Source organism: Gigantopelta aegis, chromosome 6, assembly GCF_016097555.1.
Source record: "Gigantopelta aegis isolate Gae_Host chromosome 6, Gae_host_genome, whole genome shotgun sequence".
Taxonomy (NCBI): domain Eukaryota; kingdom Metazoa; phylum Mollusca; class Gastropoda; order Neomphalida; family Peltospiridae; genus Gigantopelta; species Gigantopelta aegis.
The window spans coordinates 93,643,371-93,787,549 of record NC_054704.1 but is presented as its reverse complement, the minus strand read 5'-3'; the positions used below and the strand labels follow the sequence as shown (position 1 = coordinate 93,787,549).

At 36.4% G+C, this 144,179-nt stretch overlaps 6 protein-coding genes across 6 annotated transcripts; 3 read left to right on the top strand and 3 right to left on the bottom strand.

Annotated features, from left to right (window-relative positions):
• The first annotated feature begins 24,538 nt into the window (after nt 1–24,538).
• On the top strand, nt 24,539–25,657 carry LOC121374795 (FMRFamide receptor-like). The gene has a single exon (XM_041501906.1). It carries the CDS (start codon nt 24,539–24,541, stop codon nt 25,655–25,657), a length of 1,119 nt encoding a protein of 372 aa, XP_041357840.1.
• Nucleotides 25,658–33,395: 7,738 nt separating this feature from the next.
• Nucleotides 33,396–55,570, bottom strand: LOC121374977 (ubiquitin carboxyl-terminal hydrolase 14-like). The gene is made up of 18 exons (XM_041502148.1): nt 55,481–55,570; nt 48,154–48,299; nt 46,802–46,834; nt 46,256–46,360; nt 44,852–44,955; nt 44,346–44,404; nt 43,772–43,902; nt 43,527–43,604; nt 42,553–42,602; nt 41,984–42,066; nt 41,399–41,430; nt 40,896–40,961; nt 40,091–40,183; nt 38,709–38,831; nt 38,147–38,231; nt 36,623–36,730; nt 35,880–35,954; nt 33,396–35,542 (listed from the first exon to the last, which is right to left on the bottom strand). Exons 1-18 carry the CDS (start codon nt 55,494–55,496, stop codon nt 35,457–35,459), a joined length of 1,473 nt encoding a protein of 490 aa, XP_041358082.1. The 5' UTR covers nt 55,497–55,570; the 3' UTR covers nt 33,396–35,456.
• Nucleotides 55,571–58,643: 3,073 nt separating this feature from the next.
• LOC121374794 (zinc finger MYM-type protein 1-like) lies at nt 58,644–64,750 on the top strand. Its single transcript, XM_041501905.1, has 3 exons — nt 58,644–58,879; nt 59,011–59,678; nt 64,680–64,750. Exons 1-3 carry the CDS (start codon nt 58,644–58,646, stop codon nt 64,748–64,750), a joined length of 975 nt encoding a protein of 324 aa, XP_041357839.1.
• LOC121374297 (ras-related protein Rab-23-like) lies at nt 60,490–106,072 on the top strand. Its single transcript, XM_041501345.1, has 8 exons — nt 60,490–60,626; nt 66,133–66,444; nt 81,686–81,771; nt 97,167–97,243; nt 98,110–98,189; nt 98,583–98,665; nt 99,986–100,069; nt 100,691–106,072. Exons 2-8 carry the CDS (start codon nt 66,290–66,292, stop codon nt 100,828–100,830), a joined length of 705 nt encoding a protein of 234 aa, XP_041357279.1. The 5' UTR covers nt 60,490–60,626; nt 66,133–66,289; the 3' UTR covers nt 100,831–106,072.
• A 3,477-nt stretch (nt 106,073–109,549) lies between these two features.
• Nucleotides 109,550–122,481, bottom strand: LOC121375285 (BAG family molecular chaperone regulator 2-like). Its single transcript, XM_041502661.1, has 2 exons — nt 122,236–122,481; nt 109,550–110,135 (listed from the first exon to the last, which is right to left on the bottom strand). Exons 1-2 carry the CDS (start codon nt 122,423–122,425, stop codon nt 109,798–109,800), a joined length of 528 nt encoding a protein of 175 aa, XP_041358595.1. The 5' UTR covers nt 122,426–122,481; the 3' UTR covers nt 109,550–109,797.
• A 9,480-nt stretch (nt 122,482–131,961) lies between these two features.
• LOC121375645 (NADH dehydrogenase [ubiquinone] iron-sulfur protein 5-B-like) lies at nt 131,962–135,552 on the bottom strand. The gene is made up of 3 exons (XM_041503200.1): nt 135,442–135,552; nt 134,447–134,640; nt 131,962–132,225 (listed from the first exon to the last, which is right to left on the bottom strand). Exons 2-3 carry the CDS (start codon nt 134,636–134,638, stop codon nt 132,130–132,132), a joined length of 288 nt encoding a protein of 95 aa, XP_041359134.1. The 5' UTR covers nt 134,639–134,640; nt 135,442–135,552; the 3' UTR covers nt 131,962–132,129.
• Nucleotides 135,553–144,179: the final 8,627 nt, after the last annotated feature.

Below are 144,179 nucleotides of genomic sequence, written 5' to 3'. Positions count from 1 at the left end.
TGGAGTTTGAATCAAAGTTAGCACTGAAGAAAAGTTGGTTTTGGCCTATAATTCATACTGTAAAGATTTCAATAATTTCTTTTTACATGGTATTTGACTTGCCATATACAACTGCTCTTAAATATGGTATTATATATAAGCAACCTGAACTAAGATTTTAATAGCAATTTATTTTTATATTAAAAATAGCATGTGCCAATAGTGGGTTAATGTCTTTAGTTTCCATTAACATTGTTAATTTTTTATGTATGAAATTCTGAAAACTCAAATTTGTAAAGAAGTTGATTTTTATTGTCATTTTGACATATTTATAGGGTGCTAAGTTATATTTTAGACAAATTTGTAGTTTTATGCAAAATTTAAGTAAATTTTAAGAAAAACTTTACCAAAAACATAATTAAATTTGTTGTCACTATTGTGCCTTCTGTTCTTATTTGTACATAACAATAAGGTTGTTAAACATATACTTAGATCTCCAGATAATTTTTTTTTTTAATAATCACTTAGTTAGCTCTCATGAAAAGTATTTTGAGTTTATACTAGATTCAGAACCAATTTTTTCAGATCTGATTATCTGCCTTGGATTAAGTTGATAATTTATTTTATTGTTAAAGCTGTATTACCTAATGTTACTAGCTAAATAAAATGCTGGATTACAGGTTGTAGGAATACATCTAATGTACATATTGTATTCATCAGGATTAGAAAATAATGCAGAAAATAGATGTTCGGGTAATTTTGTCATTTAAAAATAGTTTTTTTCAGTAATTAATCAAAAATAATGTGTTTAAAGCTGCATGATAATTCCAGATATCACAACTATTAAAACCTCCAACTACAGTAGGCTATAAATAAAATATAGTCAGGAATATTGGTGGCTGCCAATAGTTTTGATGGTTCATTATGAAAATCAGCATGGCCGATGGATTTGAAATTCGCACACCTGGTAACTTGAAGACACCCACACCCAGCATACAGGATTTCCTCCCAACACTAATGGTTCAGGACATTAAGTCATTACTTCATACAAGTACAGTCATGTTTTGTGTTTCCTTCCTCAGACAGTGTATTTTTTTAATACTGATATTTCTTTGATGTGCCTGTTAAGGTCTTCATAATCTAGGGGTCAATCAAGTGCATGTGTTTTAATGGAATTCTTTAAAGGGGTAGAGGTACTCTGACTATCTTTGTTGTCTCTACATATATACCTGAGTACACACACCCAACTGAAAGTAAATATCTTCAGGAGTTTTATTTTAAAACATTTTGTTGTTTAATATGACATATTGCATTTGTACAAAACTATATGCAATATATATGCTTTTTTGAGGTGTACATTATATTAGGTTTGCACTGTAGAAACAACAGTTTCAGTGAGGTTGTCAGTTTATGTCAGAATACACCAGATCCTGGTTGTCATAAAGACACATAGCTGGACACTTTTTGAAAAATGTATGTTATCAGTATAGGTAGTACTAAACCAAATAACTTCCGGCTGGGTCAAAGTGCGAGGTGCACCGAACTTTTGATAGAGAAGTGAACACCACAAGTCCTGTGATTGGTTATAAATGTGAGTGTGTTGGTTGTAAAAAATAATAGTTTCATCTGGGTAAAAAAAAATTGCAATTTTATTTCATCTAGTACCAATGTGTCAAGTAGCCTTGTGCTTGAAACATGTATGGGGTACCTGTAAAAAAAAGTACTCGAATTTTGTGCGAAACTAGGGTAATCACAGACGCTACCCGTTATCTCAGAAACGAGCAGATTGACCCCCATTTTTTTCTGATTCACTTTAAGTGTAAGGGGTGGTAGTATTTATATCCGTGGCGTTTATGTCGGTTGATACGTTGCAGGTAGGAGTTTTAGCCACATATGTTACTATTGTCGTCTATGGGATTTGATTTGGTAGTATACACCCTATAACGTTTACCCATTGCACAACAACACACTTGTTGGTACATTTCTTCATCAAATTCAAAATCATTTACTTTTAGGCTTAATTCTAACAACTATCAGGTCTTTCTGGATTCTTATCAAGTGCTATTCTAACCGAATCAATGTCCGCATCAATGCCTATCCTGGTATACGTGGAGTCAATATCAAGGGTAACAAAATATGAATCTTTGGGAATTTTTTTTTTGTTGATAGTTTTGATAGATCTTCGGTGTTTTTCACCAAACGTTCATATCTATTTGCAATTGGTTTTAAATGAAAGTCTATATATCCCGAAATATTGTATGATTCTGAACCACAGGCTGACATGATTGGTCGACTGGGTGGTGTGTTAATATCAGTCCATGTGTATTTTTGGGAGTAGATAAAAGTTTCAAATTTGTGATTGAGACCCAGCTTCTAGATATTTTACTTGTGGGATTTTTCATTTGTCTATGATGTATGTATGTATGTATGTATGTATGTATGTATGTATGTATGTATGCATGCATATATGTTGTAATAGGAAAGATCAATAGCTTCACCAAGAGGATTGACCCTTCATTGTAGTCCATTTCAAAGGAACGGATTAAAACGGAGGGGAAATCCCACTCGTTTGGTGCTCGGCCCAAGATGTTCCAATTCTAAAACATATGTACCAAGGCGGCCCAAAATGTCCAAACTGCATTACATTAGCAGAAAGGGATCTTTTGTGTGCACCATCCCACATGCAGTTTGTTCTATCTGATTCCATTTCCTTTTAAAAGCAGAATCCACATGACGGGTTTTCAATCTGTATTTCTTGTTCTTTTATTTCTAATGTGTTATGGTTTGCTTTTTGTTTTTATTATTGCAGGGTTGGAAGGGTAATCCGCTGGTTTTCAGTTCATTTGTTTTCTCTGCAAAACTAACTCCAGATATTAGAAACAGTAATTTCGTCGAAACATTTCTTCTTTGACTACAAAAGTCCTGTTAATTATAACGCACGTACAACCACCACGCAATACAAAACACAGTTCAACACAACACAACACATTACAATTCAATACATTACAATTCAATACAATAAAAAGAAATCATGTCTTTATTGCAACGTCTGTATCATCACATTGGTAAATGTTAAGGGCCAATGCAACAACAATTATACAACAGATAATATTAGTAGATAGACATCAGCTGCGTAGACTCCGGCAGACTGGTGGCTGCTTTGGGTTGTGTTATTTAAAATGTATCTCTATGTTATTACTTCATATGATGCATTTTGATATGGGCAAGTATATTAATACCAAACTGTTAATCGATGGTTGAGTGGTTAACGTTTCGGGCAGTCACGTTCGAATCCTGCACATTGCCTGTTTTCAAAATATGTGTATTTTGTGTATTTGACAGACGGAAAAAGTAAGGTTTAACGCTGACAAATATATACAATCAACACACAGACAGGAACATGTTATACTGGTAATAATACAAATCTTCGAGACAAAATACAGCACTAAAATAATCAAACTACAAAAGAAGACAATTATGTTAGAAAGCCCTTTTTGTCATGGCCGTCGGTAATAGACAGTAATACATTACACGAACAGTTTGTTATATGGCCCGGTGACAAAGCATCAAATAACATAATCACTATATTTAAGCAATAATATATTAAATGTCTCCTAAACATACTTGGGGTTCATAATTCGAGTAGTGCTACATATAAAAACAGTATGTTATGTGAAGAAGAAATATGCTAAACACACGAATCTGTCGTTTGGACCTTTGGCTTGAGCTTAAAATACAAAATCATATCTATTCCTCTTATATAGTGGATTCCAATACATCATAAGAATCCATACAAGGAGAGATACATCGCAGTGTCCAGCAAATACACCACCAAATATTTGCTAAAAGACTGACCACTATAAAGGATGGCCTTTTTAGGCATTGCCAAAACGTCTCCGAGACAAGAGGCATTAATCACATATGGATTCTCATCTCTTTGGTGAAACTCTGGCACGTTTTGTTTATTTTTGCATCACTTTGGATGAAGTGACGGACATAACTTTTGGTCTGTTTGACACGACTTATTCAGAACATAACAGATAAACTGTATAGTGTTAGTTATGTCTATTTAGTACCTATACAAAATGATACAGTGACAATGTATATTGTATTGTTGTTGTAAAATAATATATATATATATATATATATATATATATATATATATATATATATATATATATAGATTCAGTAAACTAGTCTCGGAAATGGCAGTCCTCTTTCTACAAGACGGGTGAAATCTCCAGTAAAGGAAACTTCCTCGGGACTTGGGAGTGGCCTTCAAACGAGGCACTGGTTAGAGAATCATAAAATCATCAATTATTTTGCCATTTTTAAATTACGGCTATAGAAAGGAAACCTACAATGTTACTGGTTACTCCTATGGAATAGCAAAACTGGATATTTCATGTGCACTGTCCTGCAGACAGGATACTATACACCATATATATATATATATATATATATATGTATGTATGTATGTGTGTGTGTGTGTGTGTGTGTGTGTGTGTGTGTGTGTGTGTGTGTGTGTGTGTGTGTGTGTGTGTATGTATGTACACACACAGACACATACACACACATATACTATTTCAAATTAAATGTAAATTAAGCAGATCACAGAAGCACGTTTATTGACATGTAAGTAAACGTGCTACAGCGACACTACAGAATTGACGTATGCATTTATAATCATAAAACAAAAACGCTTAATAGAGCAATTTTACGCTGAAAGCTGTCCAGCGTTGTGAAAACAAACAAAAATGTTAGGTACTAGTTTATTTAATGTAAGGATATTCCTTTTGAAAAGACACGGTACAATATATTCAAACTCCATTTGAATATCGAGTAAAGGCTGACTGGAATTAAAGTATTACAAAGACGTTGAGAGTTTATGATAAAAGAGATTATTTCCCTTCTGTGTTTCGGTATCGTCAATATCACATATAGTGTAGGGGCATATATAAATCCGTGGGAATTTCATTTCAATTTTTTGAACCAATGATGATTGTTAAGGTTATAGGTCGTAGATTTAAAAACATATGGTGCAATTTTGTATAATAAAGTTCAAGGTCAGGACACAAATTTAACTTATGGCATCAATGTGAGCGAAAATATGTCTCACAAACTTAGGCATGTAAGGTATCCAAAGACTATTAAAAAGACTATTACATATGAATATTGGATATAGGGTTACCAAACTGTTTTTAAATAAATAAATTTGTGAAAAAATGTGCTTCATCGAAATGAATCTGTTTGCATTGAATTGTTAGGTTAATATTAACCAGTATTTCTAAGCCAACATATCACCTATTTACTTTGATTGTGGCTCAGTTATATTGAATAATTTGCACCTTATTCAGTCAATAATTGTATCATCATCTGACTCCCCACTATCCAGGAAAGCTTCCTTTGAAATGTTCTCACAGCCTGCATCGTCCGCTTCACATTCATATATTTATGTGCATGCTACGTTGTGTTTCCTGCAAGAACATGATGTTGTAGCACATTTGCTGGCACTACAACCACATTTGACCACTTCTAAAATGGCTGAGGGTGCTGGTGGCAAGTCTGATGTCACTGGAATGTAATGTGCATCTTCTATTGTCCAACCATATTTCAGAGGTGAAGGTATGACTGGATTCGCTATCGAGTCATTACGTCATACCATTGCTTGGTAGTGAGCTCTCTGAATAAGAAAATTCAAAATAGCACGTGTAGGAGGAAGATTTTCTGCCTCTGCTTGCCATCTGATCTTTTCAATGTCAACTACATTTGAGCGTGGGTAGTACAGCTGACACACATACTTTTCCAGTCCACTAAACGCATCTTCGGATGGGGTGTTTTCTTTACCAAGCTGCTTGAAAGATTCAAGAATATTTCGTCGTGTTTTGAGCAAAGCATTCCAGCATGTCAGCTTACCCTTTCCCGCAAACCTTCCAGTAGTGTCTGACCCTGTAAAAGCATGGAATCCTGGCAAGCTTTGTGCCACATTTGCCCGTTTGTTACCTGTCCCCACTATCATGCATACACCGTCTCCAAGTTGTGGTTGTCTTCTTACAGCCAGAACAAACACATCATTATCAGGTGACATGATGTGCACTGTGTTACCTAGTCGAGAAGCATGCAGTGCATGGACGATTAACACAGTGTCTTCTTCTTCACGATTGCTACACAACTGATCTACATCAATGCGATTTGAATGAACACCTTTTCTTGTAGACACAACAAAGCTTTGGTCACCTAATTCAAAATGAATTAGTGTGGTGCTTGCTAAATAAACTGTTAGCCAGTCTTTGGTCTTGCTGCCGCTAAAGAACGTCTTCAGGGGAAACTTAAGCTGTGTTGAGTCTGTCACTTCATAGCTGTAGGCACTGGCATTCTTACCATAACGATGGCTTTTAAAAAGATGTTTCTACGTCAAAGATGAGGTGCACTGCATTGTAGTTCTTAGCTCTGTAAGCAACTGTTCGGATGAAGTGATCAGCAAATTATTGACATGTTGTTACACACAATGTTGATAGTTCTTCGACTATAGACATACCATCAATAAAATGATTCTCTAAATGACTGGTTATTGTGCATATTAGTTGGCTGATTCTCATACTGTGTGGATGCTTCCAATATGGCCATAAGCTTGCTTTTATCCAGACAGGGGAGGAGAGAACCATCTGGAGAGAAGAGAGATCTTGGAATGCAGGTGAACGCATACAAACCAATTGCTTCCTGAAAGTTTACCTCGCAGCGAGTTCTAGCAACAATGAGCTGTCTGGCAAACAGTGATCGGTTCTGTTTTAATTCAGCTACTTGGGAAGGTAAATCTACTTTTATGCTTTTGCATGCAGTCTTCCAATAACGAAGTTTTAACTTTGCCATCTTCTCTCAAACGCTAACTGTACCAACCACACGTTTCTCCACAGAGTGTAGCACTGTTTCCCAGCTTCATCAGCTTTTAAGATATCATGTTTGACATCCTCTGACATAACCGCCCGTGTCACTATGTTTACAAGAGCATTATTGCCCTGACAAAATGGGTTGTTTTCTTGAATAATACCCTGTAGTTTCTGCATGTCATATGACTGACATTTAACAACTGCTGCTGAAAGCTCGTGGTGTTTAATTTGTTTATGAGATATAATATCTGCTATCTCATACACTTCTTCTGATAGCCGTGTCAATTCAGGGGCTGTTCAAAAATATTTCCAAAGCTGCAGCTGGCTTATGCCACTGAGACCTTCTTTCACCTTCATCATACGATTGATATGCTCTATAGTATGATGCACACCAACACTCCAGAATGGTACTTCACTCTTATTTACAAAAAGGTTCCCTTTCTCGAATTCATGGCATAATTCTGGATTAGATTCTTTTAGGCTGTACATTCGAGCGATGTAACCTGGAACCATCTGTGGATATTTAATCCTGTCTCATTCAAAGAAGAGAGGGCATGGTTTTTCAAGAGAAGCAAGATGCATACTCCACAATTCTTGATTGGTAGCTCGGATGAAGAGCAGAAGTGTCAACACGGAATCCATGTAACTTCGCATCACCTTGAAAAAGGGAGACTGTTTTTGCTTATCAAAGTCTTCCATTTTCTGCACTAGGCTGGACTACTTCATTGTTAAAATTAATTCATTATGTTTCTGCAGAACATTATTTGCACTGTCCTGGACTGTTACTGCATTTGGAGATGTAGCTTTGGTGTCATCAACCTGTTAGGAACAAGCTGCAAAGGAATCATGATGTTCTTTAAAGGAGGTGGCCAAGTACAAATGAAAAAGGACAAGTACAGTTGTCATGTGTGCGTTTATGGCCCTCTTCAAATGCTTACAAGGCACAGTTGTTATTAAGTTTAGTTACTTTCTGCCGACGTGTGTGTGTGGGTTTTGGATTTGCGTGTGCGGGTGTGGATGTGGGTGCCTGTATTTATATGTGTGTACATATGTTTGTGTAGTGTGTACATCCCGTAATAAATGACAACAAAAGGAAATTTAAATAACCATAACAACAACAAAAGTTAACCAAACAAATATTTAAACATATTTTAGTGTATTTTACATTGTGACATTTCTTTTACTATATGACATGCCAATATTTAAAAAATTTAGTGGTGACCTTGAAATGTCCTTTATAGTCATCTGCAAAAATGGCACCATATTTGTTCTGAATCTATATATAACAGTAATAAGAACTATGTTAGGTTCTTATTATGGCTACATATGCTTCTACACTAAAACCAGGAATAAAAATAACGTATTACGACAATTTGCATTCCTAATATATGATACTGACGATACATACAGAGAGGAGGGAGAGAGAGACAGACAGACAGACAGAGACATAGAGAGAGACAGACAGAGACATAGAGCGAGAGACAGACACACACACAGACAGACATACAGAGACATAGAGAGAGAGACAGACAGACATACAGACACACACAGAGAGAGAGAGACAGATATGCAGAGAGAGAGAGAGACAGACACACACATACACATAGAGAGACAGACAGACAGAGACATAGAGACAGACATAGAGAGAGATACAGACATACAGACACACACAGAGAGACAGACAGACAGACATAGAGAGAGACAGACAGATAGAGAGAGAGAGAGAGAGACAGACAGACAGACAGACAGACAGACACACACACACAGAGACAGACAGACAGAGAGATAGAGAGAGAGACACACACACACATTGACGGTGATTTTGAGATATGAATAAGCAACATAACATATGGAAAATAAAGTTTATTACAAAACGGCACTTTAGCGCTATTACTCCCAAAACACCATTAACGCACTTACAACAATATTGGTAATTTCCCAAATCTGTGGATCGACAAACTAATGAAAACATATGCCAAATTTGGTCTGCTAGTACATATTTCGGCCCCTAGATTAAGTTAGAGTAGATTAGAATTAAATAAATAAAAAATATTTTTTTTATTACAATTCGACACTTTATTACAAAACGATATTCCATGCGCGCTGTGGTGTTATGTGCTATATAAATGAACATCGATTTTAGAATTCTGCTAAGGATCAAAATGCAGTGTGTGTGTGTGTGTGTGTGTGTGTGTGTGTGTTTCCTGTGTGTGTGCGTGTTTCCTCTGTGTGTGTGTGTGTGTGTGTGTGTGTGTGTGTGTGTGTGAGTACGTGCGTACGTGCGTGCGTGTGTTGATCACATTAGCATTATTTCACTTATATTTTTAGATTTTTTATTTCACTTGAGATTGTTATCAGTATGTGGTCGAATATAGGAACAATTTGCAAATTCAACAAACTTATTTTGAGAAATAAAAGACAAAGTCATATGTTAATTTTAATATCTTCATCTTTGATCATTAGATATCAATATCTCTGTTCATATTTAAATTGCAAAAATATATTACTGTCGTAATATGTATGTATTTTGGAGAAGGCCTAGTAAGTTGTGTAACTTGTGCCTAATCCATTTGTTCTTTAAAAAGCAATAAAATATGTTTCAATCAATCATTATCTCACGATATTTCCAGTGCATTAACTCGTGTATTTTAAACTAAAACATTAAAACATCTTACTACACCGTAATTAGTTGTTATAAATGGTATTGCCAAGTATTAGTAATTTAATGCGCTTGACAGTGATGGCTTTTGAAACTGTGAAGAAATACACATCCTCTTTTTAAGTATAGTTGGTTAAGTAACTATATTTAGCCTTGTGTTTTGATCTGCTAGTCAACAGATATTATTTGTTATCTGAATTTGAATAAACATTGCTGGCATTTTCTTTTACATACTAAAGTCTAGCAAGATATATGGTGAAGAAATATTTTAACAAAATCTCTTCAGATGGGTTTTGATTCCTAAAGATGAGGACAATACAGCTGTCGGTGAATTACTCCAATATACAAGTGCTTCTCGCCTACTCCACCCAGAGTGTTCAATCCTGGACCAGCCCTAGACGACTTAATGGGTTTCACAACCGCACCATTACTGTTACGGATACCACTACCCAATGATAATGGGCCGAATTTATAAAGCCTGTTTATATCTTAAAGGTCCTATGTCAAAGTTGAAACAACAATATTTTGTTAGTTTGACAATTAAAAGTTACTACAAATTAATCGATCTTTCCATAATTAACTCTAGAATAAACATAATAAACAATAAAATGTCTTGTACTGGACAACAAGAAGGGTTTCCCCAATAATTTGTGGCAAAATATAGAGTGGCCACCATCTTTGTTTCTTTTGTCAGTTGACCGCAAAGAATTCTGGGTAAACTCAGTGTGTTGAATGTGTACCCATAAAACACTGACGTCACCAGTTCTTGCGTGTAACACACTCAAGATCCCCCACCCCTACAAAAAAAAATAGTTTCTATTAGAAAATGGTTGTACTTTTTTATAGAGATACAGCTGAAGGTATAAACTTTATGTTTCAAAGCAAAAATTAATAAATATTTTGGCCGCAACCGCCATTATTGAAACTTTGACATAGCACCTTTAACGCGTGTAACTGCATACATTTCGTAAATTCGGCCCAACATGATTCTGTAACAGTACTAATCGTTCAGCAGATCAGGTGCGATTAGTGCCTTAAAGACGGTGGCATACTCAAAGGTGTCATTTACTTATTATTGTTATTTAAACTATATATATTAGCCACGAAATGTATTACCTTTAATCGTAAGGCGTGGTAAAAAATATTGCCATGACGTCACCAAAGTTTTACATTTAAAGTGGTGACTTATCACCATCCGTAACAGTAACGGTGTGGCTCTGAACACTGTCTAATATTAATATCCCTTCACAGCAATCTGCAGCTCAATACTGACATCTGTTAAATGACATTAACTCGACATAATTCCCCTCGTTCAAGTAACGGATATGGACAATTATGACAGCCTATTAACACTTGGGATCAGCTGAAGTAGTTCTCAATACAGACGTTTGCCGCGAATTTAGGCCTAATCTCAAAACGTGTGGGAATAATATCCTGTTTAATGGCCAATTTATGTGGACATTACTCTGATATCTCTTATGGGCGGTAGGTTGGGGTTGTGATGGTTACGGAGGATCAGATACGGTTGTTTAAGAAGTCCAGAGACACTCAAGTTTCCATTCATCTTTAATTTCTTGTATGTAACCCTCTGCTTATCATTCTATAATTTAGAGGGAATAACATGACAAGTACCGCTATTACATGAACCAACGTGTATTTTGGTGGTTTTCATTAATGCACGAAAAACTCAACATTTTTCCTTATATCATAGGTCAGATGAATTACCCAAAACAGTCTACTGGATCTTAATTAGTTTTCTTTGAGTATTTTTATAGTTTTTAAAGCAAAGATCAGCCGAAAAAAGCACAAACATCGCACACCTCGACCCCACTCCCCTAAGTGCCGTGACTATTGTATGCAGGGACATGTACAAACCCATAGTACCCCTATTCACTGTCATTCTTATTTTATATAACAAAAACATTTTGCATTTTTGAAATCGGTGCTCCACGACTGGTACATTAAATATTGTGGTACGTATATGTATATAAATGATCGCTTATTGCTAATGGAAATTATTAAGACTGTTGGTCAGAATGATCAAATGTTTGACATCCAACAGCCGGTGATCAATTAATCAATGTGCTGTAGTGGAGTCGTGAAAGAAAATTAGCTTTTAACTTTACCACACATGGCGAATAATCAATGGTCTGCAGGATAAAGATAATAAATAGTTAATAACGTCGGATATCTGCTTTATCCTGTTCAGGCCGAATGAAACATTCCGCTCGGCTGAGCCTCGTGGAATTTCTCATTCTTACCTTCACAGGATATAGGTTATAACTTGTTAATGGCGTCGGATATCTGCTTTATCCTGTCAAGGAAAGAATGGGAAATTCTCATTCGGCCTGAATAGGATAAAGCAGATATTCGACGTCATTAACTGGTTATTATCTTTATCCTGCAGCCATAAAAATTAAGGAGAAAAGCTATTATTTCTGTTATTTAAACCACATTGTACGATGACCTAGAGGTCAAATGTGCGATTTTATAATGTATCTATGCGTGTGACGTCAGCAGCAGGATATGACTTTGCTTTATCAGTCATCTTTTTCTGTCAATACAAACGGTGGTTGCAGGATAAAAAGCAGATATCAGACGTCATTAACCGGTTATTCTCTATATAAATGTAATAACAGATATCAGACGTCATTAACCGGTTATTCTCTATATAAATGTAATAACATTGATAGGATCATTTTGTATAGCATGTTGATTATTCGCCACGTGTGGTATGGACGTGATTCTTTCACAGCTGTTTACACTGGTGCTGCAAAGATAAACTGGTATACCGGTATACCGCGATATTTCATTAACTCGATTCGAAACGTGGTACAGTTTTGCATATCGCGAGTTTTAGTCTTTATTATTTTCTTGTACCGTATTTGACTGGAGATAGGTCTATGGATATGAATAAGATCTCCCCCCCCCCCCCCCCCCCCCGCCTCTCTTTTTAAGACATTTAAATAATTATATACTATATAGACACTTATTCGTAAATAACTCCTCCCCCATCACAATAAATAGAAACAAAAAATCTAAAAGTTCATAAAAGAGGTCAAAGCTCTTATAAAAAAAAAACATTATTATTTTTAAAGATTAAATACAGATGCAGTAACGTGAAATTAACACTGTTGAGATTAGCGGTCAAAAGCCTTTCTTTAAGAAAATCCCTAAAATAAAGTCTCAAAATTAATGATCACTCAGAATAATTTTGCATGATTTTTTTTCAGAAATACCATTGTCAAAGTATGTGTACAATGGCAGACAGATACACATATCTTATAGTACTTTAATGTACGTAGTGGGTTGAGGATCAAAATCGCCCTGACCCCTGACCCCTGACCCGACACCCGATAATACGAAACAGTGCTCTATTCAGTGTATACATGCTTTTTTTTTTTCTCTTGCTGGAGACGATCCTGTATGTATTTTACCGTGCCTTGATTCTTTGTCTTTACTATCCCCTCCCCAACCACATTAGTTTGATGTAAGCATGGTCCTGGAAACGTTTCGGTGACTTAAAATTTTATTCAGATGAATCCAGAATCATTCGATCATTTGCTAAAATGTTCTTGCAGACTCTCGTTTACAAGATTCTATTGCAACAAGACAGAGCTATGTATAGCACTGGTATTTCGACCAGGATACGTGATCAGTGACATCATGTGTAAGTATTCTGATTATACATGTGGTATTTTGGTTCGGAGACTTCACTCTGGACATAGAACACTGCTCTGTTTTCAGACGATACATCATAGAAAACGTCTCGAGTATAAGGTCTCCGAAAGAACGTATCCAAGACTTCGTAGATGTATCGTTTAAGTCTGATAACGTATCTGCCCCCAACACAGAACTGAAAGAAATGACATAGGCTAGGAGCTACAATTGTACCAAGTATTTAATTGGTTACACTGAGAAGGCATGGACAGTCAGTACCCCCGAGGACATAGTAACAGTACAGAGGGCGGCACTGAATCCAGAAGTTGAAGACGTTCTCATTTTCTTAAAGAAAAATATGGACGTAATGATTTAGCATGTCAACTGTAACTACTAAATAAACGTCATTAAAAATAAAATCTCCCACTTCTCAAAAAGAAACATAAATGTTAAATAATATCCAGTATATTGCAATACAGATTGCAATACGGGTTTGCGGTATCGCAATATATCGCAATACGGTTTTTATCGTATCGTTACACTATTGGCGCATACTGAAATTAATAAACGCGCTATAGTCACTAATGCTATATACAAACATCAATATTATGTAGCATAAATAATAGTGGTCTATGGCCAGATAGTAGAGACATATGCCAGTGCTCATGGTGGCGTGTTTAGCACTTAAGTGGATATAAAGACAAATCAAAATTAATGTAGACGTTAATTGCAGAATTACCATCATTCAAACATAAATTCCATCGATGGACAGATCACAGTAATTTTCCTTATGTCTTTTTCTGTTCAGTCTGGTTGAGTAACTGTTGTAAATTCCCCATTAATATCAGCAGGACGTTGACAGTTTTATAGTCATCATAACTTACAAGCAACTGCTGGAAAGGACCACCACTGTGCGTACGTGCGTATGAGAGAGCATGCCTATTGGTTTTACATTGCCGACCATACAAACGTTAGCCTATGTATCAGTTAAGTCGGGAAAAGGATTGTTTACCTTTCTACTTTAGACGAAGAGAGCAGTCCTTGTGTAATAAAACAATATTTTATAAAATTTAATGGTTGCTACGTTTAACGACACTACTAGAGCACATTGATGTATTGTATGTTAGAAATGTGGTAATTTTGACATATAGTCTTAGAGAGGAAAGTTAACCAGCTACATTTTTATATTAGTAGCAAGGGATATTTTATATGCACTTTCCGACAGAGAGAACATGCCACAGCCTTTGATATATCAGTTGTGAAGCACTGACTGGAACGAGAAAGAACCCAATGGAGACACCGACGGCGATCAATCCTAGACCGACCGCACATCAGGCGAGCTCTTTATCACTAGGCTACAACTGCCGTAAATACGTGATTAAACCACAAAGGGACAATAATTACATTTCTGCCTTAGACAAAGAGAGTAGGCCTTGTGTAAAGGCGTAGGCTGGAGGCTCGGATGATCCCCACCTCAAAAACAATATTTTACATTGCAATATTAGGCTGTTCATACAGGTGTCCAAGGAAAATGCAGACAAAAGGGTTCGCTAGGTTCATATTCGACCCAGGTGCAGACCACGCCACGCTCCTGCTGTGACGTCATTCTACTAAAAACAAAACATGTAACAAGTTCGCCACCTAGAGTTTGACATATTGCCACTTTTCGCTTCGAATGGTCCAAAAAGGGAAGAATCTGTCATTAAACCACAGTAGGCAACACGCTGCCTGATGCAGGATTCAACCTTACTTTTACACCGGACTTATGGGAGTTGGACCCTATTTCAATAATACTTAATCAAACCGTTAAATCAGTTCTGATTCCAACAAAATAAAAATAAAAAGGAAAATTTTAATGGAACTATAAACTGGGTGAAATAATGGTATAAACCAACAGTAGGTGTCCCATGTATCACGATAGTTACCATAATCTGGGGCGTAGCCAGAGAGGAAACAACGCCGAGGCAAACCCCGACCTGTAAAATAAATATTAGTCTCATGGGAAAAATTAAATAAATCTGGGGAAATTCCAGACGAGGAAAGCGCCTGGTCTGCCTCATGCTGGCTACGCCATTGATAATATATTATTTACAGCGCTGTGACAAAATAATGAAAAATATGACACAAGTTGAAGTTTATTATTTAAATACATTAAATATAGAATCACTTCTGTGTACTAAAGCTTATTTAATAAAACATTTGTTTCGTTTAACGACACCATTGGAGCACATTGATTGATTAATCATCGGCTATTGGATATCAAACATTTGGTAAGTCTGACACGTAGTCATCAGAGGAAACTCGCTATATTTTTTTTTTCTTAATGCAGCAATGGATCTTTTATATGCACTTTCCCACAGACATGAAAACACATACCACGGCCTTTGTCCAGTTGTGGTGCACTTGTTGGAAGGAGAAACCCCAATCAGCTGAATGGATCAATCGAGGTGGTTCGATCCAGCGATGCAAGCACCTCAAGGGAGCACTCAGCCTACTGAACTAAATCCCGCCCCCTTAGTTAATAATGTGAGGCCCTTTCTTTTACATATGACATCTAGGAACAGTTAAGAAAACCAGCTGAATCTAAGAAATCGAAGTTTCCGACTGACGGGGAACATGAAATACGGAATTACCGGGGGGGGGGGGGGGGAGAGAGAGAGAGAGAGAGAGAGAGAGAGAGAGAGAGAGAGAGAGAGGGAGGGGTTTGTTAACGATACCACTAGAGCACATTCATTAATCAACCATCGGCTGTTAGATGTCAAACATTTGGTAATTATGATACGTAGTCATCAGAGAAAACCCGCTATATTTTTGTTCTAATACAGCAAGGGATCTTTTACATACCACGGCCTTTGATATACCAGTCGTGGTGTACTAGCGGGTAACAGCCCAATGGGTTCTCCGGCGGGGATAGATCCCAAACAGGGCTACGTCCCGCTCCAAATATAGAGGAAGTAATTCCACAAGTACATATCTACACTACTAAAACGGAGTTTTCAATACATTGGAACTAAAGGAAAAAGTGACTTTTTAAAGCATTTACTGACTATTTACTTTACAATTGTATACAGAATCTAAACGTCATTACACCTTTTTAATTTTTGCACATAATAATGCTGGACGAGTAAATCAATATAAGATAATAAAGATGTACTGTCACCGATGAAACAATGTGATATGGTTAATTAAATTGTGGACCAACTTTATAACATGGCCCACTGATTTGTCAATAGCATTTCAAAAGTAAACCAATTCTAAGTAAGGAAATGGTAGAAGCATCTTAACAGCAAAATCGTGAAATGCTGAAACAGTTGCTGTTAGTAGCACCGGTGCTCCACCATCAGCTGATAGCATCAGTTCTGGTGATGTAATAGTTCATATCCAGTGACAACATCAAGAAGTATCAACAAATCTGACTTTTTCATGTGAAGGTTGTCAGCATCGGGGAGAAAGTGGATAGAAGAATACAATCTCTATCTCTTCATTGTGAAGACACATTAGCTTATCTGTTACCAAAGATATTCGTTTTAAAGCCCAGAGACGGGGTCGAGCAATTGCTTTACCACTGGGCTACGTGCAGCCACCTCTTGAAAAAGTCTCTTAACAGACGCTCATTAAATAAACTGGACTAAAGTGTCCTTAAAGTCACCGTAAACTGTTAACGGTTCACGTCACGAACTGCATGAGGAGATACTACAACCAAAATAATGGATTTGCAAACATTGACAATTTAAGTAAAAGGTTCAAGTAATGTGTGACATAACGGTGAAATATCTGTAAAAGGTTTTTATTTTTGTTTTAAAATTTGTTTTGTTTTGTTTTCTTTTAAAATATTTGTTTTGTTTTGAATAATTGTAGGAAGTCTAATAACTAGTCAGTGTCTTTAAATGGCCAATTGTCTTCCATTATCAATATTAATAAGTTCTTCAATTATGTATGGCTCTCCACTTCATTTCTTTTCAACTTATTTTCATTCGTATATCCAATTAAGGTTCAAGCACGCTGTCCTGGCACACATCTCAGCTATCTGGGTTGTCTGTCCAAGACAGTGGGTTAGTTGTTAGTTGTTTAGTGGTTAGTGAGAGAGAAGATGGTGTAGTGGTCTTACACCTACCCATTGAGCCCTTACGAACTCGCTCTAGATTGGAGCCGGTACCGGGCTGCGAACCCTGTACCTGCCAGCCTCTAGTCCGATAGCTTAATCACTGCGCCACCGAGGCCGGTTATCCACTTTAAAATTAAAAAAAAAAATCTTCTCTTCAAAATTTTCTGCGATGGACAAAATCGCATCACATCAAAGCATGTAAAATATTATTGTTAGCAAATGGATTATTTCATATTGGCCTTGTTATACGTCGGACAATTGTTGAATTGGACATTACCCGAGGGCCCGATAACCTATAACCAGACCAACGTAAAAACAATCATTTAATGGCATTTTTATTAATCTAGTTCTAATAACATGGTGACGACGACTAACTTAAGGGGAAACGATACTATCGCACGCAGCGCCACTATATTTGCAGCAGTAGACTCGTTATGGGGAAACAATACTATCGCGCATAGCGCCACTATGTTTGCAGCGGTAGACTCGTTATGGGAAAACTATACTATCGCACACAGCGCCACTATGTTTGCAGAGGTAGACTCGTTATGGGAAAACTATACTATCGCACACAGCGCCACTATGTTTGCAGCGGTAGACTCGTTATGGAAAAACTATACTATTGCACACAGAGCCACTATGTTTGCAGAGGTAGACTCGTTATGGGAAAACGATACTATCGCACACAGCGCCACTATGTTTGCAGCGGTAGAGAAAACGATACTATCGCACACAGCGCCACTATGTTTGCAGCGGTAGACTCGCTATGGGAAAACTATACTATCGCACGCAGCGCCACTATGTTTGCAGCGGTAGACTCGTTATGGGGAAAACGATACTATCGCACACAGTGCCACTATGTTTGCAGCGGTAGACTCGCTATGGGAAAACTATACTATCGCACACAGCGCCACTATGTTTGCAGCGGTAGACTCGCTATGGGAAAACGATACTATCGCACATAGCGCCACTATGTTTGCAGCGGTAGACTCGTTAAGGGGAAATGATACTATTCGGTCAAAATTTTTAATCATTACGCCTTCTTGAAATTTCCACATATTATAGATATATATTATATTACTGGAATGTCCAAAAAAAGTTATAGGTGACCATAAAGTGAAAATGTGCATGAATCACTAAGACGTTTCCTTTTTTCCGTGTGTAGTCTAATTAATCATGTTTTATATTCATTAAGCATTTTTAATTTTAAAGTTTTTTGTAATGCAACAAAGAGAGCAGTAGTTGTGTTGCTTAAAATGACATCCAGCAGACACACAAGTACATATCGTCACTACTAAACCGGAGTTTTTAATACATTGGAACTAAAGGAAAAAGTGACTTTTTAAAGCATTTACTGACTATTTACTTTACAATTGTATACAGAATCTAAACGTCATTACACCTTTTTAATTTTTGCACATATAGTAATGCTGGACGAGTAAATCAATATAAGATAATAAAGATGTACTGTCACCGATGAAACAATGTGATATGGTTAATTAAATTGTGGACCAACTTTATAACATGGCCCACTGATTTGTCAATAGCATTTCAAAAGTAAACCAATTCTAAGTAAGGAAATGGTAGAAGCATCTTAACAGCAAAATCGTGAAATGCTGAAACAGTTGCTGTTAGTAGCACCGGTGCTCCACCATCAGCTGATAGCATCAGTTCTGGTTAATGTAATAGTTCATATCCAGTGAAAACATCAAGAAGTATCAACAAATCTTCATTGTGAAGACACATTAGCTTATCTGTTACCAAAGACATTCTTTTTAAAGCTTTCTCTGAATCATCAATGCACTCTCGTGTATTTAATACCATCTATCCAAGACACTTCTCTAACAAGAGGTTACCATGATTGCTAACCGACTGGTTGAAATGTACATTCTATTGCTTTAAGGCCTTGAATGTAATACTTTCCTGTATATGCTTTTATTATCTCCTTGTAGGCAGCTGGTTTCAAAATTGTGCAAGAATGTAGCTTAGTTAGGCCCACATGTCATCCAATACACGAGATGGATTTTCATTTAGACTAATTATTCCACCTTTACTTTTGGGGGATTTTTTTTGCTGGTGTATTTGATCGCCTATCATTGCCGAAAAATGGTAAAATATTTAGGAACTCTTGCTTCGTAAGATAAATAGTGCACTACAGTAATTCGGACATTTTAAGGTACAGGCAACCACCCAGAGTAAATGTAGTTATCAAATGCAAAGATGTCCATCAACAGTCCTTAAGAAATGGGGGATTGTGCTTTAAGGAATCTTGGAAGACCCTATTTCTATCTTCCAGCCATGATATGAATCGGTACTTTCAGAAGAGACGTGAACATCCCTTAGCAACATTTCTATCACAAAACTGTTATTCATGCATAATACCATCTTCGAAAACCCTCGAAAACATGTGAAAAGCCCACGCGTCTCAAATATGATTCATATCAAATGTACCATAGTATTTACTGAGGAAGATAGAACCTATATAAATCATATGTCGTATCATATTATAAACTAAGAGTCTCGGACGCAAATAAGTATATCATATCATATCATATGATATCATGTCATATCACATAAACTAAGTACTAGACGCAAATATGCGCGCGCGCGTGTGCGTGCGTGTGTGTGTGTGTGTGTGTGTGTGTGTGTGTGTGTGTGTGTGTGTGTGTGCGTGCGTGCGTGTCCTGGACAGACAGTCCAGACAGCTGAGGTGTGTGTATGACTAGGGCAGCATGAAGTTAAAATTAATGTTATGCGGTCAATTACAGTTTTGGTGAAGTAAATGTAGAAATGAAATTAATTTAATCAAAATCTAGTGGGTATCTAACCTATGGGGAATGCAGTCCTTCACGTACAAACTGACAGAATAAACCCGCTGTTGCCACAAAGGTTATACAGTATTAATCAGTCACCACAAGATATAATGGTCACTGTAGTTCTTCTAATATAACTAATATACCGACGGGACTATTACTGAAATCATTCGATACGATAAATATTACGCTGGACTGAACACGTTAATCACAGAGACGGAAAGTGATATATGTTAATACCGTATACATCTCAATGTTGCAATCTCTATATACCACGGTTTGATGATGGCTGTAATAAATCACGAATCTGTTTTGTGTAGGTAATGTTTCCCTATATACCAATATGTGCACTTTACTACTTAATACGTAGCTGTTGTATTCTGCTCAAGACATTTATGGCATTTCTAAAAGATGATGTTCAAGTCAAAGGAAATAAATATTTGTCCAAGGACACGTCAGCTCATTTTAAAATACAGATATTTCGTGTCTAACATATATGGTTAAACATACGAGAGAGAGAGAGAGAGAGAGAGAGAGAGAGAGAGAGAGAGAGAGAGAGAGAGAGAGAGAGAGAGAGCAGGCACGACGGAAGGGGTGGGGGGGGGGGAGGGCTGACTGAGATCGAGGGCGCAAAGCAGTTTTTAGGAGGTCCGTAAACTTTTGAAAACTAGATGTCCTGAAATGCAATTTCCTGCATTCTACAAGTCAAATTCATCTCTGCCTTAAGATTTAATACCAATAATATTTTGATGCATAATTACTCTCAATTAACCCCTCTCCCCCCCCCCCCCCCCCCCCCCACACACATCCACACACAGAAAGAAACAGATAGACAGAGAGAGAGTGGAGGACACTGGCTCCCGCCATATATACTATTTCAAATGTAAACAGCTTGAGATTTTTTTCTAAGACAGAACAGTACATACCTCCCTCTTCGATGTGCTAGTCATGAGACACAGCCATTGGTTGGGACGGTCGACTGATTGATCATACGACCCATCGCATCTGTACCACTGAGCCACAACGTGGGTTTTTTTGTTGTATTCATCGGTGAATTTTCGGACTAGGATCGTGGTATCGGAGTATTATCAGAGAATAATGCTAGCGTCAGACTACCGACTGTCACGACGGAGTTGGCCAACTCCCCGGTCTCTCGACGTCTACGACTGTCCAGTTGCTAGTCTGAGCGCTCTTACAAATCGATTATCGTCGTATGCAAGCCAGGAGTTGGGGAAACTACAACTCAACTGTCGATTTGGCTAACTCCGTCGTGACAGTTGATAGACTGATCTAACATTAGACTGACGTGTTTTTATAGTTTTCACAATTTCCTTCTACTAAGGCGCAAAACACACCGGGTCTGGGTCTGGGCTGGGACTGGCGAGTAAGGTACCAGTCCAAAATGAAACGCACTGAATCAAATGTGACAAAACACACCGCGTCTGTGCTGGTGCGAACTACAGTTCTGGCACCAGACGGCATAGGACATGTGCTATATTTTGACAGCGCCAGACTGGTACCGACTGACAACGCGTTTCATCTTTTTGTGATCAAGAAAAGGAAAGGTATGTATAAACAATGTGAAATTGTTATAGTTGTTGATTTATATTATTTCACGCACCCACATTTCTCTGCATTTCTTTTTTATGGTTTTGTAATAATAATAAGCCAAAATTATTTCATCTTCGTCAGACATGTTTGCTATGGTGATAACGCGTAACAGATACAGACCCAGACGTCAAAATACACCAGGCTTGGGTTTGTTTACCTTATTCGCCAGTCCCAGACCCAGACCCGGTGTGTTCTGGGCATAATAATGATTTTTTAAACAAAATTATAAATGTCGTCAGGAGGAGGCCATGACCCTGTGTCAGTCACTGCTCCACGAATGATATATGTCAAATGCCGTATTCTGAATTATCATGTCTGGGATAAACTGTTAATGGAAGGCCCCTTGCTGTCAATCGCTTATCGCTACAGCTGTTACTCATATTGAGATAGCCAGATGTTTCCGACATCATGTAGAACAACTAATGCTAGGATCAGACTGTCAACTGTCAAGACGGTTGCGTTGTAATTTCCTCCACTCCCAACTTACGAGTGGTTCGCTCAAATTAACAACTAATCGGTCAGGGTGCTCAGACTAGCAATTGAACAGTCGTGGAAGTCGTGTGATCGGCGAGGTGGCCAACCTGGTCGTGACAGATGAATGTGCACATGGCGTTTCTTTTTCAGAGAATGTGTCAAATACCAGTACATTCGCGACACTTTTCCATCTTCCCGTGTTTGTTTTTTTGTTGTTGTTGTTTTTTTGCTTGCTTGCTTGCTTGCTTGCATTATGCAAACTAAAAATATGGGTTACGTTGTTAGTTGTTCAAAGTATAGTTAAATTAACCCTGGTTAGTCTAAAAATTGTCCTTTTAATTATTTATCTACAAATACAGAATAAACTTTAGATTTCATTATATATGGAAGTTTTGATTGTCCTAAATCAAGTTTCTACATTGTTTTCAATTATTATTTGTGTTGATTCAGTCCTTGGTTTTGCAATTTTTGTACTAACCACTGGTTAACTTATAAACTAACTAAGATTTGAAAAATTGGCCTCAGATTTGCCTAGTAGGAAGTGCAGTTTGATAAAATGAGGGACACGGTATTTTGCACAACTTCAAGTGAATTACGGGCTGTCCAGAGGTGCAATCGCGCTTACCTCTCTCAAAAATCTAAAGTCAGTAACAAGGAAATTACTTCATATATGGGGGTTCCATGCCCCCTCCACCCTCCACTTCCCAACACATTAAATAGAGCCCTGGTGTACTTAAATATATGGATGGAATACTATAGTGTCGCAATAAAACTATTATTTTCAATTGTCATATTTCGGATGTCCGACCATAAAACTTTGGCATTAATTACACATATTTATGTGATTGGAGAATTGGGACCTATTAACATGTAAATATATTACTCCGCCGGTTTGATGCAGTTACCATGCATCGCGTTTGACATTTACCGTTATTGGTCATTATAATTACCCTCATCGTATCTAAACACGGGTGAACATAGCGGCATCTCCCAGAGCGGACGCAAAAGATGATTGCCATGCAACAAGTGATGACAATAGCAGACGGACACGAAACTTCTAATGTTATAGTCTGATTTCCGAACAGTGAGTTCCCATTAACACCTTACAGAGAGAGATCGCAGATCGACTGGCTAGATATTGCAGATCAGAGTGTTTTTTCTCTGGGTTAATGGACTCTAAAGGATGTGCTCTGGATTATTTATAAACAGCCAACAGTTGGATACTCGGTTGTGCGTATGAACAGAAAGACTATAAAGACTTTCACCAACAGACCGTACGACAGTGTACGGTGAGAGTCGTGATGCGGCAAACAGACATAATGATCACGTGAACGGATTCGCCATACTGCTTTCTGAGTGGAGCAGCACACGATACTGACACCGTTCTAACCGTCTGTACAGATTGGCTGGCGGGCTGCTTATTGTTTATTTACCATATTGCCACCTTTAGGGTTACAGTATATTGATGGAAGCGGTGTTTTTGTAGCTCACAGATGAGTACATATTACCCAAAACAACTCAAGTTCTTTTTCGAGGCAAAAACTTTCTCGTAATATCTAAAGAACAAACTGGAGCTAACGACGACGTTTACATGTGCCGATTAATTTTGTGAACTACGTTATGTGAAATTCATGGATTATGTTGAGTACCACCATATTGTGAACTGAAAATTGGAAAAACAGCATCTGCTAACAATTAATGTGAAGTTTTGGGATCACTGTTAATGAAAATAGTTTTCCCATGTGACAATCGAAATTTTAGCTTACAGTACAGTCATTTACTATAAAACTATGTACATGCACGTGGAAAGTGTGCATGCATATTTTATGAAGTGATATTACCAATGTGTTATTCCGACACACCGCGTTTACCGGATAAATCATGTGTACATCCATCATGTCATCTCCACAACAATATAAATTAACAAGCAGATGTGTAAAGTGTTGTAAATCTAACGAAGTGTTCTGGATTTGAACTCCATTACTATTATCTGACATCCAATAGCCGATATAAAAAAATTTCGTGTAGGGGTGTCGTTAAAAATTCAATCATTCCTAATAGCTAATATATATTTTTGTGCAGGGGCGTCGCTAAACCATTATTCATTCATGCATTCAGTCATTCAGTCATTGAACTCCAGAACAGTATAATTTAATAATGTGTCTGTTTTCTTAATGAAGTGATTTTACTTTCGTTCATTTCTCTCTCTCCACGTTATTCAGAACCCGGTGTCTTCAGTGAATGAACACTGGAAATTCTTCTACCCCGGCATAATATTCACGAGAAAGGTTATTGTGTGTACTTTATGCAGTAATACTCACTTTTGTCGCTTTTCATCATGTCTTTTAACATGTCAGTCGATTTCAATGACAGTTCAGTTGCCAAAGACACAATAGACAGTGACAAGGACACCAACAAAAAGATAGGCGCTGGTTTCGGAATAGCAGGGCTGTGCTTCATCACATTCGGAATTGTTGCAAACATTATTGCCATCGTTGTGTTGCGACAGAAGCCGATGCGGTGCCTGGGTACAAAGTTGTTAGTCTGTTTGGCGTTCGTGGATATTCTGCTGTTACTGCTCAACGGTTTCCGCTGTGCAGACGATCTTCTGGTAGGGAAAGTTGCCAGAAAGACGATACAGCAACTCACTAACGTAACCTATCCGTTGTTTATGACAGTGTACATGGCGGAGATCTACATGACTTCACTAATTACGGTACAGCGGTATGTTTCTGTCTCTAAACCGTTGGCGGCGAAGAGGTTGATGAGCGAGCGGCGGCTGGTTATAATCGTGGCGGTTCTAGGGGCCTGGTGCGTCATCTTCAACATCCCCCAATGGGTTGTGTTCCACCCCGTGATCTACTACAATACGGACATGAACATGACGTGGATCCGCCACGCAACGTACGTGATGCCAAACAATGGCTTCTTTTACAAAACCACCTTTTACGAGATCATATACCTAGGATATCTTGGCTTTATATTTCGTTTTCTGATCCCAATGGCCGCCATGTTTATATTTAATATCCTCATAGTGCGCATAGTCAAACAGCACACGCAGTTTAGACAGAGTCAGCAGATGCAGAACCAATCTGACAACTCCGACAGCCGGTTAACAATTACCATTATTGCTATAACTACGACGTCATTGATAGCTACTTTCCTAGACGCACTTGACTTTCTGATGTTTGCGTTTCTCAACTGGGAAGCCAAGTGCTCGTTGACATGCAATATATTTTTTTATGTTTCTGATTTCATGGTGATTGTCAATTGTTCTCTCAACTGCATCTTCTACTGTGTGTTCGGGGCCAAATTTCGCCAGGTATGTTGTGGTCTGCTCTGTCCCAAGACGAAAACCAACAAAAACGATTCCTCGCAACAGACGGAAACATGCTCTCTTCGAGACCTCCATACCCCGTTTGTTTTACGGCGGAGTAACAGTCGAGAGAAAGTTAGCACGCCGTTGTAAATGGCGAAAACCTTCTTGGACGTAAATGTAAACCATCGCACCCGTCTAACTTAATCAGATCTTAATCGACTCTCCGACATGGGTTCCCGTTAGTAGATTTGACCAAAGTCAATGTCATCGCGTGTCAAAGAAAGGAATAAATTAATTATTTAACTACGCTTTTATATTTTTATTTAATGACGACACAGATGAAAAACATAACTCGCTACTACAATGCCATAGGCTACTCTTTGTCTCTTTTTCGATTATCAAGTGATCATACTTTATACGCGCCATCCCACAAACAGGAGAGTACAGCCTCTGTCACATAGGTTGAGGAGAACTGGCTGAGAAGAAAAATGGCCCAATTGGCCCACCGATGGGGATCGAAAATCAGAGGAGATCTTTACCACTGGATTACGTCCCTCTGCTGACAAAGTGTAAAAGTGTAGAAATTGACTTAATACAGTTAAAGCTGCTATTTTGAGAATATGTTTTAAAAACTGAAGCATTAGTAATGTACCATTCACCCTTGTGGACTTGTGAGGCGCGATTCTTCAATTTCCTTATTTGTAGGTCACATTAAAACGTGAATTTGCATTCTGGTGTACCGCGTGAAAAAATGGTGCATGTTAGTTTTAAACGACTTTTGAAAATCTCTGTTCGTTGATATACATATAAATACAGCGATTGCAAATTACAAGTTTTGCTGTTTTCTGTTTAAAGTTGCGACAGGACTTCATCTAGGCAATTGATGGTATTTGTTGAGAGCCAAAACACGTTTGCATTAATAAGATATATTACAGGTTGGGGAATAGAGATTGGAACTTTAATACAAGAAGTTAATCTAGCAAATGTAATTAACACTGTGTCTGTTTTCTGTGCCTGTGTTGTTGTCTTTTTGTAATTTTGTATAATACAGCTTGTGTGTTTTTGTGCGCGCTCGCCATGTTTTGAGTGATAATTAGCATCTCTGGTTCGATGCCAGTCTTGTACAATAAACAATTAGTGTTGATCCTTCCTCTAATATTACCACCGTAAGCTGTTACATGTAGCGATATTGTTTGTTAAAATGGCAGCCGAAATACAGAACAGGCTTATTGAATACGGGAGGAGATGTCGCCCAACCCCACCACCTCTCGAGCACGAAAATGTACATTTAGTTTGTCCTACTTCTGACCGTAGACTTTGCCCTTCCACTACAGATTGTGCCCCCTCCTCCTCCACACACTCCAGATGGCGTTCCTACGGGCCTGTATAATGCATTATGGTACATCGTTGAATACTCGGTCAATGCAGGAACATGCACATTTTGCTGGAATGGCAACAGACCACAATTGTTTGCGCTATAGTTCTAATCTATTTTTATTAATGTTGGTACCAATTCGTACCAAATTACGAGTGCAGTGGCTGATCCAGAAAATCCACGTCTAAACATTACCTTGGTATGCCCGTTGACCGGATTTAAAGTTAAACCCAATAGAACATCTGTAAGCTGCATTGGATCAGCGAGTGCGCCGGAGGAATTCAACACCCCAGACACTTCCGCAACTTCTTACGGCACTGCAGCATGAGTGGCAGAACATTTCACAACGTCTTGTGCAACCTTTGATTGCTTCAATGCGTCGCCGTTATCAAGCAGTCATCAGAACTCGTGGTGGTCATAACCGATACTGACATTTTGCCCACCCCTATGTCATACATATGCCTGTGTACATGTTTTAGGTGGATTCCCAGACATAGTTTTGGACATGTACAGAGTAATCCCCTTCCCATGGCGTCTTGATCTTTGGTTGCTTGTATCATGTCTACCAGGGTTGGGGTTTTTATTATTAAACTTTGAAAATCAATGTCAAGTTTCTTTTTTGAAAGAATATATATTTAGGAGTGGCTTATTTAAAGGCGTGTATGTTTACATATTGATAGTTTGATCGTTGAATCTAGGTTTTGAGAAGATAGCCATACGGAAAATATGATTATTCGGTCAAATATTTTAAAGATTTTTGTAATGAATATAGGATAAAAATACATATCGATTATAGATCCATTCTTTAAAGAGACATTCCCAGCCAAGTAAGAAAGTCATCGCAAATGTGTTAGACTAATTGCATTAAATATTCAAATTATATATTAGACCTAATTACCTTTTCTTACTTGGAATATCAATATCCGGTGTGTTTCGGGTCATCCCAATGTTTCCAATAGCTTAACCTAGATTTTAGCTTCCAATATTGTTTGTATGTGCTTATAATTTATTGATTTATCTGTAAATAAATGTTTACCTCTTGTCGGCAGACTACTTTTTATAGGGGCTGGATTTTAGCTCAGTCGGTTGAGTGATCACATGAGGTGCTTGCGTCGCAGGATGAACCACCTCAGTGGATTCATTTAACTGATTGGGGTGGTTTTCTCATTCAACCAGTGCACTGTACCACAACTAGTAAAAGTCGTGATATGTGGTTTTCCTGTTTGCGGGCAAGTTCATATAAAAGATCCCTTGCTGCATTTGAAAAATGTAGTGGTTTTCCTCTTGATTGCTACGTGTCAGAATTACCAAATGTTTAGCATCCAATAGCCGATGTTTAATTAATCAATGTGCTCTAGTGGTCTCGTTAAAACAAAACAATACTGTTGCCACATTAATTCATTTCGGGTTATATGTTTAAACCAATAAAATGTATTTAGTACCATATACATATGAAGTTGGTTTTGCGCGCCAGTGTAACTGCATATAGGCTTTTTGGATGCAAAGGAAGAACTACTGATTTCACTGTGATTACTTTTAACAAGTACAAACTAAAAATGTTGTTTCATAATTCAACTCGTTCATCTTCAATGCCTTCAACCTACGTCGTCATAGCGAATGGCCTAATGTGCGGACAAAATATTCACTTCAATGTAGTCTCTTGGTGTATTTGCTCAATGAACAGATTTATGAAGAAAATCATGGGCGCATCAAATACACAGTATCATTACTTTTACATTTGTGTCTAATTCGTTTTAGTGAATGTCCTAGTATTTTTAAACACTTCGAACCAGTATTTTGGTATAATTGTAAGGATGTGGTGTGGTGCACTTTCAGACAACTACTGAAATAAATCAGTTTTTAAAAAATAATAAGACAATTAAATGCAAACGTTTTAACAAATGCATAAGTCAGATCATATGGTGTATTTGATAGACGTTTTTTTTTTTTTAAATAACATGAACTACATAAGCATTTAGCAGAAATGTATATTGGTGTAAATATTTCTGCCCTTTTTTCACTCACATCAGACCAACCTATGCGACAGACTGAAGGGCTTCTGTGTGTTTTGAGATTTTTCCTTCTTCTCCCAATATACACCAACTTAGCGTATAAAAAGAGGCATGTTTAGAAGACCTAGCGCCCATGACTGGTATTTGTGATTAACATTAAATGAATGTGATGCAATAGAACACAATGGTACTAGTCAATTGTTTTTCGCAGGCAATCCCCCTTCTTGGATATGCCAAAAGTAAACAATCAAATTCGATTACTAAAACGTTGCTCTACTCTATTGCGAGTAGAATCAATGAAATAAATGCTGGAAGGTCTTTTCGCCAACTTATTTTGTCACCCTCCGCCCATCAATATGGGAGTTAGTCAGTCATCAGTACAAAATCTAATCAAACTTTGGAAATACTTGTATTCGATTACAGTCTCTGGTTACCATATTATAATATGTACAAATATGAAATACAAGCTCAAATGCACATTTTAAAAAAACTCGTGTGTGTTCGCTATGAACAGAGATCGTCAAAAGTATACGCTCGATTCGTCGCCTGTGCCGCCATTGCTCGGCAAAGCACAAACGACAGCCTGTTGTCAGTTTCAGTTAACACGTGCGTTTGCAATTGTAGGGTTGTCTAAACAAATTAAGAGAGAAATCTTGCGTTGTACGAGTTCTTTCGTTTGGAAAGGGTAAAGTTAGTTTGTTTTATTTAACGACATCAATGTTAGACCACATTGATTTAATAATCTTCTGCTATTGGATGTCAAACATTTGGCCATTTTGACATATAATCTTAGAGGGGAAACGGGTGTATGTGCAGGGGGAGAGTATTGGGGGTCGAAACCCTTACCTGCCAAAGCTTTAAAACAAAAATTGAAAAATATTTTCTGGGGGAGCATGGCCCCATATAAACTTCGCTCAACATAGTCTATAACCCCCCAACCCCGCTGAAATCCCTGCACACGCGCCTTGGAAACCCGCTACATTTTTATTTATTTTTTAATTTATTTATTTTATATATAGCAAGGGATCGTTTATATGTACCATCCCACAGACAGGATATCATATACCATGGCCGCCGATGGGTAGACCGCGTGTTTCCAAAAAACACCTTTTTAGGTCTAAGTAATGAATAAAAATAACATATATAGTTTTGAAAAATGTTACGTAAATCGAACATAACACCCTCTTCCTCTAACCCTAGATCGTTACGTAATTATTAACACCTCTTACATGTAACGTATATGGCAACCGATGGCCATCATCAAAATTTCAAAGCAAGTCCTCACCGACTCCTGGAAAGATGTTGTACCATACCTCTATGAATATATAGACACACAATGAAAACGCAAAACAGATATTTTTCAATATTTTGTTGTGATTAATGAAAAATATATTTATTGGACTTAAAATAACAATTTATAAGATGAAGCCATCGATTGGTACTTTTGTCTGGGTTTTAATCCTGGTTTTGTTCTCGTTACACATACAATAGCAGTAACACACAAAATGGTGTGAACTGCGTTCACTACATGCTCAATCATGCTGCATGCAATGCACGTGAAATGCCAGTATGTGGACACATAAAAGTCACGTAACGGTGTCATATTCCTCGTCATATTAAGAATGCCACGACTCGGAGAAGAACAAAGGGAGCGAGCGTTGGGCATGGTTCAAGGGGGGACTTCGCAAAGCCAAGTTGCTAGGACCTTCAGAAAGAAAGAAATGTTTTATTTAACGACGCACTCAACACAGTTTATTTACGGTTATATGGCGTCAGACATATGGTTAAGGACCACACAGATTTTGAGAGGAAACCCGCTGTCGCCACTCTTCCGATTAGCAGCAAGGGATCTTTTATTTGCGCTTCCCACAGGCAGGATAGCACAAACCATGGCCTTTGTTGAACCAGTTATGGATCACTGGTCGGTGCAAGTGGTTTACACCTACCCATTGAGCCTTGCGGAGCACTCACTCAGGGTTTGGAGTGGGTATCTGGATTAAAAATCCCATGCCTCGACTGGGATCCGAACCCAGTACCTACCAGCCTGTAGACCGATGGCCTACCACGTCGCCACCGAGGCCGGTAGGACCTTCAGTCCATCCATCAACTATTGGACGACTTGTTGAACGTCATCAACAGACCGGGAAGTGTCCGTGATCGACCTCGACCTCGTCAACGTCCCGTTACGACCCCACGCCAAGATCGGCAGATTGGGCGACACCACCTCCTTGACCGGTTCAGAACTGCGACGATGACAGCAAGCAACACGAACGGACGTCATGGAAGGCATATCCATCCGATGACGGTCATCCGTCGACTCAGAACGGCTGGACTCAGATGCAGACGCCCGTACAACGGTAACATCATGACACCGCGACATCGTGCTGCGAGACTACAGTTTGCTCACCAGAATTGTAATCATCCACCAGCCTTTTACCGGAGCATTGTTTTCTCAGACGAGTCCCGTTTCTCCGTCTCCTTTGCCGATGGAAGAGCACGTGTGTACAGGAGACTCCATGAACGGTACGCTGACGGATGTGTGAGGGAACGTGATCGGTTTGGCGGCGGTTGTCTGATGGTATGGGGGGGGGGGGGGGGGGGCAATCAACTGTGATTTCAGGAGTGACCTCATCATTGTCCACGATGCCTTTACAGCCCAGCGTTATGTTGACGTTATTCTAAGACCAGTTCTCCAGCCACTTTTGCGCCGTCATCGAAGACCAGGAGGTCCCCTTCCGTTTCAACAAGACAATGCCAGTCCACATACTGCAAGAATTACCCAGGCATTCTTGCAACAAGCCGGTATCACCGTTATGAATTGGCCCGCCATTTCACTGGATTTGAACCCAATTGAACAAATGTGGGATGAGTTAGGACGTCGTGTACGTCACCGCCAGCCACCACCGAGTAATGTCGCTGAGCTTGCACAGGCGTTGCAGGAGTGGAGGAACATTCCTGTGGCTTATTTGAGATGTTTGTGCCAATCCTTTCCCCGTCGTCTTCACGCATGCTCACGGGCCAATGGTGGACACACCAGATACACTTGATATGGGGAGGTTGAACTTTTAGATTACGAATGCAACTCGATTACTGATGATAACTGGCCATGTTTCCATGTGAATGTATCTCATGAATACCAGTCATTAATGTCATATTACATTATCCATCAATTCACTAATAATTTGTCGTTATTTGCAATGAAAAGTTGTTTTTGCGTTTTCATTGTGTGTCAGTATAAATATAGTTTGGAGATATGAGACACCCCTCAATCAAGACAGTTAAATTTGTTCAAAATCACGTAAAGTCCCAGTTCTACTGGCGTCCCGCTAAATGAAGAAAAACAAAGCTGGCTATTGCGTTTGTAGTTGACCTAGATAATTTAGATGAGCGAGCATTGCGAAATTATAGCGATGTGGTGGACCTTTTATGTACCAAACAGAACTGAATCATCCATTCTAAATGCTTAAATAATAAAAAAATATTCCAGAGACTGCAGCTTTAAAATCTATCGTATAACCGTGGTATACAACTCGTATATCCCATGCATTGTAGTCATCACGATCTTCAGTAACAATAATGTGCCGAACTAATACCTTTATATCATGCATCAACAGGCCCGAACAAAATGGGGGGGGGGGGGGGGGGGGGGGGGCACCCAGGGAGCCAATGTCCCTACCCGTGGACGAAAATATACCGTGGAGGGGTTTCCTATTCTTTCTTCTTCTTTTTTTTATCCCACTGCCCCCTTTCCTTTCTCTCCTTTGAATTTCATCTCATTTCTTCCCGATCTGGCAACTCTATCTTTAAAATTCTTTCGCTGTCCACATCCGAATCCCAGTCCTCGCCTCTCTCAACCATGCCAGGTGTTTGTCTCTTATGGCTTCTGTGCCACACACTTGTCATTCCCCATCAGCTTTTAGCCGAGGGCTCAGTCTGACCACTTCGGGGAGTGTTCAGTAGTTACTTCTGCATTGTTAAGAGGCACTTGTAACCACCTACTATACACCCCTACTACCGGCGGTCGTTAGTGCCGTGGGTCAGACCTGCTTTATTAGCGGCAGAGGACGAGGATGCCAGGTGGATACAGGGAAGTACACAGAGACTGCACCCGTGGAGGAAGTTGAGACAGGTAGGCGATGGTGTCAACAGCTCAAAAGAGAGAGTCGGAGAAAACGGACAGAAAGGGTGTGCAGAGGGCAATTGATGAGAAAGAGGAATGAATGTGTGAGGGTTTTCCTATTCTAAAAAAGATAAAAATACGGCTTCTGCCTCCACTAGTCTTTGACCACCCCATGAGAGATTGTGCCTCCCCCCACACCACCCCACTCCAGATATTCCTACGGGCCTGATTTACCATCTACATTAACCATCTTCACATAATCTGTAATTCTGTGCCATGCATGCATTAGTTAACTTTTAACATGTTTTGCATAACACACTCTTACCCGTCTGTTTTAAGCCATGAAGACGCAAACCTGCATCAACCATAGAAGACTGTCAGTGGCAAGCAATTCATTTATTATGCAATACAGATATGGTAAAGCATTAACAGAGGGACACAACTTTGTAGAATTGATGTACAGGTTATGTAGTGACACATTAACTTCTATATCCTTTGCCAGATATAATCAAGTTTTGAGTGGCAATAGATTATTCTGTCTCTTCTCTAGGTAAGACATGGAAATAATGTGCTGGAATTCGATCACCCGTTTCAAAGATGAGTTGTTTGACATCATACATTTAAAAAAATTGTTTTATGTATCAAGCATTTGTCAACTTTTTGTTTCTATTTTGTTGGGAGTTTTCCCAAAAACTAAATTTATACATATGTATACAGATGGGTAGCCAATCCATCAACTACTCTCTAAACGAGACAGGGTAATCCCTCCAAATACAACTGTATTGTTTCTCGGGCTGACATTTCCCAATCTCCAATAGATAGCCATGATAGATTCTCTTTATACTCGATTACTGATTCAACAATTCCTTATGACATGTAAAAGACCACAATACGTGGTGTGGTCCTGGCTGCCGAAATGTATGTGTAATAGCAATGTTCCAGTGATCGCTGCCGAAATGTATGTGTAATAGCAATGTTCCAGTGATCGCTGCCGAAATGTATGTGTAATAGCAATGTTCCAGTGATCGCTGCCGACATGTATGTGTAATAGCAATGTTCCAGTGATCGCTGCCGAAATGTATGTGTAATAGCAATGTTCCAGTGATCGCTGCCGACATGTATGTGTAATAGCAATGTTCCAGTGATCGCTGCCGAAATGTATGTGTAATAGCAATGTTCCAGTGATCGCTGCCGACATGTATGTGTAATAGCAATGTTCCAGTGATCGCTGCCGAAATGTATGTGTAATAGCAATGTTCCAGTGATCGCTGCCGAAATGTATGTGTAATAGCAATGTTCCAGTGATCGCTGCCGAAATGTATGTGTAATAGCAATGTTCCAGTGATCGCTGCCGAAATGTATGTGTAATAGCAATGTTCCAGTGATCGATTATAATAGAAAATTATCACTTTGGCTCCACCAATGTGATGATCGATTACAAACATCCATAATCAATTGTGTGGGAAAATGTTAACAGCATTTGTTCATCCAGTTTAGATGATGGAATTGATGAAAATATGCTGGGTTTGTTTTCATGTGAATACAACAAACAAACAAAATATTAAAAAGTTAATAAAGGTAAAATTATCCGTTTGTAAAGTGTACATGACAATAGGTGAATAGTCCTTATAATTCAAAATTAATGATTCTTAGGTTCATATAATTCTAACCAATTGTGTAATTGAAAGTTGATGGGTTGGCGCCAACCGATTTTAACCAATGATCTATTCATGATGAAATTCTGATTCCCAACATTGTGTAAACAACTTCATGCCACAGTAACATACACACACCACTTTTTAAATGAAAAAAATATATGTTGCACATTTATTCCTAATTTGCTCTGCCGGAAGGTGTGAATTCTGGTGTAATGAACAGAATAACATTGATGTACATTTGTTCCCAACAATTTGTGGTCAGATGTGTAAATGTCATAGTAACGATGGTCGTTCTAACAAGGTCCGACATATTTGGGCAATATGAAGGGTAATCAACTTGAGTATCATGTGAATTGCACACACACGCATTAAACATTTTGCACGTCCCTCTATTTTCAAATTCTTGTATGTGCCTCCACATACAAATTTCAAAAGACTAGCTCATGTGGGGTGAGGGCGATGAGGAAGTAAGTACTCTCTGAACCATGAACATGATTCCTTTAAAATGTTTTTCCTTTATAAGAAAACCAAAGTTTTTGAACACTATTAACCATAGTGCAGTGAATGTGCTTCCCAACAGCGCCCCCACCTCCCTCCCTCCTACTTGTGTATCATGTGGATAAGAAATTCGGACATCAAATTAATAACAAAGTTGGTGTAATAATAATAGCTTGATGTTATTTGACAAACAGTTGCACCAATAATTTTCAAAAAAAAAAAAAATCATTTGTCAAGCTCATGAATTTCTTTCACAATTACAGTCAATGTACAAGTGATGAATAGATCAGCTCGTTTCCATAGTCACTGTAGTGTCTTCAATCTCTAATCGTTTTGTAGCGTACAACAGAACATATGCACAATGCCAGTCACCTGCACAAAACAGAACAATTGATTAGAGTTGGAGTTTACAGTTATTTCCAGACTTTGGGTTATTTACTAGTGGGAGTTTAAATACATTTCTACTAGTATGTAACCCACAGTATGAAAATAATTTGGTTTACAATATACAACTTTCTTAAAATTACTTCTTCTTTTTTTAAAGACAAAAAATTAATTTTAAATGGTTTTCTTTGTTTATTTTTTAAAAAAAGGGTAATAAATATATTTATATATTTTGATTTATTCACTTCACTAGTAACAGTATTAAAAATATCAACAGAATTATATATCAGAAACTTGAGAAAATTATTTTCCTGATTTGGCTTACCTCCCCCTGATAGTTTCAAAATATCTTCTGATGTCACTGGTGAAACATTGTCATCATCAAACATCAACCACTCATCTGGAAATAAAACAATTTTGTTTAAGATTGGAAATGAAATAAAATATAGCTAAAATTAAGAACTGCATTATTTTTTAAATAACCTGACTTCATGACTACTAGACACTAAAAAATATGATATATCATGATAATTTTGATGTTTTTGTTTTGTTTTTAACTCTTCGGATAAAATTAACTAATAGAACAAAAAGAGAGTAAGTCAAATCTGTAATTGATTGGAGACCCTAGGTAAACTCTTTATATACTAAGCACCCACAATGTATTTTCTTTTGTTTTTGGTGTGGGTTTTTTATTATTTAAACAATGTATACACAGGATAGACCCACTAGGCATGAAATTATAATTACAGTACCTCCTGCTTCACCCCAAGTGATTATTTTGGAACAATCCTTGGCGATATGTAAAACATGGCAAACATTCAATCTCACCAATAGGTCTCGAAAGTGTGGTGGTTAAGTCATTGGACTTATGACTGGTTGGTACTGGGTTCACATCCTGGTACCGGCTCCCACTCACAGCTTAGGTGTAAATCCACTACACTGTCTTTTCTCTGACGAAAGACCAACACCTAGCTAACCACTGTTCTGGACAGATAGCTGAGGTGTGTGCCTAGGACAGCGTGCTTGGACCTTAATTGGATGTTATAAGGACTGAAGTAAGAGTCTCACCTCCAGTCTTGCGAACCCAGGACACATAATGACCACTGGAGCTGGACCTGCCCTTGTGTGTGAGGACAGCTTTCAGTTCGTAGAAGCCACTGTTGGAGGAACCTACATCTGAAAACATGTGCAGGCAACAATGTCACTGACACTAACAACAACAAATATTTATCAAAAATACTATAGCGTACAGGTAGTTCTATACTGTAAACAGGTGTGTATGGATTTCACTTTATACCGTAAATAGGTGTGTATAGATTCCACTTTATACCATAAACAGGTGTATATATATATTTCAATTTATACCGTAAACAGGTGTGTATGAATTTCACTTTCAATTTATACTGTAAACAGGTGCGTATGGATTCCACTTTATACCGTAAACAGGTGTGTATAGATTTCACTTTATACCGTAAATAGGTGTGTATGGATTTCACTTTATACCGTAAACAGGTGTGTACAGATTTCACTTTATACCGTAAACAAGTGTGTACAGATTTCACTTTATACCATAAACAGGTGTGTACAGATTTCACTTTATACCGTAAACAGGTGTGTACAGATTTCACTTTATACCGTAAACAGGTGTGTAGATATTTCACATTAACCTAAAATGTTGAAATTTATATAACCCCAAAATGTTTAAAGTTTGTTTTGTTTAAAAACACTACTAGAGCACATTGAATAATTAATCATCGGCTATTGGACGTCAAACATTTGGTAATTCTGACACATAGTCACCAGAGGAAACCCACTATATATTTCCTAATGCAGCAAGGGATCTTTATACACATGCATTATCTTCCAGGTTAGAGTGTTTAAGGCGAAGGCAGTCTTTCGCAAAAATTACATCTCGTAAATATGAGTATTCGTCAAAAACAAATAACTAATAAGTGTTGATTAACTAAAATAACACGGAAACAAATTTACACAAATGTGTCCAATTTTGTTTTTAAGAAGTGAAAATCATAGTTTACAACTTCATAAATTATGATGCTTGTTATATTTTATTAAAAAATTTAGGCATTCCAATTATAAAAATAAACAAGTTTTACTTGCAAGCAAGGTTTTATGATCCTATATGAATTGGGGTGGTCTGGGTGGGATGTAGTCCAGTGGTAAAGTGCTCGCTTGATGCACAGTCGGTCTGGGACTGATCCCCGTCAGTGGCCCCAGTTGGCTATTTCTCGTTCTAGCCAGTGCACAACTAGTTTATCAAAGTTTGTGGTATGTGCTATCCTGCCTGTGGGATGGTGCATATAAAAGATCTCTTGATACTCATTGAAAAATGTAGAGGTTTCCTCTCTAAGAACATATATGTCAAAATTACCACATGTTTGACATCCAATAGCCGATGATTAATAAATCAATGTGCTCTAGTCGTGTTGTTAAACAAAACAAACACTCTTTGTTTGATAATTAAATTTATTAGAACTATTACCTAACACAATTTGTACATTTGTATATTATGCGTAAATTACTTCTACTTATGCACTTGTGTGTAATTGATAGATGATATATTACTATATTTACCATCAGGAAAAGAGAAAGGTTCATAATTTTTCAGAGTGTCTTTTTCTGTTTTCACAACAGCTTTTTGGCCTTTTGCATTTGCCTGCTAAATTAAAAAAAGAAGTAGTTTGGTCAGTTTTGTTCTTTTTAAAATGGATATTGATTCACACAATGGATATTGAAAATACACAAAATCTACCCCTAACTACAAACAACAAATTGGTAAAAAGAGATTATACAGTGTCAAAAATAAAATAATTAAAATTCCAAGTTTATTTTAATTTATATGAATGTTCTTCCCAATAATTGCTCTAGTTATAATTGTCTATTATATTCATGCATATAAGACTTACAATTCCCTGTACAAACATAATAATTATTACGAGCTTTTGGAAAAAATTTCTGAACTAATGCTGAACTAGTTTCAAAGTATAAAATCAATGTGGCCACAATGATCAAAATAAATGTACACATTATCTGTGACTGTGCAAGATAACAAATCGCAGGTAGACGCCTCTTGATAATTTGCACCAAAGATGCTCTCAAAGCATCCTTCTACACACAAGTCAAATAATTTATTCACCTCCATCTTTACTAGCTCACGATCTTCTCTTTCCTTAAAACGGTCTCTCATTGGAATAAGCTTTTTCTGTAGCTCGTCTGTACACAAATCAAAGACGTCCAGATTTAACTGGAATTTCACATCCTAAAAAAAGTGAAAAATATTTTAAATTAGTACAACATAACTTCAAAAGACCAATATTGGCAATGTTTAGCACCTATGCCAGAATTCTGCCTACAAATGTAACAGAAGTGGAAATAACATGCCAAACTTTGAAATTCAGGATTTTATTTACATTGATTGGCAAGTCTCAATCAGCACCAACCAAAATGGGAAAGAACATTGCTGTATATCTACCTTGCAATAAATTCTAGGGAACAGGAAGGAATAGAAATATTTTCTTTAACAACGCTATCAGCACATTTTATTTACGGTTATAATGGCATCGGACATATGGTTACAGATCAAACAGATATTGAGAGAGGAAACCCGCTGCCGCCACTTCATGGGCTACTCTTTTCTATCAAGGTATCTTTTATATGCACCATCCCACAGACAGGATAGTACATACCAAACCAGTAATGGAGCACTGGCTTCTAGGGAACAATATTTCAAAATTTGAGATAATCCGACATCAAGTGATTTTTACCTAGATAACCTAAATTATGTAAAATTAAGATAATCTTATTTTTCATCAATATCTGTTTTATAAATATAGATTAATTTTCATGAATAAAGATTAATTTTCATGAATTGATCACATGGCTGAAGTAGGTCAGAGGTATAAAGCTTCTGAATGTTTTTTTGTTTTTTTAAACTGGATCTGCAATAACAATTTAAAAGAAAATGTAAACTGACTGCAAGTGTGCTCTGTATTGTGATTGGTTAATTACATTCTTTTTCTGGGATCAAATGTAGATAATACAGGGAAAGCTAATGTCATTAGAAAGTGATGTCATTAGCAATTGGGACAGGCGAAGTTGACGATTCAAGGGTCTACAGTTAGATTGTAGCCAGGTATTTTTTTCAAGAAATACCAAATATACATTTAGTTCCATAGAAAAACGATTCAGTTTACAATGGACATAGCCATATGGAGTTTTTAGATTCGCAGGTGTTATTGTCTATTTGATGCTGGCAAATGTTTCATTTTTAACCTCAGGCTAACGCCTTCGGTTAAAAATGACATTTGTGGGATCAAATAGACTATAACACCTGCAAATCTAAAAGCTCCACATGAAACCAAATCATTTAATTTTTATTTTGTAAAAGTTTGGTCTGGAAACAATTCTCCACAACCCATCTTGTGCTTCAGTTTTTCCTATGTCAGTTTTAAAAACAGTTAACAAGCAGATGCTAAACATGTAACACACTGCATGAAGTAACAAAGGACCGTTATTTACCTTTAGAATTTTTGCATTGATGGCCTCCTTCTCCTTGAAATAAAAGCGTACAAACTGTATTGCCAGATATGCTGGCAATCTCTTGATTTTACTCTGCGAAAAAACAAGAAAAGAAAGAAAATTAATTATACTGCTGGAGATGAAACGACATACTGAAATTTGACTTAACAGAATTCATAATATAAAATGAACCTTGTATTTTCTGGTAACAGATTTCTGCTCCATATATACAAATTTTTTCACTAAGTGCAGGTACTGATACAATGCTGTATACATAACATTATACCAACGAGTAACTATAACTAAAAGTGTACACTTGTTACCAAAAGGTTCTTGTGCAGCATGTATTCTGCTTAGCTTTTATTTTTGACACACCCATTTCCTATACATGAAGAACATCGTAAAAAAAGTATTATATCACCTTGATATCCAACATATGCTTGTGATCTATTCAAAAACATCTGATTGGCTGCTCCATGCTAGAAATATTGATTACTATGCTAGAAATATTGATTACTATCAAGGGTGCACTAACTACATTCACATTCATTAAGTACCATTTGTCGTATCACGTGTTAGATACTTCCTCAAACAACTCGTAAGATAAATGATATCTAGTGTACACTGATGTAGTATTCTCTATTTCTTACACACAACATGAATCTTTGCTGTTAATAAATTATGCAACCACAACAAACAAATATCAACACTTAACTTACCTTTGCTGACTCCACTTTAAGAGTCATAATAAACAAGTTGACAAACAAAATTTCTACTCATATATCAAACTCTTGTCAAGACTTACCGACTTGGTGTAAACAGAATCTCTTTCTAGCGTGGGGGAATATTTTGTTATCGTTTCTTCTAACCTCTGAAAATAAAACAAGTCAGTTTTATGTTAATGACAATGTTTACTGTCTATCTAAAGTTTAACGTATATTTACATGGGTGGTAAATATATATATATTTACATATTTCAGAATTATGTGAAATAGAAAGGAAAGGAATGTTGAGTTAAAGACACCCTAGCACACGTTAATGTGGAGCTACTGCATATTCAACATATGTGATAATGCTGACATTTATTCCAGTGTGATAGAGAGGAAACTTGCTGCCATTTAATGGCCTATTCTTTCTGAAAAGTACAAATGGATCTTTTATCTATACATGTACTTTATCAAGAACAGGGCAGCACACAAAATGACCTTTGATTGAACAGACTCGTAGTGTGTTCTAGATGATGAGCATAACCAAAACACGCTAATAGTGTACAAGCAGGAAAGAAGATGTGCTAAAATGAATACTTACAGATTTTAAACCTGTTTGCATGTACTTCACCTCTGAAAGAAAATTTAATTACAGGTGTTGTTAAACATGAACTTCCAAAATGATGCCACAACTGTGACTAAAACCACAATAACTGTGACACCATCACTTTTTGTCACAAACACACAATCAGATTTGAAATTATATTAAAATAAAACTCTATAGTCTGAATAATAAAAACAAATCTTTATAATTTTATTACTAAACATAGACAAGAGTCTAATATGCAACTGTTATCACAATGATTATTGCTACTAATAATCACCTTTTATTCAAATATCTCTAGTCTTTAAAGTCAGCTAGCAATTAAATAATAATAAATAAATGAACCAATTTTTTTATAAAACAGCTAAACTAACTTCTCCTTCCCTCCATGTGTCTGTCTGTCTCTTCCTTCTCTCCCTCGGTCTATATCCCTCCAAAACCATGTTTATAAATTAACTTCTCCTGCCTGTGTCTGTATGTCTGTGTCTCTCTTCTCTCCGTCTTTCTCTCTCTCTCCCCCTCCAAAGCCATTTTATAAAACAACTAAATCTAAACTAACTTCTCCCTCCATGTTAAACTAACCTTTTTCTATAAAACAGCTAAGCTGTAAGAACTTTTCTGTAGAACGTGTTTCTGGCTCTTCTGCAGCTTCATTGCACTTCATTCTGAAGTTCACGTTAAGAAGTCAAATGTTAAAAAGCAGCAGTATTTACAATTTATTGTTGTTATTTACCCAAACTATAAAACATAAGCTTGAAAAGTGACTGTCATTAGGTTGTTCAAATTGTAAATATTTAATTATTGCAGCAAACTTTAAGTCTAACCTGCATAAATAGTAAATATAAACACATTCCTAGCAATGCCTCTAATATCACAATGTTTAATTCCTAACAATATGGAGGCAGGCACTTCTATAAACATATTTTTTAAAACAAGAGGTGTCTCAATTTTGAAAACATTGTAATGTAATGTAGAACGGTTTTTATTAAAGGTGTCTGCTTTCAAATAGCTACATATACATCTCTGGTGTGTTAATCAAAATGAAAGTTCATTTGTTAAATTATCAGTGACCAACCAGTAATTGAGAAATTCAATTATTAGGTAAACTGAAACATTCAAATTACAATTATACAAATATATTGAAAGGATACACAACTTCAAACTCTCCTCCCAAATACTGGTCAATGAAGCTGCTAGATGACTGTATATAAAAAGAAAATCAAACATTGTATTGTTCATACATATATTCACAGATAAACATCCCAGTGCATGTATTAAACAAAGGTATATGTATGGCCGTTTGAAGGAAAAATCTAATTGTTTTCAAGAAATTTATTGGTGATTCGTTAATATTATGATGTGTCATAATTTTTGTCAAATTTCAACCATTTACAAACCTTTGCAGTTGAATTGAGGCCATTTTATTTGGTGCACAGAACTTTTTTCCACGATTATATATTAATATAACAGCAGTCATAAAGAGATACTTGTTACATCAGTCTTTGAAAGCCTGAAAAACATAACTGTCTATGTCAAAATTACACTGTTGATAAATGTCACAAAATAAAGGAAGCGAACTATCATTGTTTTATTACCATGAACATGGCTAACATCACACTTAACAACTGCCAATTGTTACATTATATGTAAAATGACCTTTAAAAAAACTATCATAATGCAATTCTCTCTATTACAGTAACAAATGAGAATCAACAAAATATGCTATTGCTTACACACCTGTTGGTGAGAACATCATTCATTATTTTTGATAACACATAGTATTAACATACATACGTACAATGACATTTTAAAGACATATGACTGGTTGCTCCTAGGTAACCAGATCACCAATGCCATACCATCCAATGAAAAAAAAAGACATGGTCGAATCGATCACTCTGTGACACACAAGTTAACTATAAGTGCTAAGGCTGTTCATAGGTTTTAGTTGGAAAAGGCATTTAAATTTCTTTTAAAACTGTTTTCAGAAGATATGTAAGAAATCAAATACTACATTCGTGTCCGTTTGATACCATTTATCTTACAACTCATTGTGAGATAAACAGTATCTAATGGCTGCTCATGTTGTATTCTTTATTTATGTATGCAGATTAAACACACTTACTGGAGTTCCTTCCAACTTCTGTGCTGGTAATTTCTGCTGTAGGCTTCGAACAATTTCTGTCCAACATTCATTGGCATCCTAACAAAAACAGACAGGAAATATTTGAGGTGAACAAAATCAGAGCAAATTATTACCCTCCCCATTATAAGTCTACCGTGTATACTATACATGTACATAAAAAGCTTGTTTTAAAAAAAGACGATGAAATTTTTTTATGCTATAAGTACAAAGCATTCATCATATACCTGTTGTTGAAATCCCCCATGTTCGCCCTTTTCTGCAAAGCGTGGGAAAGCCATGTGTAGAACTTGCAGAAATATTATGGGCGGAATGGAAGCTCCAGAACGGTCCATGGAATTATACAGATCCCTTAGGGCTGAAATAATAGAAATATAAAATATAAATAAATGCATTAATTGATGGTTTAGGTTAACCGGACAAAAAAAAAAACCCACATTAAAACACAACGATTCTTGTAATGAAAGACATGTATGATTTGTATGAAAATAACTCTATAACCTGGCATTGAATTTGCATTCAACCGACCATAACACAATTTGTGATTATAAAATATTTGGAAGGGCTTTTTTTCCTGGAACTACAAAACAATTATAACCATTATTGAATACATACAGAGAAATTGGTTTACTTGTTAATTATGATATTCAAATTGCCATTATTGGCAACATTAAAGTTTGAAAGCCTGACTTTGCAGAATTCCATAATAAATAATATCATTTTAACATTTTTTGCAACACTGATCCCAATTATTACAATTTACATACATACTACTGGTTATATTATACGATTTAAAAATACCTGCAGTTATAGAATCAGCTGGGGCAATAGCACCACCAACAGTAAGACCACCGGAGTATCTAAAATAGACATCTGTAATTACTCAATAGAACAAAAACGATGGACAAATACAAATAAACAGTGACCAACCGAAAGACCTACTTCATGATGGCACATGCCTCAGTTCAATTTATTATTATTATTATAATTAAACATATAATTCACCTCAAGCCAATGGTTTTATTTTAGTGCAAGTGTATTAGTCAAGTGAATCTGCTAGAAAATAGTTCAACAAGGTACCTAACTCCAAAGTAAAATTAATGGAACCAAGACTAGGAATAACAAAACCGGGTCTTGCGACAACCAAATTATCAACCAATTTACAAGAGATGTGTTTTGGTATTTTACTTTAATTCTTGAGTTAAAATAGGTCATGCAAATGTGTTTCAACTGTTTGGCATGATTCCTTTTCGGGTTTGCAAATTTTTAATTTAAAGAGGCCTGTAAAGAATAGAAAAGTTACTAACGTCTTGAGAGCATCTTTCAGTTCAGGTATAGCCCTCAACCACTGAACAACACTATTCATGTAACATGTGTTCCCAAGATTAGTCAGACCAGATGGCAAAGCAAGCTGTAACAAACAAAAGGTCAGTATTTATTTTCTTAAAAGCCTGTATTAGTTATATTAGACAACAAAAAAACAAAAATGAAACTACTGTGGCTTCACCATTCATCTCATCATCCTATTTATATGTTTGTGATGTCGAAAATATATATGTCTTTGTCTCGTTAAATGTCTGATGTATTAAAAAAAACTGAAAAACCGTCCACTGAATTAGACGTCTCACCAGCCATAAACTTTATTTGGGGATGCACTGTGATGAATATCAAAGGGTGCAACTATAAACAAAGTTTCAATGATCTAGGACATTTAATTTCTAAAAAAAACTAATCTAAATACGATACCGTAACACAAAAGTTGATCCTGTCGCTATCATCACCATCGGAAAAATAATACCTACATCTCACCTTTTTACTTTCTAAAAAAATGACAGTAATAAGTTAAAAAACACCAAATAAACCCCACCACTCTGACATACAGTGACGTTATAAGCCAGTGATGTTATTTACACCTACCGCAGTAGCCAGTGACGTTATTTACACTAACCGCAGTAGCCAATATTAATTACACATATCGCAGTAGCCAGTGACGTTATTTACACCAACTGCAGTAGCCAGTGACGTTATTTACACCAACTGCAGTAGCCAGTGACATTATTTACACATACCGCAGTAGCCAATGACGTTAATTACACATACCACAGTAGCCAGTCACGTTATTTTCACGTATGGCAGTAGCCAGTAACATGATTTACACATACCGCAGTAGCCAGTGATATGACGTACATGTACCGCAGTAGCATGACGTTATTTACACATACCGCAGTAGCCAGTGACATTATTTACACATACCGCAGTAGGCAGCGACGTTATTTACACTTACCACAGTAGCATGACGTTATTTACACATACCGCAATAGCCAGTGACATTATTAACACGTACCACAGTAGCCAGTGATGTTATTTACACACACAGCAGTAGTCAGTGGTTATTTACACATACCACAGTAGCCAGTGACATTATTTACACATACCGCAGTAGGCAGCGACGTTATTTACACTTACCACAGTAGCCAGTGACGTGATTTACACATACCGCAGTAGCCAGTGACATTATTTACACATACCGCAGTAGTCAGTGGTTACTTACACATACCGCAGTAGCCAGTAACATTATTTACACATACCGCAGTAGGCAGCGATGTTATTTACACCCTCCGTAACCATATGTCTGACACCATATAACCGTAAATAAAATGTGTCGAGTGTGTTGTTAAATAAAACATTTCCTTCCTTATTTACACACATACCGCAGTAGCCAACTGCTGCTCCGTCATGTCTTCCATGAAAGTGGGTCTCTCGGACGGCTCCTTCGGTAGCTCATCAGCTGTTCCCATCATAAGAAGTGTTGCTCCCTGTCAACGGAAACAAACATACCCATTCAGTAAATAACCCAACATGTGAGTTAGTATCAATACTAACATTGGACATCCAACTTACTATATTTATATCAAATGAATGATCCAAACTTGAGGTATGAATGACTGAATGGTTAATGACATCCCAGTACCAAAACAAAGCACACTGGCTATTGGATGTCAAGTACAAGAATATGAATAATGTGAGGTAATAAATAAAGTCATAATAATGATATTAATAATAATAAAAAAAAAAATAATGATGATGATAGTAATAGTAATAAAAATAATAATAATGATGATAGTAATAATAATAATAAATACAGCAGTGTTAGAAAAACAAAATTATGCAACTTAGTAGAGACTAAATTGTGCTATGGTCTAATACCGTAATTTAAACATATTTAAGTTTACTCATATACTAAATAATAATCTTACATCTTTTAACTTCAGACTTCCCCAGTCATCATCCTGAAAAACAGAGATACATGTTATTTTTAAATTATAATGATTTTTAATATACACAGAACCAATTATTCACGGTACATTACACATGTATATCATTCATAAATACTCTTAAATGCAAACACAGATACAATGTATACTCATTAAGTAGATGTAGTATACTAAACATTCTGGCATCTTATGCATTTCATCAGCTTTTGTAACAGATACTTATAGGATATTAAACGAGCTTCCATTTCGTATCATGTTTATGTCCTGAGTGAAATCTTTTTCCATTGTCATGAGCTTTAGCAAGTGACAATGAAAATTATTTCACGAAGGACATAAACATGATACAAAATGGTAGCAAGTTTAATATCCTATTTATTACTCATAATTTAATTGATCTCAATTTTTATCACTCATCTTGCTTTGTTGACGTTCCTGTAACATTGTAATGCGCCAATTGATGATGTCATCGTGTGACGTCAAAAGTGTTACGTCCCACTTGGTATTCTAGTGGGACTTATCACTTTTATATGTACCAAGATATTTTTAACCATATGGGTAATAAATAAAAAAATACTAAATGCATCGAGGGTTTAATTTGACCATGGGAATGATGTCAAATGCTGTGGTTGTCCTCCTTATTCACTGTTATGTACTAAAAATGAGACATTGTCAATGACAACAAAAATGTTGTGGGACCCTATCTGGTTTGCCACTCTTTCCAGAAATAGTAAAATTATTAATGGTAATATGATAAAATGCATCTATATCCAACAAATGACACAGGCTAGAATCCAAAGTACCATGGAAAAATAATTTTTGTCTCCAAAAACTTGAAAGAAGGAAGGAAGTTAATGTTTTATTTAATGACACGCTCAACACATTTTATTTTTAGTTATATGGACATATGGTTAAGGACCACACAGATACTGAAGGAGAAAACCCGCTGTTGCCACTTCATGGGTTACTCTTTTCGATTAGCAGCAAAGGATCTTTTATGTGCACCATCCCATTGACAGGATAGCACATACCATGACCTTTAATGTACCAGTCGTGGTGCACTGGCTGGAGCGAGAAATAGCCCAATGGGCCCACCAACAGGGATTGATCCCAAACCGACCGTGCATCAAACGAGTGCTTTAAATACCACTGGGCTACGTTTCGCCCCAACAAAAACTTGAAAGAATTCATCTTCATAGGAAAGGTTTTCCTTGGTGCCACTTCATCTAAGTTTGCCTTGGTGTCCTAATTTTTATTACTAACCCAAAGGCAAAAGTTGCCATGCCTCCCAAAATTAATATCCATCCCTTCTATCTCAAGAACATGAATATATTTACCTTCAAAACTGATCCTTTCACCATTACTTTCTGTCGATCAGGCTGAACGCCTGATAAGGCGAACAGCTGTGCTTTAAAGACAACAGGAGGTTCATCAGTGTTGCATTCAATATCGCTGAACTTTTCTTTTCCCCATTTGACACTAACTGAAAATCAACATATATTTGTATTAAATATTTAATATGTATTAACTCAACATAGCATGGAAATAAAAGTTACAAATATAATTAGTTTGTTTTGTTTAATGACACCACTTGAGCAATTGATTTGGCAGCTTCCACCAATTGTGCATCAGGCAAGTGCACTGAACTAGTAAACAGTGTATTATTTACAACAAAGTAAATAATTGCAAGTGCTTATAACAAGGTGAAATAACCTAAACAGACGAGTCTCATATGTAACGAATGGAAAAGTTTTGTCGAAATGTTGTAGCGGAAATGAAATCGTGTTAAAAAAGCAAAAAAAGGGTAACAGATCTGCGATAAATGCAGAAAAAGCTAATTAATCTTATTTTCGTAAATACTGTATGATCAGGATTGTGTTGATACATTTTTCCATACATTACCATGCAAAACAAGAATGCATTGATTTTTTTAAATAGAATTTTTGTCAGAAAAAACATGGCGGATTCGCATATGCATTGTGGGTGAGACAAAAAAATGTTTATATAAATCTAATCAGTTGACTCATAAATACATGAACAGTATAAATGTGCTTTATCACATATTGTGGTCTATTAATATATGAACAAACAAATTAATACAACAAACAAACATTTACGGAATGATTCGACATGAATCGTAAAACACATGTTAGTCAGCAATAATTTAAAACAAATACTATTACTACTGTAAATAGTACACATGTAGCCTAAATCATGTCAATTTTAGTTTTCTTTAAAAAATAATATTTTACACAATATTTTTATCTCATCGACTGACTTCCGTTTTGTGATTATAATATTACTCGAGTCCGTCCCATGTCCTAAATGAATGCCGGCGATTCTGCAGAAATAATCAAAGACCATGAATATGCTAAAATATCTGTAAGTAAGATTAAATAATCATTGCCGTATAGTTACTTTGTTAATTACTGAAACGTAATACAACAAAAGATGGTTATACTTATAGTCCGTCTCTTCCTCCTACCAATATTTCTTTTGTAAATAGGTCTAATTTCAGTTTGGTTTCAAGTACTTAAAAAAAAAAGTAAACAAAAACTATTTTTAGTGCAATTTAGAAATCAATTGGCTCAGAAATAATTAACTTGTAGTAAATTTCATAGTATGAAAAAAGGCATTCCCTGTGGGAAAGACTATTTATATAAACTTTAGTGTTTTGTTATTTTTGTCAGATGCACATTGCAAATTATTTAGCGATTCTTGACTATTTTTACCTGTTATACACTAGTACCATAATACCCTGTAACACTAATAATGAAGGTGTGGTCACTACAAAATAATATTATATACATGTATACAGTGTCGTTCAACAATTACATAACGGTTTAAAGTCGATCCAAACCACGTTCTTAACAATTACAATAAATTACTCTCCTACACTTTTAATGACAAATATATTTTCCTCGCGTATTGCCTGGATAGAAATAGTGGAAAAACCATCACAATGACACAAATTCTCAACACCAGACTTTAACCATGTCACCTATATCAATTTCGCCGAGATCTTCCCGAACAAAAAATATGTAATTTGTTATGGAATACTCTTCAAGAGGGGAGGAAGCTTCTCAAGTATGTGACGTAATTAATGTGACATCATCTTTATTGCATTATATCATAATCAATACATGTCATGTGTTAGATTACGTCACATCCTTCCATCCCGCCGTTCAATAATTATAAAACAACAATAAATTACTCACCTACTTTTAATTACAGTTTGATTTCTCCCACATTCTGTCCAGACATAATACTTGAACAAACTATTACAATTTTTTGGCCGACTGCCATTTTTTTTTTTTTTATGCAATACTTTTCAAGAGGGGTGGAAGCCTCCAAACAATGTGACGTAATTAATATGTCATGACAACTGCTTTATACCGTAACTCAGTGTGTATGCTATATTGTCGTAGATAGTATATGTACACGCATGAATTGTTCCATCGAGTACTAACAAATCACCCACACACAAGGAATCGAACGCCTGTGGGCACACACACACGTAGGTGTGTGCATATCTCTCTCCACGCTTGCTTTTAGGCTTCACCTAGTTCATCTAGATAAACGTTTCCGGCACAATATTTATTATTGTGATGTTTATTGCTGTGCCGTAACGTTTATCCATTGGATCGAATTTTCCATTTGCAATCACGATTTAATCAAATCAACCATATATGCTTTATTTAAGAGCGTCAACACGTACAACAACATATTTTAATAAATTTTAGACAAAAATATTAAGTACAATACCTTTGGTAACCTTTCCAGGATTAGATGTTTGAAGAGGACACATTTTTACATTTGAAAGCTATTTTTATCCTGGCACATCGGAAATGCGGAATGAAAATTTAGCGGAACGAGAATTATTCGTATTAAGCATTTTACGTACACCCAATAAAAACAAATATTGCGGAACTGAATGAAATTGATTATTTATTGTTATTTGTGTTTCTATATATGTGCTTTGTGTGGGTTGCTTTATATGCATTATTAATATTATCACATTAAAGTTTTGGGGTGTATTATTCTTTATTATTATTATTAAAAAAATAATGATTGTTAGTACAGGTCATTACTTATTTTAAGGCCTTCATTTATTTACTTTTTTTTAAATTATTATTTCCTTTAGTATTTTTTTTTTTTAATATTATTATTACAGGTCATTACTTACATGCGTTTCAAAGGTTTTCTCTTTTTTTTTTTCTTAAAAAAATCTTAGTTTAATTATCATTGCAGGTCATTAGTTATTTTAAGAGGTTTATTTAATTATTTATTATAAATTTTTACTCTTCTTTTTCGTTTTATTATTAAAAAATTGTTTAGCTATAATTACTGGTTATTAGTTATTTTAGGGTTTTTATTCAATTTAAAACAAACAAAAATATTATAAATTTCTTATAATTAACCTGCACAATCCCCAACTCCACAACCTAAAAAATCATTGATTATAATAGTTTCATTAATCTTTCATAATATTTATATTGATCTTTTATAGCAAGTTCTGGGGAAAGGTGAACAGACACACAAAGAAATGGGGAAACAGACAATATGAAAGTTAAACTGGCTGTTGAAAATATTTTATACATGTAAATTTACAATGTTATGATGATTTTCACTGACACATTCAAGTCTGAAAATAGTAACATCAGATGCCTCACAGCGACAATTGCCCTAGACATGGGCCTCGATATACCTGACGTAGACATTGTCGTCCATATTGGTGCCCCAATTTCAGTGTTGTCCTACTGGCAGGAAGTTGGCAGATGTGCACGAGATGGAAGAAGAGGTTATGTCATGACCATATACGACCATTTTACTCTGTCCTTAAAAACCACAGAAAAAGATTTGACAGAGCTTGTTCGGAATGCAAATCACGTTTGTAGCCTATTCGTGCAAATGTGATGAATAAATTTGAAGGTATCACCAGTGATGGTGGTGATGCACAATGTGGACAATGTGATACAAATGCTATTTGCAAATGCGCTAGATGCTAATGTTGTTCTACCTGCATTGCTAAATGTCCCTGCCAAGATAAAATTAAATTTGGAATTAAAAAAATTCTAAATTTGTAAATTACATTATGGATACGTGGTAGTAAATGTCACCTGTGATGTGTCTTGCACCTTTCAATAATAGGTGTGGAAAACGTTAAGAGTTGCTACCATAGCCTCGCAACCATGTGAAGTTGTATTGCACTGATGTGTTTCATCCATACTGTTGATGACAACTGCTGTTAGTGATAATTCATTCCTACTTACCTAATTTAACATTAACTGTGTTGTTGAGGATTGCCTCGCAACCATATGAACATTTATATGAACTGCCTTGTACCTGTCTGCACATTGACTAAACCGAAGTGTACTTTGATTCCTACTTAACCATTTGAACATTAACTGTGTTGTTGAATGTAATTAATTCATAAGTGTGACTTGGTGACAACTGCCTCGTACCAATGTGTGTTAAACACGGGTAAGCACACTAAATTACAAATAATGCACATTAATTATGAATAATGCACATTAATAAGAAAACAACAAGAAACAAGCAAATGCGTGATCTCTTGCCACCCCGTTTCATCCCTCGGTTTGTCTCCCCCAACCCCCTCTGTGTTGTGTGTGTGTGTGTGAAGGAAACATTTACAAATGAAAAAGCACATTTTTATTCAGTTAATAATTAAATTAATTAATTAATTATTATATTATTTATTAAGTATTAATTAATAATGTTTTAATTATATTATTTAGTTGTTATTATTACTTAATTTATTATTTATTAATTGATTTAAAAAAAATATTATTCATTAATTAGTTTATTTATTATTATTATCATTATAATTCTTCTTCTGGTATAATATCCGCCCGCACACCCCCAACAATATTTCTTAGAATTAGTGTAAGTTTAGGGTTAGGGTTAGGGTTAGTTATATACAATACCTTTTTAAACATTTTGTTCTATAAAAGCAACATAATATTTATATTTCGTAATCCAGTATCACTACGTTTTGCCTTTGAAAAATCAGACATTTTGACTATTCTTTGTAAAATTTCCTCCAATACGGTGCTTTTATTGGTGCTTTTGGTAGAAATATAGCACAGAAGACACAATGAGGCATTATGGGACTAAAGGTTCGTTTTATTCTGTAAGCAATCGGTTCATTCCGTCAAAATACACGCTATGAGATTTAAAAGTATTAAAATGCAGTCTCACTTGTTGATCCACTGCGTGGCCGAGTGGATACAGTGCTCGGCTACAGTCCCGATGGTCTGGAGTTCGAATCCAGACCCTAGCACTTGATATCGCTAATTCAATACCCCAAATGGGGGGGTGCAGGCAGGTGTTTATATTTGTTATTACATCTCATATTTCGCCACGAAATAATTAATTCTATGATTGTATCAATTCCGCCTGAAATTTGGGTGTTTGTTTTTGCTGTTAAACTTGTAAACATCAGAGGTCCAATAAATGTCAAAATGTTAAAAAAACGGACCGTAGATGTTTACCTTGGTGAACTAGGCTTCACCTAGTTAATATTATTTATTTTATTACTTTTTAGTTATACGAGTTTACTTTTAATTATTGCTGTTTATCCTTGTGTGTGACTATTGATTACTGCAGGATATACATTGTACCTGGGGATGATCAATTCATATCTCCTTTTTTATAGTTACATTGTACTTAAATTATTATACAAGACAACATAAGGCCATGAGAATGAAAGTTATAGATTTGCATCCACCGCCTGCATGCCGTGAAAGGTACCACTGAAAATGTTCATTATTTGCACAAAAGAGGCACTTAATGATCATCACACAAATTCAAGTTTCAAATCATCAATAGTATTGTCAATAGTGGTAATGTCTACGAGAATTGCCAAACTCTTGATGTGTGGAACGATGTGATTGGTCCTTCTGTTTCAGCACATCAAATAGACCAATGGAAAACTTCGACTCTCGCACGTGCACCTTCAAACATGTAAAAGACCTCATTTGGACTTGAATCTACTATAGTTCACCAAGGTAAACATCTACGGTCCGTTTTTTAACATTTTGACATTTATTGGACCCGATGTTTACAACTTGAACAGCAAAAACAAGCGTGCAGTTTCCGCCCAGATTTCAGGCGGAATCGATACAACCATGGAATTAATTATTTCGTGGCGAAATATGAGATGTACCAATAAATATAAACACTTACTGTATAAAGAAAACTTCCCGAGTCACGTTTTACGCATAAATAGACAGTTTGTCCAAATAGTAATCCTGCATTAATCCAATTTTCAGTTACGAACAAAATCTCGAATATTCCCGCCGGCCATTGTGAGCATATTTAAAATGTGATTGAAAACTGTTGGTGGAATCGGATTATTTTTATTATTATTCGTCTCGGGTTCACGAGTTTATTCCACGATATTTAATGGAATATCACGTTTTATAATAATAAATAAATAAACTTAATTAATGAATAATATTTTTTAAAAATCAATTAATTGATAATAAATTAATAATAACAATTAAATTTAACTGAATAAAACTCCTAAAATAACTAATGACCAGTAATTATAGCTAAAAAAAACGAAATGAAATTAAAACAAAAAAAAAGAGAAAAAAACACATGTAAGCAATGGCCTGTAATAATAATATTTAAAAACAATTACTAAAGGAAATAATAATTTTGGAAAAAGTAAATAAATGAAGGCCTTAAAATAAGTAATGACCTGTACTAACAATCATTATTTTTTTAATAATAATAAAAAAGAATAATACACCCCAAAACTTTAATGTGATAATATTATTAACAATGCATATAATGCAACCCACACAAAGCACATATGTAGAAACAAAAATAACAAAATAAATAAATTTAATAATCAATTCCATTCAGTTCCGCAATATTTCTTTTTACTGGGTGTACGTAAAATGCTTGATACGAATAATTCTCGTTCCGCAAAATTTTCATTCCGCATTTTCGATATGCCAGGATAAAAATAGCTTTCAATTGTTTAAATGTGTCATCTTCAAACATCTAATCCTGGAAAGGTTACCAAAGGTATTGTACTTAATATTTTTGTCTAAAATTTATTAAAATATGTTGTTGTACGTGTTGAGGCTCTTAAATAAAGCACATATGCCTGATTTTATTAAATCGTGATTGCAAATGGAAAATTCGATCCAATGGATAAACGTTACGGCACAGCAATAAACATCACAATAATAAATATCGTGCCGGAGACGTTTATCTTGATGAACTAGAATCTACTATTGAAATAATAGATCAATAAAAATAATGAATAATGAAAAAAAGCCTTATGTGTTTTTAAAATTGTTCGGATGCAAATCTATAACTTTCATTCTTTTGACCTAAGATGACCCTTTTTTTTCTTCTTTTTTCTTTTTTTTAAATTATTTTATACTTTATAATTACAATATATAATCATGTTCGATCCGGCTGGTTTTAATTCGGATCGGCTGAATTTATAGCTTGCCGAACCAAATCATGCCAAATGTCCGGCATTTTTTCCAATTTCGATCCCTGCTCGACGAGTTATGCGTATATGTTGCCATTTAGTGTTATCTGCCTTATCTGGTGTATTTTAACACAACCAATAAATACGTTACAACTATATACAATTGAAAAATAAACTTAAACTACCTTTAAAACAAGGCATTTCAAAGACAAATCGTCTGCCGCAAAATCATGTATCACAGGAAGCGAAGGATGTCCCGGAAATTGATAATTGCGCGTGCGTCAGAAAATATTAGTTGAGCAGTAAATTTGTCTACAGCTGGATACCAAAGTTTTCGGCAAGGGATTTTTTCCTCCGTAAGGTGAATTTCCGATGACCGATTTCAAAAAGATATAGCAGTCGTGATCGGTAGTATACAGAAATGAACCAATCAGTAGTATACAGAAATGAACCACTGCCAGGTGCTTCATCTGCAGCTGGTCTTGACCACGATATCTGGTTCCAACTCTGTCTGTAGAAGGGAGTGGAACTCTTATTTTTATGTGCCTGTATCCAACTCAGTTTCAGGTATGTTCACTCTGGGCACAACCTCAGTGTCACTTCGCGAGTGATTAGGAGGGTTGGGGTGGGGGCTTAAGTTTAACGAGTGCGGAATTTGCGGAAGTTATAGTAAAATAAATTTGTAAAATGTAGTCCGGGTGTAAATTTAAAGGCCAAAAATAAAAAGGGTGATTTTTCTGCCAAAATAAAGGCTATCAGACTATTTAAAAAAAATTATCTATTAAATTAACATATTTTTAGAAGATAGTTCAAAAACGTGTACAACTTCCGATGTACCCTAAATCAGGAGATAGAGGCAGAGAGGTACGTATGGCTAGGGCGATGAAGATGTAGATGTCTTGGAGCTGTTGGGAGGAGTGACGGCAGGTCCGGCAATCTGCCCATGAACATTTTTCAGTCTTCCTCCTCAAACATAATCGTCAGGATCTTCTGGATGGTGCGCGAATTCATAGTTGTTGATATCCATGCTTATTTAAAGGCACTATATATTCATCTGTGTTGTCACCGCCAATGAAAGATTCGGTGATCTTAACTGCTTTTGTACGGGTTCGCCACGGCCTAGCACCACTGCATTACGATCCACTGATAGCCAGGCAAAAGAAAACTGGCACCCACTTGCACTCGCACCCAGAGATTTTCAATTTTGATGAACCATTCCAAATTATGAGTCAAAATTACCTTAAAGAAATTACGCAACATTTTCTATTTGGCTTTAATCCTATGGGACATTGCAAATTCAATAGCACCAAAAGCAACCCTCGCCAGATACCGACCCTGGTCGGGCTGCTTCAGTTTGTGCCAGAGCGAGAGACTCCCTCTCCCACCCATCCCAAATCTTTTCCTGTCCTGGACGGAGGAGCCGACGAGAGCCGACACCTGCGCCCATGACAGGTGTGCGATATAACAGCTTGTTCTGAATGTGCAAATTAGAACGTATGACCTGACCTGACCAGTCCGCCACAAACTCGTTCCTCCAAACTTGAACGGTTTAAAACTTCGTCACGTTGGATCTAAGATGTTCTCGAAGTCTCCGACTATGTATATGGAGTAGTACATGGGCGTCAATCGGTGGGGGGCAGGGGGGACACGTCCCCCTCACTTTTCAGCTGGGGGGGGGGGACAGCATAGGAAATGTCCCCCCCACTTTTTTCAGACGAAACAAATATGTTCTAGTATATATAGCGTAACTGATCACCATTTGGCATTTCGCTTTGGAGTGCCGGCTCTTATGTTCCTACACTAGACTGGTAGTAAATATACTAATTATTTTACAATCTATTTGTAGTAGTTTTTATTTTAAACCTTGAAAATAGTTGAAGATATCCCCAAATAAATCACAAATATTCATTGTGCCCACTATATAATAAAATTATTAAAATAACTATTTACCGAAATACTTTATTTCCTGATATTTCCTGCCATGCGCAGAGCACCGCAGACCACAGGAAACTACAAGAGAATAGACTGAGCCAGCTTACTGTATACGAGTATGAATGAACATGTCGAGCTCAGATTAAACATCAAACACCACACTGTCTGACTTAGAACACTTCTCACACCAATCGTAATTGGCTTTAAATAAACGTCTTGTCATCAGTTGTCTCGCCAATAGGATACCGCCTTAACCACTTGCAATTGAGTGTTCTGTTGTTTCACGTTATGCTCCGGCGATTTTAAGCAACTCGAAGCCGATGTTGAACTTTTAATTAACAACAATAACTAAATTTTCGCAAACCAGATTTGCTAAAACATGAAAATAAAAACACGCCCATTTCAAATTGACCAAACCTCGAAAATGAAAAACCTCGAAATGTTTCCGGTTATACGGTATCTAAATATGCGTTATTGGTTAAGTAAAAATAACTATTAAAACTTAATGGTTCTTTCTTTTATACTGAAATTGACTAATTGGTTTCGAACTTCATATAAATAACAGGTATTGCTGATTTACTCTTAGCATTATGTCACCAAGTGTATATGCTATTTTGAATAATAATATATATGCTCTCTCTCTCTCTCTCTCTCTCTCTCTCTCTCTCTCTCTCTCTCTCTCTCTCTCTCTCTCTCTCTCTCATCATCAATAGAAATATCAATCTATAAACTTAGGTAGTGATGTGTAATTTGAAATAATTATACCCAAGTGTTGGGGCAGAAAGTCTATACAAATGTAACACCAGAAATGTTCAGTACTGGCGTCTACTTTTTTATAATTTGAAAAACCCAATGAAAGACATTTGAAATTAATAATAAAATAAAACACGTAAAGGAAAGACGGAACGAAAGTTATATAAATAATGGTTACTAGCGATATTTGTTAATTTGTCAAGTAAATAATATTGTTTAATTATTTTTTTTTTTTTTTATTCTGAAAAAAATGCGTTTATTTTATTTTGAAACAAGGACATCGGATCAAACTACCAATAGCGCATGCGCGCTAGGTAGATGATGGTCACTAGTTTAGTTGTTATAGACCGGCCGTGGTTATATCGTCGGAAAAACAACTACTCCAGTCTCCAGGAATCTAATAACGAATATTTTGCATACAATGTATTCGTCAATTATCATTGTACCCATAGGCTTATATCCGGTTATTTTGACATGCTATTTGATACAACAATTCGAATTTGATGAATTACACGCAGGTTATTTGGCAAACTGCATCGTCCAGGACGAAACGCTAACGGAGATAGTATACCGTAGAAAAACTACCATAGACATTAAAAAGTTCTTCACTGCCATACCATGCCATGCCCAGACTCTTTCGAGTAGGGACGACACCGGATTCAAATGTCGAAGTTGTTGGTGAAGATGTTAAAGAAAAAACAGAGAAAAGAGTCACTTCTTAGACACGGTTGCCCATCTTACCGCCAGTGCCGTACCAGCCACGGGACGTCAACTGCATGCCGGTGCAACGGCTCGCTAAACGAACGCTATGTTTTCAGCGCGCGTGGTTCGATAGCTTTCCATGGCTCCACTTTGACGCTAACGTTAGCGGAGTACTCTGCTTTACTTGTGCTGAAGCAGTATGCATGGACTTGGCCGGCATGGCGCGGTGTTCAGAGGACACATTTGTTTCCAAGGGATTTTGCAACTGGAAGAAGGCAATTTAGAAATTCAAAATCCACGAAAAGACATCTGCACATATTTCTCATAGCAACCTGAAATTCCAGTCTTCCAACAACGACGTTGACGCACAGTTAAGTACGCACCATCTTGAAGAACAAACGAAGGCGCGCAACGCTCTGCTGAAGATTGTGACGACCGTCCAGTATCTAGCGCAGCAGGGACTGGCAATACGCGGCAAAGAGTCAAGCGACGGTAATTTCATGAAGTTGTTAGAGCTGCGGAGCAACGATGACGTCGTGTTACAGAGGTGGTTGACACGCACAACTTCATACACAAGCGTTGCCGTGCAAAACGAACTGTTAAAAATCATGGCACACATGGTGCTGCGAAATATTTGCAAGAACGTGGGCCTTTTTGCAGCCATTGTCGACGGAACTCAAGACATCCAAGGCGTTGAACAGGAGGCAATATGCGTGCGATATATAGACGACGCTTACGACGTTCACGAGGACTTTATCGGTCTGTACAGCGTATCTGAGACGACTGGTGCCAGCCTCAGCAATATGCTGCAAGACGCGTTGCTCAGACTCAACCTCCCAATCACGCATCTGAGAGCGCAAACGTATGACGGAGCCAGCAATATGTCGGGCAAATACCAAGGCTGCCAAGCACTGATCAAGAAAGTACAACCACTGGCAAACTACACGCATTGCGGTGCACACATCACGCACCTCATCTGTGCGAAGGCCATCGAGAGTGCACCGTTCCTTCGCGATGCACCTCGACCCCCCCCCCCCCCTGCAAAACAATAAAAATATATGTATATGTATCAGTCCCCCCCACTTTTAAAACTGGATCGACGCCTATGGAGTAGTACTTTGGCGCCAACGACGTCTTGGACTGGCACGCTTGAGGGGTGTTGTCGACATTTAATTTTTGTAACATTGCATGAAATGTTTATTATCTCGTTCAATAATAGTCAAAAATAAGTGTATTTTCCACAACTTATTGGAAAATGTAGGCACAACACTAGCCGTACATGGAACGGTTCTCATACAAAACCGGTGTGAAGTGTAACTTTAATTCCCCCCCCCCCCTCCCCCCCCCCCCCCCCCCCCCCCCCCGTATAGTTCAACCCACGACACTTCAACTATCTCAAATTTAGTTGAAAATGCTTGTGTTCTTCAACAAATTCGTCAATAACTTTGGTTCTTGAGACATAATTCTCTGTAATTTCACAATTGTCACCAGCCATTGCGCATATCAGCATGATATCTCCAAACCAAGCTTGTCAAATCGAGTGGTGCACATACCTGTTCAGGCTGGATTAATTTCTGTGACGTCGTATCCGAAGAGAGACATTTTCATACAATAAATATATTTGGCTCTTAACTGTATAACAAATTTTTTTTACAATTGGTTCATATATAATTACATTACGCGTTGTATGTATAATATATATGCATATTAAAATAGCTTAAAAATAAAGATATATGCGCTTAATTATATTTTATTTATTTATTGCCGGTATTTAACCTTGATGACCTCCGTTCATTTAGCCCGGAGCGATGTTTTCGGAAGAATGTTCATCCAGAGTAAACGGAGCTTGACAACGAAAAGGAAGGACGTAACGTTGTATTGCATTTCTGTTCATTGTTTTACGTGCAGTGAGAGGGAATCGTGCTGTTTATAACTGACATATAAGTAAGCATGTGTTCACGATATCGTTTTGCATGTTAAAACGTATTTTAAATGACAGGTACAACATTGCAGGTGCGCGTCTTACAAGTTACAGGTAAAGCCGGGATGTGTTAAACTTAAAGGCATACTCATGATACTGTCAGTGTCACGGATTTAAGGACCTTATTTCTCTAAAAATGGATAATAAATATTGTTGGAAACCAAATCTAGCTATTGCATCACCTTAAAGGGACATTCCCGAGTTTGCTGCATATTTTAAGATGTTATCGAATAATAGAGACTTTTTGACGACTTTAATTACGTATCAAATATATTTTTCTGCTTAAAATATTAGTGGCTGTATATTAAACGTGTTTCTGGTCGTTGTAATATTTGTACTAGGTTAAATTTTATTTTATTTCCTAAAAACAATTTTTTCGTACATACGAAATTATTTGATGACAAAATCCAGTTGGGGCTTCTTATAAATATTAATTAAGACGACCAGAAACACATTGAATATACAGACACTGATATTCTAAATAAGAAAATATATTAAAAATGTTAGTTTAATCGTAGAAATATTTTATTAGTCGAAAACATGTTACAATGCAGCAAACTCGGGAATGTCCCTTTAACTGAACCATGCTGGAGTGAAATCCATATCAACGCTCTCTGTAATTTTAGTTTTTGAATTATGGACCACTGCCATAATTCAATTGTGTTTACAAAATATCATTAATAAATGGAGTATGGTGGTTACGAAGACGGTTCAATAAAGTACATTTAGGGACAAATCAAAATATTTTTTGTTCAGGTAATACTTTTTAGACCACTAAATAGGTAAGTCGTCTGTGACAATATGCCTTTAAAGGAGCGCTGTCGGCTGCAGATATACCTTGCAAAATTTACCTGCAAAAAAAAAAATCTGTTGTGTATTCATCTAAATTTAGTAACATTGAAGTGTTAACATTATCTCTGCAGTTTCAATATTAGTCACATAAAAGTTCAAACTTAATTCCCCATCTCAAGTCTGTTACAAGTACCGTATGTAGGTACAATATCAGCCCGGTCCCCACCCCCTCCTTTATTAATTTTAGTTAGGGTTAGGATCAGGGGATGGGGGGACCGGGCGGATATTTTTCCCTTTATTCGCTAAGGGCGACTAAGATAGTCCGTTGGGCGACCATCGAGTTTAGGGTCTGGCGAGTATAGTTTGGTGCCAGTTAGAAACTGAATCGAATGTGATAAAACACACTGTGTCTGTGCTGGCACGAACTACATATCTGGTAGCAGAAGACATGAAATAAGAACAGATCAGACAAATACTCTTTTATGCTTTTTAATATGATACATCGTATATTTTTGTAAAATATTTGGTATGATTTTTCATAGATTTATTTTCGAAATTTATTTTATTAGTAGCCTACTACTACAGCATTTCCAATATCCAAATTAAACGCACACGTATGTGTGCACCAACACTCACACTCATCCACACATTATAACATTTACTGAGGCAGAAAATATTAATTTTGAAACTGTTGTCCATCTGTGTCAAAAGGGAACCAATGAATTGGCATGTAGCTTCTTTTTTTTTTTACAAATTACCATGAAACTGCATAGGTTAAAATCTTCTTGTTTTACATGTTTTAAGGCAATTGTTGGAAAATCCAAGGTAATCTGAATGACAAAACAGTAATACATGATCAGGGCCCCATTCCACATAACGATCTTAGCCCTAAGATCAGCTTAAGTGCATAGGGTAGCTATGCGCTTACGGTAATCTTAGGGCTAAGATCACTTCGTGGAACGGGACCCTGGGCCGTATCTCTGCACAATGCAGAGGTGAATGAGCATCTGGCAAAATAGTGGATTATTCCATGAATCTCTATCAAGTGCTTCATCTATAGGAAGACAGCCACTCCCGAGGAATTCCTTTACTGGAAATTTCACCTACCTTGCATTGCCACAAAGTTTATTCCTCCACTCTTGCATCGCCACAAAGAGGACTGCCACTCCCAGACTAGTTTACTAAAGAATGCGCAGTTCTGTACTGTATTATATTTTACTTCAGAGACAATGCAAGTCAGTTAAAATGAAATTTAATCTGTATATAATTAATGGTAATTATTAAAGAAACTTTTTTATTTAGTATGAATTTTGTTTTTAAAATTTTGTTATTTCGGTTAGTATGGGCTATGTTTTTATATGAATTTTAACTGTATTAATGTATTTATTATCGGTTTCCTTTTGACGCAACTGTATAGAGTCAGAACATGGTTATTAGTTAACTAAGAACATTCTAGTTTTGAATATGGCAATACAGGTAAATTTCAATGTGACAATTGGAGGGCTAGTTCAATATGAGAAGGGCCAGTAAGATTTATTTTCAAGTGGCCCTGCTAGCGACTATGGTTTACATGTTAATTTTTAACCCTGATGTATACACATTGATAATTTAAAAAACCCCACCTCTTCGCTAATGAAATAACTGTCAGTGGCCAAAGAAATGTAGGTACATTCACACCTGAAACTTACTTGTAAGCATTGTTCTACAGCTGTTGACAAAAATTAAACGGTTCCTTCGACAGTGTAAATGTTTGAAACATTCCCTTTATTCACATTCACAAATATAAACTAGACATGAATCGGACAATTCCTTCCAAAATGATCCGTAAAACTGCATACATCAGCTAGAGGAAATCGTGTCATTTATTAAAATGACATCATTTAAAAATCACCTGATTCAAATAATAGTGAATGGATGTTTGCATTCTTACGCAACATAAGTATTAATGAAGTTTACACAAACAATACTACAGGTGTATTTAAAGCTAAACAAAATAAATTCAGTTATGTATTGTTAAAGCATGCATATAAATTTAATTATAAGAATTATGTTTTGGTTTATACTTGCGTGAACCAAAAAATAATTGAGGTCAATTCTTAAATTGTGTTATATGTAGGGAAGTGTATACTTAGTGTTCTCCTCGCTGAGTGAAAATTAAAGGAGGGCGGCCGTGCGGCACCACACCCTTAAAAAAAAAAAAAAAACGGGGGGGGGGGGGGGGGGGGGGGCTTCGTCAATGTTTTGTACACAGCGCGGCTTGTTTCCTTTGATGTCCAGTGTGCAGACTGATCGTTGTGGGGTTTTTTATGTGTAGAAAAAAGTGTGCATTTGGAAATAGCAGAGACAGTTGCTGGAAAATGGAAAATAAAGGAGGGCAGAGAACGTGAAAGGAGGGCGGCAAAATGCAATAGCGGGGTGGGCTGCCCCGCTTAAATGGAACAGCGAGAACATTGATACATAACCGCCATTTTGCACTGTGCTTACTATATTAAATGACATATAATATTAAACAAACCTAAATTTAAACAACATTTTTACATAGCTGTCATTGTCAAAGTCTTAGTCTTTTTCACAGATTCATTGCACAAGAGTTTTGGTGGTGTCACTCTTGAAAAAACTATAGCCCAGTTTATGGGAGTAGCTGAAAAACGTCAACATTAGATTACACCATGCCTTTAATCTCTTTTCAACAGAAAATGACATTGATGTAACATTTGTTGGGGTTTTTTTGACATGTTAAAACATTATTTCATCAAGTCAATTGTACAGTACAAATTACAATGCGTGTGTATTGAAACCATTTCCCGTTAATAGGACAGTTCACAGTTACTCCAGGATATGTTGTACAATGCAGACTGAATTTATTGTTTTGTCAAAAAAATATATATGGGTGTAACGGTTTGTATGTAATACAGTAATTAGTCCTTTAAATTGCCATCAAATGATTTTGATGTCCGATTCACTTATGTAAATATAAAACAGGGAGTGTTTGTAACCAAGCTGGTCACATAGCATTTGTGCAAGATTTTAACAAACATGCCATTTTCCACTGACCAAGTGTTAAAACAGTATTGAACTGTATTCTACTAGCTGCTAACTATGGATTTTTTTAACAAGTTGTTCCAAATACTCAAACTGTTACTCTCGTAGTATCAACATAGCTTTCAGATCACCAACCTCTTTCATATCACCTGATCAATCGGATACACTTCCTGTCTGTTCAGAATTGGCTGATTTGAAAGATGTTGATTGTCTACTTGGTCAGCAGATTGGAAGCGATGTTGAGAGTCATTAAAATTTTGACAAACAGTTTGATTGATTCTTTTTTTTCAATCTGTATTAACTTACAAAACAATAGTCATTTCACCTCTTTATTTCCCATGATAACTGACAACATTTAATGTCAATACACAGACAATGTTTACACATGTACATGGTAAAATATTAATTTGATAAACGTATTCTCAATTAAAACAAATTAGACACTAAGGTTTCATTTACAATTGTTCTGCATGGATGATGTACTTTTTAAGTACAGTTGGGACGGGGAAAATGCATTGTTCAATCTGCAGGTGATTATGCAATTGAAAAAAAAAATGTAACAAAGTGGGTGTGGGTATAAGATGTGTGCACAGGTCTCACACTGGGAAGAATTTTGTTTGACTCTGAGTCAAGTTGAACATAATTATGTAGAGTACATGCATTTTCATGAAAAGGTTGTAGCCACTTTGTGTGAAAATTAGCAATTGGCTAATTTGGCAATAGACAGGGTGTGCCCTGATGCAATAGGTCATGTGACTTGCATGGAATGTTAATTCATGAATAATATTCCATTTTAACATAACTTGTAAGTAATTAGTAGGAATAAACAAAAACAACATTTTGTTGAAGATATTTCTATAATTTACATTGCTTATATTGTGATTAGTGTAGACTCAAAAAAGCTGACCATTGCATTTATATATTAATATAGTTACGGTACTGAGAATGATGGATTTATTGCATCTACTTATAGATTTGACTCTATATCCTTTTGTTTGTAACACATATGAGGTGGACACTTTTATTTCTAGTACACATTCATGAAACAAAGATATACCATACTACTGATGTTTGTGTTTTAAAATATTTTTACTTGCTAAAAGTTTGTTTTGTTTAACGGCACCACAATGTGACAACAGCACATTGATTTATTATTTGCCGCCGTCTATTGGATGTCAAACATTTGGTAATTTTGTCATATAGCCTTAGAAAGGAAACACGCTACATTTTCCATTTAACTAGTAGCAAGGGATCTTTTATATGCCAAACCTACAACAGGATATCACATACCACAGCATTTAATATTCTAGTTGTAGTGCACTGGCTGGAACGAGATATAGCCCGATCCGATAGACAAACCATGCATCAGACAAGCGAATTACCATTGGACTATGTCTCACCCCTGTTTTTACAAGCAGACATAACTTTTCAAAGACAGGTGTATTCAGAATTACAGTGTTTTGACTTACATGTAGATCCTTTTGTTATGATATAAAATCTCCCAAGATATTCAGTTCTGTTCTCAAGATAAAATCTGACAAATATATTTTGTTATATTTCCCCACTTGTTTATATTCCATTTGCTGTACATTCATTGAATTATTTTTGACACAGTTGTTGTTTTTTATCTTTCAGATCAAACTTCTTTCAACACAGCGAATATTAGCTGTGAGTGTATCACATCAAAGGTTCCTAAAAGCCGTATTATCTTCTACAGTGAACCTATGTTTCTCGGAAATAGTGCCCCTATGATTCGCTGGGATAATTTGCTACCCGTTAGTTGCAGCGTACAATGAGAGAGGAAGAAGTCGAGGTGGCCGTCAAAGTGGTGGTAGTTGGCAATGGGGCCGTGGGGAAGTCCAGCATGATTCAGCGATACTGCAAGGGCATATTTACGAAAGACTATAAGAAGACTATTGGAGTGGATTTTCTGGAAAGGCAGATTGAGTAAGTTTTTGTAAAAAGTGGTCATAAAATTATCCCCTCCCCCCGTCCCTGGGCTCACCTTGTCTAACCTTGTCTAATGCCAAATTAGCCAATTACTAATTTTTATACAAAGTGGCTACAACAGATCTATAAACTTGAAAAAGATTGAGGGGATTGATTAATTGTTCCTCATAGCTTAGATTATGGGGAGTCATTTAAGATATATTAGTTACCTTATTGAGTAATGATATAAAAAAAAATCACATGCTACTTGAGGAGAGCTAAAAAATTTTTAATTCTCCCTGAACTAGTCTCAGGGGAATGATGGGTAGCCAGAATGATAGCTCCCCTTAAACGATGTGATCTACTGTATAACATTTAATATCGTCTGTATGTTGAGATCTCTTTCTAAGTGTGATTTGCATTTGCTTTATAAAACGCAAAAAACACTTTTCATTGTAAATAACGACAAACTATTAATGAATTGATGGATAATGTAATATGACATTAATGACTAGTATTCATGGGATACATTCACATGGAAACATGGCCAGTTATCATCAGTAATCGAGTTGCATTCGTAATCGAAAATTTAACCCCCCATATCAAGGTCAGTATCTGGTGTGTCCACCATTGGCCCGTGAGCATGCGTGAAGACGACGGGGAAAGTATTGGCACAAACGTCTCAAATAAGCCACAGGAATGTTCCTCTATTCCTCCTGCAATGCCTGTGCAAGCTCAGCGCTGCTCGACGTTATGCGGTGGTGGCTGGCGGTGACGTGCACGACATCCTAACTCATCCCACGTGTGTTCAATTGGGTTCATATCCGGTGAAACGGCGGGCCAGTTCATAACGGTGATACCGGCTTGTTGCAGGAATGCCTGGGTAATTCTTGCAGTATGTGGACGGGCATTGTCTTGTTAAAACAGAAGGGGACCTCCTGGTCTTTGGTGACTGTGCAAAAGTGGCTGGAGAACTGGTCTTAGAATAACGTCAACATAACGCTGGGCTGTAAGGGCATCGTGGACAGTGATGAGATCACTCCTGAAATCACAGTTGATTGCCCCCCATACCATCAGACAACCACTGCCAAACCGATCACGTTCCCTCACACATCTGTCAGCGTACAGTTCATGGAGTCTCCTGTACACATTGTGACGTCCTATCATGTTGCTTGCTGTCATCGTCGCAGTTCTTTATCGGTCACGGAGGTGGTGTCATCGAATCTGCCGATCTTGGCGTGGGGTCGTAACGGGACATTGACCAGGTCGAGGTTGATCACAGACACTGCCGGTCTGTTGATGACATTCAACAAGTCGTCCAATAGTTGATGGATGGACTCTGAAGGTCCTAACAACTTGGCTTTGCGAAGTCCCCCCTTGAAACATGCCCAACGCTCGCTCCCTTTGTTCTTCTCTGAGTCGTGGCATTCTTAATGTGACGAGGAATATGACACCGTTACGTGACTTTTATGTGTCCACATACTGGCATTTCACGTGCATTGCATGCAGCATGATTGAGCATGTAGTGAACGCATTTCACACCATTTTGTGTGTTTCTGCTATTGTATGTGTAACGAGAACAAAACCAGGATTAAAACCCAGACAAAAGTACCAATCAATGGCTTCCTCTCATAAATTGTTTTTTTTAAATCCAATAAATATATTTTTCATTAATCACAACAAAATATTGAAAAATATCTGTTTTGCGTTTTCATTGTGTGTCAGTATATATATATATATATATATATATATATATATATATATATATATATATTGGTAATTTTTAGTACAGAAATTGGGAATTTTCATTGCCACTTTCTTTTGAGAAGGGGGCAATGTTCAGACCCACAGAACACCTGGATAAATCTTTGACATGTACATGTACTTGTTGATGATTGAAACTTAGAAACAGAGGAGGTGCATGTTCATCACTGTTCACATCAGATGATTCAAAATGGTGAAATAATCAGATTCCACAGAAAATAAAAACTAATGTTTTATTTTCAGTCAAAAAAACCCCATTAGATTGGTGATTTTATTTTGTAACTCGCCTGTCATAATTTTTGCGAGTGAACCTGTATTAAGTGCATGTACATGTATTTTATGTAACCTTATAATAGTTGGTATAAAATTTTATGTATCTTTGAGGGAAGTTTTGAAAATTGATGAATTTTAAAATGTGATAACTGATACTGGTTTATTTTCAAGGTCAAGGTCATGATGTCTTATAGTATATATATAATATATAGGATTATTTATGTACTACATACATGTACGTTAAAAAAAAAAAAAAGCTAGCAATAATATTGATTTAGATAATTAACACTTTTGGTTGGAAATAACGAGTGTTCACATACATACATAGTTTTACCGGTATACCACAGAAGTGCAGTTATTTGCATTTGGACAAGGCATAAAAACAAAAATAGACTGCAAGACTGTTAGGCAATTACTAACACACTTTGATGTCACTGTCACTTCTGCCTTATAATAGTTTAACTAAAACAATTTGCATTCACACTTACATTTAAGCTGTTTTAGTTAGTTATACCGAAGAGTTTTAGCTATACCGGTTTAGATCATGTTCACTCTTTATATTTTAAATTGTTTTAGTTATGCCAAATTGTATCATAGTCTTTGATGTACCAGTCATAGCATACTGGTTGGGCTAGTAAATAGGTTTATAAAAATCTGAGTCCATGTATGGCAATCAATTCAAATTATAGATTAACCCTTGTGTAGTTTGTAATTAAATTGGGAATCTTTTACTTTTAAATTAAATCCAAAATATTATGAGTTTAATATTTATATTCATCTTTGGAGTGTTATTTTTTTTCCTTTGTTGTCTTCTATTTATTTTTCTTATTAAAATAAACTACATGTACCTACGTACCAAGCCATGAACTGCTAATTAAAAGTGCCAAGTAATTTTGGTGTACGGTATGTTGACGAACAGTTGACTGTACCTGTTCCCATACAAGTAGCTGGCAACAGTGGCATGGCTCAGCCTGTAAACACTTAATTATCATCCTGCCCATCTGCAGGGTGAATCACTGGAGAACTAGCTAACTAGTACACCCCACATACACATCATGTGCTTTTGTTTGAAGTCTTCATGGTGGCGCCCATGTTTGTCTGCATGTTTTTAATTCATTAAGAGTGTGCTAAGCCAAAAGGCTAGACTGGTCGAACAATTCAGCTCCTAAATGTTCAGTGTTCGTGTTAGTTTGTCCTCACATGCTGGTTGATGGTGTGTATACCGCTGGTACAGCAGCTAACTCAGCTCATGGAATGTTTACTTTATATCTTCGTCACTTTGTCTTGCCCAGATATACAGTGTACTCTTTGACATTACAGGCTAATGTGCCATGCAAACTGTTTGATGGTAGTTTAAAAGGTTTTAGACAGCATGATCAGGGGCCGTCCATAAAATGCATTCATCTGTATACCCTGAGGGGGGGGATGGGTGATTTGAGAATTATATACAAAGTGACTAAGGGGGGAGGGTTCGCTGATGCTGCACATACACTGTACACCAAGTTCTTAATTGTATCCAATAAAGTTTCAGTGGGAAAAAAATATGTACTCCCATAAATCATGGGGGGATGTGAGAACATTTGGTTCTTGTTTCATTTTGATTTTCTTTGCTATAGATTTTTAAATGTACATATATATGTAACAAAATTGATATGTTTATTAATTCATTAACTTGTGACCAAGGTCTGTATTTAATTTTTTTGTGCTATTTAAATCATCATATTGGTCTCATCACAATGCAATCATTGTTTTATTATTTAAATCAATTTTGTAAAAAAATAAATTGTAAATAAGCACATGTATTTTGCACATTGGTGTCATACATGAAACACGATGTTATTACAATTTCTGAATTCTGTTGACCAAACCCGATAATGCTTATTATTGGTCAATTCCATGGGGCATCTCTGTTTTTGACCAGAACCTTTTGAGTGCAAATTTTATCAATGACCAGTTAAAACAAATTTTATGTATAATATGCTCAAGATAATAATTACTTAAATTATCTCAAAACACACTGTGTAATATGTGTACATAGGACAACTATACGTGTACAAGTAGTTAATATGAGTATACATACATGTAGTTACGTAGTACAGCTTTGTAATGGTTAACAATGTATTTTTGTCTTCACAACCTGATTGGAAATCCATCTATAGTCAATTTCAAATAACAAAACAGTGAAAAGTCAGTGTATTTTGTTCAGTGGCACCACTAGAGCAAATTGATTTATTAATCTTTGGCTATTGGATGTTAAACATTTAGTGATTTGACATATAGTCTTAGAGAGGAAACCTGTTAGTAGCAAGGGATACTTTATATATGCACCATCCCACAGACAGGATAATACACATAATGGTCTTAGATGTACCAGTCATGGTACACTGGCTGAAATGACAAATAGCCCAATGAGCCCAACAATGGGGATGAATCCTAGACCATCCATACATGGAGCAAGCGATTTACCACTGAGCTGTCCTACCCTAACAAAACAGTGCTATGCACTGATACCCCATAATAAATGCTTTTAAAAAATCAAAATATCTACTCAAATTTGTGCAGCTTTAAGAATCCACCTGTCTAGATAGGACAGAACTTTTAATATTTCCTAAGGTGGTGGTTTATTACAGGTTTGACTAGGTTTAATACACATTTGACTATATTTAACCACCAACAACTAACCAATAACTGACAGACAGCCCTGATAGATGATGTGTGTGACCAGGACTGCATGCTTAAACCTCAATTGGATTTGAGAGTAAGACCGAAAATAATTTGAAATGAATGAATGACTGTACATTGCGACATTATTGATTAGAGCAACTTGCAGCTCAGGGCAGTGTGTTGGTGTTTATAGCTCGTTAGGTAACACCTTCCTCACAAATGCAGACAGTGTTGCCAGGTTTAATTTTGTTTGAACAGATCTCCGGATCACCTGTTTTTAAGTACTTGAACCTTTTGGCAATTCCGTGTCACAGCCAGCTTGGTCATGCTAACCTAATTTTGACATAACTACATGCACACCTCAGACTCTAACGTTGCCAGACATGCTTGTGTATATACTGAACCTGGCAGGAAGGGTGGGATGTAGCCAGCATGGTGAGGCTAACCTAATTTTGACATAACTACATGCACACCTCAGACTCTAACGTTGCCAGACATGCTTGTGTATGTACTGAACCTGGCAGGAAGGGTGGGATGTAGCCAGCATGGTGAGGCTAACCAAATTTTGACATAACTACATGCACACCTCAGACTCTTAACGTTGCCAGACATGCTTGTGTATGTACTGAACCTGGCAGGAATGGTGGGATGTAGCCAGCATGGTGAGGCTAACCTAATTTTGACATAACTACATGCACACCTCAGACTCTAACGTTGCCAGACATGCTTGTGTATATACTGAACCTGGCAGGAAGGGTGGGATGTAGCCAGCATGGTGAGGCTAACCTAATTTTGACATAACTACATGCACACCTCAGACTCTAACGTTGCCAGACATGCTTGTGTATATACTGAACCTGGCAGGAAGGGCGGGATGTAGCCCAGTGGTAAAGCACTCGATGCGTGGTCGGTTTCGGATCAATCCCTGTCGGTGGACCCATTTGGCTATTTCTCCTTTTATCCAATGCACCACGACTGGTATATCAAAGACTGTGGTATGTGCTATCCTGTCTGGGATGGTGCATATAAAAGATCCCTTGCTACTAATGAAAAATGTAGCGGGTTTCCTCTCTAAGACTATATCTTAAAATTACCAAATGTTTGACATCTAATAACCAATAATAAATCAATGTGCTCTAGTGGTGTCGAACAAAACAAACTCTGAATCTGGAAGGCAATATATATATATATGTACATCAAGGCACAGATCGAGGGAGTAGAGTGATGGGTGTACACCCCAGTCCCTCCATCAAGCTTTAAAGTGCATGGAAATCCAGTCATTTACTTACAAACAGAATTATTTCTTTTCATTGGGAAAGATGTAATATGTTAATTAGGTATTTCTGGGGCCTTTATAAATTCTATAATGCAGGTAAGTGTGCTTTGGAATACTGTAGGTGCCCTTTTTTTACTCTGCACCCCTCTGTAAAGCATTCCTGTAGCCAGCCATGACATATACATGTAGTATATGATTTTATCAGATTCATATACATTAATGTTACAGGTATACATACATGTATGTCAGCTACTGCTAGGAACATTTTTTGTTTTCAAAATTTTGATTTGCTACCATTGCTCATTAATTGAAAATGATTATTTAAATTGTATAATGATCTCTTAAGGTACTGGTAGTACTAAACCAAATAACTTTTCGCTGGGTCAAAGTTCGAGGTGCACCCAACTTTTGAAAGAGAAGTTAACACCACAAAATTAAGTCCTGTGATTGGTAATAAATATGAGTGTGTTAGTTGTAGAAACAAATTAGTTTCATTTGGGCGAACATTTGTATGCAATTTATTTCGTCTAGGACCACTGTGTCAAGTAGCTTTGTGCTTGAAGGTAGTACTAAACCAAATAACTTCCGGCTGGGTCAAAGTTCGAGGTGCACCGAACTTTTGATAGAGAACTGAACACCACAAGTCCTGTGATTGGTTATAAATGTGAGTGTGTTGGTTGTAAAAAAAAATTAGTTTCATCTGGGCTAAAAATGTATGCAATTTTATTTCATCTAGTACCACTGTGTCAAGTAGCCTTGTGCTTGGAACATGTATGGGGTACCTGTAAAAAAAAGTACTCAAATTTTGTGCTGAACTAGGGTAGTCATAGACGCTACCCGTTATCTCAGAAATGAGCAGTTTGACACCCACTTTTTTGTGATTCTCTTTAAGAGTGAGGGGTGGTAGTATTTATATCCATGGCGTTTATGTCGATTGATACGTTGCAGGTAGGAGTTTTAGCCACATATGTTAGTATACACCCTGAAACATATGGGGTATCTATAAACAAACAAAAAAAGTACTCAAATTTTGTGCAGAACTAGGGTAGTCATAGATGCTACCCGTTATGTCTGAAATGAGCAGCTTGACCCCTAATTATGTTTTCTGATTCACTTTAAGGGTGAGGGGTTGTAGTATTTATATCTGTGGTGTTTATATTGATTGATATGCTGCAGGTAGGAGTTTTAGTCACATATGTTATGATTGTCATCTGTAGGATTTGATTTGGTATAACAAATCGCAGCACTATACTGAGCAAAATGTTCACTGCATGTGCATGTAGGCCTGCCTTCATTCAGCAGGCTTCGACAAATCCACTAGGCATCAGTCCCGGCTAGTACCTTTTCGGTCTGGGTTAGAAAATATCAATTATATTACTACATCTAGGGCACTAACCAAACCTTCTGTGAGGGCTAGTAACTTTCTCAAACATTTGTTGAACACTGCATTAAGAATGTACATCACTACATGTATATATGTGTATGTTTTTCTACACCTACCAATAAATGCTTCTCAACATGACATTCTTGTGTTGAGGGGTTGGGGCTGGACATTGTAAATGGTGAGTGCAAACACTGCATGTACATGTTTGTACCTACAGGTGCATGTGAACATTTTGACAGCTTTAATTGATAAATTGCAGTTAGAAGATCTTAGAGTATGTAACGACTTTATCAAAATGTGAATTCAACAAATATTAAATATGTACATAAATGTACATACACCTGCTATATATAATTGTGCCTGTTGGCTGTCTGGTTATTAGAACATATTTTATGATATACACAGACATTTATACAGGTTTTCTGTGGGCCCACACATACATGTAGGCCCCTTTCCCAAAAAACCATTTCACTGAGTGTTTATGCCCGAAAGAAATGTTTGGGTATGGTGCTATGGAATTAAATGCAACCATAGTAAATAAGGGTTTTGGGGGACCTCCCGCAGAAAGAAAATGGGTTAAGTTTAAGGTTAGGGTTAAGAAAATTATACAGCAATGATAAGAGCAATTAATTTTGTAAAAAGGTTAACTTAAAAAACAAACAAATCTGCAAACATCTGTGGGTATGGTGCTATACCCATTTTACCCTCTGGCAGAAACCCTAGCTGGTGGGATGAAAATTCCCAATTTCTATGCTAAAATGTTCTTGTAAAAAATCCTGGATAAATCCCTGATACATGTATTGACTAAAAACAACAACTTTACATCAATTCTGGCTAACCGTGTTTTTGTCCAGCATAGGTGTCCGATATTATCGTTCATATGTATGTAATTTTATATGTACATGTAGTTGTATATATGTACTAAAATGTTTACTGGCATGATTCTTCCAGCATATATGCATGGATGCCCATCAGTAGTTTCCTACTTGTGGCTTTCGTTCTGCTTTATTGTAACCACGAACAAACGTCATTATGTTATTCAACCTGGTGTGAAATGGGACGCACTGTTTACCACAGCATGCCTGATTCACTGTAACTCTTGTACATTGTAGGCTGAAACCAGTGTTTGTTACAAATATATATAGATAATTTTACAGACAATAAATGAATATTAACCTGATAAAAGTCCTATTTTCATACACCTACAGCGTGTTTAATGACTTGGTGCTTGAGTCCACTAGTGTATATATTTATATACTATACAGCTATGGGGGACCATGGATGGAAACCTGAATCTCCTAACAACTGTATTGTAGGAATGATAGTAATCATATATGTTATGTCCAGTTCATCTGTTTTATGGGTTTGAACCTGCCAGTAAGACTCGTATTGTTTCCAGCGTTTATACAAATCTGTGATAGATAAAGGATCTTAAGTACGGTACTTAATTTAAGATGTTAACTAGACCATGCCTTATATGTATGTATGTACCGGTGTGTGTGGTGTGTGTGTGTACAATGTAGCTCAGGCAGTTTTTCTATAATTATATTGAACAACAAAAGAAATGTGAATATTTTAATATATATATATACATGTATGAATTTTTAAAATTCATGATAAAATTAATTAATTAATTAACATGTTGATTCAAAATGGGCCTAAAATGTTCACAAGATGTTGTTGCATGTATATACACACAAATCAAAGCTAATATTTCCATTTCTTTTTGTTGTTCAGTATATATTCTCATTTGAAATTCCACCAATAAGGACTTGGCACTTTTTTCATGAAGTGACAGGATGAAGCTCAATGTTGGGGGTCTTGAGTCCATGCAGTGCAGTGATTTTTAAACAGTTCTCCACAACTGCTACATTGTGTGTGTGTGTGTGTGTGTGTGTGTGTGTGTGTATATATATATATATAAATATATATACAGAGAGAGAGAGAGAGAGAGAGAGAGAGAAATTGTGTTTTTGTAAACTGTACACGCAACTTTGATTCCAGTCCGCCATTACTAGATATTCAAATGATGTAAGAATATGTGGCGCGGTGTATTTTTGAATGGGAATGACATCATTTTGGATGTCCTTAACATCAAAATAAAGTTATGCCTAACGTTTTTTGTTTTCTGAACGCTGGACAGCTTTCAGTGTCAAATGGCCACTGAAATGTTTTTATTTGATGACTATGAATGCATACGTCAATCATGGAGTGTCACCCAAGTACGTTTGCTTAAATGTCAATAAACCTAGTGCCAAGACCTCGACTAATTTACATCTAATTTGCAAATTTATCAAATTCTTTAAGTATGTGATCTGAAAAATATCACATACTTTGATTGCACTGAAAATGTAAGATATTATAATATATATATATATATATAACCCCCCCCCCCCCCCCCCCCCCCCCCCCCCCCCCCCCCCCCCCCCCCATCCCTATCCCTGCAAGACAGACTCATTCCATGATGTTGGCCCATGCAAAATAAATCTGTCTTGCATGGGCTATGACGTCATTGAATTTAACATGGAGAGTATTACGACGTTGGTAATATATGATGTCATACCAATGGGAGTTGGTTAGTTTTACGTCAATATTTTGGTATTAAAACCTTCATTATAAAAGCCAGATACCGACTTCAAACCCTGAGTGAGTGCTCAATGGATAGGTGTAAACCACTTGCACCGACCAGTGATCCATAACTGGTTCAACAAAGGCCATGGTTTGTGCTATATCCTGACTGTGGGAAGCGCAAATAAAAGATCCCTTGCTGCTAATCGGAAAGAGTAGTCCATGTAGTGGCGACAGCGGGTTTCCTCTCAAAATCTGTGTGGTCCTTAACCATATGTCTGATGCCATATAACCGTATATAAAATGTGTTGAGTGCGTCGTTAAATAAAAAAAATAAAAATTTCTTTCTTTCTTTCATTATAAAAGTTATCTTGTTAATTGGTAGTGTTAAATTTTATTTAGCACATGAAGCAGGCGCAGCAAATATGATAGTGTTGTTTATTTATGTTAAAACGGTCAAATAAAGAAGTTATGTTTTCGGCCATCTTTGTTTGTTCATGTAAAATAATAGTTTATTTATCAAATGGATGGGAGAAAAAGACTCCCATTATATGCAGTCATGTGGCATAGTCCCGGGTTGAAATTTCCACTACCTCGGGTGTACTTTTTCTATCCCACATGACTACATATGATGAAGTCTATTATTATAAAAGCCTTAAAAAGCCTGTGATATATGCTGTCCTTCAACATGTATTCATGAGGGACAGATAATGGACTCCTCATAACAAGTTGGTTATTCTCTTTATTACCTAACATGACTTAACTGGGGGTTTTATTATGAAAATCCATCTTAATTCTGTCTAAATTCCATCAGCCATTACATCACATAACTATATATGATTATTACATGACATAATGTAAGCGATGTCATCACATAAAGGCATTCTTTTTACAGCCAAATGTTTACAATATGAAATAATATGACTGTGATTTTAACTATTTTCTATATTGTTAGTGTTGCTGCTTATTTTTATGAAAGAACTGAGTCAAAATTTTCCTGTAGATCGTATAACTTATGTATAATATGTCTCATGAACAAATTCATGAAATGAATGAAAGTGAAGTTCAACCAAAGCAAACAACCACACAAATGTCGTCATTTTTAAGCCATCCAATTGGTGGCTGTAGAAGCAAATTGAAAAAATATTACCAAATTTATTTGAGCACATATGAGTAATACAAAATTATAAATGTTCCTTTGCAGCTATTTGATAGGATATTACCTGGAGCTATTGAGACCACGTGACAATGATCATACACATGTACGGAAATGACTTAGATTTTTCACTTATAAGTGAAGTATTAGTCGTTAATACTTTTCAAGTATAAGTGAATGAGGTATCACTTAAAATATACTCTTCAAAAGAAGAAACGCAAAACCACATTGTCGTAACATTTGGAGAATTGATTTAATTATTGAATGGTGTGTCCGATAATTACCAAATGATGCAGGATTGTTCACAATTCACTCTAGTCCATTGTGAGTAAGTGATAGGACACACCACCACGGTCAAGGTCATCTGGAGTCAATACCGGGTGTGGCCTCCGCGTGTGTTGACAACTGCCTGGCACCGCCTGCCCATTGAAGCAACCAGAGTACGGATGACGTCCCGGGGGATGGTGGCCCACTCGGCCTGCAAGGCTGCTGCCAGCTCGGGCAGGGTCTGGGGCTGTGGTTGTCGCTGTCGGAGGTGTCGGTCCAACTCGTCCCATAGATGCTCAATTGGGTTCAAATCCGGTGATATCGATGGCCAAGGAAGGACATTAATGTTGTTGTTCTGTAGGAAAGCCGTTGTGAGACGTGCTGTGTGAGGCCTGGCGTTGTCATGTTGGAACACTGCATTGGCGTTGGCCATAACTGGAACGATGTGTGGCCGGAGGATCTGGTCAATGTAGCCCTGTGCATTCAGGTTGCCCTGCACGTGGACCAGGTCAGTTCTGCCAGTGTGTGAGATGGCTGCCCACACCATGACACTACCCCCGCCGAATCTGTCCACTTCCTGCACGCAGTTTGCCGCATAACGTTCACCACGACACCTATACACGCGACATCTTCCATCATGACGTCGGAGCAGAAATCGGGACTCGTCACTGAACCACACCTGTCTCCATCGCAGTTGAGGCCATTGTCGATGAATCTGGCACCACTGCAGTCGGAGTCGACGGTGTTGTGGTGTTAAGATGACACCTCGAACTGGACGTCTGGCACGAATTCCTACCTCACGTAGGCGGTTCCGTACGGTCTGGTCGGATATCTTGCGCAAACCTGGTATTGCTGCGGCTGTGGAGGTGGCAGTAGTCAATCGTTCCCGAAGGTGGCGTACCCGGATGTAGCGGTCCTGCCCGGGGGTAGTGACCCGTGGTCGACCGGATCTAGGGAGGTCACGTGTTGATCCATGTTGCTGGTAACGGTCCCACAGTCTGGAGATGGTGCTTGGGGACACATGGAATGCCCTGGCAACGGCCGTTCTGGATTCGCCTGCGTCTAGTCGGCTGATGGCATTGTTTCTCTGCGGTTCACTGAGACGTGGCATGTCCTGGATTGTCAACTGTCGGCTAGATACAGAGGCCAGGCAAGCGAACACCCTGCACTTTTATACTGTCGGTGTTCATGTTGCATGTGCAGACAACGCACGTGCAGTGGTGACATGGTTTGCACGTGGCTGCGTTTTTGCGAATATTCACATTTTGGAACTTTATTGTACAGTAGCTGTGTTTTATCGAATGTAACCGTGGGAATGTGTTTGGGACGTGCAATGACCTTATATTCACAAAGCATGAACCGGTAGGAAACATAAAATCGGAGTTATAACCCATTTGTACCCTTTTGCGTTTCTTTTTTTGAAGAGTATATAAATACAAAGTATATATGTGATATACATGTAGGTGAAGTGTTAGCCATATATACATATATACATATATATATATATATATATATATATATATCTATATAGACTCCAAACAAACATTTCTGTAGTTTGAAAACATATACTGAGTTGTCATAAAGCAAAGCTTTCATTATACTTTTCTTTGTTAAGAACAAATATGTCTAATAAAATAGACCTGTATGTTTTAACCAGCGACTGTGTACTACAGATTTCTGTGTAAACTGACATGATGACAGAATCCCAGTCAATGAAAATAGCTTGATGGAATCTGTCTATTTAATCTAGCACTTGATCTCTCTATATATATATACAGGCACATTTTATCAGTGCCCCTTGAATCCGGGTTTAACAGTCCTTTGTACACATGTAGTTCATTGCTTACATGTAAGTTGTTTGTTGCTGGGGTGGGATTTGTTTGGGGGGAGGGGGTAAAGGAAGGGAAAGTACGTAGACTGCTATATAAAAACAAAATATATGTAGCTGAAAAATGGCTTGGTTGGTATACTACTCATTTTGTTTTTCTTTTGCATAAAATTTTGTGTGTATTAATTTAAAAAAAAAAAAAGCGTTAAAATTACATTTTGAATGTAATCTATTTAAAGGCTACCAGTAAGTAATTTACATTTTGAATGAAATCAATATACATGTAAAAGTCATCAGTTTGCAATTGAATCCAGTTATTCTATATGCATATATCCTTGTACATGTCTGTGTATTCTAAATTCCATTGCAGGGCACAATATTTCATGCGAACCGTCGTTCTGTTCACGTGTCGGTTACGCAAAATTAAATTTACGCGAACCACAAATCGGTTACGTCGTGATCTTTAGACGTTCAGAAATTAAAACTTGCAGACTTCACGATTACAAGACATGTATTCATGCAGACATACTACTAGTATTCTGACAAGTGTTTTAGACTGATTTTTAGATACTTGATGCGCAGCAAACGAGTAGACAACGGTATATATATTGCAAGGGTTGTGACTTGCGACCAAAGGCTCAGTATAAAGTCGGGCCAAAAGTTTTAAAGAAATGTGCACGGACCGCTAAGGCGCCTAAATTATTTGGAGCTATTCTATTGCGTTTGGTGGCACTAATACGCTTCCATACTAAAGGAATATATGTATTGGATTACCTATAATTATACAACGGTTGAAAATGGTTTTAACATAAACAAAAATGCAAAAATGTCACAAATGCTGAAAAATACTAACATCGAATAATGAGCTTTAAATAACAAATATTTGGAACGTCACTGTAGTATAGAAGTACCATCGATAAAGTGAAAGTTGCATCGCCACTGCAAAATATCAGTGTCAAATTGTGGTCTTTCTTTTTATGTTATTATAAGATTTATTTTTATTAATCTAATCATGCACCAATGAGTAGCCTGTTTTATAGTTATGAGGAACTGGACATTTGTTGTTTGAGTATTTGGTGGGGTTTTTTTAATCTGCTGTGTACTAAATTTTACATATCAGTGACAAATGGTAGCCTTTATTTGTTATTTAAAAAGAAAATTATTAGTCTAAACATGCATATGGGCATTTTTCCTCCAAATATATCTATTTTGTTTCAGTACTTTTACAATAGTGTTAACTTCCGTAAGCTGCACAGAGGTTCTAGAATACGGTGGCCCGATGCCCGAGGACAGTGGTTTTTAGATTCGGGCAACTAAAAATTACTTTTTGCGATCCCGGTGGCAAGTGCTGAATAATAATAATAATAATAATAATAATAAATCTACAACATTACGATCGTACGAAAACAAAAGAAACGTCTACAAGTCACTTCTTTCAATTTGCAATCATTAAAGAAACTGTTTTATAAAATGTTTTCTTTTGTACTTTGTTTTAACTTTGTTTGAGCTAAAAATTATGTATTTAAAATATAATTTCAACGTAACTTTGAGGTAACCGATCAGGTAATCCACAGGTTACGGAAATATAATTCACGTAACCTGCATTGTGTCCTGGGGGCGGGACCAGCGGGGCACCCGGCCAATGTTGTACAAATCACCCGGGATCCGTGAGGGGGTCATGAGGCTATTGTAGGGTGGCCGTGAAAATCCCACGGTGTCCGGTATATAATCTTCAGACGGCCGCCAGATCACCAGGCGATTGCCAGCAGGCCGCCGGGCGGGGCCCTAGCATCATGTCTACAGAATTGCCACGACCTAAAATCGTGCTTGGAAAATCGCAGATTTGGGAGTCAGGTATTCCCACCTGCGGGGTTCGGGCGACCCCTAAAATTGCAGCGGAGCCCGTAGAAATCGGGCAGCATCCAGTCGGACGCCTCGCGAAAATGCCCTTTTTGGTCTGTTTTAGGAGTCGCACGGGCACCGCAACCGATATGTAAGGGCCACTTTAGCACCAGATGTTAACACAGGTTTTTGTTATTTTTATGTATTGAAAGTTTTGTGTGGGACTTGTTTTTCCAGACTGAATGGCGAAGATGTACGTCTCATGCTTTGGGACACTGCAGGACAGGAAGAGTTTGATGCAATCACCAAGGCCTACTACAGAGGTAAGGTGATGTACACCAAAGTCTCAAAGTATAAGAGAGATGTCTAAAATTAACCACCATTGTACATTTACAATGTGCATGTGCAGACATTGCCGTGAAAAAAAAATGAGGTGAGTGATTAATTGCTCCCCTAATACATGAATCCTGACATGAGTTTCGTAAAATTGACCTTTTTTTTTTCTTTGGCGACTAAAACATTTCATACTATCTATATAAAAATACAAGTAGGTGCCATCTGGCTCCTAGATGAAAAAAGTTAACGTACAGGGCTGAAAATAAATATGATTCCCACGTGGATGATATAATGTCTTAGTAACATTACTATACTAACGATCTCACAGACAAAACAAACCTGTTGTTCCCAAATTAGGAAGATATAAAGCTAGAAATATCTGATATTGTAGATGTACCACCAAAACAAAGAGCATTCTGGGCTTAATTTACAATGTAGCTTTATGATAGCTTCCAAATGTAAATCCTATTTTACTGTGCTTTGTGGCACTGGGTGTAACTAGCTTGTTTTATATCATAACAATGGTTGTAAGACTCATTGATATTTATATACATGTACTTAACAATGTCTATGTGTTTACTTTACACATAACAATATACCCTAGTTATGTGTGTGCCTTTAAAGAAATTGGGCTTTATAATCTGTTTGTTATAACCTGACTCACTATATAGGACCAGTAGGTATATAAAAGAATTTTCAGATGGTATGCTGGGCTCGTAATTGATTTAGCTGCAGAGTATTTGGAGAATTTTGTTTGAAAATGTAAAGCGAAATTATTGTTATTATCCATATAGAAATATCTTAATTTTTGGATAGAATTTTGGACAAATTTTATACTTTCATCTACAGTGACTTGTATATTTGCCAACTTCCATCTTCACCTGTGATTTGATGAATGGCATACAGTTTCATGCATTTAATATTTCTTCTTCTTTTTTTCATGTTTAATTTTTTCTTTATTCTTTCTTGTGTTAAAAAATATTAAGTAAGAAATTGTTAATAAAAAAAAATATCTGAAAACATGAATTGTTGCAGTGTTTGTGTATTGGTTGCATTACAATTAACAATATTTGTTTTGCGATAGGAATCGTATGAATGTACATGTACATACTTAATGGAATTTTGTGTTAGAATCACCTGTAAACAGTCATCAATCATTTCTGTGTGAAGTATTTCTTCGTCTTACTTTGTAATCAGCAACTTCGATTGAACATCTCTGGCTTCTTGCCACCTCAAGTAGATTTTGTTTGTTAAGATCAATACATAATTTATGTTCTGTTCTCTTTTTAATCAGATGTTAAATTGTCTCTTCTAAGTACCCATGTACAGTATATGTATTGTACCCACTTTTCTTGCATGGTCTAATCTTTAAATTAAAAGAACATGTTTGGCTATAATCCAAGTAATTTGTGAAAATTACCATGATACTTGTTTGTTTTTAAAAACCCTGCTGTGTAACATACATGTTCATTGTACATACATATGTATATATTTAACTACCCATTGCGAAAATGTCAGGTCAGATTATATTTATTTACAGATAACCAACCTTTTCTAAACGCTTTTAAATCCTGCTGCCAGAGAATGCAAATGTGCATGTACATGTATTATTTTGTAGATAAATACGGCACCACGACTGGTATACCAAAGGCCATGGTATGTGTTATCCTGTCTATGGGATGGTGCATATAAAAGATCCTTTGCTACTAATGAAAAAATGTAGCGGGTTTCCTCTCTAAGACTATATGTCGCAATTACAAAATGTTTGACATCCAATAGCCGATGATTAATAAATCAATGTGCTTTAGTAGTGTCGTTAAACAAAACAATTTTTTTATATATATAAACTACGGTATATTAAACCACAATAAATAATTACTACATGTATGTACAGTACCGTAATTTAAACAAATAAAGTAATAAAGAAAATTAGCTTAGGATATAACCATATTGAGTTTTTGGATTTGCATGCGTTATCTATTTGATGCCTGCAGATGTCATTTTTGATTGCATAAAGGCATTAGCTAAAATGTTTTTCCATGAAGCCAATTGAATGTCTTTGTATTTAAAAAAACAAAAAAACCTGGCTTCAATCTAACCATAGCTTCTTGAACAGTTAACTTGATCTGTTCCACTTTCTAATGACTCACTTTGTAATGACTCACTTTTTAATGACTCACTTTTTAATGATGTCATCATTAGCTTTGCAGGTGTTAGTGTCGATTTAATGTCTGGAAAACAGTGTAGGCCTAATTGACCAATCACATTATAGGACATATTTACCATCAGTTTACAATTTTAAATAATAGCTCTTACTTGGTGTCTGCTGTATACAATACATTAATGTACATCACCCATTCTCTGTTTTCTAATGTCACTACTCTTAGTCATTTCTAAAGGTTTTTTTCTGGAGATTGTGACAAGGACAATATTTCAAAATCTAATGATTTTAACTAGGTACCTATTATTTGATTATGTTAATTATATTTGCATAACCAGTGAGTAACACACATGTGTACTATGATTCTGCACTACTTTGACATTTCAAATGTAGTTTAGACACACTGATGTTGCATTCTAGTAGTATTTTTTTCTATTTCACTTCCCAGCAAATCTAGAAAATCCAAAAATCAGTCCATAAATGTTTGAATAGTTGGTGGTTCATGTTAATTTAAATTTATGTTACCATCACATAAACAGAATGATGGTTAATGTGAAATATTGTCCCCTTTTGTGACGTTTCAAGTTGTGCTTTCTATAAATACTTGAACTTGCTACTGCATTATCCTATCATATGAACCATTCACTCCAAATCACCACTAACCAAAGAGGTGAACAACTCTATAGACCTATACAAATTAAATGCCATATGTAATATTGCTTGTAAATTAAAGGGCCTGTCCTGAGTTTGTTTCCAGTGTAACATGTTTACAACTAACAGAGCCTTTCTAATGTCTAAAGTTACACATTTAATATATTTTATTCTTTAGTATTTGTAGTAGTCCAAATGAGATTTTTACCTCCCAATAATTTTATATGTACAAAAAAACAAACATATTATGAAGTGAAAAATAGCTGCTACAAATACTAGCACACAACTGCCCGGTATTCTAAAGAAGAAAATGTATTTAATATGTAATTTTAGTCGCCAAAATGACTAAGTTTAAGTCGGAAACACCATACAATGACTGTTTACAAACTCAGGATAGTCCCTTTAAAATGACATGTGTATGGAGGTCTGTTGTTCTGTTGTTAGTGTGTTTGTCTTGCCGTGATGCACATCATGTCCAGGTAGTCACAGAATCTTCTCTTGGTCATGGTACTTTAATCAGGTGGCGGGTTTAACTCTTCTCGACCCAGGGAGAGTTATACAGCATTTACAGACGCGGTGGAATTCTTTCTATGTTTGCTGTTTTTCTTCTCTCGTTAGCTCACACATTAGGGATTCTAAGAAAATGTTTACGCTGTTTGTGTGCAAAGTGTGTTGATTTGCTCAAACGGACAGTTTGTGAGTGACAGTGACATCCACTACACGTCCAGTTCTGGCTAAAAGGTTTTCTTGATAATCCCCAATGAAAGGAGATTTAGGGAAATGATTTGCATAAAACATTTTTCATATAAGGGATTTTATACACAATTTTCATGAGTAGAGGAGCGAGCTAAAATATTTTTGGCACTGACCTCTCTATGTAGAGTAATCTTTGACCCCACAGTGTGTGTGTGTCTGTGTATATGTGTCTGTGTATATGTGTGACTGTGTGTGTGTGTGACTGTGTGTGTGTGTGTGTGACTGTGTGTGTGTTTGTGTGTATGTGAGACATTAGGAGTTATTTTATATGTGATTGCAGTTTAAGGGGGCATGCATGTCAAAAACCTTAAATTAGAACAACTTTACATTATCATGCTAATTTTAGGGGGTTCGTTCGATACACAAACACACACACTCACTCACTCACTCACTCACTCACTCACTCACTCACTCACTCACTCACTCACTCACTCACTCACTCACTCACTCAACTCAACTCACTCACTCACTCACTCACTCACTCACTCACTCACTCACTCACACACACACACACACACACACACACAATGTTTACAATTTACTGTAACTGCATGGCCCCTGTGGCTTCAATAATTTTAAAGTTTGGATTGGAGATTTATTTATCAATGAAAGTTGAAGGAAGACACATTAGGATAAATAAAATAAATCTAGGTGCTCTATTAAAAGTAATATTTAGAATTTTAAAAAGTAAATACATTAATTTTTATTTCATTTTTTTAAAAATTAAAAGCATAACAGATTAAAAATGTGACTCCGATCGCAGCCTTAAAGTATAATAGATTGTAGAATGAATCTCCTGTGGTGAATTTATTGGGTTAATGTTCATTTGAACCTGTGGTACATTTAACTGACATTGTGTTAAAAATGTGTATGGCTCCTTGTTTGGCTGGTTAACATGAATGGGAATAATTCATTATGCTACTATTTCCATTGTTGTGTTTATAGGGCCTCCACGAGTCCAAAATATTGGACTTGAGTACTTGAGGGTCAAATTCGACCCGGAATCACTAGATGATAATGAGACTAAGGAATAAAGTAAAATAGTGTTATGTATCTTAATTCCAACGCTGAACATGGATGCCAAATCATGTCATTGTATTGTATTGCAGACATTGTGATAGACCTGTAATGTAACCGGCTGCAAGCATATGGCAAAATGACATATAAAATATAATTAAATGAGAATGTTCTTCCTTGCATGGTGCTTGAATCTTAATTGGATATAGGTACGTTAAAATGTTATCCTATCCTATTCCTTGCATGGGTACTCGAGTTCTGTGAATGGACTGGAGTCTTGCTGTGAAAAGCATCTTGTCCAAGAAATTACAATAATTTAGCCAAATTAAGGAATTCATGCTGAAAATCCATCTTCCACTAGGTGAGAATATTTGGGAGAATTCACCAATATTGTTGTGGTTATGAGAGCGGAATATTGCTTGCATGTTAAGTATCATACATTTAGGGTCTGTTCCAGAATGATTGTGTGGAAGATTGGGGGGAGGGGGAGGTTAAATCATTTACAAAATAAAAGTTAGAAAAGAATTTGAATAGCTAGTTGCTTATTTGGATATGTGTATACGGTGGGGGGGTTGTCTCTCTGTGTGTGTGTGTGGGCGAGACGTAGCCCAGTGGTAAAGCGCTTGTTTGATGCGCAGTTGGTTTGGGATCGATCCCCATCACTGGGCCCATTGTGCTATTTCTCGCTCCAGCCAGTGCACCATGACTGGTATATCAAAGGTCATGGTATGTGCTATCCTGGGATGATGCATATAAACGACCCCTTGCTGCTAATCGAAAAGAGTAGCCCATGAAGTGGTGACAGCGGGTTTCCTCCCTCAGTATGTGTGGTCCTGTCTGATGCCATATAACCATAAATAAAATGTGTTGAGTGCTCCGTTAAATAACCAAATGTTTCCTTTCTGTGTAGGTGTGGGTGGGAGGGCGAATGTTATTAAATATTTTCATACTATAAAACTTCAAAAAGAATTTGGTTTTATTTTCATTAAACAATTTTGTCTGATACATGAATGGCTGCTTTTCCGTCCCATCTATCATTCACCTCTTCCTCCTTCCTCCCAGACACATTCTGTTTGCTCGATCTGCTTGTCCATCACAGCTTGTCATTAGTTATTGGATTGGTTGATGTTTGGCGGCACGGGACAGACACCTAATACTCTACTGGTGTAGCTTTGATCGCAATTAATAGTTTTCTAGTAACTGATCTCTTGGTCTAGATCAATCACTTAAAATCTCTGTGTTTAAGGTGGGGTATTGATTGTTATTTATTACCTCTGTTATGTGCTTCACTATGTTTTAGGATATTATTACCCACACCTGTATTTGATTAGTGTTGCTTGACAGAAAAATATTGTTGTGTTATATTTAAACAGTCAGGAATTTTTATTTAATATTTTTGAAAAAAAAATTCCCTGTATTAATTTTTCTTTACTACACAATCAAAATACAACAAAATAAAGGCTACTTAGATGGGGGGATTTTTTTGGGGGGGTTGCATGGGTGTGAAATATATTAAGTGGACATGTCGTAAAATCGATTCTATGGTTGTTAATAGCAGTGTTTCAATATTAAGATATCTGCATTGTTTAAAAAATCAGCGAGTTCTGCACAATTGCCTTTACAAAGTAAAATACTAGATATATTTCAATTACTTTTCCTGCAGTTGTGGCAATGACATCAAGTTTGCATTTACATATAGCTCAACGTTAAAGTTTTGTGTTTAGCTCCATTTCTCAAACTATAAGTCCTACATAAATGAAACTTGGTTCATTCGAAGTATTTTTGGTCATCCTGGCGTTTTTAATATCACAAAATGCATTTCTCATATTTTTAAAAACGCACGTTCGTGAACGTAGTGTTAATTTTCATGGGTTGAAACTAGGGTATGTCCCTTTAATTTTTAAAAACTTTCTTTTTTTTAATTTGAAATGTTTATTTATTAACATGCATTGAGATGATCATCTATGGATGCAGATATCAGCAACACCAAATATGTGTACCATGTCATGTATGGTAGACGAGACATTCAATTCAACAGAATTATTTTTCTCAAATTACTTGCACATGTATTGGTACATGTAGGTCTTTGGCAAATTATTATTAAATACATGTCGCCTACAGATATACATGTATGTATGTTTGAGAAAATCAAGTAGTGTAGTGACATTGGGAGATAAAGTTATATGGCATGTTTCAAAACGTTATGGGGATGGAAGCAGGCATCAAAATAAGTCAGAAACTGTTGTTGGGTTACCACAGAAGCACATATATGATAATACAGTCAAGAACAGTGCTTCTTTCATGGCAGAATCTGATTTATGGAAAAAATCACCTCGTACCCTTTGATCACTTGTATTTTATTCGGATATTAAATAGACAAACAAGTATTAGTATAATGAGAACAGTGATATGAATAAATAACAAAGTATTAGTGTGTCCGTGAAGGGCTTCAATAATGAAATCAATACTAATAATGGGAATTGTAAACTTGATAACTACATAACCTACAGTTCTGCATTTTGTATGGAGTTGCAATGTACATGAACAAACACTAGGAATATTGTGATACCTAGGAAATGGGGCTTTTGTTACGAGTTATTGTCATGTAATGCTTTTAAAACAATGTGTTGTTTTTATTCATAAAGTTAATGCAGTATTAACATGTACATGTACATGTACCAAAGAAACAAAAACTAAATACAGCAGGAAACCAATAATGTTAGTAAATTATGTCACAAAGATGGTGAATGTTTTGGGGTATTGGGGACTTGAGCATTTACATGTATGCAGGGCTCGAAATGGCCTGTGGCTAGGTCACCAAATGTGACCAATGGTCCGTATGGGCGACTTAAATATTAAAAAAATAATGGCATTAATCGCCCAAATAATATTATGTGGGCGATCTTCTTTAAAGCTATAACATATGAGCTACTATTAATATTTGTATTCCACATTAAAATCATGCTCGTGGTTCTCTTACCATAATTTGCCAACTTCCATTATTATTTTTTGGGCCACCATATTTTCTGAAGAGTTTGGAGCCCTGTGTATGTAATTTTAGATGGGGTGGGGAAGTGTTTTAATATAAAACATAATACATGTATTATTATTAATATTTTGCATATTATGTAATTGTATGACTTGATAACTACATATAGTTTAATATAGTCAGGTCTTTACCCAAATAATTATGTACAAAATAAGCACACCAAAATTAAATACAAATTTAACAAGTTGACCGTAAAACATTCACTTCAAAACTACTGAATGTTTTTACTTTATAGTACATTAATATAACTTCCAGTTCAAGTCTTAACTTTACAACCCTTTAGCCGCTCTTAATAACATTATCATGTCAAAAAAGACATTGTGCTCAAAACAAACAAAAACAAAATTGTGTTGTGTCCAAATTAGTGAAGTCCTGAGTCAAGGTTTCTGCCAGAGGATTCTGCGGGTAAAATTACATGCCCTAAAATCTTGGAAATTACTGGATACATTTTTATGATTTATAGATATATGATAGTAAGAGAATTGCTCTGTAAAATTTATCAAAGCACATGACATGGACACTGCAGTGTCCAATTTCAAAACATTCAAACACATAGATGGGGCACGTATGGTCTATTTTGTTTTTATTACGTACCCCCAACTTATTTTCTTGCAGAAAGTCTGTGAGTGTACATACATACATATATACATACATACATACATTATCTGCAGAGTTGTTTGATTTAAATCACTGCAATTTTTTTTTTTTTAAATCATGCATTTCGATTTTTTTTTTTTTTATGTTTCATTTGATTTTTATGATTATTGCATTTATTTTTATTGATTATTTTGTAAACGTGATTTATCAATTAACTCGCAGAACAAAAAATGAAGTGTTATTTAAAATCAATTGTTACTTACGCTAGACAATTATTTTTACTTATATTTATAATTGAATTGCAATTAGATTTCAACACTATGTAGTCTAACAAGTCATACTGATCAGTGACAATTCCCCCAAATCTATGGTTGGGATGATCCTGGGAGATCAACACAATAGAAGATGTCAAGTGAAGATGTCAAGTGAAGCCATGCACTCTGCTTCAATGTGGTAAATTGGACGAATTTAGGGATGCTCTAGAGTCAGATCTAACAGATGTGACTTGAAGTCACTGACTTCACGTGTCAAATCACCTTATATAGCCATCCTGGCTAAACACCAAGTACTTAAACATTAACTCAATAATCCCCAAAATGCATTTTGTTGTCTCATTTCTAGATGTTCGAGGTATTTCCTTTCAGAATGCAGTGAAGCTTCCAAATCGTGTATTTAATAGGGAGCAAGTATTCAATTCAGAAGCTCCAAATTAAAGTAAAAATCAAAAAAATCAAATAAATCTGATTTAAATAAAAAAAATCATTTTTTTTATCTTTTTAAATCATGATTTTTTTCAACCCTGATTATCTGTATCAGTTTAGATGGATCTGGGTTAGATTGTAGAATTCCATGTGTTCCAGCGTCTGTATACAAGTACGTTCAAGTACATCAAGATTTGATCTCTTTCTCATTTTGTTCCTTTGACTTTTGTTACTGCAGAACATGACAGAATGCTGAAATTGTTGATAAGTTAAAGACTTAATTATCAGGCACACATCATTGCTCTGTTGTCTTTTTATCTGTATGGCCTTGCATGCCTGCTTTGAAGTTTTTTGTTAAAGCAGCATTTTTGTTGTGAAATGTGCACTGGATTACACTGCTTCTTTGTGTTGAAGACAATTATGAACACATGCTTGAGGAAATATAACTGCTGTTAAATATATTTTTATGTTACAGTCAGACTTCATTACAAATGCCACATGTGTCCTATGGTGCTTTTATCCTTGTAGCATATTGTCTGTTATTTCTGCAAGTAATTTTCTTAAATGGCCATTGGTGCCTGAACACAGCCAATAACACTCTTATTAACAATTTAAAGACAAAGTACGCTTGGTTGCTCGTAATTAAGTAATGACCCAGTCACAACAGCCATACCATTCAATGAAATAAGCACTTTCAAAATTGATTGCTCTGTAACACATATTAAGTGCAAGCACAAGTGTTATAAATAATCTTTAGTTGGACAAGATGTTTAAGTTTGTTTTAAACCTGTTTTTTTAATATGTAAGAAATACAGAATACTAAATTCATGGCCATTAGAAGCAATTTGAAATTGTTAATAGGGAGTGCACAAAATAGTATACTGTTGATATAACAGGTTTCAGTTTTTTTAAATTTTTAAATGCTTACAGCTTATCTTTTAGTCAGTAATTTGTTGATTGATGATTTATGATTTATAACTCCTGTCATGTCAGCATGTTTTTTTGTCACATTCATCAAGTGAATGTAAAAAAATAAAATATTCTCCATAAATTTATTCCGTGATTCTTTGTGAAATATTGATGGAAGACATTAATGCTTTCTAAAATGGACTTTTGTAACCTTTGTTTGTCTTTGAAGTGCCAATCAATTTTTAATCATTATGTAATAGTTTTCTTCAAAAGGAACCAAAATAACTCCTTGAACTAATTTTTAATATCCTATTACTGTTCTGATCAGTGTTACACCTGAATAGACTTGTGAATGATATATATATGAGAGGGGGGGAGAGAAGGGGGGAAGAGAGAGGGAGAGGTTTGTGTGTGTGTGTGAGTGAGAGAGAGAGAGAGAGAGAGAGAGAGAGAGTATGTTTTCATTTTATAAAGTTATAGTATAATTATATAAAAATGTACACTTTTACTGGGTAAACTGAATAGTGAATGCAACCTGTTTTCAGGTGGAAATAGCCCGAGTACTCTGACTGTAAGAGAGCTAGACGGACATTTGGACATAAAACACGCTCTCATTACAGTCAGAGACCAACCTATGTCTTTTTTTGGCAATTCCTGACTACCAAACGGTAGGCAATGAGTCCCGCTCTAATACCACAACAATCCTATGTTTGACGTCAAATACCTTTACATCAATCATTTTCGAGTTAAGTGATACCAAAAAATCCACATATTAATCACTAATGCACATACTACAGAAAGAAACCCGACAGCACCCACATTCAGCTACGCTTCGTGACACTCCATCGCAACAATTACAAAGCTCGGCGATCTATTTCGAGACTGGGCGATTCCGCCTTGTGCAGCAGTTACAGGGGTCATCTCATAAGAGGAGGCAGTACGTAGCACATACTTTTGCCGTATCCTGTCGATAACACCCCAAATGTATCCTTCAAATTCAAAATGGAATCAATAATGTGTAATTGTTTTGGTTTAATGACGTAATGAAATCCAAATTCATCCAAAACGGCATTAGCCAACTCTTCCATGTTGTAACTTCGCTTGATATGAGACGGCCCCTGTAACTGCTGCACAAGGCGGAATCGCCCAGTGCGCAATCACGTGGTCTACGTCTCGAAATAGATCGCAGAGCTTTGCAATTGTTGCGACAGAGTGTCACGAAGCGTAACTGAATGTGGGTGCTGTCGGGTTTCTTTCTGTAGTAAGTGTATTAGTGATTAATATGTGGATTTTTTTGTATCACTTAACTCGAAAATGATTGATGTAAAGGTATTTGACGTCAAACATAGGATTGTTGTGGTATTAGAGCGGTTCTCGTTGCCTACCGTTTGGTAGTCAGGAATTGCCAAAAAAAGACATAGGTTGGTCTCTGACTGTAATGAGAGCGTGTTTATGTCCAAATGTCCGTCTAGCTCTCTTACAGTCAGAGTACTCGGGCTAAGGTGGAAAGTACAGCCACACACATTGTGTAGTATTAAGCTGTCTCTCCTAGTCCTACTCAAGATACAATTCATCTAGATTACATTGTGAAAAAAAACCTTTAAGAGGATTAATTGAAGAGAGTTGGTGGATTATTTCACACATTTGGTTGGGGTTCATCAAATTGCCTTTGTATTACATCAGCAATATAATAAACATTTATTACAGAATATTAGCACTGTTTAATCTACAAGGTTATATATATATATATATATATATATATATATATATATATATATATATATATATAAATCAGGGGTGGGGAAAAATAAAATTGTCAATTGGTCCCGCTTGATGTCATCATTAACGGAGGGGAGAGGGGGAAAAAAGAAAGGAATAAAAAAAACCTTCTTTTTTTTTATCACATCGGTGAAAAAAAAAAAACCCCACAAATTGTATATATTTTACATAATGGAATAAATAATATAAAAAAGGAATAAAAGTTATGAATTTAAATCCCATATATGTATAAAAAGTACGAGTATTCAGTACTGTGTCCTGAAAATTAATAAAAGATCGCACCGTTGAAGCGTTTGACAGCCTGAGCTAGCACATGTTTAGTCAAAGAGATTAATAACATCATCACTGATTGGATGAAATTTGACCTCTGCTGGCTCTCGAGATAACCAGTACATGTAGCTGTTCTGCTTACTCCCACTTGTTAACAAAAAAGTGGAAACCTTTTGTTAATTTTAAAATCTTTTATAATTATTGGATAGACTACATTGAACAGTCAACAAAAAATACATTTATAGATTATTTCAGTATATTTTATGCTATTTCAAGTAGTTTGTATTGCACAAAAGACTGAAAAGTCTCTTGCTTCGGACTGGGACACTCGACCCGACAAATCTCCGTACATAGGTGTTGACAGGTGTTGATTGTAACCAGTTGCAAACTCTGGGTCCTTTGTTTTAATTGGAGTGTAATACCTAGATGGCTCTCTCACCAAGAATGGTGTTATTTGTTAACGTCTGTTTAATCTCTTGACCGGCTCAGCAACATTGACAAAATTAATCATTTAATGTCTAGCCTAGTGGCTGTGGATTGACACTACTGTAGGTCCGACTTCAGTGACTGACGATATATACTTAGGCAGACTTCAAAATCACAGACGTCTTGCCACTAGCCATATTGACCACTATTTATTTATTATTTTAAATCATGCATGAGATACCGATGTCTGGGCAGGCCGGTCCACTTGACGGATAAGAATTTGTTCCAATAATAGAAATGGACAGGTGCTTCGGACCAACAAGAATGACAAAAGTGGGACCGGCAAACACACGTTTTTAAAAAATAATTTCGGTCTCAGAGATCGAGAATCGGTCCCAGACCGGGAGAAAAGGGCTTTTCCCCACCCCTGATATATATATATATATATATATATATATATATATATAAACATTAGAAAAAGTCAATCAGATTAATACATTTGAGATACAAACATGAGTGGTAAATACATAGTACATGTATTCATGTACATAATAATTCTTGAGTTTAGGTGTGTTGTACAGTATCAAGTACTGTATCACCTTGTTCATTGTGTTTACTAATTTATTTATCCTAAGTATCAGGTACATGCATGAGCAGTGATTTTTGTAATGTGATCTGTAATGTGTATATATATGATTTAAGCATGAAGTTTGGCTGTTTGATATACATGTACATGTACAACATGCTGGAAATCATTTGATACATGATTTGTTTAAAATCATATCCTGTGAACTGTCAAGCCTCCTGGAACAGAGTACACATAAAAAGTTTGTTTGTTTTGTTTAATGACACCACTGGAGCACATTGATGAGTATACATTAAATGCTGAAATATACTACACTGGTGAGAGAGATCACAGTGCAGTTATGATATTTTGAAGCTTCAAGTTCTGTTGAACTGAAGGATTAGATAAATGAAATGTTTGTATGGCACATATAATCATCTTTCCTAGTCATAGCCCTGTACAGTGCCATGTCTTGTTTTGCAGAATATATTTCATCATCATGCACATATGCAATGTAGCATTTGGTGTAGTAAAAGGAAGACTATACTCATTTCTGTAACAAGACCATCAGGGCTTTAAATTACACCAAAGCTGAGGAGGTAATTTACTGTAACGGGAGTGCCCAAAATAATTATGTCCACAATAAGCAAGCCCAGATTAAGTACAAACATGCTGACCTCAAAACATTTCACCTCAATGAAATGTTAACCTGTGTTTAGATTAAAAGAATTTGAAATGCATTTTGGAATATGTACAACTCTTTACCAGCTTTTGTTAACATATTACTGCACTAAGAAAACCTTTGGTTTGCTCAGAACAGACAAAAAGCCTGTGTGCCTAAATTAGTGACATCTAAAGCCGTGGACTATTTACCGTACAACTCGTACATCACGAGTGAAAGTTATAGTGATGGGTATGATTGAAAACAAGGGGTGGGACGTATCCCAGTGGTAAAGTGCCCTCTTGATACACGGTTGGTCTAGGATCGATCCCAGTCGGTGGGCCCATTGGGCTAGTTCTCGTTCTAGCCAGTGTACCATGACTGGTATATCAAAGGTCTTGGTATGTACTATCCTGTCTGTGGGATAGTGCATATAAAAGATCCCTTGCTACTAATGAAAAAAAGGTAATGGCAGAATTACCAAATGTTTAGCATCCAATAGCCGATGATTAATAAATCAATGTGCTTTACATTTAGTATAAACTGCCTCTTACTGGAACTTGTTAAGTTTTCCCTAAGTAGAAGCTTAATACTTTTAATCTGTAGCTGCTTCACAGTGTTTTCATAAAGTGCAGATTCATGTACCGGTAAGTACAACCTACTGCCTTCAGGGCATATTATTTATCAGATTTATTCAGCAGGAATAGACTGGCAATTACTTGAATTAGAAAATGTCCTTCAGGAAAATTGTCATGAGTGTTGAAAAAATAAAACCTGCTTTGTTGTCAAGTACATATAGGTGACTTGATTGTGTTTGGGAGTGGCGATGGTTGTTTTTTTTTTGTTTTTTTGCTTTCTTTTTTTATGGAGGATGTTTTGGGAAGCCTTTTTTTGTGGTGGTGTTGGTGGTTGCTGTTGTGGGGGGGGGGGGGGGGTTGGATTTGGTGGTGTTTTTTCTTTCATAAGAGTTTGTGTAGAAACACCTACCCATAAAATTAAAAAGTCAAGATCAGTCACCCATAAATTGACCCACCCCATCACTCCACCGTGTCATTTTATGAATAGTCCTATAAAATATGAAATGACATTAGCATGTGATAAATAGACTACAGTACCTGCAATAGTTGTACATGTAATCAATGCATTATTTAAAAAAAAACTGCTGAAATGTCAGAGTAGAAGGGCCAAAACTGATTTTAACAGCCAGCTAGAATAGCTGTGACTTTGCTAGTGAAAATTTGTTTGCAGGCAGCAGAATTAATCTTAATAAAGGATTCTTTTTAATATAGAAGATAAGTTTTAAACTGACCCTAAACACATTTCATATGGGTTCTGGAATGGGATCTGGTTTTTAGGGAAAGTGTAGTCATTGTACACACAAATTTTTATTCACATTGAACACATGTACCGTAGTAGTTCTAGCTATTAAAGGGAGATAACAGCAAATATAAAGTAAGAATGTTATTACCAGTACTGGTGTCAGGTGTGTATTGTGTAATATGTCACGTGTATGTACAGGTATGATCAAAACTCAGTATTAAAAGAAAGCATGCATGATCCACCTCCCACAAACACCTACTCCACCCTTCCACATGAATAAAAACATTGGAATGTTGGAAATTATTATTTTTAAAAACTTTTATAAAAACAAATGTAAAATTTCATTTTATTGAATTGCTTTGACTAAATTATAATTAATAAATATATAAAAGTAACAAATTTATTTGAATACATTTAATGAAGAGAATTGCTTGCTTGTCTAATACCATTTCTGAAAAAGACTTCAGCTTGTGTTGATTTTGCTCATTGTCACGTCTTAATGTGCTTTCTTTATTATCAGGGGCCCAGGCCTGCGTGCTTGCATTCTCTACGGTTGACAGAGATTCATTTGAAGCTATTGAATTGTGGAAGCAAAAGGTAAAAGTATATAACACATACACAGTGGTAAAGTGCTCGCTTTCTTGCTTTACTGTCAGTCTTGGATCAGTCCCTGTCAGTGGGCCCACTGAGCTATTTCTCATTCTTAGTCAGGGATCAAGTGTCATAAAATAAGCTCCCGTGGGAATTTGGTGATGAAAGCAAATCACCTGGTCAGATATCTTAGGTATATTGTATATTACCAAAAAAACTTTTGATGGCACTCTGGGAAATTGTTCAGATGGCAGATTTTTCTGCTATTTAGATGATTATTCAAAGTTTAAACCAGGTCGTTTGCTTTCATCATCAAATTCTAATGGGAATACTCTTGCTCCCTGACTATCTAGCCAGTTTGATCAGTCAAACGATTTCATATTAACTGGATACAAGTTTATCTTCCAACAAGAATAATAAAGAATATTTAAATTTGTGTTACATTCATTACAATATAACGTCATCCCATTGGTCCAGCCATAGCAATGGGAGTTTGTTCAATTCTCAGTGATTGTAACAATTATGTCATCAGAGAACGTCATACCTGATGATGTCATTTTATGTTGGTACTTTGTCTTACTGAGCCGATTCACAGTTTGTGAATGATGATTTTTTTCATACCCTGATGAACGTAAAAGAAATAACAGACAATCCTTAAATTAATTTTATTTTATTAAAATAAAATAATCAATGGAATAAATCCTGAGTCTCTGAACTGCATAGCTGCATACATTTGAAGAAGAGCATTTACTTCCTTGGGGTATACCAGAAGGAATCTTTAGTTAAGTTTATGTTAGCAATTAGTGTGAACTCTGTATCAGAGATTATGTGTATGTATGCTCAAATGATGTTGGATTTTCCCTTTGTTATAGGTTGAAGATGAAGTAGGTGAGATCGCGATGGTGATCATACAGAACAAAATAGATCTGATTGATGAAGCCATGGTTCAGTCGTGCGTTGGTTTTTTAGTTGGTTTTTTAATTTGTAAATAGATTTACAAATATTTCAGAATACATGTGATAGATTTACAAAATGATAACATTTTGATAATTCTGCAATATTTATATTTATGTAACATAATTTGCACTGCTACGTCCACAACATAATTAAATTGATGGTGTGCTGCACACAACAAAAAGGGTTAATATTAGTGGACAGTCTCTAGTTTGTATTATATTTGATTTGGGAGACTGATAGCTGACTTTCTGAAGGCTAATGATCACATGATGAGGTTTGACATTTTGATCATAGTACTTAGCATAAAGAAATTCTATATTGTTATAATGTCAGTGTTTGTGTTTATGTCTAGAGAACAGTACTGAAATGTTCGTTTTTCATTGTGCAGCAATGAAGCAGAGGCCCTTGCTAAGAAGCTGAGTCTGCGTTTCTACAGAACATCGGTTAAAGAGAATCTCAATGTAGATGAAGGTATCGCTACATGTTTACATTTATAATGGGCTTCTTTTGCATCTACGTACCATATTTCTGTCTATAAAATAAGTGTAACATCAGGGCTTCCTGAATTTTTATAAAAATTCACTAACCATGGGATCAGTGATTTAAAAAATGTACTAGCCACGATTGAAAATTCACTAGCCCTACTTTAAATAAATACAATTTTACTAATATTAATAATTGGATATGTCACCTAAAGAGGGAGATAGAGCTTAAAACCCCATAGATATGAGGGTGAAGGGGCAGGATATTCATATTTATCATATAATATCTTACATTTTCAGTGCAGTCAAAGTATGTGATATTTTTCAGATCACATACTTTAAGAATATGATAACTTTGCAAATTAGATGTAAATTAGTCAAGGTTTCGGCACTAGGTTTATTGACATTTAAGCAAACATACTTGGGTGACACTCCATGACTGACATATGCATTCATAGTCATCAAATAAAAACATTTCAATGGCAATTTGACACTGAAAGCTGTCCAGCGTTCAGAAAATAAAAAACGTTAGGCATAACTTTATTTTGATGTAAGGACATCCAAAATGACGTCATTTCCATTCAAAAATACACCGCACCACATATTCTTACGTCATTTGAATATCTAGTAATGGCGGACTGGAATTAAAGTGGCGTGTACAGTTTACAAAAACACATTATATTAAGCTTGAGCTTATATGATAAAGAGATTATTACCCTCGTGTATTTCGGTATCGTCAATATTATATATTAGGAATAAAAATAATGTATTATGCTCGCCAGAGGCTCGCATAATACAATTTTTATTCCTAATATATGACGATACCGAAAAACACGCTGGTAATAAACTCTATTTATAAAACAGACTTAAATGCAGAATTTGACAATGTAGTTTTTTCACTAGCCATCAGTCATGGCTAAAGTAGGGGGGGGTCTGAATTTTTTAAACATTAGTTTCTTCTGAAAACCATGACTTTGGGTATGGACAGTTCTGGTTACCTGCCATCAATATCGGTAGCAATTAAAGGAAAATAATCAATTTTATGTAACCTTGTTTGTATTATAGTGTAACCTGTACAATGGGGTGTGTTTTTTTAGTGAATCATCTATTTCATTATCATTTTGGTTTTAGTTTTTTGAGAAAAATTAATGAAAAGGCATGTGCTATATAATTATTATACACATGTAGTTTATGATTTGATTAAATTAAGGAATGAATGTTGTCTGAATGAATTAATTCAGTCTGAATGAATGTTTAACAACACTGCAGGAATATTTAGTTTATTGCAAGATCCTGTGATTTGTTCCAGTGTTCCGATACCTTGCCGAGAAGTACATTGATCAGCTGAACACGGTAATAGAAGAAGAAGCTGTACCGCAGAAAATTGGAACCGGTGAGAGTTGTCCATCAGATTGTCAGCTTTACCCAATAACACTACTTAATGTTAGCAACAGTCAAAATGAGCATTGTTATTAATTTATTCAACTCTAGAAATACACTTTTAAAATCCATGTTCATTTGTCCATCCATCCATCTGTCGAATAAGCCAGCTAATGCAGTAATCGAATTATCTCCCCCTACCAAACCTAAAGACCACCATTTCTTTATCAATACATTGACTCTTTTCTCACAGTTAATTACTCATAAAACTAACTGCTGCTCATTTATTGTTCATTTCATCAAACCAAACCATAAATTAGTCCGTCTGTTTGGATATCAGTGTATATTATACCTAAGTGTATAATATTATTTCCAGCCACGATGCTTCTCTCTGTTTGCTTATTCAGTGTGCACTTAATGAAAACACTAAGTGTATATTGAATGGATTTTAACATCCAACATTATTTCGTGTGACATTTGACCGTCATTATCATTCACCATAATACAATTGTTATATAAAACCCCACTTGCTCATTGTTTCCACTTTATGCTGTAGTCTTTCTATATTCAATTTATGCTTACAAAAAGTTGTCTATTATTTAGTATCATAACCATCTCTTGTTTATATCTGCAGGTTTGTCACAAAACGATGTCAAGAACCATTCGAAAGAGAAAAACCACAAACACAAAGGAGACATTATTAGCCTACAGCCGAGTAAACGACGAACGCATGGAAAGAAATCTCTAGTCGCAGGAAAATGTAGTCTCTTATAGTACTCTATCACAGTGGCAGTGTTTTCTGATTGGATTCTGTGGCACTGCAGTCCATGTAGACAGGCTGGTTGGTGCTAAGCAAGTGGAGACGATTGGGACAAATGAATGCGGAGGACATTGAATTTAGTTTGACACATGCTTGAAATAAGTACAATACATATATCAGAGTGTTCTGTTCGATTATATTTATTGGAAAGCATAAGAACAAAAGTTGTGGTTTAATGCAGTCATTTGTTGAGAATCATGTACAAAGAATATTTATATATGTATTTATGGGAACGGAGTGGGACACTTGTATAAAGTGCTGACAGGTAGGGTTATTTTAAACACGTTGTATACTCTTTTTAGTGTATCGCCTTGCTGCTGATAGAAATAGCCTGTGTTGGCGGTGGATTTCTTCTCTAACAATTTGGACCAAGTGTCACAGTTACAATTTGTTTTGACACCTAATAGTCACCAACATTCCTTCTGTATTTTGTCGTATGTCAGATCATAGATGTTTTCAATTCTTCATGTTTTCATCACCTAAAGTCGGTGAACGGATATAGGAGTTTCGCTAGGCAATGAATTTGGGGAAATGTTTTTTAGGATACCACCGGAATCATTAATACAGCTATTTTGATATTCCATCTCATAATTGTACACTTCCCACCCAAAATCTGGGATTTGTGGAAGCATGGAATCTGCTAAAATTGTAGTCTGACTCGTATAACTCTAACTGGTCGTAAGGAATTATGGATGTCCTTGTTTCCAAAATGTTTTCATCCCCGACTTAAAGCAAGGCTGCATGGCAGTTGACCTGCCAGGTGGTCCCAACGAAATAGAGCCTCGAAATGTGTACATTTAATTTGTCTTAAAAAGTAACCAGCTGTAGATATATATAGCCACCATATTAAACTAATGGGTCAGAAATCTGAAAATAAATTTACTTTAAGTTTTAGTTAACATTACAACCTGTTGCAAATTGGCTTATGGTGACAATAGTTGGCTGAATGGCAACATAGATATACCATAATTACTGAATTAAACTCTAGATATGTTATATTTGACAGAAAACATTAAATATACATATATTTATACAGTGCAAACACATACATACACACACACACACGTTTATACATACGTTCATGCATTCATATACATGTACATTCATATGAATGCATAATACACACACACATGCATGAGCAGTAAAATAAGTTTGGAAACACAGTCTAGTCATGTTGATGAAGTTTTATTCCTTTCTAATTAATTTTCCATGTCTGATTTACAATTTTAGTCTTGAGACCTAATTGCAAATCCATAAAGTTTAGGGTTCTCTTATTTGGCACATCCAAGTTAGTTTCATGCTTTAGGTGTTTTAAACAGCATCCTAGGGTGTCACTGAACCTTCTTTTCCAATTTTCATACTTTAAAACCTGTTGGTACTTTTTCTGCACGTGATACTGTGGCACAGTTAACTAAAAGTACCTGTAGTTATTAGAGGAATTACTAGTCTAGTAATTAAGTAGTTGTAAAGGTGTTCGAGACCTGGGCATTTATTTGTAATAAAATGTATTATAGCAACATGCTAACAGAAATATATGTTCTTCAAGTGCAGATCCAGGAGTTTGTAAAAAGAGGGGTGGGGTGGCACCGGACATTGTAAGAAGTATTTGAACAGGCTTTCTTCTTTTTGTTTTTGGACATCAGTGGGAAAACAAAGGGGCATGTGCACCTCAGCACCTCCCTCTGGATCTGCACCTGTACTCATTTCTGCATACTAGATAGAGAGACCCAAATGAATCAAAATATTCCCATCATTGGGAATTTCGCATTATCATCATCATCATCAAGATCCCTTACCCATATTGGTCATATTTTAGTTTCATTTTTGGTGTGTGATATTAATACTATTATAGCAGAGGTGGTTGTTTGTGTGATGTCCATAAAATATTCAGATCTGTATATATGTATGTTATTAAGGAGCCATTTATGTCTTGAAATTGTGTGTGCTATTTACTGGTATATTTAACCAAAACAGGACATAGGATTTGTTTTGGACTTTTAAAAACAAATTGCAAAGAATTCACATTCAATTATTTCAAAAATGTATGTTAAAATCTAAAAATGTTGAGCGACATCGGGGCTTCTAGAATTTTTATAAAATCCACTAGCCATGGGATCAGTAATTTAAAACATTTACTAGCCACATTTAAATCCACTAGCCCTACTTTACTTTTAAAGTAAATACAATTTTACTAATAGTAATAATCAGATATGTCACCTAAAGAGGGAGATAGAGCTTAAAAACATTAAGATTGGGAGGTAGAAGTGGAGCCAGGATATTCATATTTACAAAATAGACTTAAATACAGCATTTTACAACTTTTTTTCACTAGCTGTCAGGCATTTTAATAGTAGTTACTTACTAGCCCAACATTGAATATCACTAGCCATGGGAGTGGTGCTACCATAATCTAGAAGCCCTTGTCATTATCTCCACTATTTGGATCTTGTTTTTTGTGTAGGGGTTGTTTCTTCAATGTATCGTGGTTTTGAAATTGAACAAAATTTAATTCTCTTTTCTATACATGTACACAATGTACATGTACATATATTTAAACAAAAATAGAGTATCAAATTTGTTTTCAAAGCATGCTGCTGTCTCATTGTATTGTCAATATTTTAGTTACTATGGATCATGGTATATCAGGAACATGTTTACAACAAATTTAATCTAAATAACCATTGTTTGTGTTATGTGAATCTGTATTATTGATTAAATTGAGTTGTTAATATATGAAATCATATTCATTTTTATATTTATAACTTTTTGTTTTACTATTCTCAAGTTTGTGTTCACTGTCTGAAAAATATCAGTGTTACTCATTACACTTAATGCAGCCATCTAACTGGTCATAGTAACAAATGTTTGTTTATTTCTTGATAAACAGACACATAATCATGCCCACAGAGGCAAGAGAAGTACTTTTTGTTGTCCATGAAAATCAGACTTGCTGGTTTTGTAGATTTAAAACTACAACCAAACAGTACCAGATAATAAAACCAATGATTAAGTACTATAAAAGTGAGGTACACTACCCACTTAAATCGCAGTGTTTTCTCCATACTATAGCTTGGGGACCAAGAGTGTTCTAAACACAGTACCTATCAGCTTATGTTGAAGCTGCGCACGCATGTATGCTTTTAACGTTTTTGGTGTTTAAGTACATGTATTTAAAATACATGTAGATCATCAACTTTTGTTTTCTTTACATGTTAGTTGCCTTCTAAAGCATTCAGAAGCAGATTTGTTGAACTCGGCAACTTGTAGCACCTCGTTTCTCATGATCATATAGATCTGCTTAGTTTCAGAATTCCCCGGTAAATTCACATGTAAGACCCAAGTACATGTAGTCCTATGCAAACGCCATGATTATTGAACAACTGTTTTATTCTTCCACACTTTACTTTTGGACAAGTTGAACCAGAGTAAACAGCCAACTCTCACAAGATATCATATTTTGTTAATCCATTGGGCCGTGCATTCATTTGCCATCTAACATCTTTCTGTATAAACCGATATGCATTTACTTACAATGTAGGTCTATGTTTTTTACATTTCAACACAAGTCTCTTTGTGTTAAATATTTGTATAAAACTTTTGGTCTTCATTTAATGTATACTTCCGATATAAAAAAAAAATACTGAAGACTCAAACCATTTTTTTGTGTTTTTGTCCATTCATAATCTTTATGCATGTTGTTGAGTGTTAACAGTTGATTGTGTGGTGTTTTTGTCACTCATATTTATCCAGTTTTAAATTTGGGTAGACCTAAAATATAGAACTAATTCCATATGATCTTCAATGCCTGCTTAATTCATATTTTTATAGTACGTGGAAGATCCTTGACTGAAAGTCCAGTACTTGGTATATTTAACCATATGCTTATTCAAACATAAACTACTTCCAGTACTTTGAGTTGATTTAATGCTTTTGTGTATACTCGTAAACTGAGATACTTCCTCAGATGTATATACACATACTTCCAACACATACCATTTCCAAGGTGTTGCAACTTGTAATTTGATGTGGCACTTGTCTATGAACTAAACTAACAAAGTTTGCTCTGTAAGCAACATAATTTGGCATTTTAAAATGTATGGAATGTATTGTCCCATTTTTACATTAGTATTTATGTTTCTGAAGTAATGTATATAATTTTTCGTATTTGGTTATCCAAAAATTGCAGTTTGTTTTTAGCAAATAAAATTACATTTTATTGTGCATACATACTAACTTGAATGTCCTCTTGCCAATTTTGATTATGGTAAAATATGAGTCTATTTACCATACATGTATCTCGTCATCTGAATTCAGAAAAGGTTTGGTGTGTACTGTTGAAATGTTGTGGAAGTGCTAAAAGATTTTATTTATTTTTAGTTAAGTCTATTGTCAATCATTATGCAAAACCCCACCGTCCAGTCTATTACCGGTATATGTACTGGAGAAAATATTTTTTATTTTCATAAAATTTAATACATGTATAACAAAAATCTGACTGGGTTTTTTCTGTATTTGTGAACTTTACATGCAACTGTGATGATTGCTGGGGATTGAGAAAACAAGTGTGATTTTTTTTTATGTGAAATGTCTCGATCAAAAAACAGAATTTTGTATTAATTAGAATGTTAAGAATTTCTTTTGACATTGACATGGTTTATGTGTGGAGCATCTGCTTCGTGATAAAGCAAATACTAGTAAATCTTTAAGAAATTTGAAATTGTACTCGACATCATTGGTATACAAATAACTTGTAGTGATGTCATTTATAGGTCTTATTTTGTTTGTGGATACTTGACACCTCTTAAGATCTAGCATATCATAAAACATTTGAAATATGTTATATAGTGTGTGAGCTCAAGTAACAAAAATTATTTATTTTATGTTATGTAAAATTGGTTTTGGGAACAAATACACTGAATGCATTATTGCTCCGTACAAACATATTTTTGTTAGCAGCACATTTGTATGATTTGATATACATTTATTTGATAAACATTTATTTTTCTTGTACCTGTTTATTTGTTTGTGTGCATTCTGGATATCCAAATTGTACATTATTTAACTCTAGTTATATAGTTTATAATTACTGCATCAGACTATGTTACATCATCACAACACTTCTCTATTGAAACTGGTTTATTTATAAATTATACATTTGATAGGAGAGGGAAATTGCAATAAACTTTGAAATTGTGATACTGGATTTTTGTCTTTTCATTTTGTTAGATTTTATGTCCATCGACCAACCTTCGCATTTTTCTTCTAAAACAAGAAGTCATGTTAACTTTCTTTTTTACACACCCATTGGTGAGAACACCATGTGTTATTTTTGATAACACATGGTTATATACACATGTACATGTCTTAACAATTTCAAGACATATGACTGGTTGCTCCTAGGTGATGACCAGGTCACCGCTGTCATACATCCAATGAAAAACTACACGATGGAAATCGATTGTGATGTATAGTTAACCTGATAATCATGGGTCTGTGACATGTAAGTTAGGTACAAGTGCAATGGCTGTAAATAATTTGTCGAAAAAGATGTTAAAATATGCTTAAAACCTGGTTTTTGAGGATATGTTAGAAACAGAATAATACATTTGTGTCCATTAGTAACTTGTGAGATAAATGGTATCTGATGGCCACTCATGTATTATATAGAGATTAATACACGAGTGACCGTTAGATACCATTTATCTCAAAACAAGTTGTTTTAAAATGTATCTAACGAGCGAAAGCGAGTTTGATACGTTTTTAAACGAGTTGTGAGATAAATGGTATCTAACAGACACGAATGTATTATTCTATTTCTTACATATCTGCAAATACCAGGTTTTAACATCTTTTTGGACTAAAAGTTATTTACAGCCGTTGCATTTGTAGCGAACTTACACACACAGACACATGATTGTCAGGTTAACTATATGTCACAATGCAATCAATTTCCACCGTGTTGCTTTTCACTGGCTGCTTGGCACTGGTGACCTGGTCATCACCTAGGAGCAGCCAGTCGTATGTCATGAAATTGTTAATACACATTTGTGTGTTAACAACCCATGTGTTATCAAAAATAATGCATGGTGTTCTCACCAACGGGTGTGTAAGAATCTCAATTTGTACCAGGACGTACTTTAAAACTGGGACAAAAGAAATGAGCTACCAGAAGCGCTATTCTTGGAGTAGCACACAGATTAGTGGTAAAGCACTCACCACGTAGGTTGTATACAGGATTAACTGCCCTTGATGGACCAAGGTTTTTTAACCCCATCAAATATATAGCAAACTATTTTATATTCAAGTCAAATCAACAGAGTTGTGAGCAAAGCAGAAAACAAAACAAACATTAAAAATTGTGTATAAAATTATTTAATTACTTCTTCAAACTGAAAAAATATAACATTATCTGCAAAGCAATATAACATTATCTGCAAAGCAAATTAACGGATGAATACAAATTGCAATGTATTAAATAGTATTTCCTCCACACTCTACATCATGTACATGTAACTGGATATATGTAATGCCTATCTATGCCAGTGTTTTTAAACAGGTTAAGCATCTACACCCTTTAAACTGCAGAGTTAAATTGGGTAAAGAGCTAAAATTTAATCTGGGTTATTTTAACCCCACAACCATACCAGGGTCAGATTTAAATTCTGTTCTTATCGGAGTTAAAAGTTTGCTTCACTTTTACATTCCCATGTAGACCCAGGTTATACCTCTACTTCAGTGCGGATTACTAACGTAGCAAATGATACAGGCCCTGCACCTTTAGGGGTCCCATGGATAACTCAATTATTTTTCAGTTATTAAAAATTATCAATATTGTTGGCAAGGTTGCCATTGCTGCTACAAAACATGCGACTGATTCTCTGAACAATGTTTTGTTTATTTTGTCACTACATATATGTAAGCCTATAGTAGTGGAAGGGGTAGTTTTGTTTATTTTGTCACTACATATATGTAAGCCTATAGTAGTGGAAGGGGTAGTTTTGTTTATTGCTATCACCTTGCAATCTTATGGTAGTGTGTGTGTGGGGGGGGGGGGGGGGGGAGCATGTATGCCACTGTTTTGCTATGGGTCCAGCAGCTGTTTAATCTGACAATGTCCGACTGCTATAGAGGTCATGGCAGTTGTTTATTTCTGATTCTAATTGCACTTTAAAACCTTGAAAGAATGAAAAAATTTAAAAATTATGAAAGAAAAAATACTGATGATAAATGAAGTAAATAGAACTGGACTACATATTGTGTATGAATGTAAATTTGTTTTTTGATATGGTTTTCTTCTATGTTGGAAATGAGTATCCGACAATACATCAGCAAGCACTTTTTAAAATCCAATGTTAGGTCAGAGATGCTAACAAACATTATTTTAATATATGTATGTTCTGTAGACCAATAAATTAAAAAAAAAACCCTACCTGACGAGTTTGATGAAACAAAACAAAATTAATATATAATGTACATTGTACAAAAGACAAACATATAATTTATTACAGGTATATGGATTAACAATGTACATGAAGGAAACATATTAAAAACAACAAAAAATATGTGCATAGCAAGGACTAGTCATTCATTAACCGTGCCCAAGACTTCTCCTTTTTTTTTTAACACATTGTTCATGTCAAGAAAAATGTAAGCAATAAAAACATTTAGCACCAAGAAAGTCCACTATATAGTTTAGAAAAATGCTTGAAAATGCTCTCTTTTCATTACCAGTAAACAAATTCAAATATATACAGGACAAAAGACCGAATTAAAGTTTAATAAATAAAAAAAAAATCATATATTAAGTACTAAAACAGGCAAAGCAGTAACAAATCAATAAAGAACACAATCATGGAGGATTTTTTTTTTTTTTTTAAATTAACAAAATTTTCCATGATGAAGAAATTGCGAGACTTGCAAGGAGAAAGTGAAGATCTAATTATAGCATAAGGCCAGAGAGACCGACAGCAGTCCTAGTAAATGTAGTGAAGTTACAAGGTACAGGTATTTAAGTACATGTATGGGAGGCAGGAACATCTACAGTAAAATATTCAGGGCAATGGATGCACTCAACACATTTTATTTACGGTTATATGGCGTCAGACATATTGTTAAGGACCATATAGATATTGAGAAAGGAAACCTGCTGTCGCCACTTGATGGGCTACTCTTTTAGATTAGCAGCAAGGGATCTTTTATATGCGCCATCCCACAGACAGGATAACACATACCACGGTCTTTGATATGCCAGTCGTGGTGCACTGGCTGGAATGAGAAATAGCCCAATGGCCTCACCAACGGGGATCGATCTCAGACCGACCGCATCAGGACAATGGGTGCTCGTAATTAATCAGTGACTTGAGCATGAGCTCCTGTGAGTACACATACCAACACGTTTTCACCCTCCATTGATGTTTATTACATATATCTTTGAAAGTAGGGGGCTGTTTCAGAGAAGTAGGTCATTATATCTTCTAGACACTGCAAGATGTACAACTGTAAACATGAAACACAGGTGGTGGTGGTGGTGGTGGTGGTGGTGGTGGTGGGCGGCAGTAGTTGCCGGAAATCACAACCGGTCACCTCTTGAATATCACCTTTCTGTCTTTCTACCAACAGCTGGTTGTTACCACCTAATCAGAATGAAAACATTATGTAGAAAAAGAAATTATATTGCTGCCCTGTATACAGAATAGCCACCGATATACAAACACTAGATTCATCACTGCTTGTTACTTAAATGAGTACTAATATAGCACAAAAGAATAAGGTGGTCTCTAAACAAAGACATTTGCCAAAAATTACACTAAATATTTTTAAAATACGGGCACTGCTGTAAATGTAATACTTATTAATAAGAATACAAATGTGTATGTAAAATATTGCTGTATATTGAAGTCTGTTTGCCTATATATGTATAATCAGCCATGTTGAGCATCATCAAGGGTCCTAAGCCATGATTCCAACTTTCTACGAACTTGCTTCTGATCGTCAACAGTACATTCCAATAAATAGTTCTGGAACTTGCTGTCGATGGGCCCCGACGTTTCCGACAGGCACGTGTTGAAACAGATGGCTATCTTCTCCTTGGCATCCTGTGGGTTCTCGTCCAACAGTGTCTCCATTGCATCTAACCGTAACATCACTTTTTCTAATGCAGCTTTCTGGTCTGTATTTCTCACAGTGTTCACGGTTATCTGGACAGATTCGATTCGTGTCTTTATCCTTTCCATGTTAGCCAAAAGCTGTTGACGGTCAGCTGGTGAAAATAAAAATAAAAAGTTTTGAAACAAAAAAGCTCAAGGTGATGTCATACAATACGAGTGTCTCATACGAGACTAGCTGATATTGCATAGCAGCTGATGAAATCGTCATGTTGTCTTGTCACAATCAGCTATTCTCGTGGCTATTTTTGTACCAGGCACTTGTATTGTATGGCCTCACCTTAAGCAAAAAAAGAGTAAAGTTTGTTTTATTTAACGATGCCATATCACCTTAAGTTTTTTTGTTACTAATACTGTAGTCCAAGAATTGTTGGATCAACCTTTAATAAAATATTGTTTTCTGTAACCATGCAGTCTTAAAATTGACCCACGGCCACAGTATGTAGACGGTATGGTTTTTATTGTGGGTTTTTTAGTGTGAGTTATTGATGTTCTACTTTGTTTGAATAAATCTGAACAGTTGTCTCTGTTGAAACACGATCAATAAAACCCCAAGCAGAAATAAAAGTTTATTATATTTATTTTCTTCCAGTTTTATATTGGATAAAAATTGTCATTTTGTACAATGTATTAGCATTAGGCCTTGTTTCAATTAACACAATTTCACACGCGACTATCAATATAATACACAGTACCTTTTTCATATTCCTCATGCGGACATTTAGCGTGCTGAAAACAAAGTTGATCGATCAGCAATTTTACAAGCAGTGATGTCAGAATGCGAAGTATTCACTTGTCTTAAAAGTACACTTTGACAGCATCCATTTTGTATCATAATTTGCTTGTAAAAACGCATACATGGAAAAGCATATATGAAAAAGCATATTTTCCCACAAAAAAACTTTTTAATGGAAAGCGGGCCGTATAATGTTACCATACACCTGTACAAATACTACAAACAACAGGCATAAAAAAAAGAAATGTTTTATTTAACGACGCACTCAACACATTTTATTTACGGTTATATGGCATCAGACATATGGTTAAGGACAACACAGATTTTGAGAGGAAACCCACTATCGCCACTACATGGGCTACTCTTTCCAATTAGCAGCAAGGGATCTTTTATTTGCGCTTCCCACAGGCAGGATAGCACAAACCATGGCCTTCGCTGAACCAGTTATGGATCACTGGTCGGTGCAAGTGGTTTACACCTACCCATTGAGCCTTGCGGAGCACTCACTCAGGGTTTGGAGTAGGTATCTGGATTAAAAATCCCATGCCTCAACTGGGATCCGAACCCAGTACCTACCAGCCTGTAGACCGATGGCATAACCACGACACCACTGAGGCCGGTCAACTGGCATAAGAAAATGTAAGTTGCTTTTTACAGATAAAAAATATTACATTCAGCCACAGTTTGATTTATACACATGTAATGCAATTACAGGCCATATATAGGATTTCAAATTTCATGGGAAACACATTTTTGGTTCCGTGCCTTGTGATCATGGATACAGATCTGAAACTTTTTTTAGGTTCTGTGAAAACAAGTCACAGGATATAATAATCATGGAAAATTAAATTTCGGTTCCATGATTTTACAGACACGTTACCGAAAACAAATGCTTCCATAAAATCTGAGGCCCTGGAATTGTGATGACAATGTGTCAAGACTATAAAATTACCTACCTAGATTTGAATTTTTATTTTTGAGGGGCACGGCAAGTTTTGCCTTCACTTTAATAAAAAAAATTGGGGCACCAAGGCAAGTTGCAGGGTCACCTAAACATGTTTGGTTACTAAATATATCAATACTGTTGCAAATTGCTGAATATTTGCGGAACCGTCAATTTGTTATGTTGGTTTTATTTAAATTGAAATTTGGGATACATATATCCTCGAGTAACCGTTAATCGGCCTATTAATGGGAAATGGTTTCTGCATACGCACATTGTAATGTACGATCAATTTGATGAAATGTTTTACCTTGTTCACTTTATTGTTAAAATCAACCAATAAATGTTAATATCCATATGTCATAGTCTAATGTTGACATTATTCAGCTATGCCTGTAAACCGGGCTATTGTTTTTCAAGACTGACGCGTGTCACGTGATGTCACCAGTGTTTCTCCTAGGGGCTGTGTGAATGTCTTTACCAGGATGGTCACCAAAACTCTTATGCAAAGAATCTGCGAAAGCTAAGCAGACAAGACTTGACAATGACAGCAGTGTAAAACTGTTTATTTAGATTTGTTTAATATTACACGCAATTTAATATAGTACGCAAAGTGCAAAATTGCGGTCATGTGTACATTTCCCTCCATGTATAAAAATATTTCAAATGTCTACTCGACTTTTCCTCATTTGTGCACTTTGCTTTAGGGAAGGTTTTCTTAATTCAACAAAAGTATTTTGATGTTAGGGTAAATAGACCGGTTTATGGGATAGCCCGGTTCACGTGTTTTCACGACACAACGTGAACATGGAATGTGTGTGGAAGGGGCAAACCAGATCATAGGACACCATTTTTTAACTCTGCGTTGTTTCGCCCGTAGTCCTATTCACCCAGGGTTGGTTTGTCCTCCAAAATAAATATGTTTATTAGAGTTTTGAAGTCTTTTTTTTTTCCTTCTGTTTATTAATTATTCATCACCAAATATTAGGTAATGTTCTGTCTTTGGTTATTAACCCGTATCCTACCGTATTCTTTTTGCTAAATTTAAAGAATGTTCACCTGTTCTACATTTCTATTAATTTTATTAAAATCCATGGACATTTTAACATGAAATTACACCCATATATACCATAATGATCCAACTACGTAATGATAGCATTTTGGAGATGATTATTTTATTTATGTTACCATGGCAACAGCTGCACATTTCAATATACAATTTTTTCATTAATAATTAAGAAAACATGAATAAAACACTACTATTTTTCTTTTAATTTAAGTGTATGCTGTGATTTATTAAGCATAGTGATTGATTTAAAGAAAAAATTAAATAGACAGCCAATTTTTTTTTAGAATAATAGAGTGCAATGCACATACTGTCACAACGCTTTTTTGTAAATTATGAAGATAATGTCCAACATTAACTATTATACATTTCTAGTAATATTATTAAAATCAGTTGACATTTTCGGTCTATGAAATTATAGCATTTTGTTGTCAGCTATATTATTTATGTTACCATGGCAAACAGCTGCAAATTTCAATATACCATACCCCGGTAATTTCATTAATAATTATGAAAACTTTAATTAAAAACTAATATTTTTCGTTCAATTTAAGTCTATGCTGTGATTTTTTAACCATACTGCTTGATGTAAAGAAAAAAATTAAGTTGACAACCACGGTTTTTCTGAAAAATAGGGTCAGATGCGCATTCGGCTATCAACACATTTTTTGTAAATTATGAACATAATGTCCAACATTAAGTGTTATACATTTCTGGTAATATTATTAAAATCAGTTGACATTTCAGCATGAAATTACACATATATATACACTAAGAATATCCACCTACGTAAGGCAAACATTTTATAGTCAGTTATATTATTTATGTTACCATGGCAACAGCTGCAACTTTCAAATACCATTTTTCATTAATAATTATGAAAACTTTAATTAAAAACTAATATTTTTCTTTCAATTTTAGTCTATGCTGTGATTTATTAACTATACTGTTTGATGTAAAGAAAAAATTATGTCGACAACCACAATTTTTCTGAAAAATAGGGTCAGATGCACATTCGGCTATCAACGCATTTTTTTTAAATTATGAACATAATGTCCAACATTAACTATTATACATTTCTGGTAATATTATTAAAATCAGTTGACATTTTAACATGAAGTTAAACACACATATACTAAGAATATCCACCTACGTAATGCTAACATTTTGTAGTCCGTTATTTTATTTGTGCTACCATGGCAACAGCTGCAAATTTCAATATACCATATTTTCATTAATAATTATGAAAACTTTAATTAAAAACTAATATTTTTCTTTCAATTTAAGTCTATGCCGTGATTTATTAACCATACTGCTTGATGTAAAGAAAAAATTAAGTTGACAACCACGGTTTTTCTGAAAAATAGGGTCAGATGCGCATTCGGCTATCAACACATTTTTTGTAAATTATGAACATAATGTCCAACATTAAGTGTTATACATTTCTGGTAATATTATTAAAATCAGTTCACATTTCAGCATGAAATTACACATATATATACACTAAGAATATCCACCTACGTAAGGCAAACATTTTATAGTCAGTTATATTATTTATATTACCATGGCAACAGCTGCAACTTTCAAATACCATTTTTTCATTAATAATTATGAAAACTTTAATTAAAAACTAATATTTTCTTTCAATTTAAGTCTATGATGTGATCTATTAACCATACTACTCGATTTAGAAAAAGAATTAAGTAGACAGCCAATTTTGTTTTTGAATAATAGGGTCAAACCCAAACAAAAATTGCAAGCTTAATAAATAGCTGGTAACAACCTTGCGGCAAGGTAGTAACTACCGCGTTTCGAGCTAGTATTTGGAACCTTTTTACAACCTTGCCGCAAGCTTCTTGCAACCTTGCGACGACCTCTATGCAACCTTGCCGCAAGCTTGTTGCATGCTTGCGACGAGCTTCCTGCAAGCTTATTCAGTTTAAGCTAGTATTTGGAACCTTTTTACAACCTTGCCGCAAGCTTGTGATGAGCTTCCCGCAAGCTTATTCAGTTTAAGCTAGTATTTGGAACCTTTTTACAACCTTGCTGCAAGCTTGCGACGAGCTTCCCGCAAGCTTGTTCAGTTTAAGCTAGTATTTGGAACCTTTTTACAACCTTGCTACGAGCTTCCCGCAAGCTTGCGACGAGTTACCCGCACGCTTGCGACGAGCTTCCTGCAAGCTTGCAACAAGCTTCCTGCAAGCTTGCGACAATCTACCTACAAGCTTGCATCAGTGGCAGCAAGCTTGCATCTTGTATAATTCTTTAAAAAAAACCCAATGGTTTTAAAGTGTAAAACATGAACAGTAAAAACAAAAAAATAGGTGCTACATGTTGTCAGATACTTAGGCTACAAAATTAGTTTACCTGTCTGATAGACATGTTCCATTTATGTGGGATAGTCTTGACTAAACTAATATGCTAAAAAGCTCCTGGTCCTATATTATTCTTCTTCTTCTTGTTTTAGGTTATATTCCTCCACTATCTGGAGATCCACACTGTGGTGTAAAGTCATTTGTGTTTCTTCTTGTTTTCTTTTATCTCCTGTTCCACCAAGCAGGATTCAACCAAACTTGGTCCAAATGATCCTCTTATAGACCTGACCAAGTGTTGTTATTTTTCAGGCCAATAAAAATTCCAAGATGGCCGCCCTGGCCTCTGAATAACTGAGACATTTTTAACTTTTACTCAAGTTCCACCATGCAAATTTAAACCATATGTATTCCTAATGACCAAGTTGTTATTTTTCGGGCAGATTTAAAATCAAGATAGCTGCCCTGGCCTCTGATTGACAGAGAAATTTGTTTGCTTCTTTTCAAGATCCACCAGGCAGGTTTCAATCAAACTTAGTCCAAATTATTTTCTTATGACTTACTAAGTGTTGTTATTTTTGTGGCTGATTCAAAATCCAAGATGGCCACCCTGGCCTCTGATTGGCTCAGACATTTTCAACATCTTCTCAAATTCCACCAGGCTAATTTCAACCAAACATGGCCCATGTCATCCTCTCATGGCCATGCATATGTTATTATTTCTGGGGCCAATTGAAAATCCAATCATTACAAGATGATTCTGTTTTAACCATATTGTATTATCATTCGTATGTATTAATATTAATTTTGTTTTAATTATTATTGTAAATACTATCTAAATCTGTTACATGTATGTTTGGTTGTTTAGCCACTGTTCCCACTGAATTTGATAAATCATATGAGAAGTTATGAATTAAAAAAAAAATAACCATGAAAATGATTTGGACATAGCTTTTTCTCCACAAGTGTAGACATGCTTTCACAGTTGAAGATATACATGCAGCAAGCTTACAAAAATGAAAACATGCTTGCGGGAAGCTTGCACAGTTGAAGATATGCATGCAGCAAGCTTGCAAAATGAAAACATGCTTGCGGGAAGCTTGCACAGTTGAAGATATGCTTGCAGCAAGCAAGCAAAAATGAAAACATGCTTGCGGGAAGCTTGCACAGTTGAAGATATGCATGCAGCAAGCTTGCGCATGCTTTCACAAATGAAAACATGCATGCGGCAAGCTTGCAGAAATACTGACTACCTTACACGAGCTAAATGTTAGCTTGCAAATAGCTTGCATTGCTTGTACTACCTTGTAACAACCTTGTAACTACCTTGCAACAACCTAGCCGCAAGCATGCATTTTTGTTTCGGAATGCACATACTACCATCAACGCATTTTTGTAACTTGTGGACATTGTCCAACATTACCTAGACACTAAAAATATGTATACTATCTCTATTACTTTATATATCTTTGTCAAATGACACAAGATTTTAAAAAAGGTATATGCCCTTTCACTTCCTGTCATTTTCAAATGAACATTATTAATTCTGTTACCATGGTAACCAATGCAAAAAGAGGAACCGTTTCCCATATGAAATGTTTTAAATGAATTTATTTGAATACAAATCACTTGATAATGATGTAATAATAAGCTCCCAGCTGTTTCCAAGAGAAGGGTGAAAACTGTGAATTCTGTTACCATGGCAACCAATGCAAAACAGAGAAAACAAATTTCTAAAATAATATCATTTTCAAGGACTGAGAAAAAACCCAATGTAATAATTGTACTATGCCTGTATAAAAGATACATGAAGCTTATTAATTCTGTTACCATGGTAACCAGTTCAAAACTATATGTTACCAAGGTACCCAGATCGAAACTGTTACCATGGTAACCAATGCAAACTGTTGGTTACCATGGTAAGGTATGTAAAACTGGAAACTATTTGCTGTGTGCATGCAACTTTTGGGTCATACGGTCAAAAGTAAAGGACACCAGTAATCAATAATACAGATCATAACTGCCGCTACTAGGTGGTTATGGGGTTTGGAATCTTTTGAAATTGGACACTGCATTTCATGTACAAACTTTAAGAAGCAGCTACCTTACTATAATTATTAAAATATCCATTAATTCCCAAGATTTTAGGGTGCATTATTTTACCCTTCATACCCTCTGGCAGAAACCCTGGACACTGATATTAGAATAATAGAAATAGTAAAAAGGATTTTATGCATTTCAGTAATTTATTGTGACACAAGATACTTGCAATAGTGCTTCACACGGTCACAATTGTAAAAAAAAAGAGTAAAATGTCCATTCACCTAAAAAATGTTTTAAACCCAAAGAAACAAACATCAACATGTGAGCCCTAATTAAATATGTACCGTATATATATGTGTATCCAGTGTTGAACACTTATGCATGATACAAAATAGATCTAAATGGTCACCTGAGTAAATTGCTGACCACAACTACCAAACACATGGAGTGCGGGGCACCCATTTTCCTAGGGGGATTAAAATGACCAAATTCATGCTTTTGGGTTGAAATAAATTTGGTTGAAATGGTCTAGTATTTCTGAAGACATAATAGTTTAAATGCATTTGTCTATATGATAGATGGTTTAATGAATTTGTCTCCTACCCGAGTTGAGGGGGGGGGGGGGGGGGGGGGACGGGGGACACGACATTAACGAAATTCTCAAAATTGATATTTTTATGGTATTCCTAGACAAGACAATTGGCTTAATTTTCCCCCTGTTTGTGCCCCACCCTTAGGAGAGGGGTAGAATGACCAAATTCACAAGGAAATGGGTCACGGATATGCAATTTCTATATAACTACTGTAAACTCCATACCCACCTAGGGGACATTCACAAATTATATACACTGGTCATCTATTTGCCTTTATATATTATTTGAATACTATCCAGGTATAGCATTTCAGGCAAATGAGCTGGCCTAAAACATTTTCACCATGTATTTCCATCATTTTACTCAGACACAATATTAGTTGTAATCCATGTAAAAATATGTAGTGATTCATTTGCAACCCTATATAGCTATTCAGGGCTGTAACTAGGATTTAAACAATGAACCAATGAGCATGGAAGGTGCAAGACACCATTTTGCGGTTATTTTAGGGAGGTTACATACTTGAAACATCAGTAGCAATAAACTATTTTTCTATTATTTTACACCCCCCCCCCCCCCCCCCATGCATTCTTCCCACACCAGGCTATTTCTTGTTCCAGCCAGTGCTCCATGACTGGTATATCAAAGGTTGTGGTATGTACTATCCTGGCTTTGGGATGGTGTATATAAAAGATGCCTTGCTACTAATGGAAAAATGTAGGCGGTTTTCTCTCTAAGACTACTAGTATGTCAAAATTACCAAATGTTTGACATCCAATAGCTGATGATTAATAAATCAGTGTGCTCTAGTGGTGTTGTTAAATAAGAAATAAAACACACACACACCATTGCCTCTACCCGCTAGCTGAGCTGAGGCCCTGCTGTTTGGCAGTGAAGCTAATATAAATAATTGTTGTTATCCAGATTCAGGGATTTCCGTTCAACTCGCAGAAATCTGCCTGCATCCCCAACAAGAATGAGAGCCCGTACGCTTAGGCCTATGCCGCTTCATTTTGAGCCCTGTCGCTTAGGTCCTTGGAGAGGGAGGTCAGAATATGTTTATGTGTGGAACAAAATGTAGTTAGAACTGATTAAGAAATTTTTGAGAAGTCAAAAACGTGAAACGTTTATGCGTGACACACAGTAGTCAGAGCGGACGTAGAAAATGTGCTCCCTACCGCAATAGGTGTCACAAAAGATGTCACACAAGTAAATGTTAAAAACATTATTACTGGAATCACGAATTTATATTTGTGCAACTTCTTCTGACATGTTTATCGAGGGAGTGAAAGAAGAAGAAATCACTGGCAGTTGGTACCGCGAAGTATTGTATCTGGGTCAAGCATCGATAATATAGGTCAACTACACTGAAGTTTTTGCGATTTGTCTTTGATATTTTTATCAACAATATAGGATCATTTTATGATTTGTGATTATCTGCATTAAATAATTTGTTTAACGATTTTTGAGACAAAAACAATGTTTCGTGTCGTTGCCTACACAAGTGTCCGCCCTGCTAAAGTACATGGACTTTTTTTCTTTTTAATTGTTATTTTTTTAAATTTAGTTATCACCATATTTTTAAAATAAAAAATGCGATTACTTACTCTGAATCTATTGCAAACCATTATCCAACTGTAATTTTCACATTTTATATAGGTCCATATAGATACCGCATGATTTTTTGGGGTGTTGCGTAACACAAAAAAGGACCGTGTGGATGTTCTAAAAATCGGTCGATAACTGTTGCGTGGAAAAAAAAATTGGACCTTGTGGTGAGGATGTGTATACCACCGACGCATCCACACCAATTGGTACCGTACAGGCCTGATGTACTAATCATAAGCGTACGGGATCCCGGGGTTTTTTTGTAGGGGTGGGAGAGGGAGAAAGGCTGGCTAATTTGTACCCGAATTAAACGAAAATACCACCAACTAAAAAACAACATTTATTAGTTTCAAAGGAAGCACTTCACATTTTTACACGAATTTAATTACAACTAGTATTGTGGGAGAAATGTTGGAAATACTAATACATGATGAAAAGGTTTCAGGCCAGCTCAATTTGCCCGAATGTCTATGTCGTATTCGCCCGAATTTTAGATTTTGTTACCAATAAATTTATCAAAATACAATAGATCCAACGCAACTACAGTTTACCTCATGATGATTAATTTATCTTTATAACATTTGCAGATGTGTGTGCAGGGGATGGGTCGGTCCCTGCTCGAGCAGATTAAAAAAGCAAAATCAAATTCAATACATATTCCGGCTGAGCATGACTGAAATCCCCTATAAACTTCGCTCTCCAGACACCCTCACCTAAAATCCCAGCACACGTACATGCCCGATTTTTTTTAAAATGTCATCCACCATACAAACATAATTACAAAACATTCACTGCTTATATACCCCAACTTATTCATAAAAAGCCATGCACAGCAGAAAAACAACACACGACAAAACGATGACGAACACCGAGCACATGTACGTATTCGATCATATAGTCGACGTAGCTGTTCAAGTAAACATAGCTAGTTAGAATATTGTCTGCTGTAGTATAAGTAACCACGTTGTATTTATTAATGAAAACAGTTAGCAGCACATGCAAGCAATGTTTACTACTGCTGTCAAATTGTATGGCGGGAAATGTGCTGTCACATGACCTGTTGTTTATAAATAGAAATAGGGAAATGGCGCTTTTCGATGAATGTTTATGCCATCGGATTACAATTATTTGATTGTGTTTTTACCTTTTTTTTAGGCATTAAAAGCGATACTTGTTCTATTTTAATGCAAATGTCATAATGTAGTTCATATATAATAATATATTATGACAACTTTGAAGAGATAAAAGAAACCGCTACCAAAAAAACAAGAAACAATAACAAACAATAGCATGCGCCATTTGACAGGTCATTTTTGTTTTAAAAAAAACATAAGATGTACAACAATTTATCAAATATTTGGATATGTCATTCTAAGACTATTTAATGACATTTTCTTACTTTGTTTTTGACAAAAATGTCAACAATTAATTTAGAAAACGATTTTTAAATGAAAACAATGCAAAGTGACGTCATTGTGATGATGCTTGACGTGTATACACGTCAACGGCAAGAAACGGGTTAATGCCTTATCAGCTGTTTACTTTCTGTCAGCTGAAGTTAGGCAAAATCAACATACCGTAGGCCTATTGTGCATTTGAACCTCAGCTGGGTATGTAGTATATTTAATAAGAAACCACAGCACATCAGTAGTATGCAGTGTGACTGTTCATAAATTAATTATTAATGTGAATACATTGTCTATATTATCTATATTTCGTGTACATATGGCTTGAGTAAACGATATTGGAAATGAACAAAATTATAATATAAATTTTATTTGTAAATATAAACACGCAATATAGATCACAATGTGTGACATCTAAACAATCAATGTATTAGGACAAATAAATGAATAAATGTATTTTATTGTCAAAATAAAAATTAGGGCAAATCACAACGATTCAGAGGTAAGAATTGACCCTGCTCAAAACGACTCGGGTGAGCTAGTAATAAGTGTGAAATGACCTGATACCAGACACCATGGTATTTTACTTCAATACTTGTCATCAACAACATCTGATTTTTGGAGCACAATGGCAAGTAAGGCAATAAGTACATTTTTTGTAACGTAGCGGAAATGGGTTTGAATTATATAAGTGATGTAAGGGAAATAACTCTATTTGTATAAGTCTGTTATGTCATTATGTTATAATTAAAGCTGGTTAGAGTAATTAACTAATTGGAGTAATGTTAAGTTTATAAATGGTAGTTATTAGTGGGGAAAGTAATTAGGTTGGGTTTGGTCTTGAATTATTAGCTGTTCATTATTGGTTTTAATTTATTTATAGTCTAGACACCACCATTGAGTTTTGTATTAACGAGTATATTAAGTTTAGCTTAGAGGGTTTAGTTTTGAGTTGGCAGAGGGCGAGTAAATTTCACTCATTGCTCCCCACCCCCCCCCCAAAAAAAATCTCTTTGGAGTTGTGTTAGTGGGTTTGATAATTGGAGTTTATTTTTTTTAGTTATGGTATAGGAAAACCGCTCTTTAACTTTTGTTTTAATGTAGTTTTAAAAGGGCCCTGAAAGTTAAAACATGTTTATTTTTGTTATATGAAAGAATGATTTATGATTTTATTTTGTAAATAAATGTTTGATTGAGTTGAGACTATCTCGTTTAGTTGTTTTATTCTTATTTGGTTATGAATAAATATACGAACTTGGGTTGATCTAACAGGATGGTGCAAGATATTAAATTGAATAACTACACCTCCTGTTACATAACAATGGCAACAAACTAAGGACAGTTAAAAGATGACTGCAATCATTAACCAGATTTATACACTAAATCGACTAGACTGTGCCAGTCAACTTTTCAATATAATTTCTAAATATAGATCTGCAACTGCAAGGTAGTGATGTCGTCCGATGTTTTGAACTTGGAAAAACCTACCATTAGACATGACACACGTTAGACATTCATCCTTCAGTTTCTGTAGAATAATAATAAAGTTCGATTGTTCTTGCTGCAGGAAATTAGCCTGGGATCTAATATATTCAATATTTTTTTCAACGTCATCAAGATATGTTATTAAGCGACTCGTATCCCCCATGGGCAACGGAATAATTCTTTTTTCCGCCATACTTCCTCTTCTGGTGTAATTTCTTCCGTTGTTTCGGATATTTGCTGCATACGCTCTATGTATTTAGATGTAGATATATGATATCTACGATGCCCAAATAATAGATTAGATATTCGAGTTTTATGAGATCCCGTATGAGTGTGGAACTAAAGTAAAATGGAATCCAGACCTTAGCACTACGTGCTTTGTATGCAATATTTAGTTGATATCGCTAACTCAATACCCCAGGTGAGTGGGTACGGAAGTCTTTCCAAAAGTGCATATAATTTTATCACATTTTCAGTAAAACTCAATCAGTTTCGAATCATTATCATGGACTGTTCAGTTTCTTCTTGTGGCATTATAGTCTAGGGAGTTATGTTAATTTTTTGAAGGTTGCATTTTTTTTTGCTCAAGTTAATAAAATTTTGGGCACGTGTTCCAATGACCTACCTGAACTAGAAATCCATTGGTAGTATTTTTTCTGACCACTATCATGTCAGCCATCTTGAAATTCAAAATGGCCGTCATTTTCATATAATTTCTTTATATATCTCCACTCCTATTTAACACAGAAACATATTTTTGGGGTCTATTTAAACATATTATGTTAGTGAATTAAAAAAATTCTTTTTATTATTCATCTCACATGGCAACCATCTTGAAATTCAAAATGGACGTCATTCCATTATATTTTTTTCTCTATCTTTACTCCCATTAAACGCAGAAAAATAATTTTGGTGTCAGTTTACATCTATGAGCTCAGATGATTATTTTGAAAAAAGGAAAATTGTTCTCTGATCTTGGCAGCCATCTTGAAATTCAAAATGGCTACCACGTTAATATATTTTTTCCAAATATCTCAACTCCCGGTTAACGTGGAAGCATAATGTTTTGCCCATGTACATTTCTGTATTCCATGCATTGGATGGTTTTCATTTATATAGTCACTGAATCATGAAAATAATCTTGAAATTCAATATGGCCACCATTTTAATACATTTGTCTTATATCTCAACTCATGGTTAATGGAGAAGCACAATTTTGTTGTCTAGATGTATATTTCAGTGGTCAATGAATCTAGTTCTTTAGATTTATAGTCATCCAATTATGGCAACATCTTAAACTTCAAAATGGCAGCCATATGGAAATTCAAAATGGCCACCAAGGTAATCATTTGGCAAATACTTTTTCTCCTAGTCTACATACAAATGCAACTTTTGTGTTCATTAGTACAATTTTAGGTCAAATAATTATAATATTGCAATACTAATGACAAACTAATGAAATAAAGGAACATACCAACTGTAAATTGTAATGCATAATGGCATATTAGGCATCTACTTCATCTGTAATAGTATGCACATTGCATCAGTTTCACGTTTGCAATGCTTTGTACATTGAAGGTTGTGTCGCTTACACTAAATTACAGTACATCTATCTGAACACTTACTGACACCACAATTGCATCTGATCAGTTCTACTACAGATTCTGGAGCAGTTTGTACCTCCAACAGCAGTCACAAATATACCAACCCCCTTGATCCAACCAAGTTTGCATGGATCAAGAATGTCCAGATGTAGCATGGCATCTTGAGCTCAGAAATGTGCTTGGAGATGTGCTTTTTGGGTATGCTGTTTTTATACCCCAGAGGTAGATGGCAGTGTTTCCACATTTTGGGTTTACGGTGATGGTTTCTTGAACTTTTCAGTAGCTGCATCAGTTGTAGAAATGACCCTTGTGCTTGGTTCCATGCAGTAAAATCTTCACATTTTTCACTGACGTCTTTGTATGGTTCACCACTGATTCCAACCTGACTTTGGTATTACTTATATATGGAGCTTTCATGAATGCATTGAATTCTCTTTGATGTCCACCATGACAAATTGTCCTGTTGTGTCATATTCAGTTACAACATGAACATCTGGTAATCCGAGTCTATCTCTGGATATAGTTCATTATACAATGTTTGCAGGTTGATCTGATTGTGATTTACATATAATTATATGTGTATCCTAATGGTGATAAAAAGCCAACAGTCTGTGTCTGTGATGTAGACATCCACCTCATTGCCTGGCCCGATTACTTTATGAGTATGAGGAATCATGTGTCATTGTCATGTCATGGCCTGCAATAGTTTTCGATATCATAGCACTCAGATAGCTTTGAAAATCTGTAGCCTGGTTAGTGGAAATATCTGATGTCATCTTTCATAAATATTATTATGTTAAAAAATAAATCTTACACCCATGTAATCATCTAATAGTGAATCAAAGCATGCAGGAAATGCTTCTGTTCACTGACAAGATATATAGCAGATTAGAAGTAAATTTCTGCACCAGATACAGACTTAGTTCTTATCCTGAGAAGATCACTCACACTGATCCCACTAATTATCGGTACAGACATAAGTCACAACCAGATTAGCATGCAACTAATTGATGATGAACTGGATTCAGAAAGAAAATCAACATTACCTGGGTTGCATGTATAACTGGATGTGACACAACAGGACAAATTGATGGTATATGCAAACGGTTATTGAATGTATTCGAGAAAGCTCCACTGGTTATATCTGAAGCTCTTAGCCAGCTTGGAATTAGATGAATCATACAAAGAGGTCAGTACTCCATGGTACTAAGCTTAAGGGTCATTTGTATAATTGATGCAGCTATTCTGAGAGGATAGAAGTTCAAGACACCATCACCAAACCAAAGTGTGGAAACACTGCCAAATATCTAATAATAGCATACCCAAAGAGCACATCTCCAAGCAAATATCCTAGCTTAGGATTCCCTGCTACATCCAGTGATCTAGACCCATGGTTGGATCAAGGATATATTTGTAAATGTGGTTGAAGGTGTAAGCTGCACCAGAGGCTGTGATAGAACTGATCAGATGTAACTGTGGTATCAGTAAGTGTTCAGGTTGTTAATGTGTCATTGTGAATTACAGTTTACAATTGGTCTGTTCCTCTATTTCATTAGTTTAAAATCTAGAACATGAAAGTAATTAGTAAAGCAATATTTTAATTATTTCACATAAAATGTATGTGGACTAGGAGGAAAAGTATTTGCTAAATGATAAAATTGGTGGCCATTTTTAAATTTGCATATGGCTGCCATTTTGAATTTTAATGTGGTTCCATGACTGGAGGATGGTTATAAAAATGTCGCCCTTTAATTCATTGATTCTAAAAATGTACAGACAAAAATAATTGTGCTTCTGCCTTAACCGGAAGTTACGATATATGAAAAATACATTTAAATGGTGGCCATATTGAATTTCAAGATGGCTGCCATGATTGGATGACTATAAAAATGTTATCAATAAATTCATGGCTACATAAATATACATATAAACAAAAATATTGTGTTTTTATGTTAACCGAGAGTTGAGATATATGGAAAAATATATTAAAATGGTGGCCATTTTGAATTTCAAGATGGATGCTTAGGTCAAACAACAATTTTTGTTTTCACATCATTCACTGAGCTCATAAATGTAAACAGATACCTAAATTGTTGTTGTGGGTCAACTGTGAGTAAATATATATATAAGAATATTTAATTGGTGGCCATTTTGAATTTCAAGATGGCTGTCATGCCCAAATGTCTAAATAAAATGTTATCAGCGAGTTCATTGCCTTCAAAAATATAAATAGACACAAGAATTGTGTTTCTATGTTAACTGGGAGTCAAAATATATGTAAAATTTCCCAAAATTATGGCCATTTTAAATTTTAAGATGGCCACCATGATCAAATGAATGAAAAAAAATGCTACCAATGGATTTCTAATTCCCTCGTGAAATAATTTTCACTTGTCGCTTGCTAAAGCTTGTGACAAGTGAAAATTATTTCACTCGGGACATAAATTTGATAATAACTGGTAACTTGTTTGTGTGTTTGTGTTTGTATATATATATATATATATATATATATATATATATATATATATATATATATATATATAAAGAGGTTATTACCAGTGTTTTTCGGTATCGTCAATATCATATATTAGGAATAAAAAATTGTATAATGCGAGCATAATACATTATTTTTGACGATACCGAAATACACGAGGGTAATAATTTCTTTATCATATAATCTCAAGCTTCATACAACATGTTTTTGTAAACTGTACACACAACTTTAATTCCAGTCCGCCATTACTAGATATTCAAATGACGTAAGAATATGTGGCGCGTTGTATTTTTGAATGGAAATGACGTCAAACGCGAATGACGTCATTTTGGATGTCCTTACATCAAAATAAATTAGGGCCTAACGTTTTTTTGTTTTTGAACGCTGGACAGCTTTCAGTGTCAAATTGCCATTGACATTTTTTTACTTGATGACTATGAATGCATATGTCAATCATGGAGTGTCACCCAAGTACGTTTGCTTAAATGTTAATAAATCTAGTGCCGAGACCTCGACTAATTTATATCTAATTTGCAAAGTTATCAAATTCTTAAAAGTATGTGATCTGAAAAATATCACATACTTCGATTGCACTAAAAATGTAAGATATTATACGATATATATATATATATATATATATATATATATATATATATATATATATATATATATATATATATATATATGTGTGTGTGTGTGTGTGTCTCTCTCTCTCTCTCTCTCTCTCTCTCTCTCTCTCTCTCTCTATATATATATACTGAACAAAAAAAGAAACTTCCGATTTGTACATATAGTATGTGTTGTGTTAAAGAATTCATTGTGTAATGAAATTATATATTAGTAGTATTAGCCGTGAGCTGTATTATCAGGATTCATGAATTTTATCGATTATTTTTGCACTGTTAATCGTCGACAACGTGAAATTCAATTTGCACGTGCATGCATGGTTCGACATGTCCCGTGTGGTATTCAGTCAATTTGTTTTACTTGTCTTACTGACATTGTTGTCAAGTGAACGAAAACGCTTAAAAATTTGTAAAAAAAAATAACGTTTTTTTTTTTACATCGTAGCATTTTTAGTATACCAAGAATACCCAATAATTTACGCAAACGGGCGATTGGCATGCTTGATGCTGGCATGTCGACAGAAGACGTTGCAAGGTATGTTAGGAGTTCTAGTCGAGCAATACGAAATCTTCGCGTAAGATTTCGAACGACAGGAAGCACCAACGACTTGCCACGTCGCGGACGTCCGCGTGTTACAACGCGTGGTCAAGACCGCTATATCATGAACACGCATTTGCGCAATCGATTCCAAACTGCCACTGCTACTGCTGCTAACACACCTGGGCTTCATAATAACCGAATCAGTGGGCAAACTGTTCGTAATCGTCTGCGGGAGAACGGTTTACATGCACGACATCCTTACGTCGGATGCGTTTTAACGCAACGTCATCGTCTAAATTGGGCACGTGTACACACTCGTTGGATACGGCGACGCTGGAGTACCGTTCTTTTTTCGGATGAATCCAGATTTTCTTTACAACGTGGTGATGGCAGGGTGCGCGTCTACCGTAGGAGAAATGAACGCTATGCTGACTGTTGTGTTCTTGAACGAGATCGTTTCGGGGGTGGGGGCTGTGTCATGGTCTGGGCAGCCATTGCCCATGGTTATCGTTCACCACTAGTCGTCATTGATGGCAATTTAAATGCTCAACGTTACCGCGATGACATTCTCGCTCATCACGTCATTCTTCTGTTCCATAACAACGCCAACATCTCGATTTTTCAGCATGATAATGCCACCTCTCATACAGCTAGAGACACTGTAAATTTTCTTAGGACAAATAACATTGATTTCATTGATGACTGGCCCGCTAAAAGTCCTGATCTCAACCCCATCGAGCATGTCTGGGATAGTCTGGATAGACGATTGAGGCGTCGTCCCAACCCACCCGCTAACGTCAACGAACTTTGTCAAGCGCTCATTCAGGAATGGAACAATATTCCACAGGCAGAAATCAACACTTAGTCAATTCTATGCGTCTGCGATGCACTGCAGTGGTCAATTCAAGAGGTGGCCATACCCGTTATTGAGTAGGTGGGGTTTTTTTTAACCTCTACCACACTTGGTCAAAAGTTCTCCCAGTTTCTGTTAACCTATGGCCATGATTTTTGCACCAAGCGATGCATCATGGAAGACTCTTTAAACGCATATATAATTATATACTACTCAAAAGAATTTAAACCAAATAGTTTCAGAGTGTATTAGATTGATTCCATATTTACAAAAACCCACAAATAAACGTCACTGTATACAAGAAAGTCACATGACATGCTGTCAAAGTTGAAGGTTGTCAAACATGGATTTTATACATTAGAACATTCGTTTAATAGTGTGTGAATCCACCCCTGGTGCGAATACACTCGACACATCGTTGCCTCATGCTGTTGATCAGACGTCTGAAGAACTCTTGGGGAATGGCCTGCCACTCTGCCATAAGAAGTTGACCCAGATCATGAAGGTTGGCCGGAGGGGCATGGTTATCCCGAACTTTCCTGCCTAATTCGTCCCAGGCGTCCTCTATTGGGGCCAAGTCAGGCGAATATGCTGGCCAATCCATCCTGGCGATATCTTGTTGTCTGAGAAAGTCCGTTACCACCCTGGCGCGGTGGGGTCTGGCATTGTCATCCTGCAGAACTGCCCCGCCGCCAATCTGCTGAAGGCCTGGGAGAACCAACGGCCGGATAATCTCATTCAGATAGCGGATTCCATTCAGATAGCCATCCACCACATAGAGGGGGGTCCTGTGGTGGATACAGATGCCGCCCCACACCATGACGCTGCCACCACCGAACCGGTGACGTTGTCTAACGTTAACGTCAGCGAAGCGCTCCCCAGGACGTCTGTAGACACGAACCCGATCGTCGTTGAAATGGAGACTAAACCTGGACTCATCAGTGAAAATCACTCGACCCCACTGAACACGTTGCCACCGCAGATGAAGTGTGCACCAGTGACGTCTGGCCGTTTTGTGACGTGGTAGGAGTGGTGGTCGAACAGCCTGGCGACGGCAGCGTAGATTATTGGCTCTCAGACGATTGCGTATGGTTTGATCAGACACTCGAGTTCCAGTAGCAGTCCGCAGATTGTCACGTAATCGGCGTGCAGTGGTTGTGCGTTGACGTAGAGCCATATTGGTGATGTAGCGGTCCTCTCTATTTGTAGTGCTTCGGGGTCTTCCCGAACGTGGACGATTTCGAACAGAATTCGTTGCTTGGTACCGTTGCCACAGTCGGCCAACGACACTCTGACTGACACCAAGTCTCAGCAACATTTCTTTGCGTATTGCCATCCTGAAGCCAAGCAATAGCCCTTCCTCGATCTTCGATAGTCAGTTGACGTCGTACCATTGTCGAATTTGGAGTGTGCACCGTACACGAACGCAAGCTCCAATTATACGGAAATTCAGCATTACGAACATGGAATACACATGCAAAGCGTGCAAATGAAGCGCTTTGTGAAAAAGCAAGTTATGGGCACTTAGCAGACCTTTCGCTTTCGCCCTAATTTACGTGCAAATGTAAGCATGTTTTCGCCATTAGAACTAGTCGACAGTGTCAATGACAGTGGATTTTAATTCATTTATGGGTTGCTTAGACCCACTTTCATCAAAATGGAACAATACCATGCGTGACATTATTGTCTAGCTAATATAATTGACATTCAGAAAATAATGTCGAAAATATCGTCTGACCCTTAAATTCTTTTGAGTAGTATATAACAATTATTCCCCCGGTTTGTTTTCATCAAGTTATGTTCAAGCAAAGTTAGCGGAAGTTTCTTATTTTGTTCAGTATATATATATATATATATATATATATATATATATATATATATATATATATATACACACACACACACACCAGTGAAACCCCTATAAACCGGACACCCTTGAGACCAATAAACATGTCAAGAGGAATCCGGTTTAGAGAGATTCAATTATGTACTGGTTCTTAAAGAGGGACTCAAAAACGTCCAGTTTTGAGGGTATTCCGGTTTACAGAAGGTGCGGTCTCGACAGGTTTTACATTGTGTGTGTGTGCGTCTATATATATATATTGGGGGGGGGGGGGGGGGTCAGTCAGATTTTTGCCCGAATCTGGATTGCATTTATTCATGTTAGCATTACTACCAAACATCTATGTAGGTTTGCAAACAAATCAATATGCATTTTTACATTGATTACAACCAACAGTGTGGGTAGAGTGATAGAAATACATCGTGAAAAGGTTTTAGACCTTCTCATTTTGCCCAAATACTTATCGTTTTTTGACCGAATATGAGGATTTGCTCCTGCAAGTGGGGAGGGGGGCACCCGCACCCGTTTGTCCTAAAAGAAATATTCCTCTCCTTCCCTTCTGCAAATATTTGTTTATGGACATCCCAAGCACATTGAGCTATTTGGTGTAGACCTACTTGTGACATAATGGTTATTTTGACAGTTTGTAAATAGAGCGAGGAAACACCTCAGCACATTTCAAATCACAGCTGTTTGGTGACGTACGAGTAACAGTTATTTTGACATTTGGTAAACAGATAAGAACTCTACTCCCACATAGGCTACTCCTACCGACAAAACAGCAAGGCATAATTTATATGCACTTTTCCACAATATGAATGGAACAGTAGATACTACAGAATTTATTACGAGGTTACAGGATCTGGGTCTTGTCCCATGAAACGATCTTAGCGCCAAGATCAGCATAGTTATTCATTTAAGGTGATCTTAGCACCAAGATCATTTCGTGGAACGGGGCTCAGTGCTGTAGCAGCACAATGCACAGGGCTCCAGAGTTTGAGGCTATCAACAATCAGCTAATGGGTTATGGGACTGTCGCAGCTAAAAAGTTAATCTATCAACTCATCTCTTAGGTGACAGATGAATGAAACGGCCAATTTTGATGAAGCACAGACCCTTTATGTATATTTTTTTTACTTTTGGATCGAAATTTAAATGGCTATAAAATTGATATGTGCAAAGAGAGTAAAAGCAAATATTGTGGTAATATATCAAATTTACCAATATACACCCAAGCTTTCTGCCAGAACATAATTTGAGTGTACGTAATAAAAACAAAATACTAAGTGCTCCAACGAGGTGGTTATGGGTTTGAATTGTTTTGAAACTGGACACTGCATTTTATGTGCTTTGACAAAATTTAAAGAGCAGTTCTCTATCATCTATATAAAAATTATATCCATTAATTTCCAAGATTTTAGGGTACTTAATTTTACCACTCTCCAGCAAAAACCCAGACACCAAATTTACTTGGGTATACTAACCTATGGAATCACATTGATTTTTTACCAACAAACATCAGATTTATTAAGTATATTAATCTGTGCATGTGGACTGAACTAATAACTTCAGCTTGACAGCCAAGCTGGATTACAGAGCTCACACAATTACATACAAGTAATACTACTGTGACAAAACTCCTTTACAGTGTGTTTGAATTTACACACCAACAACAATTATAGTATCAATCCCGTTTTTCTTAAGACATTACCTATCTCATGAAAAAAACCCACAGACAATAATTAAAAGAAAAAACAACTGAACTCTGTTTTATGAATACAGTTTTATGTCCAACATTGTACACTGCTCAGTATGTTAACACAAGGCAGCATTATATATGTTGGTCAAATGTGAAACACATATATACAGTCACAAAATCTGTCATTGTTTATACTACCAACAAACTATTTGTCGACTAAATAAATAAAAACTGCTGTTATTTAGATATCCCAGCAACATCCCCAGCTGGAGGCTTCGCAAATGGTTTCCCTTGCTTTTTCCGCTCACGGTACATTGTTACAGCACGTTGAAACTGAAAAATAATAATTCACCAAAATAAAATAAAAGTTTTGTTATGTTTAATACTACCACTACAGCCACATTCATTTATTAATCATTGGTTATTGCATGTCAAACATTTACTAAGTTTGACATATTCTTAGAGAGGAAATCTGCTACATTTTAATTTTAGTAGCAAGAGATCTTTTATATACACCATCCCAGACAGGATAGCACATACCACTGCCATTGATATACCAGTCATGGTGCACTAGTCAAAATAAGGAAATAGCCCAATGGGCTCACCAATGAGGATCGATCTTACACTGACCATACATCAGGCGAGTGCTTAATCCCTGGGCTACGCACCACCCTCCTCAACATTAAGACAGTAAAAGTAAAACGGAAGATATCATGCAAACTGTAAGCAATGAAAATCTTCTCCGTTAAAATTTATTATAATCTGTACGCTCATGAATCACAGCAAGTGAGAGTATTCTACAATGACTTTATAAGCTGTCAAGTACATGTATTTTGTTTTCAATTATAACTGAAAAACCCCCCAAGTATGTACTATTATAAATTATGTGTAGCTGATATCAGAAAATATTGTGAAAGCCAAAATATTACACATGTATGTATGTATGTTCAGCGCATACACCACAGGGGGTAAAATATACCACTGTCCAATACCTGGGGCAAGTGGAATTTGATGGTTGGAAAACTGATCTGCAATTAAATTATCAATACATTCAATAGCGCCTACTTCTATTTATTATAGGCACCAAATAACAAATTCAAGAGCTGTGTTTATATATATTGTACATGTATGTGTATGTCCATGTGTGTGTGTAAACGATTGGTGCAAATATTAAAGTACCTTGAAAAGCATAACATGTATCATTATGACATAGAAACATAATTGTGCGATTTTTAATATGTACTCAATGACAAGCATACATGTGAAAGTACAGGTATTTATAACTGTATGTTGTGTATTACGGTACATCTGGAAGTAGATTCAAAGTTTCAACCATAAAACTTTAAGAAAGCCATCATGTGGCCGTCACTGTAATAAACCTGATGAAACAACTTCACTAAAATGTCATGCTGGAGAGTGGCAATCCTCCTATATACGAAATACCTAAAACAATTGCTGTGGGAGACAAATTCTTATGTTCGAGCCCTGCATTTCTTGTTTACATTTATAACATGATCACAATGTTTTGTTAAAACCTATTACTGTAAAATACTTAATTTGTTTGCATGTGAATAAAATTTGACAGAAAAATTGTAGTCTTGTTCTTGAAACCAGATATTGTTAGTTTTTGCTGTACGAGGCTAGTAGTAACAATGCAGCATTTAAATATTTTAATCAATAAAGCAATGAATAATAAACATGCATGATAATAAAAGGTGTTGTATAAGTTTCTTTCGTAAGTGCTGACGATCAGATAAAAGCAACTCATGTGTTAAACAACAGAAGTAAACATGTATGTGCACTGTGTTAAAAATGTTGAAATTTAAAAATCTGGCTGCAATTTGTAATTTCCAGTTTTGTTTATAGATATATACTATACGCCCTACACATTTCACCTTCACCCTAAAGGTTTTGCTCATTGGTCAAACACAAACTATATTGATCTTCGTTTAGTATTTTGACAGCGATATATAAATATTGTTTAAATTAAACTTGAGCTAGCATTGCACCTTCAACTTTTGTTTTGTTTTTTGCATTTGGTTTTTGATACCAATAGAATATTTTTTAAAAGTGCACATTTAGCACATTGGCTTGTGTAATGTAAGGTTATGGTATTAAATTGTAATCAATAAACGTGTTCATAACGGGGTTTTTTTATTGGGGGAATGGGAGATTCACAAAAATAAATGCTCATGGATTGACTAATTGTCATTAAATCGTAAAAATGTAATCCTGTGAAAAATAAAGTATTTAACAGAACTTTCTTTTTAAATAAAGTTTTCAATAACGTGCACACACACAAAATTGTTTAGTGGTATATAGCAACTATTTCACCTAAATGGTCCTTGACCTTTGTTGATATGTTTATATTATAACTCTATTTCGGTCGACTGGGAGCAACCATATAAAATGTTTTAGTTGCCAAATCAGTTGCAACATGTGGGGGGGGGGGGGGGGGGGGGAGAGGGAAAATTTAGGACAAAGCCTTTAAAAAGCAGAACAGTACTTAAAATATCAACAAATAATTTTCAACTAAATGTATTTGAGAATTCACCTCTTTTGACTTTGTGATACATTCTGATAAGTCTTCTAACTCAGCAGAACATATCTCTGCAGCTTTCTTGGGTCCGGTTCGACTTGAACACCGATAGAAATCCATCTCAAAATCTCTACAGTTGCCACCTTGATGACTCATCCATTTCACCATTGGCTTTGTCATTGGGTTGTACCATACTGGAAGTGCCATTCCTGTAAAATACAGATAAAACAATTTAATTTGAATTTGGTATAATCATTCAATTTTCAGGGGCGGGAGATAGGCTCGATCTCTGCCGGTAGACCTTTTGGGCTATTTCCCATACCAACTGGTGCACCATGACTGGTATATCAAAGGCCATGGTATATGTTATCCTGTCTGTGGGATGGTGCATATAGTATTATAAAAGATCCCTTGGTAAGACCACAGGTACCCCCAAACAGAAACCCCTAATACAAATACTACAGTTACATATATATAAAGAGTAACGGTAAAAACTTTCGGACAAGAATTTACGATGTTCATGTATTGAAAAGCTCATCACAAAGCACATACCAAACGCATCATCAAAAACTACCTTTACTCTTTATTACATAATGTTACTATAACATACCTGATGTTAATGTTTGGGAATACCTTTGGGTAAGATTTCCTTTGCCAACTTTGTACTAATGGAAAAATTGGCAGGTTTCCTCTCTACTGCAATGCATGTCAGAATTACCAAATATTTAACATCCAATAGCCAATGATTAATAAATCAGTGTGCTCTAGTGGTGTTGTTAAACAAAACAAACTTTAACTTGTGTTAAGGTGTTTTGACTTTCATCAGTGTCACTGTCGGAAATAGGTGACGTTTGGATATAGATACTAGAGCATAGTACTATACAATAACGCAACCTTTGTCAAACCTAGTTTTGTATTAGCATCTTGCATAACTTTTAAGATACGGATAATATTCTAAAGGTTCGATCTAAACAACGGAAAAAATACTAGGCATTTAAAAGAAATCTTACCGTTGATTACAAGTACAAAATCATAAGTCCTTGACACTTTTTAACTGATACTTGTTGTGTTCATTCTCATAACCAGTCTATTACTTTCTTCTGTTGGAATATCACTTCTTCTTGTATGGGCACCACAGATTTTTCAGAAATTAACCTTAGCTGCAAGGACCGTTCCAAAATTGGTCACATGGTGTGGGCAGATGATCGCAAGGCGCTGAAATTATTATTTTATATGTATTGAATTTTTGCTACATAAAAATTTACCAATTTTAATTTATTTGCCTACTAACATATATATAATTAATATGCAAGCATGCTATCCTGGGTACACGTTATTTATCTTGGTTGTTAGTTTAGGACAGGGATTAATTATTAGTTAGCAAACAAAAATCGATGCAGTGATCTTGCACCTGCCTGTGGAGTTTTCCTTCAGTCGGTCGGTTATTTTGTCAGAAATGGATGATTTAAATTTTCTAATAACCTAAAAGCCAATACAGTAACGTTTGTTTTCTATATTTGGAAATATGGATTTTTCTTTTCTTCTTTTCTCTCTGTCTAGCTGTTTAAATTCTCTCTTTTTTTCATATATTTATTCTGTCATTAATTATTGTGCTCCAAATTTGACTGTTTCAATTAACTAGTAATTTTATTGAATGCACTTTATGTTTATGTATCGATTGTAAGATACCCTGACATTATCAATATATAAATATCTGGGGCAAAAAAAAAAAATCTTACCTAGAGCTTGTCTACAATGATAGTTCGTACTTGAATATTGTATAGCCAGTTGTTCTTTGTACTGATTGATTGATTTCAATTTATTTTCGTGCTTATATCCAATTAAGGTTCAAGCACGCTGTCCTGGGCGCACACCTCAGCTATCTGGGCTGTCTGTCCAGGGCAGTGGGTTAGTTGTTAGTTGGTTAGTGGTTAGTGAGAGAGAAGAGGGTGTAGTGGCCTTACGCCTACCCATTGAGCCCTTAAGAACTCGCTCTGGGTTGGAGGCGGTACCGGGCTGCGAACCCTGTACCTACCCGCCTGTAGTCCGATGGCTTAAACACTGCGCCACCGAGGCCGGTTATTTAAAAACACCTAACCCAGACCCTAACTCAGCCTCTCAACTTTGTACTGGCAAAATTAATATCACAATTTACTAATAAAAAATAATCCCAAATTTACTTTGTGGAATTAATTACAATAATCAGGCCTACTCTAGTGTATTATTTAAAACTGCTTATTCCAACCATGTCATTGTACTTCATTCAATATTTATAGTGCAGTATTTAACCTTATTTTTCCCATCTTACTTTTGTGTTGTTGTTCATGTTGGTTATGTTGGTTTTGTTTCTTTTTTTCCTTTTCTTTCTGTTTTTGTTTTGTTTGTGTGTGTTTGTTTTGAGGTTTTTTGGTGGGTTGTTTATGTGTGTGGGGTTTTTGTGTTTGTGTTTGTTTTGTTTATTTGTTTTGTTGTTGTTGCTTTAGCTAAAGTGTCTAATGTAGTATTTAGTTTTAAACAGATAATAATATAAGTTGTAGAAGCATCACGAGGGGTATATGGCTTTTTATGTACCCTCTGTGTGTTCTTTTACCCCGAGCCGAAGGCGAGGGGGTAAAGAGCACACAGAGGGTACATAAAAAGCCATATACCCCGAGAGATCCTTCTACAACGAATTTATCTTGCCGACATGTTAAACCATATAGCCAAATAATCAAAATAACGCCAGAAAATAATTGTTAACAATTTATTAACGGAGCCGTACCACGCGGACGCGAACGAAACCACTTGCCAGTGACGAAAAATAGTTCCGTCGATAAACGAGTTTTTAACTTCAAATGTTTGTAATACGAAATTGTCTGAAACAGATATTAATAAAAAAAATAAAAAACACTTTTTTTTAATTAGAAATGTATGTAGTAAAAAAATAAAAATATTAAAAAAAACAAAAAACAACAACTGTTGCTAATCGCGCATTAATACAATAACACCACGACCGTAATTAGGTGGCCGAGTTCAACATTGCAGCTTTTAAAAGTATTGAAATAGTGTATTTTATAGTAAAAATAAAATTAATTATGTATACTTGGTTGATTATCAATGTTATTTATAATCTAATTATTGCTTTAGCATTAACTGGGGCGGCTGGAAACTGTTGGAAATTACAGACGGGGTATAAGAGAATTTGGCTCCGCCCACAGGGGAATAAGGGATTTGTCCAACGGCAAACAACCAATGGGATTAAAGAATTTTACATGAAGGCGAGATAATGCAAATTATCGGTCTCGCGTGTTTAATTTTAGTAGGGTGGGTTGTTTATGTGTGTATGTTTTTTGTGGTTTTTTGTGTTTGTTTTGTTGTTATTGTTGCTTTAGCTAAACTGTCTAATGTAGTATTTAGTTTTAAACAGATACTAATGCAAATTATCAGTCTTGCGTGTTTAATTTTAGTAGGGTGTATTATCAGGGGTAAAAATATTTCCATTGGTCTGGGGAATTCGCAGCCTAGAATAGTTATTAGTCCCTATGAAAAATATTTATCCTCCCACTCCCAGTTGGAACCGTGGGATCGATCCCCGTCGGTGGGCCCAGTGGGCTATTTCTCGTTCTAGCCAGTGCACCACGACTGGTATATCAAAGGACGTGGTATGTACTACTCTGTCTGTGGGATGGTGCATATAAAATATCCCTTGCTGCTAATCGAAAAGAGTAGCCCATAAAGTGGTGACAGCGGGTTTCCTCTCTCATTATCTGTGTGGTTCTTCACCATATGTTTGACGCTATATAACCGTAAATAAAATATGTTGAGTGCGTCGTTAAATAAAAAAAAAATCTTTTTCTTTTTTTCTCAGTTGGAACCATATGACTGACAGATAATGATTATGCAAGATGTCTGTGATTTATTCAGAGATAAGACAGACCATAGCTTTAGGTATTTTGTATTACACGGGTTATATATCTCGCAACCGTAACAATTTTATCAACATTGGAACATATTTATTCAATCTGGGCTATTTATCGTTCCAGCGAGTGCACCACGGCTAGTATATCAAAGGTTGTGGTATGTGCTACCCTGTCTGTGGGGAAATGCATATAAAAATATCTTGCTACTAATGGAAAAATGTAGCGAGTTGCCTATCTAAGACTACACTGCAAAAATTATAAAATGTTTGTCATCCAATAGCCGATGATTAATAAATAAATTTGTACTAATGGTGTCCTTAAACAAAATAAAATACGTTTCTGGAGCGAAAGGGCAACTGGGTGTTGATATGTCTAGTGAATACTGTTGTTGGTTTTAGTTGTGTTTTTTTGTTTTGTTTTTTTAAATGTACTTAGGAAAAGAAGAAATAGGGGCGGATAAAGGGTTTTATGAAGAGCGTGAAAGAGGGACCTCTACCAGATCATTTACCTTCCCTTAAACAAAAACATACAAACAAAAAACAAAACAAAACAATAAATAAATAAATAAACCAACCATAACAAAATAAAATTTAAAAAACACACACACACACCCTGAAAACCCTCACAAAAACCACAAAAACCCCACAAAAAACAAACAAAAAAGAAACCACAACAATAAACAGATCTGTCCCTGATAGAAATGTTTTAAAATGTTGTGGTAAAACACGCCGCGAATCATCGGTTAAGTAGCTAGTTTATTCTTCCTCTACTCTTTTCAGTTTGTTTGGTTATGTTGAACGGTATCATTAGAACACCCTGATTAATTAATTAAAAGCTGCCGGCTATAGAGAAGAAACCTCCAATAGGTTTTCATCAGTAGCGAGCAGTATTTTATATAAATATTTTCACAGAGAGGACACTACATGCCATATACATGTATATCCATGGTCGGGATGTAGCTCAGTAGTAGACCGAGGTGTGATAGTTTGTAGGATCGACACCTTCCCCTCCCCCTTCTTTCTCGTTCCATTCCTCTTCCTCTTTGCCTCTCCCTCTCATGTTACTAGAACTATAACTTTCTCTCCCTGCCTACCTCCACCGTTCCCTCTCTCTGTCTGTCTATCTATTTCCACCTCTCTCTCTCTCTCTCTCTCTCTCTCTCTCTCTCTCTCTCTCTCTCTCTCTCTCTCTCTCTCTCTCTTACTTTCTCTTTCTCTTTCTCTCTGAGAAAAGCCAACTATGGGTCTGTGAAGTTCGATCCTATGACCAAAGCAGCTCAGCAGGGGGCGGATCCAAAGGGGGGACAAGATAACTCGTCTCTCCCTCCCCTAAATATATTCAACTGTTTTTTCGGGTATGTGTGTGCGGTGGTGGTGGGGGGGGGGGGGGTTCTGGGTGTTTTATTTTATTTATTTATTTTGTTTATGCTGTTTGGGTGTGTGTGTGTGTGTGTGTGTGTGTATGTTAAATTCCATTGGATTGCCCTTTTTACAAGTTGCCCCACGTGTCCTTTTTTACCACTTAGCTCCCCACCCCGTACAAAAAAAAAGAGAAGAAATTCCTGCATCCGGCCCTGCTCAGGTAAGCGTCTACCAACTGGGCTAGATCCTGTTCTCTGTCACATTTCATCGGTGGACCCATTGGGCTATTTCTCGTTCCAGCCAGTGCTCCACAATTGGTGTAACAAAGGCCGTGGTATGTACTATCCTGTCTGTGGGATGGTGTATATAAAATATCCCTTGCTGCTACTCGAAAATAGTAGCCCATGAAGTGGCGACAACGAGTTTCCTCACTCAATATCTGTGTGGTCCTTAACCATATGTCTGACGTCATATAACCGTCAGTAAAATGCGTTGAGTGCGTCGTTAAATAAAAAATGTCTTCCTTCTTATTACATTTAAATGTCAGAATAGGAAAGTCACAACGATTATGGGCTGCAGTAGAACAATGTTGGGTAATACGGAAAACATATAGAGATCGTTATTTTTGCCAGATGACAAGCATGTGGATTAATTGTATGAAGGAACTTTAATAGGGCATGAGGGCATGGTGGGAGGAATTTGACTCGATATTTTTAGGATAAAATTCGGTGTTTGTAACGACAAGTACTTTATTTTTCATAGTTCATACACATATGGCTTTTAAGTTTGAAGTACATACTACAGACACGTTTTAGGTGAATATTTCGTACTGACTTAGGTCCACAGAGTACTTAGCTATTGGTTCCTGACTGTGGATTCTGTTTATCCGAGCCCCCGTGTCCGGATATTAGTGCCTCTAGCCAATAAGGAACAGACCTCCTAAGAGTGTAAAACATACAAATTGCTTTTATTGATTTATGGCTTGTCATATCTGCTCATCTGGTAATGGCACGTGTGGAAATATTTTATTCAGCAACATGCACATATCGTTTAGTAGTCTCCACCCTATTTGCTTTGCACAATTATCACGAGTCGTGAAGTCGTCATGGGTGTTTAGAGTGCGTGTATATGTATTGTGCTTTTCTGCGATTATGGCGTGGGAGAATTTTAATTTAGAACCGTACGCTACTTGCTCAAAGTTATAATACTGCCAGTAGCAAAGTAGCGGTAGCAGTCGCAGCAGCAGTAGCAGGCGCAGTTGTAGTAGCAGTAGCAGGCGCAGTCGTAGCAGCAGTAGCAGGCGCAGTCGTAGCAGCAGTAGCAGGCGCAGTTGTAGTAGCAGGCGCAGTCGTAGCAGCAGTAGCAGGCGCAGTCGTAGCAGCAGTAGCAGGCGCAGTCGTAGTAGCAGTCGCAGTCGTAGCAGCGGTAGCAGGCGCAGTAGCAGGCGCAGTCGTAGCAGCAGTAGCAGTCGCAGTCGCAATCATAGCAGCAGTCGCAGTCGTAGCAGCAGTAGCAGGCGCAGTCGTAGCAGCAGTAGCAGTCGCAGTCGTAGCAGCAGTAGCAGGCACAGTCGCAGTAGCAGTAGCAGGCGCAGTCGTAGCAGCAGTCGCAGTAGCAGTAGCAGGCGCAGTCGCAGTCGTAGCAGAAGTAGCAGGCGCAGTCGTAGCAGAAGTAGCAGGCGCAATCATAGCAGCAGTAGCAGTCGTAGCAGCAGTAGCAGTCGCAATCATAGCAGCAGTAGCAGGCGCAGTCGTAGCAGCAGTAGCAGGCACAATCATAGCAGTAGCAGTCGTAGCAGCAGTAGTAGGCGCAGTCGTAGCAGCAGTAGTAGGCGCAGTCGTAGCAGCAGTAGCAGGCGCAGTCGTAGCAGCAGTAGCAGGCGCAATCATAGCAGCAGGCGCAGTCGTAGCAGCAGTAGCAGGCGCAATCGTAGCAGCAGTAGCAGTCGTAGCAGCAGTAGCAGGCGCAATCATAGCAGCAGTAGCAGTCGTAGTAGCAGTAGCAGTCGTAGCAGCAGGCGCAATCATAGCAGCAGTAGCAGGTGCAGTCGTAGCAGCAGTAGCAGTCGCAGTAGCAGGCGCAATCATAGCAGCAGTAGCAGTCGTAGTAGAAGTAGCAGCAGTAGCAGCAGGAGCAATCATAGCAGCAGTAGCAGGCGCAGTCGTAGCAGCAGCAGCAGTAGCAGGCGCAGTCGTAGCAGCAGTAGCAGGCGCAGTCGTAGCAGCAGTAGCAGGCGCAGTAGCAGTCGCAATCGTAGCAGCAGTAGCAGTCGCAATCGTAGCAGCAGTAGCAGGCACAGTCGCAGTAGCAGGCGCAGTCGTAGCAGAAGTCGCAGTCGTAGCAGCAGTAGCAGTCGCAGTCATAGCAGCAGTAGCAGTCGCAGTCGTAGCAGCAGTAGCAGGCGTAGTCGCAGTAGCAGGCGCAGTCGTAGCAGCAGTAGCAGTCGCAGTCGTAGCAGCAGTAGCAGCAGTAGCAGTCATAGCAGCAGTAGCAGTCGCAGTCGTAGTAGCAGGCGCAGTCGTAGCAGCAGTAGCAGGCGCAGTAGCAGTAGCAGGCGCAGTCGCAGCAGCAGTAGCAGGCGCACTCGTAGCAGCAGGCGCAGTCGTAGCAGCAGCAGCAGGCGCAGTCGCAGCAGCAGTAGCAGTCGTAGCAGCAGTAACAGGCGCACTCGTAGCAGCAGTCGCAGTAGCAGTATCAGGCGCAGGCGCAGTAGCAGTAGCTGGCGCAGTCGCAGCAGCAGTAGCAGGCGCACTCGTAGCAGCAGTAGCAGGCACAGTCGTAGCAGCAGTAGCAGGCACAGTCGTAGCAGCAGTAGCAGGCGCACTCGTAGCAGCAGTCGTAGTAGAAGTAGCAGGCGCATCGTAGCAGAAGTAGCAGGCGCAGTCGTAGCAGCAGTAGCAGGCGCAGTCGTAGTAGCAGTAGCAGGCGCAGTCGTAGTAGCAGTAGCAGGCGCAGTCGTAGTAGAAGTAGCAGTAGCAGCGAGTCTACAGCAGCATTAGTAATATTAGTAGTAGCGGTAGCAAAAGAAGCAACAGTAGCGGCAGCAGTAGTAGTAGTAGCAGCAGCAGCAGCAGCAGCAGCAGCAGCGGCGGCAGTAGTAGTAGTAGTAGTAAAAGTAGCAATAATGATAGCAGTAGTAGTGTGTATACTACCAAATCAAATCCAATAGACGACAATAGTAACATATGTGGCTAAAACTCCTACCTGTAGCGTATCAATCGACATAAACGCCACGGATATAAATACTACCACCCCTGACCCTTAAAGTGAATCAGAAACAAAATTGGGGTCAAGCTGCTCATTTCTGAGATAACGGGTAGCGTCTATGACTACCCTAGTTCCGCACAAAATTCGAGTACTTTTTTTTACAGGTACCCATACATGTTTCAAGCACAAGGCTACTTGACACAGTGGTACTAGATGAAATAAAATTGCATACATGTTTTGCCCAGATGAAACTAATTTGTTTTTACAACCAACACACTCACATTTATCACCAAACACAGGACTTGTGGTGTTCACTTCTCTTTAAAAAGATGGGTGCGCCCCCATCTTTGACCCAGCCGGAAGTTATTTGGTTTAGTACTACCAGTAGCAGTTGGTTAAAAGGCCATTGTTGTATTTTAATGTTTGTTAGAAATGTAAATTAAAACTTGTTTTAATGCCTTTTATACAGGTACGATTTTGTTACAATTTAATAATTTGGCCAGAAGGGAACTATTTCCACAAAAGAATGTTTCTGGTTATTGCGCAAGGGGACATGGGGTTGTGACGTAAAAAAAAAAAAACCTAAGGCGCATTAATCCTGCTGGTACCATTCTGTGGAAAAGTTTTTAAACCATTCTTATTTTTTAATTAACAGGCTAGCCAATGGAAACAGAAACCGTTGCTGGTTATTTTCAAAAAGTTGCACATATCCCAGGGGTACAAAATGCAGATTCCAACACACATGCTCCATCTGTAGTGAAAACCACTTTTTGCAGACACTGTCCCAGTAAAGATGTGTCACCTCAATCGGAAAAACAAACACAGGACAGAAACCGTGTTTCCCGTCGGGCAACAGATACAAACCCTACCTTCGGTAATAACCAGTGATAAACACATAATTCCAACTCCAGTCAATGTTAAGACTTTTGTCAAATATCTTGATGGGTATGGGGAGGATAAACGTTTACTGCTATATAATGGGTTCATCGGAGGTTTTCATTTGTCATATGAAGCGAATCGCCATTTTAGAGATGCCAACAATTTAAAATCGGCTATAGATCTCCCTCACATTTTGTCCAATAAAATTACAAAGTTGAATTAGGTCTGATTCAAGGACCATTTCAGTTCCCCCACCTTTTCAAACCTCCAGGTTTCTCCCTTGGGACTAGTGCCTAACATAGAACCTAATGAATATAGGTGGTTGTTTTCATCATCTTTCCTTCCCGCAGGGCAATTCTATTAATGATGGCATCTCCGGAACACACATTTGTACAATATCAC

Bases quoted from the DNA above. Each gene is read 5' to 3' on its own strand.
- LOC121374977 (XM_041502148.1), bottom strand. The intron at 42,603-43,526 runs GTAAGTGTGTTT...TTTTATATACAG, and splicing joins AGAAGTTGGAAGGAACTCCA to TCATCTAGCAGCTTCATTGA. The intron at 40,962-41,398 runs GTAAGTATTCAT...TTTTATTTTCAG, and splicing joins TGCAAACAGGTTTAAAATCT to AGGTTAGAAGAAACGATAAC.
- LOC121375285 (XM_041502661.1), bottom strand. From the start codon at position 122,425: ATGGCGGAAAAAAGAATTATTCCGTTGCCCATGGGGGATACGAGTCGC. The intron at 110,136-122,235 runs GTAGGTTTTTCC...TATTTTCACCAG, and splicing joins AACGTGTGTCATGTCTAATG to CTGACCGTCAACAGCTTTTG.
- LOC121374795 (XM_041501906.1), top strand. From the start codon at position 24,539: ATGTCAGTCGATTTCAATGACAGTTCAGTTGCCAAAGACACAATAGAC.
- LOC121375645 (XM_041503200.1), bottom strand. From the start codon at position 134,638: ATGGCACTTCCAGTATGGTACAACCCAATGACAAAGCCAATGGTGAAA. The intron at 132,226-134,446 runs GTGAATTCTCAA...ATTATTTTTCAG, and splicing joins GTATCACAAAGTCAAAAGAG to TTTCAACGTGCTGTAACAAT.
- LOC121374794 (XM_041501905.1), top strand. From the start codon at position 58,644: ATGTCGAAGTTGTTGGTGAAGATGTTAAAGAAAAAACAGAGAAAAGAG. The intron at 58,880-59,010 runs GTATGCATGGAC...TATTTCTCATAG, and splicing joins GCTTTACTTGTGCTGAAGCA to CAACCTGAAATTCCAGTCTT. The intron at 59,679-64,679 runs GTGCACCGTTCC...CTGTCTGTTCAG, and splicing joins CTGTGCGAAGGCCATCGAGA to AATTGGCTGATTTGAAAGAT.
- LOC121374297 (XM_041501345.1), top strand. From the start codon at position 66,290: ATGAGAGAGGAAGAAGTCGAGGTGGCCGTCAAAGTGGTGGTAGTTGGC. The intron at 66,445-81,685 runs GTAAGTTTTTGT...TTGTTTTTCCAG, and splicing joins TTTCTGGAAAGGCAGATTGA to ACTGAATGGCGAAGATGTAC. The intron at 98,190-98,582 runs GTGCGTTGGTTT...TTCATTGTGCAG, and splicing joins GATGAAGCCATGGTTCAGTC to CAATGAAGCAGAGGCCCTTG.